We start from the raw sequence: 144,179 nt of genomic DNA, 5'->3' as shown, positions 1-144,179 counted from the left end.
ACAATAAGTAGTAAGCCTTAAAAAAATAAATAATGTAGAAGAGGGAAAAAAGGAAAAATTGTAAAAATAAGCAAAAGCAAGTTAAAGGGTAACTAGTGAGATAAATAATACTGATTTCCAAAGAATATTTCAGCTGACAGCAATGGGATACAAATATGTTTTTAGTGGAAGCTGACCAAAGATAACTAAAAATTGGTCTTGGGCGCATAATTGGCTTGACTGTCACAGCTATTTAAATAAGAGTTTTGAAATTATGAAAGCAGTTGTGTGATACTGCTGAAAGTACTAATTAAAATAAAGCAGGCATTTCTGCAGGCTGCTAGTGAGAGTTTCCAAGGAAAAGGTTTGATTAGAGTTTGTTCTTGAAATCCTCTCTTCACAGCTTTTGGAGACCAGTGTACACATGGAATCAGAGAAAAGTAGAATTAACTATGCACTTTTCTCCCACAGTTTCATCAAGACCTTAGTGAATCACAGTCTCCTTATAAAATAAATTCTCATTTTAATCCCCTGCAAGTTGCAGAAGTGTGATTCCTGTTACACAAACAAAGATGACTCCAGACACAACAGTTATGTCTTGAGCAATATCAAGCTAGAACATCTTTCACCAGGGCAAATAAAGACCAAAAATTATAAAATACTATGAAATCATGTTATCCATTTTAGCAGATGTCAAGGAATATTCTGTGTTATAGTAGTAATACTGAATGAAGTCAGGGCTAGTATTAAAGTGATTATTGTTGTGCAGAATGATAACAATAGCAGACATATGTGCTATGAATTGTAACATACCAGGTACTTGTTCAGATGAATCTTTGCAAAAATTAAGTCTAGTGCAATAAATTGTAGAGCTTCTGCTTTTCAAAAGAACATGCTTTGAACTATATCCTGTAACTATTTGGTGGTTACTCTTGCCACTCTTTTTATTTTCTGACTGTAGTCTCATTCACATAAGATGATGTTCCCTGAGTCTTTTGAAGTCCAGTATGAGAGGGGACTTCGACCTATTTAATGCTTGCCTCATGGCTTTGGGTGAGGCCAGCACCAAGGGTATCTGTATGTCATCTGGAAGGACCAGGTGGAAACCCTGGGTGAAGGAAGGCTTGGAACGGTGCAGCAGAAGCGCAGAGTCTGAGTAGAAGGCAAGCAAAAACCTCGGGATGGACAGAAAACCAATGCTACCAGATGCTTTAAGATCACCTAAGTAACATCCAGTAATTTTCACTTAACTGTTCTTTCAATTTGTTTCAACTTCTCAGTGAGGTATTTCAGGACTTCAATAAAATTTACGTCTTTTCAACTTTTCAACTGTGTTTCAACTCTGTTACAACTGCAACACAAAGAAGCTTTGCCAATGCCTCCCTTTCTTAAGAGCTCTTCTGCAGTGGAGAATTTAAACCTCACAGAAGCCGATATGGTACTACTGTCAGCAAAATGGATTTTGTACCTGATTTTTTTAACTGCAAATGGAACTAAACTTTTGTTAGTGTATATTGAGATTTCCAGAAATGACTAGTTATTGCCTATCTTTTATGCCAACTTCAATTAAGAATAACTCAGGTGGTAAAAATGTGTAGCCACTTAACCATCTCATAGCTTGCAAAGTTCTCTTCTCAACAATTTATAGTTCATGCTCCCTACAAACATGACAAGAGTCAATCCCCAGAAGTTAAATAAACCACATCCTCTGTGAATATACCAGCCCCCAACCATTTGCAGAAGGCCTGAGAAAATAGAGCTAGTAGTATAACCAAGAAGGTCAATAAACTGATTCTTTCAGTTCTGCACTATTTTGGATTTGGAGATAAAAGCCAGGATGTGAGCTTTCTGAGGCTGTTGCTTCTCTATCTAGAGCTGCATGTTCATAAACTAAAGACAATTCAGGGCTATGTGAAGTCCTCAGCTTTTTGCACATATTTGATACTTCCTAATTACCATTCCCCTCAGTGATAGGATGATTGAAATTTCTATGATTCCTGTTGTAGCTATTTTGCAGGCTTCCTTTATCTACATAAACATTTCCTGTTCTGCCTTCTCATCCCCCCCCCAGTGTCCCATAATGGCTTCCTATTGTCATTTTTTTACCATTTCTTTCACTTCAGTCCAACTTGTTTTTTACTGATGACAACTCGGTCTGTAATATTTCTTGGGTTAGAAATATGTCACAGCTTCTCCCCAAGTGAACAGGTTTTCTGTGTGCTACTAAATGCTTTAGAAAACCTGTGTGGCATAATGTTTCAAATTCTTCACGGCATCTTAATTTGACCAGAGCTGCGGCACCTCTGGTTCAAGTCCTACGTCTTACCCTTTCATTATCTATTTCTGCTATTCATTTGTATAACTGGGTAGATTATTATTCATAAAACACCATAGGTGTAATTCAGGTACAGTTTAGGTGCTGCATTTCTCTGTTATTTATACTTTACCTCTATAATGATTTACTATGGCACTTGCGGTCTGCCTGAGATAGTTACAGACCACACAGCAAAAAACAAAGGAAAGACCAATGCTGAACAGCATTGAAGTCAAGTCAAAGTCAAGCCAAAAAAGAGGAATCTTGAGGAGGTTCTTAAGTCTTTGTTATGTGGAATAAGAGGCAGTGCATACTGAGGAAGGTCTGGGAAATGAGCCTGAGTGATGTTTGTCTATCCTCACCCCCACTGTTGTGCTCTGACCCAAAAAACTTGCCTCCAGTGACTGCTTAATCCATTTACCTCTGCTCCCTCTCCTGCTGGCCTTAAATCATATTAGTCACTTTTACAGCCTTTGCTTCTTATTGTCTTCCTTTCTAGCCATAAAATTTATGAATATCCCCCAGCTACCACCACTGGCCCTGTCCTCCTACTAGCCCTACCAGTCTCTTGTTTTTTCTATGCCTTCCACTCTGTGTGTCATTATCACGTGCAGTTAATCTGCAGCACATTTTGCTGACAGTCACCTAAACCTCACCTACACTGTAGCCTAGGGGATTATCCCAGTAACACTTAAGGGTGCTTTAGGCTCTCTTTGGTGCTTTCCATTGCAAAAATGTACAAGCCTGATCCTTTTCCCTCCCCTGAAGCTCTTTCATGAAATAGGACTTTGCAACATGTAACTGCATCCTTCTCTGAGATGGTGACTTGACTCCATCCTGTACACCTGAAGGTCCTGTTCTGTTAGTGCATTTCAGTTCTCAAGTAAGAGTACTCCTCATTAACTCATATGTATTCCCATCATAATCATCATTATTGTGTATGGCCACCAAATAAATTTTTTTGCATCACTTTACTAAAAAAAGTGGCCATTTTTTAGGGTGCTGCATGTTGTTTAAGAGGAAAATGTTGTTAACATGGCTTCACCTAAATCTGAGGATTGTGTTGGTTATTCCTCAGCTGGAATGTCTCTCCAATAGTTCTTGTCTTTTGAGAAATTAGTAGATATAATATAATTAAAGTAAGAGACAAAGGAGATAATTTAGCAGGCAATATATCAGTGCTTCTGTTGAAGGAAGGATTAGAAAAGAATATAGAATATAGAATATAGAATATAGAATATAGAATATAGAATATAGAATATAGAATATAGAATACAGAATATAGAATATGGAATGTAAAATAAAATAGTTCAGCTGGATAAGACCTAAAATGATCATCTAGTCCAACTGCCTGACCACTTCAGGGCTGACCAAATTGAACAAGGCGTTAAGGCCTTTGTCCAAATAAATGCCTCTTCAACACTGACAGGTGTGGGGCATCAACCACCTCTATAGGAAGCCTGTTCCACTGTTTGACCATCCTCTTGGTAAAGAAATGCTTCCTAATGTCCAGTCTAAACCTTCCCTGCTGTAGTTCTCAACCATTCCCGCAAATCCTATCACTGGATCCCAGGGAGAAGAGATCAGCAACTCAAAGGATATGCCTTCCTGCCCTTTCACCACCTTTGGTGCCCTCCTCTGGAAGCACATTTGGGGCCCAGAACTGCACACAATGCTCAAAATGAGGTTACACCAGCTCTAAACACAGTAGGACAATCATCCATTTTGGCCATGTGGTTGTGCTGTGTGTGATGCACCTCAGAATGAGTTTTGCCCTCTTGGCTGTCAGGGCACACACTGCTGATTCCTATTGAGCCTCCTGTCAAACAGCACCCCCAGGCCCCTTTCTAGGGGGCTGCTCTCCAGCCACTCCTCTTCTAGTTTATACTTGTACCTGGCATTAGTCTGTACTAGGTGCAGAACCTGGCTTTTCAGGTGGTTAAATTTCATCTCGTGACTCATTACCCAATGCTCCAATCTATCCATATCCCTCTTCAAGGCCTCTTGTCCTTCAAGACAGTCAATGACACCTCCCAGTTCAGTATCATCAGCAAACTTGCTAATGGTGCATTCAATTCCTGCATCCAGATCACTGATAAATATATTGAATAGAACTATCTCCAGGACTAAGGCCTCAGGAACACTGCTGGTGGCTGGTCTCCATCTAGATGTAGCCTGATTCCCAACAACCCTTTCAATTCTCCCCGTCAGTCAGTTAAAGTCTGAGTAAACAATATGCATCTTGCAATCTTTTTTTAAAAAAGGAAGGTGTTTTTTTTCTTTGCCAGATGAATTTCTATTGCAAATGTGTGTTCTTCACACTGTGTCTCCTCAACTGATCCGAATTTCATTTCAGTCATGACAATTACATCATCCCCTCTCAGCCAAGTATCACTGGAGTGTTAGGGAGGAAAATACAGTCATTGATGGGGTTGAACCCTATCCTGTGGAAAGCCGAAAAGAGAAAGATCATTGGTCTGGCTTAAAGCAGCTACTGAATGTGGAATCACTAAAGCTGCAAGGAAGTATGTTCTGAGATGTTCCCATTTGCCTTTGCAGAAATCAAGAGATACATAGCTGCATGGTGAACTGGTTAATGGTCCTGAACAGTTTTCTGGAGAGTTTAAAAGATAGAATCTTCCCATATTCCGTCTCAGAAATAGTCATGGGGATGGATGCTGCAGTCCCAAGAAGCAGGTTGGATTAAGATGGAAGATGTTCCTTCCATCTTACGTCCATACATGGCTTCATGGGTTCAAACACTGACCAAAATTAAGCATTACCTGAATGCTGATATTCTTGATACTCTCTTATATATAGTCTCTCCTTAGCAACTGATGGAAGGAGGGGAAAGTCGTGATTTCCTTGAAGTGCTGTACCATCTGTCAGCTCTACTAATCTTTTCTTCAAACTTATTTTGAGTTAGCTTCTTTTCTCCTTCTGACATTCACTATTCAGACTCGGCTATTATTGTTATGTTCAGTTACAGATTATGAGGTATGTATAACTGTTCACTTTAGAAATCTGAGGTATCTCATCAAGTGACATCCCATTGACGCAAATATCGACAACTAGTTTTCCACAAGGGATGTGAAGCAAGGAAGATAACCAGCATGACCCTCTCAGATATTTCTGCAGGCAGTGCAGATCGTTTTCATCTTTAGCATGACCCCACTGATCCCAGATAGCTTCTGTAAAAAAGCAGCCAGATCTTGAGTTCATTTATGCTGGGAGCTGATGATAAACCTTGCAGACTTCTACCAGAGATTAAGAGGACCATATTGCACAATGGCCATAAACCATGCTAAGAAAAGTTTGTATTCCTGTGGAAACTGTGAATTACTGAATCTGGCATTTTCATATTTTTCTTGCACTTAAAAAAATACAGTTATTATACAATGCAATAAATATTATTCTTTTATATTTAAATGTGATTCTTTTATTGAGTAACATCTGGATTATGCTTGGGAAGAAATTATGCAGCTTTTAAAATCTCGTGCCTGTTTTATTAATTATAGCTTTGTGCAGACTCTTTTTTTGGCTTTTAAATTTTCTTCTTGCTGTCAGTAGGACTTTATTTTAGGGGTTTAATTTTTTGGACTTCCCTTCTGCAGTCTCTCCAACAGAGCACTAATGCTGAAGAGGTTAAAAAGAAAAAGAAGGCACATCCTCATACAATCAGGATGCTAAACGCAGCTGAGCAAAGCAAAGCAAAGTGCAGATGCAAGACAGAAATAAAATATGCATCAAACCGAGAAGGAAAAGAATAAAGAAGCCAGTATGGTAGACAGTGAGAAACTAAACAAACACATTCAAAACACAGCCCACGAGGGAAGCAAACATGCACCAAGTATAATATGGAAGGAAAAGTCAGGCTTGGGCCATCCCCACACATTGGCAGCACATGAAGAGAGTCAGCAAATGCAAGCTGTATGGGTTTCTCTGCAAACAAAGGCTTGATTTTCAGAAATGGAATTTTCTTCTTCCCATGAAGCAGCAGATCGCTTTGTAAAAGTCCATCTCTCTAAAAAGTCAAGATGAATACCAGAATGTGGTTTAGTGTTTTGTCTTCTGGGGAAATGTTTATCCACACTAACTGGGGGTAATTGGAAAGGAATCATTATAAATTATCTGTGGAACTTTGAAATTTATCTTTTTTATTGTGTCATATTCTGGCAGTCAAGCAAAAGTAAGTTAATGTTGGCAGTTCAGGAGGAAAGCTGGAACAGGAAACATCAGGAACAGCTAATGCAGTGAATAGCTACTCACAGCAAAATTTCTAATACGTGGATGCTACACATGCACCTGGAGCAAGATGTGCACATGTATGCCCATGTGCATGTGCATGCACACCTCTGCCATGCAGGCACTGAGGAAAGAGGCAGAAAGACTGAAGGAGCAAACAGCCAAAGTGCACTGAACCCATGTTCACACATGTTAGACCTCTGTCCCAAGCCCACCCACAGTGAGCCCTTTTTGTTCACTTTGCTAGTCTTGAAAAATGTGACAAAGAGCCCTGGCATGTGGGAAAAAGCTAGTGGTTTGCTAAAGCTCTTAGGAGTTGGTCTGCTTTTTTAATCCTTTGTTAAATGTGCTCGCAGCCCAGACTACATACTTTTTTATGTTTTGCAAATTGAAATAAAAATAAATAGCTAAAAGGAGCTTGCTGGCAAATTTCTTTTATCTATGTGTTGTTATAATTCTGCTAGCAAACACAGAGTTTCTCAGAGGAGGATAGTCAGGGCTCAGGCCTTAAAAGAAGGAAAAGCAGAAATAAGGGAGCAGGGAGCTGTATCCTTTGCCACCAGCCCAACATCTATTACTAATATTGTCATCCAGAGGCAGTGGTGACATATTATGAGCTCAGGAAGACCTCATACATCACACAGATGGAACTAACAAAATTTAAAAATATGTGTCATTTTAAAGGGTAACGAAAAAAGATAAATGTGCCTTGTTCCATGGTCCAGAAATGAGCAGATTTTCAGAATGGGGAACTGAATAAACCTATCATTTCACATCACTTTCAATTCTTATATCAGAATTTTCACAGCCAGAATAACTTAATGGGAAAGTGACACAGGTCACCAATGTAGTATAAAGCTGAATGTCAGATGATGAGGTGAAATCCTCAGTGGCTGTAACATTACAAAGTGTATCAGAGGCTTGCGCTTCCCTGAAGCCAGTGCTATCTACAAACAGCTCTCACAGCATTTGCACTAGGGGAAGTGCTGATGCAAACAAGGCAAAGCTAAATGAAGTTCAAGTAAAGACCTGTTGCCATGGGGTGGAAAGGTTTAAGGACAACAGACGCCTCAGCTTGACAACATAAATTCTGCAAGGCCTCAAACAGAAATGGGCGATTACTGCCTTATGTTCCAGCTCTAATCTTAAATTATAGGATAGTTTCCTAATGAGGGGGAACATTGCTGGAGACAGCTGTGGTGGATGGAAGGGAACACTGCTATAATTACAGATCCTTGCACATCGGTGACAGAAGTTCCCAAACTCCAAGGGGAAACACCTTCATAATGTTTGCTTTTGCAGAATCAAATAACATTTTCAATTTGCAGTGGAATGGAAACATTTGAGTATGTAAGCCTTTAAACCGGATTGCAGCCCTACACGGTGCATGTTAGGAGCTGGACTACATTGGCAGAGGTGAGTTAGTGTGCTGGGATCTTAACTCAGACTGGAGTATGATAATGGTGGTCAACTAGAGAAATGCAAGATATGGCAGTGGCAATGGACAGAGAGAAAACAAAGAAAACAAGGAAACAAGTCAGGCAGAACATCTGATATGGTAAAACCAAAACAAACTTGTTCCCCTCTTTCAAGATGACTGCTTGCAAGGGTGTTGAATGTTTCATACACTTTCTTGTAACACAGAGCATGTTAATGGAAAGACTGAGAAAATTATTCTTGATTTAATACATTTTATTTTGCCTTTGTGAGCTATATAGAGACAGTGGTTTACAACATGTGGTCTGCAAACTCCCAGGGTTCCACAAATGACTTCCAAGGGCTGCAGCAGAGGTAACTAAAGAACAATCTGCTGTCTAGACCCTATCCAAGGATCTGCTTCCCTCTGGCAAAGTTTATAGGAATCTACAGGTGAAGAAAACTCAAAACCACTGCATTTACGCTATTACTATTACATGAAAAGAAATGGATACTTTTCCAATTAGTACTTCCATGGATGACTCAGCTCCCACTGGCATGATACATAATTATATTTTCGGAGTATCTTTGCTTCAGCCAGTACACAGAACAAGACCTGGTTATGTAATGAGCAACTGTTCAATGATTCGTGTTCTCCTGGTTGTTTAATGGGGCTTCAGACTTTACTGTGCTGTATTCTTTTGCTCTGAAGGAAGAATTGTTTGTTCCAAAGGTATTTATTTATTGGCATTTAACATTATAAAATCTGAGGATTTCACAATTTTTTTTAAAAAACAACCTCTAAGGTGAGTGGACAAAAAAATGGGAGAAAATATAAACTAATTTAATATGTGAGATATTAAAACCTGAACCTTTTAAGCACTTGATGTTTGGGGGTTTTTTTGTATATACAGAAAACATAGCCCCCACTGACTTTAGTTATAGCTCCAAACACACTACTTGCTCACATCAGGAATCACACTGATCACCAGGGAAATTAGGAGCTTCCAGGTAAACATATACAAATTTTACCCGGTATGCAAAGAGTTCTGGAGCAGTGGGACAGAGTCCAAGGCAGCATTTAAACCCTGGGGCCATTTATCCGTACCACATCTTCTCCTTGCCCTCAGCTTTAAGTCCTGTACCTCTGATTTATCCAGTCCTCACCTCCACTCAAGTAAACTTCCCACTCAATCATTATCTTTTTGTACAGCAAATCCTAGGCCCTAGCAAATCCAAGATAAATGGACCACAGACATCATCCCCATGTACAGCTTGTTGCTTGGACCAGCACTGTTACCTCTCTCCCTCTCTCAGCATCACTGTCCCCACTGCCTTTCTCCCATGCCATCTCAGCCAGGTACAGCCCCAAATTCTCCTTGCGGGTACTGCCCACAAGGTCCCCCAGCTCTGATGCTCCATTCCAGCTTCTGCCTTGCAGTTTACTTCATCACCAGTGTTCTCCTACTATCTCTGATGCTGGTTTAAACTTTTTGTCCCTCCTCTTGCCACCTCCAGGACCACTTTCCACTGTTCTGAGGCTCCTGCTTTGCAGCAGCTTCCCCTTCCCTCCATAGTGCCAGTCAGGGGATGCTGGTTGGAAACCAAGCTCTGCCTCCCTCTCAGTTCAGATCTCAATATTGAACGTGACCTGCCACAGAGCCTTGTAAAATCTGTATGGGAGAAAAAGTTATTTTAAATTTGGACTGGAGTGTGCTCAAGAAACACAAATCATCAGGGAGGTTAGCTGCTAAAATTGTGAATGCTTCAGTTGAACATTTGTGAATGACAAACATTCAAGGGCCTCCCTCTGCCTGAGCGATCTGTGGCTGGTTTGCTGAAGGAATGTAAAAGAGAGAGCCCTTTCAGCAAGACCACTTCTCCCTCCTCCACCCACCCCTCCTGACTGCAAAAGCCAAATCCTCATTCCAAACTCCTTTGACCTGAACAAGATAGACATTTGTGCATACACTTTCATCCTGTATCTGAAAAGTACAGCCATGCATATGTAGGTGTACCTAATAAAGCCAGACAGCTTTGAGCAGCTCAATTCTAGGAGCTGAATTTTGAAGTTATAACTGGCTGTAAATAAGGCTTTGTGAGGTGTGCAGACAACTTTAATAATACCTGGAGTCACCAGCCTCACCTACAATAACTGATTTCATTTGGAAAAATCTATACAAAAACTGTTTTGGTACAGCCTACAGTAAACAGGCTTTTGTTTTATCCTAGTCCTCCCCATGTTAATTGTGACAGGTACAGCCTGACATCATTGTAATCTGGGAAACAGATAGTTAGAAGAGGAATTGCAGCCACACCAGCACCTAGCTTTCATCTGACTTCTTTTTGCTCTTTGATCTCTTAGCTCGCTAATTAAGAAGCTTGAATCAGCACCCTGCCAAAATATGTTGTGCCTTATTCCATACCTGTGGTACTCACGTTCAGTAAAAAAGGTATTGCTTATGAGTCTTTTCAGCTCTGTTCATTTAGGTGACCATATAAATGTGTGCTGTGTTCTCATATGGACCCTCCTCTTTTTTCATTTCCTATTTTAAGATGAATTGAGAGGGGAAAAAATATAAGCCTTGACATCACATTTTGCAAAGGAAGCAAATGTGCTCCTCCCTAAATCTAAATGAATGGCCTTTTAAGGTGACTGCTGAATTAAATTCCTGTATGATGAAATCAACAGGCATGAGAAAGTTCTTATTTCCGAAAAAGAAAAAAGCTGCAGGGAGAAAAAAAAAAGAAAACCAACAAAAACCACCCAGTATGTGATTGCAGGACTGCGAGCTGAATAGGAACTGTTTACACTGACTCCATAAGGATACTTTACTTAGCTTTGGTAGCTTCACAGGCTGAAGGGAAATGGGGATATACATATTCTGAGCCTGTTAAGCTTCCCTAATGTAAGACATGTGCATTTCATTGAAGTCCTGAAATACCTCACTAAGAAGAAAGATGATTTATCATACATTACATATTTCTGACATACTTGGAGCAGTACTGTATGCAGCCAATATCAGTCTTTATATATATATGCCTGCTTTATATATATATATGCAGCTAAAACCTAGTTTCTGTAAAGACCTAAAATACCCTTAAGACAGAGTAAAAATAATCTCATTATGGGAATGGGACACGTCTGGACACTCTCAGGATAGATCTACCCAAGCACAGCCTGTCACTTTAGCCTTGCAGGGGAAAATCACAGTGAACCAAACCACCATGAAATACAAAAATTAACCAGTATCCCTGCAACCTCGTAAAAAAAGAGCCAGAGACCTCTATGAAAGCCATAAATTCCCTTAGAGCTCAGGAGGTAACTAATGGTTGATTAACACTACTGAAGCACTTTTCTATAATTTTTCACAGGGATATTGCAGAAAGACAAGAACATTATGAACATGAAATCTAGCTCCAGTTTTTTTTCCTCTCCTTATAACTGCTGCCCCAGTGTAACTCCAAAACCTGGGTCTGCCCCAGACCCATGTCTTCCATTGTTGGGACTTCCATTGTTCCTCCATGTCTTCCATTGTTGGGACTTCTCTTGTGGCTGGATTGTTGATAGGAATATGAGCTTTAGGGCAGGACAGGTCTTGTTAGGTGTTGGTATTTTTATTATTATTCCATTAGCCAGACTTGCTTTAAGTAGGGTTAGACGAAACAGTGATAAAACACTGATGTCTTATCTTAATTGTTCTCTGTGTTGCTACAGGCGATGGTGCTACTCCAGAGATAACTGAATATCAGGGGAGGGTGGTTCTTTTAGAGAAGCCTAGATCTGCAGAAAGGAAGGGAATGTGACACCTCAGTACGGATTTAGTTTTAAGATAAATGAAGCAGAAAGCAGTGATTTTCCTTTTTTGAATGTAATTTGTCCTCCTATTAAAGATTTACAGGTGGTAAATTAGTTACTTGGACAGTTCAAATAGGGAATGGAGAAGGAGCTGAATGATGGCTCAAAGACCTTCCAGAGGCTCATCACTTCTATCACAACAGGCAGGGGAACACTACAGTCAAAGCTACTTTCTATGTCATAATCTGGAGCTAACTCTGAACTGGATGTCTCACCAGGGGATGTGACAGCATTACATTTCAACTTCTGTCTTCTTTGCTCTCTGTCTACTAAAACAGTGAATTCTGAGTTTTGAGCCCTACATATATCTTATCCATAGCAACCACAACACTTCCCTCAGATTTGCTAAAATGCAAGTCTTTAATTTAGATCAAGGAAGATAGATCTTCCCCCGATTCTCTAATTCTGAGCTTGACTGAAATTTAAAAGTAAGCATCTTTGTCAGCATCAGGGCTTCCTGATGGCCCTTCCTATCTGAAAGCCTCCAGACACTGGCTTAGTAACCCATGACCTTTGCTAGTAATCAGTGGGAAAGCACTGAAGAAAAATTGCTGAGTGATGACTCACTCTACCACAGTTTGGTTGCTTTATCATTTTCTAGTGCTGCTGATGGCAAGATATTTTCTATTGTGAGAGGCTTGTTTTCCTGCTCCATAGAAACAATGATCCATAAGGATTTCCTGAGGAGTGACTTCTCCTTAGAGTAAGATTTCTTGTCTCTTAGCCCCTGGAAGACCAATTAAATTACCCATCACCCAGTCACTTATTACCTTCCTGTTACCTCGTGCCTTTTCAATACCTACTTTATTGCAGAGGACTCCTCAAAGGACACAGGCACTGGGAAGCAGGGTATGAAAAATCAGAGGACTCGTGGAAGGCAGAGTGAGGGATTGCACATGGAAGGGAGCAATGCTGTGGGTTCAGTCCTGGCTCTGCTGGCCTTTGGTGTGAACTCCAGTTTGGAACAGCTGACCCTGACGAGGATCATGACAGAGGGCCTCTTTCTTCTCTGATCAGAAACAGTGCTTGGAGCTTCTTAAAAAAGCAAAGGCTTCACAGCAGTCAAGGTTTATCTCTTTGGGCAGGAGGCCCAAAGCCACTACATTCTTCTCCTTTTATTTACAGCCTTGGGTGAGGACTCCTCTCTGATGGTCACAGATTGTAATGTTTCATTGCAAGCACAGCTGGCTGTTTTGGGCAGTTTTCATGCAGAGCTGCACCTGCTAGACTGGATGCTAAGAAAGGAGATGTGTTCTGAGGGATACAAAGAGATTGTCTGATCCATGATGGATTGCGTGGCCCGAAGACCATCCTGTGTGACCTCCTGATGGTGAATATTGGTAAATATGTGTGTGTGTCTTTAGGTTGGTGGGGTAGAAGAGATGTCAGTCACACTGCATAGCTAGCTATTGTCCCTTTTTCTGCTCCCAGGAGGCCGGGAGAAGCAGCTGTACTGCAGAGATGCCAACCATCAGGAAAATACAGCAATTGTTTTATGAGTTTAATGCTATTTATCTTCTACTTTATTTACCAGAGACACATGTAATTCTTAGTGAAAGCCAGTTTGCTGAGCAGAAAAGTCTTGAACATTTGCTAATGTGTTTTTCTTATTAAATAGAATTGTTATGTTTTAGAAAATTTAAGCTTTATTAAAAAAAAAAACAAAACAAAACACAAACAAGTGAGGGTGGAGAGTGAAGTATCTCCTCAGCTCATGCTGAGAGAAGACAGCAGCAAGTAATGGAAAGTAGGTCAGCCAGGTCTCATCTTCTTTTTCTAATTACTTCTCCCAGCCAGAATGGGGCCCCCATTGCCCTGGGAGCGTCTGGTCCCTGCCCCAAGGGCTCACATGCTGAAGGGTGAATGGTCACTTGGTGTAACTGCATCTGAAGGAGTTCAATCACTGTTTCCACTCAAACGCAAGAAAGCTTCTGGCTTGGTATTTGCCAGCACAGGTACTGCAATCTCCCTCGTGTTTACGTACAGGTATCTTAATGGCTGTGACCTCACAGTGAGCACTGCCAACCTCTGTAGCAAGTAGAATTAATGGCAGCATAGAGGCCTGCTGTGGAGCAGATAAGAGGGATCTAGAAAAATGACGGAGGCCAGACAGCGTTAGATAAATGGTGGTGAGAAACCCTGCGTTAATAGCAGTAATGCAGCTGTGTTTCCTGAATAGAAAGCAAGAAATTCCCTAGTGTGGACATACTTTTCGTTGGCCAAAATGAGTTCCGAATTCCTCAATAGTAAGGCAGGAAGTGGTAAAATCCATCAGACAAAATGAACAATGTGTTATTTTTTCCAATATCAAAAATACATTTTAAGTCATAACTATTACAGAAAAAAACATTTTATGGCCAATCAGATTTATTTTTTTTCTGCCATACTAAATTTTTTAGTGATGTACAGCAAAGGGAATTTTTGTATACTAAAATGTGTTTTAGGAGGTTTCTTTCAGTCCAGATCAGTACTTTACCTTATAGGTGCATAATTCAAAAGTACTCACTGCTCTTTCGAATATTTGGACAAATAGAAATTGTGTTTTAGCAGTTTCCCAGTCAAGTTGCCAGAGAGAAAAGCAGAATTATGATAGGCATGAGTTTTGTTCCTTGTGTAAACAGCTGGATTTATGTAATTTCTGATTTAATTTTGTCATTTTGTGTGATTTTGTTTGTTTTACTCCATGACTGCAGTCAGTGTTGACCCTGTACCACAACAAGTCTACAGCTTTGTACCTAGCTTGCCTCAGTTGGCCATTCTGAAAACCTCCTAGCAAGATTTCCTGTTGCCTCCATTTTAAAGGAGCTCTGTCTTTTCTCCAATGAGTGGAAGTTACTAAGACCCACCAGCTGCTGCTGCCTGAGTTCAGTCAGCAGAGTAAACCTGCAATTCCTTCCAGCTTCTTTGCTTGTAGATAGAGAGGAAGGAGGATGCTAACTTAATAACTTCTCCCCATTGTGCCCCAGAGGTTAGGCACCTTGCCATATACAGATGTTATCAAAAATGGAATCATTTTATAAATAAACTCTGAATTAACAACAGTCTGGATAAATGTATGCTTTGGTTCAAGACTGATGTATTCCATTCTTTGAGAACATTCTTTAAATAAACTGAATATTTTCATTTTGTACTTTGTTATGATTTATCACATTGTGGTTTATTTAAGTCTTTCAATGCTCTCTCTTCCATTCGCTGAACTTTAGATATGGAATTAAAACACGCTTGACTGCACAGTCTTCCTTCATATTTGAAGAAGAAGCCATGTAGCTATCACAATGGATTAAGACAACCTACATTAAAACCCTGTCACTTTTGCAACTGCATTTATGCAACAAGACAACAGTAGCTAATGGGTCCATCTAAGACATTGAGTTGAATGGACAATTTCTTCTTAGCTGTGGTAATTATGAATACTCTGAAAAGGGCTGCTTTGCTGGTTGTAGCCCAAGAAAATTGAATACTATTCTCTTGTAGAAAATGCTCTGCAAGTATTCAGCCATCTTATTCAATTACAAGACATTACAAAAAACAGTGAATTGTTCATTCATTGGAAGTTTATGCACATACACTACCTCTTTTGAAAGTTTATAAATACTGCTTTAGCCTGCTTTCTGTTGAAGGCACAGGCTCAAGCTAAGAACCTTTCTAAAGGATGACTTCTCCACTTACCCACTATGGACAGCCCATAGCACTAATAGATACATAATCATAAAAACTCAACGATCTCCAACTCTTTCATATAGGATTCCAACAGCTGCCTTTGCTCTCTGGACTTAGGCACAACACAGTTATGGGGAGATCCACCCATCTGCAGGAAAGGGTTTCTTTTAGGGGACATCCCCCAAAACATCAGGACCAAACTATCAAGTCTGTCCAAACCAACTTTTTCAAGAAGTAGGGTTTTCCAGGAAAGGATGTTAATGATGTTAAGGTATCTTCACAATAAAACTCCTTCTGGTGTTACCAAACATATCAACTTCCATTTGGTATTTAGTTATGCCTTAAACCATTTATTTAATGTCTAGTAATGATTCATATAACTATATATGGCTGCCAAATGAATTCCATTACCATGGGGATATTTGCAGACATTTTAAATAGTTGAGATAAATACAATAAACTAGAAAAACGCTAAGAAATAAATTGATATAAAATAGGAGATCACTGGCTTGCAAATCGGAATTCAATACACTGAATTTTTGGACCAGTTGGCCAATACAACAGTAACTCCAAAAGCTGCTTAACAATGTGCTACAGGTATTCTTTTTGCAATAAAATAGTCAAAAACACTTTTTAAAGAAGGGGAATGTTGGCAAGTATTTGCTTCCTACAAAACTGAACCCTCTTTTAATAGCATTCAGTTCTCCAGCTAGGTATTCAAGGAAATAAAGAACACCCAGCAACTAGCATGTAAGTATCATGTCCAATAGACTATTTCTATCACAGTGTCTTTGGTGAAGATGAGTAATGTCTGAAAACAGGCATGGGCATTAGAAATAGTAGCATATTCATAAAATGCAATTAGGCATTCTAGCTATATCTATACATATATATATATACACACATATATATGAAATGGTTTTATTTAGTCTATTATAAAACAGAGGTGTTCCCATGCACTCCATAGAGCACAAGATTAACTATCAAAAACTGCTATCAGGGTATAACCAAACAGTATATGCTTCCCATATATTTGACCACAGTTTTTAACCATGTTTTCATACAGAACATTAGGCATTCCATTGGACTGTTAGGGGAAAAAAAAATTGTGTTGACAAGGAGTATAGAAACACCCTGTGTAGGAAGACTCCATGCTGCCAGTTAATCCAAGGACTCTTCATGACCTCATGACCCAGAAATTGTTTCAAAAAACATATCTATGATACTATAAAAATAACCCCAACCTTAATTTTTCCACACTAATGCAGATTATGTATTTGCATTAAAATTTATACACTGTAAGGAGTGTGTCTGAAACTTGGCTCTGTAACAAGCACATAATTTCTTCAAAAACTCTCTAATACTTTACCTTTCTGTTATTCCAACAATACAAGAACTTTCCTTGTCTAGAAGACCAAGGATATGTCTTGGGTTATGCTAATGGATCTACTTTGAAACAAGCTCTTGAAATATTCTTGGCTTATACAGTGGATTCATCATCAAAAAGACCATTATCTTCCATTATGAATCCCAAATGTCTACATAACTGATTCTGTCAGAACTGGGCTCCCTTTCTAGTATTGCTTGGTCATCATAGCGAAATCACTAAGTACTTTACTCCTTATGTAAAATAGAAGTTCAAAATGATGCAATTCAGAATACAAATACAAAGAAGTAATCTGAATTAATTTTCATCATTTTCCTTGATCTACGTTTTCAGGGGTTTTTTTACAGCATTATGCACCAATAATTTAACTGGATTGAACTATAATGTATTTTGAGTATTTCTATACTGTTACACTCATATTTTAGCTTTTTGTGGTTTTCTTTCAAAACATAGTTTTGAGATTTTTTCTGTTAACAGAGAGATGTCTGTTCGAGATTGTATAATGCTTTAAACCAATTGCAAAATTTCCACTGTCATCAGTGGCAGTAGCCTTCAGCTAGTCCCATGTGTAAACAGATGCCAACCTCACACATGGTTTAAAAAAAATAAAAAAGAGTTCGCATTTTACTTATTGATAAGTATTTTATATCACCTTTTGTTGCAAAGGACAAGCGAGTAGCTCTACTGGATTAACTGGAGCTATATGCACAGGTGTGTTCAGCTTCAAGGCTGACACTAGATAAATGATCACCACAGCCCAAATGACGGGTACAAATAAGTCATCCTCCAACAAATGCAGGAGATAAAATCAACCAGCGAATTATAAAAGATTGTATTCATTGGTTCTAGCAAAGGCTAGGGTTCAGCAACTGGTTTTAGGCTTGAACCTAAAGGTCAAATGCACAAGGAATATCTGAAATTGAAAAGTGTGATTGAGTATCCAAAGTTACTTTCAGGAGGCATAGGATTGGCACCAATAATTTTGTTTATACAGAGCAGCTGCTCAGAAAAAAACCTAGAAGGATGATCTAATTACTTTGGACAAATTATATGTGTTTGTGTGGTAGATTAGAAAGGAGTGGTGGTACAAGTCCTTCTCTCTGTGAAATCCTTTGCTCCTAATGGTTGTGACAAGCAATTCATTTAAGTGCCAGGTGCAGTCTCAAAGTGTGGATCTGGAAGCCAAGTCACATGCCGGTCAGAAGGGTAAGTGCAGTGCTGGTCTCGGGACCTGCCTACCCAGAGGGAGCAGGGTCCAGGCTGGTCCGACTTGCAACACAAAGGGAGAGACTTGTTGCTTTGGAATGAATTTGGAGAGGACTCCAGACTGTTGGTATCCCAGTAACCATATCAGAAGCTAGAGTCACATTTTCATAGGTAAAGGAAAGAGAACAAAGTGACGAAGTGATTAAAATGCCAGTAAGTGGCACAATCTACAACACTTGGCTTCAGTTGTTCAGCATTTGTACCCAAGGCCTTGATGGGTCATACTGCTACCTCAAGCCTAATGTCAAGTACTAGATGTACTGTTGCTTTAGTATTTGCAAGGACAAAGCCCAGTTCAATGTTCCTAGGGTGAGGTAGATGTCCTTTAATTGAAAGAGGACAACTGGAATATGCAAAGCCAGAGTGCTGGGACCACAGTGGCACAGGGTACACAGTACTTCTTTGCCATCAGAACCTGTCATTGACTTTACTTTTTATAGAAACAATGTGCTGATATGAGTGAAGAGAATAAAGAGCTGACTACTGTACATACAGAATTGATGTTTTCATTCATTCTGTAGTATTTTACTATTATTTATTCTGTAATGTTTGATTTATTCTGTAATATTTTACAGCTGGAATTAAAAAAAACCCCTTTGTCTATCATTTATGCAGGAAATTAATTTTAAGCTCATTAATTCATTTTAAGAAAAACTATTTTTCTTTTGGAAAGCATAGCTCCTTTCCTGGAAAAAAAAAAACAAAACTAATAAAATGTCACATTGCATTACATGTCTAAGTATTTTTTTTTTCCAATCTAATATGCAAAGTATGACAGCAGTACCTTATTCTACACTAGGAAGCACTTGCTAATATAAATAGGCAGTAAGCCCAGCTCCCCAAAGGCCTCGCTCTCGCAGCGGTGGCAGTGTGAGCAGACCCTTTATGCCCATCAAGCTCTGCTCAGACACAACCGCTCATCAATGTCTGCTCGTCTGCAGCACTGGTTATTAATGATTACGCATCTGGGAATATAGAAAGCCTCTTAAGGATTTACTGAGACCTGCCCAACCCCAGTGGGGTTTACTTATTAACAAATAAACAAACGGAGAACTGGAATTACAGGACGCGTGCCGCACACTATCGCTTTGCTCCTGGCCATCCCATCAGTCGCTGCTACTGCCTGCAAGCAGAGGGCCGGAAGGGCGAGAGGGGCCTTTGCTTAAGGCTCTGACTCCCCGGTGTAGGAAATACATTTTTCGATCTGTCATCTCACCGTCTTGCATCTGTGACTGTTGTACAAACAACGTTATTAGATAGCGCGTTTTTCAAATAGTTTAACACTATTGGAAGCCTACTGTGTTTCCCGACCCATGAGTCTCACATGGGATGAAGGAAACTGCCGTAAAGGTTGTATCTCACCTCACTTAAGGAGGTAACTGTTATTGGTGTGAGTGCATGGCTAAGGGTTAGGCTGCCTTCCTGCTTCTACTGATCCATATTCCCTGCTACACAACTATAACTGCACAAAGCAACCATTTTCTACCTTAAACAATAAGTGCATGTGTGTGCCTCTCACAAGGATCACATCATTGGGTTGTAATCTATCAAAGCCTCTTTCTTTAGATAATTGAAGTAATGGATGTATACCAGGACGATACAGTAAACACACTACAAAACAAGAGATGCTGTATTTTTCCCGTAGCAATTGTTCAATAGAAGCCTGTGTTCATAAGTTTTACAGCGTTTTATAAGCATTTGCTGATGAATGCGTCTCTTTCTTATTGTTCCAGAGCACTTTTTTTAAAGAGCAAGTGGCAAAACTTAAAAGGGGGCCAAGAGGTGTACGTTTTATATTGCTTCATTTGCATATCTGTAGAATAATCTTGTAGGTGGCAGCCAAAGAAGACAGCCACGATAGCAGCAACAACAATAGTTAGGATAGAATCATAGAATGACCTGGGTTGGAAAGGACCTTTAAAGATCATCTAGTTCCAACACCCATGCTGTAGGCAGGGACACCTTCCACTGGACAGGGTGGCTCAGAACTCCATTGAACCTGGCTTTGAAGACTTTCAGGGATGAGGCATTCACAACTTCTCTGGGAAACCTGTTTCTGTGCCTCAGCACCCTCACGGTAAATTTTTTTCCTGATATCTAATCTACACCTACCATCTTTCAGTTGAAGCCTTGTCCTGTAACATGCTCTTGTAAAAAGCCCTTCTCCATCTTCCTTGTAGGTTCCCTTCAGGTCCCAGAAAGCTGCAGTCAGGTCACCCCTAAGCTTTCTCTTTTCCAGGGTGAATAAACCCAGTTCTCTTAGCCTTTCCTCCTAGGAGAGGTGCTCCATCCCTCTAGTTGGTTGGTGTGCTGCTTGTGAGTTTGCAAGGGTTTTCTGTTTCATGACAGCCCTCTGAATACAGAAAAGCCCCACAAATACAGGCCTGACTCTAGAAACCTTCATGCAAACAAGTGGCCCTACTGACTTGGTATGTCTCCAAATAGGAAAGGGTTGATAGACAAGATATTGGGGCCCAATTAGATGTGACACTAGATGCCTCATACTACTGTTATCATGTGTATTACCATTTTGTTAGGCAGTTTCTTGTGCTAGTGAACAAAGTGAAAAGGCAGCATTTACAAAAAAATCATCCAATGTAAGGAGCAACAGATGTCCAAGAGGCAACACAGTACAAGGACTAAAGACATTTCTGGTCAGCATGACAAGCAGTGGTCAAAGAGGGGTCAAGATGGTGGTAGCCATTATTGCAAATCTGAGATTTAAGGGTGGGTTTGAAGGAGGAAGCTGTGCTCATTATTCACTGTTGAGCATCCTCAGCCCCCTATCTTGCAAGAACTACACTGTTTACGGGAGCGAGAATTTAGGACTTCACCCAGTTGGTGTAATGAAACCGGTTGTTTCAGCAAGACATTGCTTGATACGCAGAGATCTGCTACACTTGCACAGCAGCTCAAAAGGACGCTGCATGCATTGGACTCACTGAGCCAGCATGATTCAGTCTGCAGATGTATCATGTGCCCGACAAACCCAGGAGGTATTGGAGTTGCCATGAAGGAGCAAGTCAGCGGGCTACAAGCGCAATAATTCCATCACATCCCATGCTGAAGCTAATGATATGTGCAAATTCACCTAGTGAGTCATGTCTGCTTGCAGTAAAAGAAAATACAAAAACAAAATAGTATTCCTATGTCTCACTGGCAAGAAGAGGCTGAAACTGGCTAGGCTGGTTGGGAACCAATCTGGCCACAACCCTAGTTAGGAGATTTTCTAAATAAGGTGAGTGGGTTTTGGTTTTGTATCTGAAGACAAAAGGGACACAGATGGGGTCGAGTTATGGCAGGTAGCATCCTACATTTGAGTTTGCAAAGCTTTTTATTAATTTCACAAAAAAGCAGGCCCAAAATTGTATCTTCCATTTTTGAATCAATTAAATAGAATCTAAAGAGTCCTGCAATTTACTTTTTGAGTTTGTTTTTTTTTGAAGTTCAGTGACATACTTTGTGAAGTCTTTTGCTTTTGAAGGAAGAACAGCACATGGCTACAGCAATGGAAAAAGTTTGGATTTATTGTATTGTATATACAGAACACAGTATTCTTCAAACCTCAGGGACTCATTTGCATTTGCTTTATTTCTCAAAATGAACACAATTTTGCAGAATCTTCCAAACCCTGTGAATTACTGTATGAAAAGAGATACCCCCCCCATACACTGCTATTCACAACACAGAAAAATGGGACATTAACCTCACATAAAACCCATTGGCTTGCATCTTGCTTCCTTATTAAGCCTGTGCCAGTTTTGCAGAAGATTTCAAAGGTGCAAGCTCACTTTTGTTTTTCCAGTGATCAATCCACACAGTAATGTTTTACTTAAAAGGGAATTCCCCAAAAAGCATCACCACTCCTTTTTTGAAGGTATCTCCATCAGTTACATACTTTTCTCAACATTACATATCTGAAAACCAAGATAAATGTTTTTGAGCAATTTGAAGCCCTTACTACAATAGAGAAAACAAGTATTATTCATATTGTTTGTTTTCCCACAATGTATTTTTATGGGAGAGCTGTGGGGATCATATTTTGTATTCAGTGAACAACTTCGGTGGTGTAAAATGTCTCTTTTTGGTATTCAAATAACCACGAAAGCTATGTAGCTACATCTCATTGCCATGGACATTACCACCTAAACCAATCAGAATGAAAAAAAAAAGGTTATTTCTTACCTCATCCATTGTGAAAGACTCAGATTTATGAGATAACATTTGGCAGTCCTGTGACCAACCATAACAAAAATCTCTTTCCCTTGGGCACCCAAGAACCACAGTGTATTGTAACAGTTCCAGTTCTGAAACAGTGCTGAACCACATTGTGCAGGACTGCATACCTTTCCGAAAAGTTTATGCATTTTCCTTGTTGTCATAAAAAGTATTTATCAAATGCCCTCCCCCCAGAAAAGTTGGACATTAGATAGGAAAGAATCAGATGGATGGAAATCTATGAGAAATGAAGGCAAACTTAGTGTCTTCACTGTTGCTCCTCTCAGCCTGGCTATGACTCTACCTACAGAAATATTGCGTTATTGAAAATTGTCCTTTTGCTGCTGAAATGAAAATTGCTTTTTTCGTCCTCCTAGAACCAGGGCAAGCTGTTAAGATGTACATTTAATAATGTCAGCAACAAATTATATAATAAACAATAAATTAATGTATTTTTATCTTTTTGCCAAATATCTTTGCTTATTACAGAAATGCACTGTGCCTCTTGTGAAAGAAAAGGCAAGGAAAGGACCATACTCGAAAATCCCTAGCACAAAAGAAAGTATGTTAAGTTTCAAATCACACATCATAAATACAGGTCTCCAGTATTTCAGTTTGGACATAAAATATCCCAGAGTTTAAAGGCTCCAAAGATACCTGTCCCAAATATAAAAAGGAAATACAGCACTGAGAGCTGTATTGGAAAAGCCAAAAGGCATTTTTCTGCCTCTTTTGGAGTCCATGTTTTCCAGTGTCATTTCTTTACTGCAGCGGGCGTTTATCCTGGCTTGCAGAAGCATTTCAGAGGAGCCAATTCACGGTCTCAGGGACGTGCTAGACCAGCCCAGGCGGTAGGGCTTGTCAGTGTGACTCCCAGGGCGCCGTGAACATCCCTTTGGCCTCCTAGAGGGATTTTACCTAGTGCCTGCCAACAGCTGCGTTCAAATGGTATTTTATTTTTATATTTTTTCAGTGAGTTCTCATTCATTGCGAGGAACTTGGGCACCCAATGGTGACTTTATGAGGGGGAGCAGAGGGACGAGCGCCTGCCTGTGCCCCGCAGTGCCGCAGCCCGAGCGCTCCCCGAGGAACAGGGCGGCTGTGGGGGCCTCAGGGGCCTCGGCTCCTCTCCCCATCGCCGCGACCCCCTCTCCCGCCGGCCTCTCCCTACGCCAACTGCGTGAGCGGGCGGGCGCGGGCAGCGCAAGGCGCCGCAGCGCTCAATGGGCCCCGCAAGGCGCGCACGGAGCAGCGACGCTCCGAGAATCGCCCCGGCGCAAGGCGGGGGCGGTGGAACCGCCTCGCCCAGCGCGTCAAACCCGGCCGACATCTTTGTTGCGGGCAAAGCCCGGCCCGGCCGCCGCGGGGCTTTCGCGCTGCCTCAGCGTGCGCCCGTTTTCAAAATGGCCTCCGAGCGATGCCTTTTTTCTCCGACACGGAGTGCGAGGAAATAAGAGCGAGGCCGACCCCGGGCTGGGAGGGGCGGGGGAGAGACGCGGGCACCGCGCTGGGCGGAGGGGCCGAGCCGGAAGCCGCTGCGTGCTCGGGGAGGCGGGCGGGGAGCGTGCGAGGAGCGGGGCGGAGGCGGCGAGGGAGAAGGAGGAGGAGCAGGCGGAGGCGGCGGCGGGAGTGGAGCCGCTAAGTCCGTCCGGCCGCCGGAGCGGGCGCGCGTAGGCGCCGTGTGCGGAAGGGCCGCGGCCCCTCGGCGGAATCGGCGTAGGGGGCGTTGGAGAATCGCCGGCGGGTTGGCCGGCGGGAGGCGCTCGGGGAGGAGGGGGCGGCCCGCTCGGTGCCGCCGCGGCTGAGGGAGGCAGGGCGGGAGGACGAGCAGCCAGCCGGAGCCCAGCGTCAGCAGCGGCAGCCGCACCGCCGCCGGCCAGCGCCATGGGTGAGTCTCCAGCCCGGGGCCGAGGCGCGGCGGGGGGGCCGTGACAGCCCGAGCCCGCGGCTGTGGGGTCTCCGCGATGGGTGGGCTGAGAGGCGGCGTGGGGGGGATACAGCGGGCACCGCCGAGCCTCCCATCCCGCCGGCCCCGCCGCGGGGCCCCCCGTCCCTCTGGCCGCCCCCCGCCTTCCTCATCTCCTCCGCCTCAGATGCGGCTCCTGCCCCCCTCCCCGCCGCCTCTCCCGACCATCCCAGCAGTCACTTCCTGCCTCGCCGAAATTGTATAATGCCTGCGCGGGGCTTGGGGAGCCGGGTGGCGAGAATGCCGGAGATATTTCTTCTTCCCTTCTTTTCTCCCCTTCCCCCCTTCTCCCCCCCCCCAATCCCCGTCCCTCCTCCCCTTTTTCTCCTTTTGCGCCCAAATTTGGGAGGGAGGAATTTGCTGCTGCAGGAATTAAAGCAGCCTTCAAATATGCGAGAGAGGAGCGGGTGGGACTGGAATCGCGGGAGGAGGGGGAGGAAGGAAGGGGGCGCCCGTGCGCGGGTGGGAGCGTGTGTGGCAGCGGGAGCCCGCCGGCCGCCTGCCCGCATCGCTGCTGGGCTCTCCTGCTGCCTTCTCCCGTGCCCCCCCCCCTTTTTTTTTCTTTTTCTTTGCCTTTTATTTTTTTTTTTCCCTCCCCCTAGGGCGTTTTTGGAGGGCTTTATATACCGCTCGGGTCTGGCTTTTATTGGCTAGTGGCCGCCTGCGCGGGGCGGTCGCCCACGCTGCCCCGCCGGCCCAGCCCCTGCCCTTGGAGCCCGGGGGGGCCTCGAACGGTCGTTTTTAAAGCAAAACAAAAAGTAAAAATTACAATTTATGAATAGCTGCCCTGGGAGTCTGTATGAAGTGCCTTTTTAAGCGATCCCCTCGCTTAGCGAACCGGTCTTGCAGAATAAATTGGAGGGGTGCTTAGTGTTCTTAGTGTTTCAGGAGGATGACTGGGAAAAAGGGCCTTTATGCAGGAAGATTTTTTTTTTTTTAACGGGCGCCTTAAGGAAAAGCGGCTAAACTTATTTTAGCATGAAGTTGTTGGCTTCACGCTGAACCAGTTATGTGTAAATGTAATTTCGTGAAAGACAGCGTTCAGGAATCTTCTGCATGCAGTTTGTGTCGCCTCCTGCAGATGGAATATCGGTGAACAGAAGACTGTCAGAACTACCCATTCACTGAATGTTTTTTTTTGGCCACTGGACTCTCCCTCTGACTGACAGTGGCTTTAGGTTATGTTCAGTGAAAGGAAGGCTTCCATACACAGATATACCTATGGTCTGTATTTATATCGGGACCAAAAAAATGGGTTTGGTCTGTGTGAATATGCAGGCTCAGCTCCCATCAAAGCGAGAAGGGTCACTGCTATATCCCCATTAAAAAGTGGGGTTTTTGTTGTAATAGTAGCTTTTCAGTGCTAAATGATAATTTCTGACTAGAACTTTACTGAGATACCAAGCTGATATGATTGTGGAGTATTTCTCCTTTATAATTCTGTCTCCTTATATTTTAAAGTTTTTGCATGCTGAAATGTTAGGAAATAGGAGAAGATGTATTTTTGTGTAATGCTGAACATCTTTCACTTGATACCTGCTTAGTTTGTGGGATTACTCGCATCTTTGGCTGTTGAGTTGTGAACACAGGAGCAGTAATTGATCCTGGCTTTGGATTACTGCATTCATTTTTTTGAGCTGACTCGTGAATAACAAAAACCAATAAATGGAAATTTTACTTAGGAGAGAAGGTTTCAAGCAGCCATTGCATTAAAGGTCAATTACTGCCTTGTCTGTGTTGAAACCTGAATTGGAATGCAAGAGCATCACCTCTTCCGTGTTTGCTGCTGTGTACTTAGTCATTTTGAAATTAACGCAGATGTACCAAGAGCTGTGCTATCAGTCCATGCACTGACAGTAACTCACGGCTTTTCCTTCTGCTTACCCATAAGGACAAGCAACTCGTTTCAGTTAAAACTGTGCCTCAGATGTCTACTCAGTGCAACACACAAATGTGTGTTTCTGTATATATGGACAAAAACTTAATTGCTTATCTTATGCAGAAATAAAAGATCAGTTTTGTCTGCTTTATAAGCTAAAATACAATAGACTTGCTTTTTTTTTACTTCAGATGTCCAAACATGGTCACTAGAACTCTTCATTTTTTCTTTATCTGGCTTTTAGCTTAGTGGTACTTAGTCTCTTTCATGGGGCAGGCTCATGCTTCTTGTACTTTATTTTCTTAACTTCTAGTAGCTCAATGATGCTGCGGTGCTGTTTTTAATACTACCTTAAAATACCCATTAAGACAACAAATAGTTATACAATGGCTGCAGATTCAAAACCTCATTTTAAACACAAAGTCGGTGAAGAAAAATTTGCCTCGGAGAAGGTGTAGGAAAGAGATTTCTCCTCAGAACTGTACTGTGACATACATTTTTAGCTTTAATTTATTGCCAGACTATTCACTTAACCTGTCTAGACCAGAGATGCGTATGTATGAGCGACATTCTATTTTCTGTAAGTTGGTGCTCCAGCTCCTGAAATAAGCTAGTTAATTGCAAATGTGTTCTCTGTAATTAGAATGGCATTTAGTCACCATTTAAGTAGTTTAGTTAAGCCTCGTTTAAATTAGTGATTCAAATTTGGGGTAGTGTTAAACTGTAGGCGGTCACAAACTATTCCCTAAGAGGGTTTCAACGTCTTGAACTGATGTTTATGGAATAGATGTCTTGCAGAGGTGGGGATGATGGCATAAGTGAGTTAAAGACGTTTCTCAACTGCTAGGGCCAGGAACTCGGTTCACAGAAACCAATGATTTCCTGTTCACCTTGCCAGAGTGAGTTTCACGTATGTCAGGGATGAGTCAAATTGGGCTTTCTTTGCAGCCCAGGTTTAGTGGTTGCATACTGATAGCTCTGTAGTGTCATCAGGTACCTGTTTTCCATTTCGTGGGGATTTTTAACAGGAAAGAATTGAAACAGCATTTACTTACATAACTTGTAGTTTTGCCTTCTGCTGTAGTTTAATGCAGCTGCCCTGTAAAACCAGGTATTTGCTGCATTGCGTGAACATCGCTGTGAAACTGCTATAAGTTATGGCATCCTTACTTCACGTTAAAAATCAAAAAGCAGGCAGTAGGCTCATAAGAACTTCTGAAGACAATATGTATCCACTTTCCTTTTGCTAGAGTTTGAGCTAGAGCAATGTAAAACACACGCCTGACTAAACCTCGTTCTGATGTACATCCTGGGCTTCCTTCCTGCAGAAGCCACTTAATCTTGTGCTTTTTGTGCATCGGTGCCTTTCCACGCTTCTAAATGTGCCTTGCAGGAACCTGCCAGTTGCATGCCGACTTCAGTGTTGGGCTGGTAGGGCTGCTGCTCCGAGCAGTGCACTGCCTGGCAGCCCTTCTTAAAGCCACTTAGGGGGAAGAGAATAGTTCCGTATCATGTTTTCAAACAGCTCTTTGTGTGGCGTTTTCATGCCAGATATCTGTCATTTAACGCAGTGGTAGTTCAGTATGCGTTTGCAAATAATTTTGGAAGCAGTGTTGCAGAACAATATCACTATGGGTGTTACATTCAAAAGCATTTAAGCAACTAAAATAGAATTGAATTATTTCTTAGAAGCGCAGAAGATTTAGAATTTTTTTTTTTTTTGTCAAGATTGGAAATAACATCTCAAGATAGTACTCTTTTTTTTATAGCTCTTTTTTTCCTCTCTTTACACTTAATAGTAGTGTGCTTTTTATTTGTTTGTTTTTAAAATCTGAATAATAAAGGTGTTGACATAAAACCACGAGGAGAACTGATTAAAATGTTAGAGAGATTTCTTCCTCCTGTGACCCACTGTAGCTTTAGAGGGATCAATATTAAGATACAGCATCAGGCTTTGGTGTGACATTTTTAAAATAGAGCTTTTTAAATGGAAAGATTGCATCATACTCACAAAATATGTGAGACCTGAGGAAAGAAAAAAATTTGCTTTAGACTGGTCTTTTATTTGACCACAGAAAAGATCTAAGGGTGACAGTGGTCTTAGAAGTGTGGTCTTAGAGAATAACCCATGTGAAGCTTTTTTTCAGTGCTGTGGGGTAAAGCATGACAGGAACAATGACCTGAAAGAAAGAAATACAAACTAGGTATATAAGGTGTGCTCTTTAACAGTGTTGGTGAGTGTTGAGCTACGAAGTAGTACTTTATCAAATTCCAATCAAAACAATCTTATTATATGTAGAAATCACTCTATCATACAGTGATGTTATTACAAAGAGACCTTTCAGAAAGGCAGCTGAAGTAATTGATGGTAGGATTTCTGGAGTGACATTTGTCTGAGAAAGCATTGTAGGTCATTGCAGTTGATGCTGACAAAAATGTAAGATGGCATGAATGCAAGATTGTCACTGTGTTATGAGCAGGTAGATTATTAGAAGAATAATGCATGAAATGTTACCTATTCTTATATTTTATACATTAAAAGACCATTCATGTAATGATTCATGTTGAACTTGTAATAAAATGAAACTTGACCTAGTAAGGTGGTCAAAGTTGCCAAGAATGCATAAGTTAACATTAACCTAAAGTTTAAATCAAACCTTTTTTAATCTCATCTATGTATAATTTTTTCACAGCGTGCAGGAAATTTTAGTGTGCCCGGCAGTATCCTCTGCTTTCCTTTTTGTTCTTTCTTAAGAACCTTATCATGCAATTTCATAGCTTGCAGTGGTATAACTGGATTGCAGTTGAAAAATCCTGTCTTGATTGTGTGTTTTTTCTACATGCAGTATAGAAAAACCTCCGGTGTTCCTATACTGATGTGATTAGATGAGCTTGCTGATGTAATGGAAAGTTAACCTTATGGTAGTTTTCAGCTGGACATGTGAGCTAATCTCACTTGTTCGATGTACAGTTTTCAGAAATGGTATGAGGGAAGCCTGACCTCACCCTGATGGTCCAGTTGCTATGTGAGTCTGTTGGCCAGCTGCTTGAGAGGAGGCAACTCTGCTGCTCTCCCCACCCTCATGGCGATGCCTCTTCAACCCAATAGTGAGTCAGTTCATGGAGCTCAACTCATGGGAACTGCTGGCTTTTTCTTCCTCAAGATTATTTTTCTTTCTGGTAGTTGAGCTCCCTGAACCTTTCGTATCATGTGATCCCAGAAGTGTTGGCATGGAAAAAGAAATACAAGTGGGCTCTAGGCAAGAGATGGAACTTCAGCTGACCATTTGGGCATTAGGCACATCCACACAGTCTGGGTTTAGTGTCTGCTTTAGACTGGTGTAACATGGCACTGCTGTTCCCACCCAGACACTGAATCTTAACGTAGGCTGGAAGCTTTTGTTTGTGTGCCCAAGGCAGCAGAGATACGGGGTAGTTGATCTGGTTGTACAACTTGTTTATTTCCACTCTACCAATGGTTAAGATAGGGAAGGAGGAAAACTGTGTCCTGTTGCAGGAATTAGTGCTAGTGGTTAAGAATGCAGTACTCTCATCTTGGTGCTGAGCTGGTGACTTATCTAAGGATAAACACAAATGGGCAAAGTTTAATAGCTCTTGTTTCAGCAGCTGTGACTCTTTGAGCACTGAATGGCTGAGGTGACTTGGTTTTTATCTGCTGTTGCATCGTTGCCTGTGTCGTTTTTGGTAATGCTGATATTAACATTGGGACTTTCCAGAGTGATTTGCAAAACTAAAGCACTTACTAGTGATGGCTGCAGAAATCTAGCAGTGCAGAGGGTCTTTTAGTCCTGACCAGATCCTAACTGTTAAGAAATCTTAAGTTGAGATACCAGTTTTAGCTAACTTTCTGTCATTAAAAAAAAAGGCAGTTGTGAGGCCTTAAAAGCTGTTGCTGGAGAAAGGTAATTTTCTGGAAGCTTTCTGATGACAGAGATTTTTCTGGCTGTGTGATCTTACCAATACTCACTGTAGTTTTTTAAAACAAGAATGTGGAACTCAGAATATATGACTCAAAATCAGTTCTGGATGCCAGCTTAAAAGTAATGTAATGTCTTCAAGTTTGGGATAGTGAAAATTTCCAGAGTAGAAATGATGCCAAGAAACCCATCTCTTATTTCTTACCTTCCCCAGTTTATGCAAACAAACACTTCCTAATTGTAGTTAGTAAAGGTGTACTAACAAACTAAGAGATTCAAGATTATATTAGTTTCTTCTTGGGAGGCTTCGCCAGCTGGTTCAAAATCAAGATCTGAGTAATCCCTTGATGATAGGTAAAGGGGAGCCATCCTGTTACCTTCTTCTGTGTTATTTTTTTAGCACTTAGTTGAGGGAGAACTTGGAGGAGAATAGTCTGAAAACTGCTGCAGTATGGTACTGAAGTTCACAGTCACCTCCTACTGTTCAGCTGTGCCAAATACTGACCTTCAGTGCTCTTATTTGCAATTCTGGGAGCATCTGCAAACCTGTAAGTTTTCAGAGTGATGGAAAGAACTTGCAGTTTCTAAGTGAGTGACCGAAGCAATGAGGAAAAAGACCTTAGAGAGACAGGGGCAAAAACTAGAGTCTGTGGTTGTTCATTGTACAGTTGTGGATTGTGAATAAAAGGAATCTCCTTTCAATCAGTTAAGGGAAAAATGTTCAAATGTTGCAAGTTCAAAACAGTGCTGAAGACTAGATGCTTGAAAGTAGGAGAAGGTGGGGTAATGAGTCCCCATCCTATAAAAGTTTGGCCAGGAAAGCTGGGAATTTCAGCAGGGAGTTTTTCTTTACCAGCAGTTTCAAATTTAGCAAGGTTATCTTTGAGCTGGGTGGTGATGTTCCTTTTCATGTTTTTAACTGGGACTCTGTAGAAGGTCTTTGAAATTTGTTATGTTCTGAATCCTGGAACAGTTGAAATTTTCAGCTGGCGAGTTCAAAATTGTATCAGTGTTAGGTATTTTATGCAGACCAAGTTAAGGTATTTGAGTGTTAATACCTTACGAAGGGACGCTGACATCTTGTTTGTCCAAACATCTGCAAGAGTTATTTGGAGAAGACTTTGAAAGTGATGAAGACACAGCTTCTGCAAAGAAATGTTCAAGGATGGCCTCTAACATAATTGCTGAATGATTTTCACTTGGCTCTGGCTTTGTCTTTGGCTTCTTGCCTGGCAGTATTCCTGCAAGGCATCCAGTGTCCCCTTAGGTAAAGGTGACTCCTTTTTTGGCGCATTCAGTTCTTTGTTGCTGTGGGCAGCAGCAACAATCTGGTTTTCTTCTTGCTTTGAATTGTGTTTCTGGTTGTGAATCTTGGCCATTGAGTACTCTGGTGTGGCAGCTAGGTATGCAGATGATTTAATTCCCACTGTAAAATACAGCGGGGCTAATCGTGCAGTGTAGCTGCTCTGCTGGTATACATATTTGACCATGTAATGCATGCTCTTCACAGCCAGCTTCCTCACCAGTGCCAAAAACAAACGTACTTGGGAAGTTGGGAAGCCAACAGCTTTGGTGCTGTTAATCACTGGGATGGTTTGCTATCCAGCTGTGGTTTCACTCCTCGCACTCCTTAGTTTTGTCATCCAAGGCAATTAGACTGCTGGTGTTCTGGATGCTTTTGGGTTGCTTTCCTCTTGGAGAAATGTATGCAGTAACACCAGGTTAAAAATGAAATCTTTGACATCGAATAAATTAAATAAAACCTTAGGGTATCTAACTGCCAACATGTACTACAGATGAATGGTAGTTATACCAATTCTGTATTGTAATAGTCTTAATATTAAACCTGGTTGATAGATTTTATTTTCAATATGGACTGTTCTCTGTATCAGTTGCCATTGCGACCTGCAGGGAAACAGTCTTAAGTTTTACTTACTATCTTCCTTACATAGTAATTAGAATGGAAGCTATCTTTCTGTGGAATCTCTCTAGCTTAAAAATAAAGGTAATTAAAAACAATGCAGCCAGCCAGCTGTGGTTCAAAACATATAAGTTTAACATATGGAGAGGTTTCTAATACTTGGCATAATTCTTTTATAATAGCACCTGTGTCTTTTTTTAATCTTCTTGGTCTCATTAGAATTCTTTATATTCTAAATACAGAACTCGTTGTGGAAATAGTTAAAAAGAATTAGCAATTTAGTAATATCCCTAGGGAGGTCTCTCAAGGTTTGATGAACCTTGTAGTAGAAGTATCGAAACATAAAAATAAACATAATTTCAGCATATCGTGAAAATTCAGTTTATAATTAAAAAGCCTAAATCATGTCTCCTGGTGTCATTAAAATATGCTCTCATGGGGGAAAATGGATGCTGTGGAAAAACACCTACTTTGCTTCGACTTATAATAAATACGGTAACTTTGAGCTACTACTATGCTTCTTTTAATGAAAAAAGGTGTTTTAACTGATTCATTGGTGACACCTTGTTAACATGAGATAGTCTCAAGAGTTATTTTAATTTTGTCCAAAGAAATTGCTGGTTTGATACAAAAGACTTGGTGTTTTCAGAAGTACTTGTGTTTCACTGTTCTGGGGTACTAGTTTGCTGCAGCACAGAAGTACAATAAACTTCAAAAGACAAGACAGGGACACGTGTCTTAAAATTTTAGCTTAAAATATCTGTCTTGGTGAAACCTGCAGGACATCTGAAGGTTTCTGTAAGTTGGAGGGTGAGGTGTTGAGCATAGAAACTAGTATAGGAAACTGAGAATATACGGTAAAACAGATGACTTCTGCATTGGAAGGAGTTGCATCCACCATACAGAAATGTATAGTAGAAGCCTAGTTATGTCAATTGAAAATTGCCCATGTTAACAGAAGCACCAGTGATGAAATACTATAATTTTTCTCTTTAAGGGGAACACGCTTCACTTTGACAACGTCAAACGTTCTCTAGTAATTTTGCATGAGTGATTCACCTTTCATTAGCATTTCTGCACCTACATGTTAAAGAAATTTTACTAGATCTGATAGTAGCCCTTTAGGCTAGAAATGTAATAATGCTATTTCTTGTATTGCCATCCTTACAGCTGCTTGATGAGGAAGGAGAATGGGATATGCTACTAGGGAGTTCACTTCTGTTGGTATTCAAGGCATCAAACAGAAGGAAATGCAGCATGCACACCTGCAGATGCCTTTTTTGGAGTCCCTTGGTTGAAATACTGCCAGTTGGATTGCAGGACCAATTACTCTTCCTGAAAAATTCACTCCTGTGCTTCGGCATATATAAGATGCCCTGTTACTGCTGCTTCACCTAGAGACTGGGGGGGGAGTCAGTTGGTTTGCTTTTGTGGTGTTTTTTTTTTTTTTTTAATCACCACCAGCTGACTCTTTGAGTTAACTGATCAATCTGCAAATTCTGAAAAAAATGCAATGTTAAGGTGAGCCTGCAGGAACCGAAAATGTTCAACAGAATATGGCGAAGGAACTAAATGATACACTGTTTCTTAATACTTACTGTGCCTTGTTGCTTTTTTTCTACTATGTTTCCAGTGCTAAGTGAGACTCTTGAAAATGGTCTCCATGTGGAGGCACTGACCTGCTTGGGGAAGAATTTCCATTTCCTTAAAAATTTTTTTTCAAACCCATGGTTTAGTTGGTTTCATAGGAGGTGAAAATAGTGTGAGATAAAACTGTCTGAAAGATCCCACCATTTTGGTTTTGATTGGTATTTTTTTTTTTTATTATTTTAGAATCTTTTATTTACATGTCTTTTGGGAAACATCCACAAACTAAATAGACAAGAGATATGTTAAATATGAAGTGGAATACAGATACTTCATTTTAATTTCTGTTGGAGTTTTTTGTTTGTTTGTTTTTATTTTGTAGTGGGTTTTTGTTTTTTTTTTTTCCTTAGAGGCTTTGTACCCAGGAATCTTTCAGTGTCTTTTAATTTTTTTTTCTTTTCTGTCTGTCATCTTCAACCCTTGGTTCAGTGTTTGTATTGGAATAAACATTCAGGGATGGCAAAACTGAGGAGGAGGAGTTAGGAAGGAAGATTAACAGTCTTGACAGACACACCAAGTGATGTGTGGCTGATGCGTGATCTGGTTCTGTTCCTGACACGAGGTCCCAGCTGCCATTTCATTTCGACCCCTACTTTATAGAGTGGAAGATAATCGGTCACTTTACTGTCAAATGTGATTTTGAGTTATACTCAAGTTGCTTTGTGATGATGGGTTTGTGTGCTGCTTTCTGCAGGCAGACTGAGGCTTTTTTTGCAAGCCAGAATAAAGGGGGAAATGCACAAAAAAGCCAAGCTTTAAAATTGTATTCCTGTACTTATAGATTTTATTTAAAATGCACAAAAAAGGTTTACTTCATTTTCAAGGAATCACCTAACTAATTCTAGTGGAGGTTGAACTATGACAAAAAAAATTGTTGATATATGTGGCTGGCCTGAATATTTTGTGGAGTCATCATGGGTAGAACTTTTGATATTGTATGTTTTAGTTATGCAGGCCTGCTTTTATAGTTCAACAACCTTCCCCCCTCCCTGCCCCCTTCCTCCTCCCATCTGTCTATAATTAGTTTTGTTTTTCTAAATAGTTAACTGACTTCTTTTTCCTGTAGTTGTCTGCTTTCTTGCACTTTGGCTGCTCTTAAGAGCTGCAGCACTGGCTGCGTTGGCTGTAGCTGCAGTGGTCTGTGCACAGTTACTGTACACTGGCTCTGAAGGCTGTCAGATCTCTTTTTAACAGACAAGGTTTACTAGTTTGCCTGCTGTATCCTCTTTGTTTTTCTTCAGAGTTTTCTGCTTTCCTCCTGGACACGCTGCCTGTAGCTCAACATGTGGCTTATGCTTCTACTCTTTCTGGTCCTTGCAGTGCAGAATCCTTCTTGCAGAATCTTGTTGCTCTTAGATGTCACTCGTGTTTCAGCACTATCTTTAATAAACTAGATGATAGTGTCTGGCATGGGAAAAGAGAGCCTAAAGCTCACTCTTCACCTATACTCACTATGCCTAGTGAGATTTTGAGGAATGGTTAAATTTAAAGTCCATTCACTGGATCACTGCTTGAAATTATTGGTTATTGACTTGGCACTTGACTTGACCTTGGCACTAGAGACTGAAAGAGATCCCCATTTCTTAATTGTGGTTATGCACTGAAAGGATTTTCTTTTTTTTTCTATCTTTTATGAAAAATATTTTTAATTTTTTCTAATGTAGGCCAGGCCCTAGGTTCACGCTTGGAAGCCAGATTATCTTATAAAAGCAGGCTGCAGCTGATGCCTGTTTGAGGGAATAGAAGTGCTCATTTCCTTTCCATCAGTGCTAGACTTCTACCATGCAGATTATAGCAGATGTTATTGACCCAGCAGATATTCTTATTGTACTTTGAATAGTGAAAGGACAAACATGTTCACAGATGTTCAGCGTAAGTTTAACGAGTAGGTCTGGTGAGTTTCACCTTTATGTTGGTATTTCCATACATTTTAAATGGAAAGTTGAGTGGAGTTTTGTTTGTTTGTTTTCAGGTTTGTTTGTTTTTGTTTTAAAATATAGATTGTGTATATCCTAAATTTTTTTTTTTGTTTTGATGGAGGAAAGAAACAAAGTTAAGATACTGTGTATTATATTAACAAGCACTTATGGCTTGTAGTAGAAGCTTGACTACACTAAATACTGCTACCCAAAGCCACTATTTGAAGAATGCAGTAACAAAAGCTGTCAGTTGTAAGACATGCAGTTGCTGTCTGCCTCTGGGATATGGGAGGACAAGATGGGGATATGCATAAGCTGTTTGTTTTAGGTGTTGCCTCGATATTGACAACTGAAAAAATGCAGAGTTTGTTAAACTGTAGCAAGCTTTAAGGGGTTTTGAAGATGTTGGGAAGGCCTTCTTGGCAAGTTCTGGAGGTTTCTATGTACTGATGTGGAGACTTTAAACACCTAGCACTGTTAGAAGAAATTAAAAAGGTACCGTGTTAGGTATAGTGCAGGAAATACAAGTACAGTGTTTATAGACTAGTCTTTCTATGTAAAGCTACAAACTGTATCCAACTTATGTCTTACTCAGGCATAATGGTAAGACATTGCATAGAAGTACTGTGGCTGGAGTGTTTGCAGAAATTTAGCTAAAAGTTCCACAAAGATAGTTTTAATGACTGAAATCATTGTTAGAGCAGGTGCAAATTCTTATATTTTGGCAGCACTGACATCTTTTCAAGGTAAACTATGTATAAAGAAGACTTGCCCTATGTCTGTGTATCTTACCAGATCAAATTGACTCCATAGCATATGTAAATTCTAGCATATATAAATAAAATCCCAGTTCCAGCTGTGTGAAATAAGGTAAAAATGATCACCTTTTATTTTCATTGTTGATGACAAGAAACATTGCTATACTATGCCTAATGCAATGAGTATCTGTGCCCTTTCTAATATTGCTTTATGTTGGGGTCAGATTTCAACAATTTTTGCATTCTATGATGCTTCTGGATATTTTTAAAAATAGTGTTTCCTTGAAGGTAACTAGGGAAAAAAAAGGTATTGTGTTTCTTAGAGTAAACTTGATTGAGAAGCACTAAAGCCAGCTTTGATTGGAAAGGACAGTGACTCCCTGATGTCACACTGCTTTTCTGTTTGGTCTTCTTTTTTTCTCTCCAGCTGTCTTCATTAATATTTGCTGCTGGTTTGGCTATGTCAGAAATCCTTGAAGAATTTTCGTAACGTCATGTTACAGGCTGCTGGTTGCTACCAGTGCACAGCAGCTGCACTTACCCGTGTTGAGTGTGAGCTGAGCTCTCAGGTTGCACTTTGTAGAGGTAAAAAATGTCTTTAGCTCACCTTAGACTTCCATCTCCTCTTGATCAGAGGGATCTGATGTCAGGCAGTGGATATTATGCCAGAGACTGTCATCTTTTGGCCCAGATGGTAATACTTGAAGAATGACTTTAGATTTATCATTCCTGGACACAGTCATGCCAGAATAAAGGAGAAATGTAAATTATGGTCTCGGGGCAAGAGCAAAGATGATAGACAGGCTTGAGAGAAAGAAAAAAAAAAAAAAGAAAAGAAGATTTTTTTTTTTTAAATTTTTTTTTTAATTGATATTCTCCCTTAGAACTCCTTGGAAAGCCACTGATGTTGGCTCCTTTCTCTCATTTGCATAGTTAGAGCAGCTTGCTGCTGGCTATTTTTCCATTGATTCAAATGATGGGTCTAAAAACACCAGCTCTGCAACTGGTTTGTGTGGGCTGTGACATTTTGCTTGAGGGAGATCTACATTAAAATAACTTTGAGTGCACAGAATGAATGCATCGAAGGTCAGCTAAGGCCAAATTTGTGATTATTTGTACGGCTTGCTTTCATTTGTGCTAAGTTAAAGCAGAGATGATGGACAACTACGAGAACCAATAGATGTTACAAGACTTGATACAAAATGATACTTGAAATACAGTGTAGTGAATACACCTGATATTATTAAATAAAGTGATACACGTGGACTGCTGTGGTGCTGTATGCTCCGTGATAAGCTGTGAGCATTTTTTAAAGCTCAGGAGCAAGGTCTTAGACCTGTGTACCATTCCCAGTATGATCAGCTCAGTACTTGGCAGGAGTCAAATAAGTTACATGTTGGGGATCAGTAAGAAAGAATCAGAGTAAGAGATACCACATGATCATTCTGTGGATCTGTGAGTGTTTTGCCTCTTGGATACTGCGTGCAGCTCTCACCCTGGCCTCTCCAGAAGAGTACAGCGCTAGAGCAGTGTTATGTAAGAGCAGCAGAAGCAGTCAGAGACACGAAATGGCTTCTTTTGAATGAAGTATGCTACATTATTAAGGCTGTTTTCACTGCAGATACTACTGTACAGCAATAAAGCTAGCAGGAGGTAATTTTGAAATCATTAAGTCCTCCCTTTGACAATGTACAGAGGGAGTGCTTGCTACAGGGACTTTTGTGGATGCTCAGTTTTTATGATGCTAAGAAGAGTGTGCATGGAAGACGAATTGGTCAAATGATATTGAAGTGCAAAAATTCCCCAATCTTAAATGCTAGAGAGGTAGATTTTTGGTTACTGTGGAGGTGTTTCGAGAAATATAACTCTCAGTTTATTCTGCTGTATGTACTACCTTAGATATATGTTTTTGGCCACTGATGAAGACAGGAACTTTGGTGTAGCCCATGTGGCTGTTCTTTGCTGAGATGATGGATTTGATCTTTGTACCTTTTCCACTCTAAAATAAAAATATTATGCTAGTGTGGTGAAATGAGATTCCATGTTCTGGTGAGCACCTGTGAAGGAAATAAATAGCCTTGAACCCATTACAGATTCAGGTAGCATATAGCAAAGAAAAAGCATGCTGAATAATTGGAGTAAAAAGAACTACTGAATAATTACCTGTCTTAATCATTAAATGGTATGGAGGTCATGTAGTATATTACCATGAAATTAAGCTGTCATATGTATAGAACAAACTAAATGAATGTTACTAACAAAGTAAATTCGGGGCCCTACAAGAGAGCTGTAGGACTTTTTACAAGGACATGGATTGAGAGGACAAGGGGAAATGGCCTTAAACTGACAGAGGGTAAGTTTTCATTGGATATTAGGAAGAAGTTATTTACTGTGAGAGTAGTAAGGCACTGGAACAGGTTGCCCAGAGAAATTGTGGATGTCCTGTCCCTGGAAGTGTTAAAGGCCAGGTTGGTTGGGGCTTCGAGCAACCTGGTCTAGTGAAAGGTGTCCCTGCCTGTGGCCGGGGGTTGGAAGTAGATGACCTTCAAGGTCGCTTCCAACCCAAACCATTCTATGATTCTGCTTAAAACACTGTGTCCTGAGCACAGTAGGTGGGAAGTATTGTGGGTTACTCTGGTCAAATGTAAGTAACTTTTCTTTTCTTTCTCACCCCACTCCTGTTTCTCTTTCTGGATCGCGGCTGCACCTGAATGGACTTGTTGCTGCGATGGTTCAAATTCATCGTTTTACTGGACTACTTCTGGATGTGTTCTGTTGATACCTTCCATACTGGAAATGATGGAAACGTGTTGTTTACAAAGTAGCTGTAAGTATTACTTTGATACAGATGTTTTCTAGCTATTGTGGAAATAGAAGCAGCATTAGGTTTTTAGTAGGTGAACTAAAATTAAGTGGCAGCTACTTGCAAATCAGAAAGGGATAAAAGTTAAGGGGAAGCTGCTGTAATATTTGAAACATGAGATCTCACTTGACAATACAGCGGAAGTCAATTCTTTAACAAAAAAAAAGTACTAAGTTCTTTTAAAAGCTGTTGCAGGAATTGAAGAAACTCAATTCCTAGTTTGTTCTGGTCTGTTTAGAAGTAGCAAGTTATGAAAATATGCAACCATTTAAAAAACAGTATGTTGAAAGCTTCAGTTTTAATTGGTGTACCAGAAATATGAATCTGACGTCCAACTTCAGTGTTTTGAAAGGCTCTTTCCTGTGGAGTATAAATGCTCCCATTAAATACAGCATTAATGCCCAGTGTAACGCTTCATACATCTTCATCTTTCTGATTAGTAACATTTATATTTCATTATCTAAAATTGTGGCTGTAATTGCTGTAGACCCACTTAACAGAGCAAACAACCCAAAAGTTGCCATCTATTCTCTTTTAGCGTTTTATACTCGATCTAAAAGTTCTTAGGAGTAAAACTATCCTAAATGTGGAGCTGTACATGAAGGAGAAGGGAAGAGAAATAACAATAATTCAGAACAAGAATTACATGTAAATTGATTCTTTTAAGTGAAAGAAGCATTAGCTAGAGTTAATGAGGGGGTGAGCTGTTTCTGGTAAGCATGACACACATTAGAAGGTATGTAGATGTTAAAAAATGCAGATGGTTGACAAGTAGAACCATAAGGAGTGTCTGACTGTGATTAGATATTTTACATCTGGTAGGATGAATAGCAGTTCCATATCCTTAATAGTTATTAAGGACCTGCATTGTTAAGGAGCTCTTTAATCTTAAAAGGCACCGACCTGCATGTCATGTAATATCTGAAGCATTGGCTGCTCAGAGTTTTAGATTGTGATAGATTCCATTCCTCACATGTAGTTGTAGTAATAGATTGGAAAATTAAAACAAATATTTGGATTTTAAATTCCTGGCTGATTTTTTTTTTTTTAATGGTTTGAAACCTTTCAGATGAGACTGTTGCTTCACCAAAGGCTATATTGAAACAAAAAACATCTTTGAAAAAGAGTTTCTTGATGACACTAGGCAAAGGTTCCTACATTTAGAGAAATAATGTTTGTTGCATTATGTGTATTTGAACTTGAAACTATAACTTAGTCTTTGTAGTGGTGTAGCTTTGCTTGGGAATAATAGTTTGTTTGACAAATGGAGAAATCAGTTATGTGACTTTAAGCAGAGAGTCCATTGACTGACTGTTGGATTGCAAAGAAACTAGTTGTTTTTGCATTCAATGCTTTAAAGGGGATAGTGGATTTATATGCATGCAAGGAAGGTTTGCTTTAATTAAAAAAAATTTATATTTTTTAATTTAAAAACTATGAGTTATTACTGCATTAAGTTTGTTCTGTCAGTTTTAGGAAAAACCCATTGAAATAAGCATGAGTCAACCACATACCAGACTTGAATTAGCCATGCTCTATTGCATACAGTAGAAGAATTTGTTAAAAGTTATTTTTTAGAATTCCTCCATCCTCTTGAAGATAATCTTAGGGAGTGGAATTTAAACTTGAAGACAGCACTTTAGCTGTGTGGATGTATATAACTCTCTTAAACTCTGAAACTGAGGCAGTAGCACCATCACATCACATCCTCTCAACTTTGTGTGGGCATAAAGCCTGAAGGCTGAAATCATTGCTCCATGAGAGGCAGTGCCTGGTGTTGCTTTAAGTAGACAGTTGTCTCAGAAAGTCTCTCTGTAAAATAACTAACTGTCTTGTCTCATAAGCCAATCCTGAGACCTGCTGTGATAACAAACACATTTCTAGGATTCTGCTGGAAGAGTGATTTAAAGGTAGCACAGTTGATCTTTGGAAGATCGCTGGCTCTAGTACAGTGAGGAAGAGGCATTTTAAGCACTTTCAGCATTTTCATTAATGTGGTGAGAAGAAGTAGCAGCTAACATCCAGAATTCTCCTCCTGTTTCATAGTAGAGGCAGTGTTTTGGGTAACCTCTTCACAGTACAAGGCAGCTGAAGTTTGTTGCAGGGCCTGCTGCGTTGGTGGAGTTCTGGGTTAAGCCTGAAGGCATCTGCTTGTGTGACCCAGAAGCAGGGGGTGTCAGATTAGTCCCCATATACTGGGGCAGTACCACCATGACTAGGAAAGCTTTATTCATAGTACTTGCCTGTGTTTCAAATGGGCATTGGTACAAAGTTGATTATACTTTAATTTGTTTGCACGTTCACACTCTTGTGCTTGCACAATTGTAATGTCACAACTGTACTTGCTCAAAATACTGTTGGAACTTCTGTGCCAGTTTTTTGGCTATCCAGTCAAAAAAAATCAATTTTCCTCATTTATTGCTGCAGTTCATTGCACTGTCTTGCATGTAGGCAGCTTAGCTTGTTGAGAGGTTGGGTAGAGGGCACTTTTCTACAAATGTGAAAATGGAAGTTAATGTTTAAATAACTAAAAAAACCCCAAAACAAGCCAACTAAGAATTCACATGCTTTTCTTTTGACTTTTTTTTTTTTTCCTAAATATTTCTTGCTTTAGCAACAGAAGAACCTTGAAGGATATGTGGGGTTTGCAAACCTTCCAAATCAAGTTTACCGGAAGTCTGTGAAGAGAGGATTTGAATTCACACTCATGGTAGTAGGTAAGTTTCTTTCTTTGAGTATTGATCATTGGAAGTATTTTGTTGTAGTTCTTAAAATCTGTGATGATAATGTAATTGTGTTTTGCATGATCTCATGAGAAAATATGGATCTTCCCCTGCTAGACTAGAGTGGTTAAAAAGAACATGTTATCTGATATGCAAGTTGATGAGGAAAAGAATAAATAATGAGAACTGTATAGTTCATACTGTCTTAAGAAAAACGTTTGGTGTGGATCTAGTCTAAAATGTGGCTTGCAAGTATGACAGAAGTAATTTGAACTTGGATTTTCATTTGAATAAAAAAAAGTGACCTTTTTTATGATTGAGTGCAACATGGCAAACCTTGTACATAACCAGGCAATAGGATCCTGTATATCCTGCACTTCTGTGGCCACAAAACTGTGCTACAAAATCAAAGCTTTAATTTAAACAAACCTTTGTAGTTTGTATGGTTGCAAAGAAAACCAAATGTAAATAGTTTGTTCCCTATGGACTACAGAAAATGGGAAACTACAGTTAGAATGAATGAATAATACCAACCAGAACAGTTCATTTAGGCTTCAGTGATGACCCAAATTGTCAGATTTCCTGCTAGGACATCTGATTTATTTTTTTCCTCATTCTTTTGAGTGCTTTTATGATAGTAGACTGTTAGTAAGGTTAGGTACACTTGCATGTAACTGATACTACTGGATATGTGACCCAGTTTTGACATGGTAATGATAAAAACAATAATAATAATTTTAGAAGTGTTTTGTAATAGCCAACTGTTGCTTTGTTGGTATCTAGCTTTCTCTTTTGTTAATCGGCCAGCTTGATAATGCTTCGATGTTTTGTCATCGAGACAATGGATATCTTGTGCAGACATTGTGTACATGTAGCACATAACATAATAGTACTGTTGACAGAGTTAGAAATAAGGGTCAAATTGGTGAAAACTCGTAGATCAATCAGTGAAAACTCGATGTAGATAATTTATAAGTTTCTTTTGATTCCGGAGGTGAGTTAGAATTTTAAAATTTGAGCGTTTCTTTTTCCTTTGGAACTTGATTACAGATTCCTTTGTAGTCTGGCATCCAAGTACATAATTCATTATTTGGTACAAAACTCTTTAGTCTTAGATAAAATTTGTGTTTCTGCTATCTGCATGAAAAAAAAAAGAGAAAGGGCTGAAACTATCTTCATAAGTGGTAGATGTAGTGATGTGTTAGAACGGGAGAAAGTCTGTAAAATTACCTTGGTGTTCTTACGTTTGCCTGTAGCTAAGTTAAAAGCAGTTGCACTTAGGAGAACTGTAGAAGATTATGACTGTCAAGAAGAAAAATGGGTCCAAAGTTAGATTGAAAATGAGATGTTGGTCAGAAAATTTTGTTCCTAGTTTTACTATTTTTGTACTTACTACTAAGATTTCATTCATTTGCATGGAAATTTTAGCCATTGTCTGGAAGTTTCCTGAATTAAAAATGCATCTAACTCTCTTCTTTTAACCCTTAAGTATAGAAATCAGATGCTTAAAAGTGAGTGTTCAAACAAAATGATGGCTAATCTTTTAATACCCTAACATCTGGAGAGGGGTGGGGTAGAGAAATGATTCTGTTTCAGAGTTACATGCCCTGAAAAAACGTCTGTTTTAAATATGAGGATGCAACAGCTTGTGTATTACTGGTCACTTGTGTTGGTAAACGTTGCAGTGTAATCTGCAGTTAGATTCTTAGAGTTGTAATTATTTATTGCTGCATTCATCCTTTGAGATAGTGTTCTCTGACTTGGTTTGAGGTCTTTAGCTGACATAATGGTACAGTTCTGTACAGTAAATGGAATTACCTGTAGTTTATTTGTTAAAACTTAAATGTAGTGCTTATCTGTGTATGGTCAGCGCTGGAATAATAACAATACCGAACGTATTATCTCTTGAAGATAATCTAAAATATTCTCCTGCCCTTTCTGCTACCAAGAGACATGTGTGCATGGCTACCTTTTGCTGTAGATTGCACAATTACTAATCTGCTGGCTATCTGCTTTATTTGTTGGTACTTGGGTGTCAGTATGTTACCTGTTTGTTCTGAAACGAAAAATGAGAAAAACAATGCTTGTGGTTGCTAAATGGGTACAAGGAAGAAAACAAATCATAATCGAGATCTGTGATCTCTGTATCCAGCTATTTTCGGGTGTCTGTGAGGCTTGATATTGCAGCTAATGCATTTGTACACAAACTATTTCCTAGTTGTCAGTTTAGTCTGGAATTATCAGTTAAACTTCATAGATGTGCATAGCACGATGTCTGGCTTCTTTGTCTTGGAATGTGTAGGATGAAAAGTCATCGGAGCAGTGTTCTGGGGGGACTTGTTGGTATGGTTGTACTATTGTGTGTGTTTCTGCTATTGCAGAAACAATTCAGTGGTCAGTTTAACAGATATTTGGGACCAAGCAAGTATTAAATACAGCATCAAACAGATCTGATGTTACTCCCAGTTGGAATTTTTGCAGGGATATTGTTCAGTTTTGCAGAACCTTTCTGGTGCTTAAAGTGTGAATGTATTCTATAAAATGTGTATTTTCCCAGTTATTGCCCTGGAGATGATGGGGCTGCCCATAGCAGCATGTGGTGGCTTTTTGCACTTCTGTTCTGCCAGTGAAGTTGGAGAGTGGGCTTTGAAATTTGGGGGTGCATAAGGCTGAGCAGTTGTTGAATAACTTATAGCATGGTTTCTAGAGCAGGTTATCTGCTCCATATCTGGGCTGATCTAAGCTGGTTGGGGGCATTGCTTTCAAAGTGGCCGCACTTCAGCCATGTGGCCAGTGTTCTGTCCTGTAACTTACTCTTTGAGCCAGGACTCATTAAGATTAATTTATTTGAGGCTTGTGATGCTAGTGAGGTCTTTTCGGTAAGTATGGTTGCTAATTTTGAGGTGTTCTGGTGTTTACATTAAGTATAACCAAAGGATGAAGTGGTTATGAACTGCACTCATGTATAAAAAGTGGATGTTTAAATACCCTTTTTATATTTAATGTTTTAAGAATCTTGAAAAGTTAATCGTAATAGAAGTGGTGTTACTTTATAATATTTACCCATAATAAGCATTTCAGCATTTGTCTCATTAAACTCTGTTTTCTCTAAGTCATATTGTTTCTTCTGTTAGTGTTTATGAACTTCTCTTAAGAAACTGAAGACTGAAATATCTCTTTGTTTTCCTTATTAATCAGTTGTCACTCTGTTATATTCTCAAAGGCTAAGCAGTAGTTTTTGTTGCACTGCTTCTGAAATGACTTGGTTTATTGAATAAAAACTAACAGGCACCTCCTCTGAGAATAGGACATAAAGTAGGCAGAATTATGCATTAAACTGAGCTTCATTCTTGATGGTTTCAAAGTAAGACATTTAAGTAGTGGTTCCACATCTGAAATATTAAAGCTCAACAGTAGAAAAAATATCAAGCTTGCCTTAGTAGGCTGCTTCCTTCATAATCTTGTATAACCTCTTCAAGTATAAGATAGTTGTTGAAACACTTGAGAACCCGACATAAATATTTAGTCTGTTTGAAATCCAAAGTGTATTCCCTGCATTTCTCTGCTGTATGGGTTTTTTTGGAGGACAGTACATGCCTAAGTCGGATGCTTAAGGAAAGAAGACTTCACAGTTAAAGAAAATCTTAATTGTCGAATTATAGTTCTGTCTGTTTATTAATATAATTACATTTGCTTAAATAGGGGGCGTATGTTTTTGTTTTAGTGTAATGAGGTGTGGAAGAAATAGTTACTTTTCAGTGTTTCTTCCTTCTAAACACGGAGTCAGGAAATCCCTCTTTTGTTGTTCTTGTATTGAAATGTCGCTGGTAACGTGATTTGAACCAACACCCAAGTAGATGCAAAGTCATAACTTTAAAAAATTCTTTTCTCCTGTGCTTTATGTACTCAATAATAATTATTTGTGGTGACTTTTCCTAGAGCTATATACTTTAAGCTGTTCAGGCTTCATGAGTCTTATTAGAGGTTGGACTTTCAAAGTCCAAGTGACTTTTCAGAGGACCTTTCTACGAAGTTCATAATTCTTGAGCAACTGTTTGGTAGCTTTGACTTTGAAAGCTGTTCTGAAACCTTTCCTATAGTAAATTGTCTGTTTTGTTTCCAAATTGTTGCTTTAGCCTTGTAGATCACCTGTGGATTACAACTTAAAGGAAGATGTCACGCAATATTGTCATAGTGCTTAGTTTGTAATTATATGCACACTCAACTGTTTTGGTTTAAACATGTTTTTTTGGCATGGATGCAAAGAAAAGGACTGTATTTTGCAAGACTTGAAGTTATGTTAAAGTAGCAGCACTCTGATTCTAAAATGCTTTTATTGTTCACTGAAGAAAACTTGGACTGGTTTAATACTGGTGTCTTCTGGTGATGGATCATGTTCCGATTAGAATTACCACTTTCATAAAGCATGGGGTAGGTTAGGAAGAATAAATAAATGAAAAATAACTTGTGGATGGGCAGTACAGTTTAGTAGAAATAGCTGTGGGATGTTCGCAGTTCATGTAGATCTGCTGTGATTTGAAATCTTGTTAATTAAGGTTTTAGTGTTGTCCCTGGTACCACCATATCTGAGTAGGTGCTTGGCCTTTGGTGTGACCTTCATTACCTGGTTTCTTAGGATCAGGGAACTATCATTGCTGGGTGTTCAATGCCTAACCTTGACATTATTCTAGAGGCCTCTAAGTTCTACTACCACACAATTGTAGCTTAACTTTCTTTTAAACGTACTGAAGGGGAAAAAAAAGTGAGTTTTGACCTTTCGAGTAAGTTCTTAGCTTCCCCATGTTACATTGTTGCACTGGAGCTTTTCCTTGTGTTTACAGTCAGGAGAGTACACTGGTGTACAGCTCTTGCAGAGAAAAAGCATATTATGGAAAAGAACTGGCAAAATTTCTTGCATGTATTCTGCCTTCTTTTCCCCTGTGACTTCTCACAATACCTCAATTGCTTCTGTCTCCTACCCCTGCTACATCTTTGGCTGCAGCTTATCTTGAGCTGCTTGCTTGGTGACTGCCTGCCTGTCTGGCCAGTACTACTGTGCCAGTGGGCTAGGGCCAGGTTAGACAGCACTCTTTCACTTCTCAGGGTACCTTTTCCATAAAGAAAAGTCGAAGTCTGGGTTCAGCTGTTGTCATGTGGTGGATATAGCTCCCTTAGGAAACTAAGTTAAAAAAAAAAATTAAGCTGCAGGTATTCTGTTGACAGAATTACGATGTTTCCATGAAGTACAGAGTTGTTTTTAAGGTTACAAAATTTTTCAAAGAAGGAATTTGTGTTCCGGTGATGGTGTCTACAAAGTATTAAAATTGATGGCTTAATACTTACATGTACCTGATGGAGATGACAAAGCAAAATAGGTTGAATGGAGTAGATAAAACTACTCCAGATAAAAACTAAGGAAATTGAAAACTGATGGAACTCAAAATGGAGGCAGTGCATGCTTAGAGATGACGTGATTCCTCTGGAGTAATCTCTGTTGGAGTAATGCTTCGCCAATAGCCTATCGCTCCTTTTTGTGGAAAGAAGTTGATAAAAATTTTTTGAAAAGACAGAACAGATGAACTCTGAAGATCATTCTGTGAAGAAGTGAGTGTCTGTTCAAGATGGGAAAGACTGGTAACCTAACAGTGAGTTTACTGGCCTGCAGTGCATGATTTTCCCCTGAGTTACTTTCAGATGAGAGCATATTCATGTGAGTACTTGGCTTCAATTAGAAAATCTTCTCTCATACTTTTTTGTTGGTTTATGGGTGGATTTTCTCTTTTTTTTTTTCCTCTCTCTTCCTTTTGTAATGCAGTGAACTGCAGTTTACAACATGCTTGCTCTTCTTGCCTCTTTTTTAGTGTTGGAAAGAAACCTGCACAAAGTCTAAAACCTGATGGAGGAAGAGAAACTTTTTACAGTATGTTATTGTTGGAAGTTTATTGTCAGGCAAATTCAGTTAATCTACCTATTTGAGCTTATCTAGAAACTATAGCTCTTGAAAGACTCTCACAAGTTTCTCCTAATGTAGTGGCTTTTAATCACTCAATATGGGGAAAAAAATCATCTTCATTTTTTATTAGGCTCATTTTAAACATTTTCCTCTCTGTGCAGTAGCCTAAAGATTCTAATGACCAGAACTAAAGTTGGTATTTAAAAGGATTGATCTTCAATTCTCATTTTTTAATTGTTTGCAATTACGACATTAGCTGGAATTGTGGTGCTTAGTGGATAACTTCTAAAGAGCCTTTGGATTTTTTTTTCTTATTAAGTGTTTGGATGCAAAGCTTCTTGAGGAGATTATATGAAAGCCAACTCCAGTAAGGTGCCTCTTACTGGATACTTGCAGTTACATGACTCAAATTCTGACAACTAACGTTAAATAGCAAGTATTAGTACTATTAAAATATTACTTTGTAAAATTAAGGTAAGATTTTGTAAGGCTTAGGTTTTTGAATATAGACAAAACTGATCTCTCGTGCAGCGGCATTTTGGTCAGAGCCTAATTTCTCTGTTAAAATTCTTTGTTCCCTGGTAAAGGTTTTCATGGGAAGAGACTTTTACTTCTAAATGTGTGGATGTGAACCCATAATTTCTCAAAAATCTGCCTGTAACCTAATTGGCTTTTATTTCTTTTAAAAAGTGATGATTCTGTTGGAAACATTTTCTTTTTTCTATGTCATTACCTTGTCAGTCTCATAAAAAATGATATTAGTTCTTTTACTGGGTCTCTAATAGATGAATTCAGGAAATTTCACTAGAAATTTCACAGTATTTTCTAATGTGATACTGTGTTCTGCATTGTGTAGGTGTCATCTTCACTTTTTTAAGCTTTGTGGAGTTTTTTGGTAGTTACCGATATAATTAATCCTGTCACAGTTTAACTGCTTTCAGCCCAGTTGTAACTTTTGCTGTGTTTCTAACTACATAAATACTTTTGCTCCAGGTGTTTTTTCTTATCCTAACTTACCAGTTTTTCATTTTATTTCCAAATAAAAATGTCCATGCTGATTTTATCCATCTGAACGTGCACACACGAGCACACGGTTACTTTGTCGATATTTAATTTATTGCAGTACCATTGTTCATTATGACGAGATCAGCATTTGAACCTGATTCTTGTTCCCGTTGATGAGAGATTTGTAGGTCACAATTTAACTGAAATGAATGGATCTGGCTTTTTGATATTAGAATAAGGATAGTTAGTCATGCATGATGTTCTAGCTATGCTTTTGTAGATGCTCAGCTGTAGTGGCATTTAATGTGTGAACTCGAATGTGTCTTAGAGAAGGTACCAAACTAATGGATATATTTTATTTCTTAAATTGGTTATCAGGTGTCCAACACTTGTTTTGATGCTACTCGGCAGATTGTCCTGAGCTATCATGGTGCACTGGTAGTGTGTGAGCTAAATGTTGCACATCTAGTAAGCAGTGACCTGTTAGAAGTTACACTACTGCTGTTTTCAGTTCCTTAGCCCTGGATAATAAGGTGCCAGGACTGGTTTTGGGTCCATCTTTGCCATACAAGCCTAGAGCATGATTCAAAGTAGAAACCAGTTTTTTGTACAGATAAATATGCTGTATTAGTTTAAAACTGACTCTTTCTTGTTGGCTGAGTATGTTAGGCTTGCCTGCTGTATCAAGAACAGTTGACAATTTCATGAAGGAATAGGTTCATACTCTAACCAAAGTGATATTTGTGGATAGAGTATTTCTGATTTAAATATCCAATTGTTGTAAAGCCACTGTGACCCATTAAATGTGATTCGCTATGATTGTTTTCCCTCTGATTTTGCAAGTCAGAATCCATTTGAAACTGTTGAATTTTGTTTTTCCGTTGTTTTTCTGTATGTAGTACGATTATTGCATGCAACTTTTTTATTTTGGGTTTTGGGTGTTTTTCTTTTGAGCTTCTGAGCACATTTACTGATAAATTAGAGTTTATGCCATACTCTTGTCTAGAATTACTTTCATTGAAGAGAATGAACATCTAATAATAATTTTAGTTCTCACTTCTATTTGGGTATTGTAGTCTGATGGTTTTTCTAGTCATTTACCGTAATACAATACTTAAGGCAGAATATCTAGACTTTACCAGTGGTTGGAGGTTTCATCAAAATACTTTTTTCTGTTTGAGTTCTTGTCAGCCTTTACTTTCATCCTGGTTTTTCATTGTAGGTAGTTTACCAGGAGCACAAATGTAAGAACTCTTGCAGTCTGTATTGGAATGGTGCTAAGTTTCCATCAGTGTTGATTTAAACTATGCTGAGTGTGTAATGATGGCATTCAATGCAGTTCCTTCCTTCTGTTAAACTTGAAGTAAAAGCTTTCTTTGAGGGTCCTGGCTTCCTAATTTCACTTTATATAGCTTTATATCACTGAAGTTTTGACTTCAGTCATTGATGGAACCTTAAGCCAGAAATTATGCTGACATCTTATAACTGGAGCCACACATGTGTCAAAGTTAATGGAAAGTGCATCATTCTGGTCCTTCTGTTCATGAAACTTCTGCTTTGAAGGCTAAACGACTGTTTCACGAGGCAGATGCTTCCTCAAAAGGGCAGAAATGGTCTGTGATTGCAGAAGGCCGAGGGCTTAATTCCCTTAAGAGTGAAAAGCAATGCAGTGGAAGGACACGGATAAATGTGGGCCAGCTAATAAGGCATCAAGTGTTAGTTCTAACAGCATCTGACCATGGTATTTTACTGCTTGGGAGTGGTGCTGCTTTCTATGTAAGGTGACAGCTTGCATTTTGGAGAAGAATCTGAAGCATTCCCAGGTGACATCTGAAACTGCAAACAGCACTGCCATTTGAAATAGCAGTTTTGCAGTCTAAAGTCATTATATGTTAAGTTTTGAATTTATGGGCTAATGCAGAATCTTGGGTTCACTTTCTGTTTCTAAGGCAGTGAAAGCAGTGGTCTGAAAGCAGCTGTTCAATGTCTGTGGAGCACTTTGCAGTACAGGATAATGAGCATTGTGTTAAACTGAAGAAATATGAAACAAACCACTACTGAAGTATGTAATTATCAGATAAGCAGAAGGTGACACTTGATAAACTCGAACGGCAAAGAGCAGCAAAGGGGATTCGTTGCACATATGCATCAGTTGTTATTGCCTGGATCCACATTGTCTATGTTGTCTGTCTTCCGAGACAGAAATACTGTGCGTTGTGTTCAAAAGCATAGTAGGGAACCACATGTTTTAGAAGTGAGTGACATAAATTTTCAGTTTGTTCCAGTGTTTTAGAACTTGCTGTCTTTGATCTATTGTCATTTAAGACCTGTATTTTTTGACCTTAAATGTTACTTGCCAGAGATATAACAAAATGTTATGTTGTTCTACTGGGATGGAAATGCTCATTTTCAAGGCTCTTGTTGTCACCAGTCAGACCAATGGTTCACTGAAATAAAGGGGTTTGAACTGTTGCACCAAATGTAGTTGGATTTGTGTTCTTTTGGAATAATCTGTTTTTTGTTACTAGTGAGGGAATCTCAGGAGTATTCTGAGTTTGTCTCATGAAATATCTGAATGATTTACCCATGATATAACATTCTGGTGAGGAGCTAGTTTAGCTTTCATTTATAAATATCCTCTGTAACCCTGTAATGTAAATCTGTAAAACATTTACTTTGTATCTGTATTAAACTGTGATTCATTAATTTGCCTTCACATCTGCACGATTTTTCTGATGAGGAGATTTTGTTAAAGTTTCTGTCTCATGCTGCAGGGGGTTTTCTGTGAGTTAACTTCTTTGTCTTGAAAGTCAGCAGTTCTCTTTTACCATCTGTTCTTCCTTGGTTTAATGTATGAGACAGTTTTAATGTCAGTTTCCGGTTATTTTTTTGTTCCGCTGTCTTCCTTAATAGCTATTTTTTATCTGCCATTGATGAAGATGGTTTGGTTTGTTTTCTTTTTGTCACTCCAGAAAATGCTTTACATGACAAGTGGCACTGCCTGTCAAAGAGGCCTTTGAGCAACTCATATAATACCCTGCATTAAAAATATCCTGTCTTTACATAGGACTGCAAGAATAAGTAACAGAAGGGGCTTTTTAAAGGACCTGAAGACAAGCTTGACCGTGTACAAGAGTTTTCTTGGGTCTTGGATGAAGCGTGATGTGTTGAGAGGTTAGCGACATAAAGTAGTGTTCAAGTTTATGTTTAAGGGTATTTCCCTTCTGAACTTAGTACATTTCGGTCACCAGATTGTAACCTTGTATCTCCAGACTTCTGGCAAAAGACCTGGGGAAGGTAGAAACCTTTGAGACGGTTGCACGTGTTTGCGGCTGCCTATTCATCTGTGCTCTCAGCAATGGAACTTAAGTTATGAGAAGAAATCATGTAATCTGTTTATATGTGTAAAGTGTATGACACTCCCTGCTCTGAGGAAGCCAAAGGTAACCTTGTTACTATGAGTCTTCCAATGCAGGAAGAAGTAGCCTTGAACAAAATCACAACCACCTTGTTTCCGTGTATTCTGAAGCCTCTGGGAGGGAACTAACGCAGAAGTTATTTTGAGCAGGAAAAGTGAAGCTTCTTGTCCCACACCCCAGCTGTTTTCCATGGGACCACCATGTGTGGCCTGTTGATTACCTGAAACTCTAGCGAAGTCAGACCTTGAAGAAGATGAGCTTGCTTGTTACGCCAAATCCCCTCCCCTATGTAGGTTACTGTATCAATAAAATAGCACTTTATGTTCATTTGTTCTGTAAAGTTGCGCTGGAATTTTTCCATTTTTATTTGGTTATGGTCTGGGATGCTTACAGTACATGCAATTTTTATTTGAATTATTGTTTCAGGGTTATATATTGTCTCCTATTTCCTGAGTAACTGAAGCTAAAAAACGAAACCAATTAACACTGCAAGGCAATGTCTTCTAACAGTGATTTTGCAAAATCAATACCTACTTCTACTACCATACAGGTAGAGCTTAATCCAATAATGCACGTCTACTTATTAATTCACTTAATAGACTAACACAGTTTGGTGGTTGAATAACTAAATCCATGTACTTTCTGAAGAAGAAAAACACTGTGTTTCTGAGATATAGTCCTTGCTCTACATTTTGATCCTTTTACCTGCTGTTGCTGAACTGTTCAGTAATGCAGTCACTCTATGATCAAACATTTTTTAGTGACTGAATGCAGAGAAATGAGTTGAGACCTGGATGATCAGGCCAGATTTTATCTTTAAGTATTCCTTGAGTTGAAACAATTTGGCTGGAATAATCACAGCTATTTCAGTCTATGTAATAAGTAAAAGGATATGATTTTTATACACTGTTAGACTGTTGTTTGAACTGAGGACAGTGTCCAAGTTTTTATTTGACTGTAAATTTATCTGCTTTGGTTGATTTATGTCAAATGGCAAGCATTCAGATAGCTGAATTAAATAAAGCTGACTCAGAGGAAGTATTTTATGAACTTTGCGGATACTTGGACTGTTCGAGGTTCTACTCAACAGTTTCTGCTTTTACAATAAACACATTTATTCTATAACTAATTGAAAAACATTTTCATATACCTGTCTAATTAGACAGAAGCTAAGACCTGCAAGTTCAAGACAACAACTGTACTGTGTAATCAACAGACAAACTTCTAGGCAGTGTATGCATATCTTCTTATCCCCCAGTTTTGGCACTCTTCTAAAGTGTACTGTCTGGTCCTTTTTTTTTTCCTCCTAAAAATAAACTTAATTTCTTAAAGTAATTTGCTTTTGGGGCACAGTGAAGAGTGCTCTAATTGTATTTTCTAATGCCTATTAAGTGGTGTTGAGTGGCTGACTGAGACCAGGAAAGGATACAGACAGCAGGATAAGTAGAAAATGCAGGAAATCAGGAGGAGGATCATCATTATGGCAGTAGCTGAAATCATGACATGGTACTAATTTGGAGAAAACAGGTATCTGTAAAGATGGATGAAGAGGTCTCCAGTTGCGTGCCTCCTGCAGTTTCTTGACTCTGCTTGTATAGAGCTCTTTTAAAAGCTTCAGAACAGCTCTCCTGCTAATAAATGTTAAGCAGCAATTTCTTGCTTGAAGTTTGTGACTAGCTGAAGTCTGTGGCTTTGGTTTTTGAGAAGTAAATTTTGAGTTTAATAGCATCTGGTCCTAACTGTTGATGGTGACTGTTTTATTATTTACTATTTGTAACTTTTCAAAGACACATGTTGTCAAGAGATCAAAGTAAAAATCTGTCAATTGACACCATGAGCTTTGGGAGATAAGTGATATTTCAAGGAAGTATCACTGCTTGCTTGGATGCCTTTCTACAGAATTGTAGAGTAGTTCTGGTTGCATGGAATCTCAAAAGTCATCTGGTCCAGCCCTTATTCAAAACACTTTCATGTACTTTTTCTTAAGCATCTGCTTTTGTCTTCTCTCAGGAGGAGGATATTGGGTTAGATAAAATAAGCAAGATCCTATTTTGGAGTCACAGTTGATGACAGCGGTCTGGTATTGGTTGCATTCTTGAACTTCTGATGAAACACAGGCTCTCCAGTCTGGTTATTAAAATTACTTGGCAAATGTTTCTGTCAAATAAGTTTTGTCAAACCAGATAACTTGATAGTCCAAGCCTTCACAGAGATAGTATTATCATCTAGAGATTCATCGTATGATGAGATGCTGCACAGTAGTCATTGCCATTCAGCTTTCTCATTTTTCCATTGAGGTGGTTTTATTTTGCCTCAAAAAAGGCTGAATTACAAAAATACTTTTATACCATTTCTACCAGAAGTAGAACTCGGGAAGATGGTTGTGGATAGTTTGATAGGACTCTGGAATCCTTGTGAAGCTAATACCCTTTTGAATTTGTCTATCGTTAAATTTGTGTCCTGATGTGCTTTGCTGTTGCTGATTAGGTGAAGTTAGGGCACTCACAGTATCAGTGAGAAAACGAAAATATTTTTCTGAAAAGTAGATTTTTTTATTTTTTTTTTAGCCAAAGATTAAATAGGGTTGCCTCGAAATAGATAGAAATGGACAGAGACAAGAATTTGATTAAACTGCGTATAACGACAGTTTTAATTCGAATATGCAGAGTGTGAGGACCTTTGTCGATGTTTGTCTTTTTAATAAACTGTTACAGAAAAGACAATGCAATTAATGAGTAAACCCCGTAGTCAATTATTGTATTCCTCTAGCATTTTTAAAATTGCATCTTTTTTTTTCGGTGCTACTGAAAAGCAGGGCAAGAAAGGCTTCCCTGTTACTGGTAATATGAACTGCTGGCAGATCGGGAACTTCTACTGCTTATTCAAATAAGATTGTTTGTCAATATTATGTATTTACCAGTTTTCTTAAATGACTGCTGCTATCATCTTAAAAAATAAAAGTAAAATCAATTAAATGCATGTGGAACATGATTAATATTTAAATAAGTAGTTTATTACAATGAAATAATAATAATATAAAAAAAGCAAACATGCTTCCCTATAGCTGATGTGTTTTCTACTTGTTTTCATGCTTCTAAGTGGCTTAATGTAGGTATAGAACACTCAGGTGTTATATATAACTTAGATTATCTTTGACTTGCGAATGCAAAAATAAACACTAAGGTTAGGATAGTTTTCTGACTGCATTTAGTGGGTTTGGGGAGTCTTTTCATAACTTTCTCTATGTGCTGTTCATATTTGTGCTTTATGGAATGCTCCCTTTTGACAAGATGCCCTCTCTCCCCAGTAAAGTGGTTAAAGGTTTAATTTGCATTTTCATCCCTGTCCTTGGCTGCATAACTTTTAATTCTCCAGAACCACCTTCCCTATCCAATCAGTAAGAGTGGTGGGATTATTTTTACTTTGCTTTTTTTCTTGTTATTACTTGTAATTTTTTAATAAGGAGAAGAAAACTGCTTGCTAATTGTCCTGCTACTGAGAACTACACCTTTGCAGGTATACTAAAAGAGTCGGTACTTTCTAGAAAAGCATCACATCTTAAGCTGTTTTTGTTTGTGTAGACACATTCTTAGTACTTCTGATGAAGCTGGGAGCTGGCTCTTCTTAGTTAAGAATATGAGAGTGTCTCAGCACTTTTAACTCTACAGAAAAAAGATCAACTTTGATACAGTTAGAAATATTGCGGATTTTTGTGTCTTAGAGAGGTAGGTGTATGTGCCCAATTTAGTTTGGCAGTAATTGCTGTATATTTCCTCTCCTGAGAATTCTCCCCGTAATCTATCATGTTAAAATACCTGATTTTTCATGTAAGATATTGCTGGCACATATACTAGTACTGATAGTATTATCTGAGTGGCATGGACAACTCAATAAATATTACCTATATATTATGAAGAGGCAAAAATGTGCAGCTTCTCTTATTTGTAATGAACTGCAGTGTCAATTTGCTGTTCCCCCGTTTTTTGGGTTTTTATATAAAGCCTCTCCATAGATGAAGTTTTATGGTAGATTTTGTTACAAACTCATCTTGGGTTTCTTGATACAGTGAGAAGCTATTAAATGAGGTGTCCGTAAAATAAATAAAAATAAAATTTAAAAGAAAAAGTGAGCAACTGAGAATTTTTGTTTCCCAGCTAAGAAAGCTAACTAAAAGGAGTGACTATCTTTGTTTCTGTGGATGTTCACATGTGATTTTTTTTATTGTACCTTGATTACATTTATGCTTCTGAGAATGGAAGATCAAGGGCCATATATTGCATGCCTTTCTACTTGTTTTTTTCAAGCTGCTGTGTCATAGCAGTATCATTGAGTATATTTGGCATCCTTTCATGTCCACTAAATTGTACAGATCTTGTTTCTGATGTTTCTGGCTGCAGCTTTTTTGTTGATGTACTTTGGACTCTTTCCGGAAGGCTTTTTATTACTTACTGTTCAAAAAACAGTTTTAGCTCTTTCCACGTATTCTGACAAAGTGACTGCATATGTCAAAACATATGTATAGCTTCAGAGTTATCTGCTTCTAGCAGCAAGCAAAAGCTGTGGTTCTTGGAGCTATTCTGGGAAAAAGTGAGGACTTGATATACTGGGTGTGAAGGTGGGAAAGTACCGAAGGGGATGGTGAAAACAAGAGACAAAGGAAACATCTTGTGTTGCTTCTCAGTCTCGAGATGTAAATTTTGATTTGCAAAAATAATTAGTAATTGAATTTCCATGGATAAAAAGGTGAAAAAATGTGACTGGGACAGATATTCCTGCTGTGTGCTACCATCTTGGTTTGAATTCCACAATTCAGATTTAGTGCTGGATGCTGCTACAGAAGTGGAAACCATGTGGCTGGCTGGTGATAAGGTAGGCAGGGATAGCAGAGAGCTGTGGCTCATGGAGAACCTTCCTTGCTTGGATCTGCTAACTAAGGTGAATTTCTGTTGAGCCTCTTGCAGTATGCCACAAGAGGCTGTCAGACCCATGACCCACAAGGACATCTGTTATCTCGAATCTGCTGAATACCACAGCTTTTTCTGATCTTTCCTTGAGGTGAGGTTACACTGGAATAGTGCAGTTGAGTGAAACAGAGGTGATATACTGTGTTCCCTAAAAGATTAGGATAAATGAGTTGCCACTTAACACAGTTTGTTATGAAGGGGATTTCTTTTTGTCAAGGGAGGCTCATTGCTTGTCTGCTTGAGTCATGTGTGCCCTGGACACTATGCATAGACACTGCTTAGAATTAATGCATTTGCCTATCTTCTTTAGAAGATAGCTTTTGTAATTGGTCTAAAAATTGTATCGTGGGGAATTTTTGAAAGCATAAATTCTCTACCTCTTTCATCAGAAGCTTTTTTTGCTTTTTTTTGTTAATGGGAGTGAGCTCATTGGGTGTTTCCTCTTAAATGTATTTTAGTCTTGCCCTTTCTGTTGTCAAAATATCACTAAACTAATCCAGTAGTCCTCTTGGTATCACTTACTCTGGTTTATACGATTCATGTCTAACAAAGACTGGCACTGTAAAAGTTAAGTGCAGAATTGGTTCTTGCACAGATGTGGCGATCCATTTGCCCTTTGTCTGAATCATGCTGTGGATCTATTGACTGCCAAGGTTTTCTTGCTTTTTGCCTTGTAGCTTGTTGGGAAGTTGGGTCAGTTTACTGGTTTCAAAAGGTGCTTGACATAACACTTTAATCTGAGGTCTCCATCTAAAAATGTAGATCATGATAAATCAGCTGCATCCAGAACAGCCGAGGATACTGTTGGTCCAGAGTGCAGTATGGCTTAAAAAAATGCAAAGGAATATATGGAAGTTATTCCAAAGCTCTTTGCCTTCTTCAGCTCTTTTGAGACATGTAATCTCTCTCTCTAATCTGGTTATAGAGACCTTGAATATAGGATATGAATTTTGTATTCTTTCTAATAAACAAAGCATGGATATGGAAATTATGGTTCTGTGTTTTGGCTGTTTTTTTAAGAGTCTTACAAAGTAGCAAAGAAAACGTTGAATACATTGTTGGGAACGTTTTTTTAATATAAATTTTGCTAAAATGCAGTAAAATATTAAATTTATTAAAATATTACCTTTTTAATTTTCTTATATAAGTTGTTGTGTAATGCTGTTTTTGAATGGTGTTATGGGGGTTTTGTTGGTTTTTTTGTTTGGGTTTTTTTTTTTTTTGGTTGGTTTTTTTGATCATGTCTGTATTTGCTCTTGGCCATATTTGAGTTTATGCATGATGACTTTGACTTGTACTATGTTGATAATTTATCTACTCAAGCTTGTCGAAACTACCCTAGCTTGCCTTTCAGAACAGGCTTCTTAATGTCTTAGTTCTAAGCCTGCTAATTAGTAGTCAGCATTGGTCATAAATCATTGTGTATGCTCTGAACAGGATTAATTGAAAAAGCTTTCTGCCTTGTTACAGGCATGTTTTTCTGGTGCTTTTTGTTGAGGATATATGAAATGTAGTAGTTGTCTAGTGTTGATCTTTCTCACTTAAATGCCCCCAAGTTCTAAAATAGTGGTTTATCTATGCTTTGGGTCCAGTAGTGATTTTGGAAAGAAGCCAGTAAAAAAAGATAAGGATGACTTTAAAGCTGCAGTGTTGTGAGATTTTTCTGTTTTGTCTTTTTAGTAGTACTAATCTGTTTACTTTTATATAAAACGTGTATGCGAAGAGGTGCTCAAATATATTGTTTTTTGTGACGTCTCATGAGATCTGATACATAATGACACATTCCTGGTAGGAGTATCTTTAGTGTATACTGTGCTATCTTTCATTTTCAGAACTGTGGGAATAGAGATTGCTTTAAGTTTCTTCTTTTAGGAACCAAAGGTACTTAATTCAATTTCTTTTAAGACATTCATTCTTATATACTTGCCAAAATACTATTCAAAATAGCCTAACCATGTACTGCAGTTTATTGCTGCCTGGGTCAATGGACTAATGTTAGAATTGTAAATAAAATATGTTCAGTGGGCTGTGAAATCTCTCGAGAGTAGAAGTGTGGTTGCAAAAATCACATGGTTTTATGTAGGCTCTTTTAGGTTTGATTTTTTTGAGCGGGATTCATGAATAGAAACGAATAGAACTAATTTCTAGTCCCTCTCTAATAGTGGAGTCAAGGGGTTGCTCCCAGTAATTATATTCCAAGGCACCAAAATTATTACAATTCTCATCTTTGCTCTGGGAGGGGGAGAATCTCTGCTATTAGGAATCCTGCTGTCTTGGTTGGCAAACCACCACCATCTTTTTGGTGGGGTCAGTGAAGTGTCTCTTGACTTTGCTGGTGGTCCTTTAGTATGAGGAGATGAGGACTAGAAAGTACTGTTCTGCTGTAGATGAAACAATGCTTCTTTCTGCTCCTGAAGGGAAAAGGAGTAAACAGAGCAACAGCAAGGTTCTGTGTAAGGAAGCTGGAGTCCAAAAGCATTAGTACAGATGTATATTAAATATAATATAAGGAAAAAACTGTTTTGGGTGTGTTCCTATTTGGTTGAATAAAGCTTACTTCCTCACTCCCATCATTGGGTGTGGGAAGACAAACCCTAAAGTTTTGAGGAAAAGGGGAGAAGGGAGGTTTGTTTCCTTTTGGGATTGAATATAAATTATACCCCTATAATTAGATAGTTTATCTAGGAAAAGGCTTTTAGATAACTGAGGCAAACAGCAGTGATCATGGAAAAGAGCCCCTTGAGACTAGGGAAGTATTCTGCATTCAGGTTTTAAAATTAGTGCTTTTATAGCCTAACTCAGGATTGTAGATGTCTGTGTTAACTATCAGTGCTGCTTTTTTCCCCATACCTTTTGTTGGGCACTGAACACTTGTCCTTCCTTGTGGATAAAAGACAGTAATCAAGCTGCCTGTTGTCAGATCCCTCTCAGTCCACTGCCTCGCTAGATGACACTGGGACTTCTTGAAGAATTTCAAAAGGTGCTGAAGACTAAAAATGTCATGTAATTGTATAGACACTTCGCAAAATTCTCAGAGGATTGTTGGACTTTTTCCTCCCTGAGGGACAAGATAAATAAGCTTTTTCTGTTCTACAGTTGATTAGTTGGCTGATCAGTTAGCACAACTGTTACTGGCTAGCAAGTCTCACTTGTGTTTCTGGTCTGGCAAAACAGTGAGCTGTTCAGTTTTAGCTCTGATCGAAATTTCATTTTTGAAGTGGATCTCCCAGTTGTTCCTGCTTACTGGGTTTTCCTTCACATCATGGGGCAATCCAGCAGCATGTGAACTTGTTTTCTTTCAGGAAAAATACTAAATCAGAAGATTCTGTCAAGGAATACAGCTAATAGGGTTCATTTGTTGATTAGCATTCAGTCCATCTGCGATGAGGCTTTTGTTGAGGACATTTCTCAGGAAGAGAGAGAGTCAAGAGGGCTGAAAGAGGAACCTGTGCTAACAGTTTGGTAGGAAGGGAGAGCTACTGGTGTCCAGAAAACCAAACTTGATTCTTCTAGTTGAGGAACAACGTGTACAATAATAGAATTTATAAACTTTTTTGTAAGTCTGTACTTGCAATAAAGCCCACATTAGCTGTTTACAAATGAAGGCAATTTTTCTGAGCATAGCTGTTTCCAGTAAAAGTGTAAGTGTGGCCTTAGGTGTAGTCAGATCTTAGTTCTTGTAGTACAACTTTTTAATGCAAATTTTGCAGTGTTTAGTGTTTCTTGGATGTAGGAAGTAGTTTCTGTTTTCTGTGAAGCGACTGTGATTTTTTTTTTTTTTTAAAGGATATAAAGAACCAAGGTGTCTAGTAGCAAGCTTTAGAAGTCTGGGGTTTTTTTGTGTGTAGAAACTGAGAATCCATAAAAGCACATGACATATTCAACATGCAGGCTGTACAGTGTAACTTAAACATTTCAAGTTAAATTGAACTAGAACAGTTTTGATTGCTCTTTACTGATAGTTTACTTTGTCAAGTGTTGCAAACTTCTTGGTGGTAAAAGCTTCAGGCTTGTTCATCTTAACTCCATAAATGTCAAGGCACTTAGCAGAAATAGGTAGCACTTGAGGATTGCAGTGGGTTTGCTGCATTTGCTTTTCCTAATGAGGAAATTAGCAGATAGTTCTTTTTCCTCTTTGATGGATGGTGGGATTGTAATGATTCCCCCACTACAGTCTGTTCCCATTTCTGACATTTCAAGATGATCAAATAAGCATGAGGAAGCTTGCAGGAACATAGGTATGGTACATCTGTAGTAGACTTGAGGAGCTTTCAAATATTTGCTGAGTAAAGGCCTATAGTCATCATGATCTTTAAGTTTAGGAAATTGATTCTAACAGCAAAAAGAAACCAGTGAAAAATAATTTTAAAATTCTAGTTGGTATTAAAGATGTGAGCAGGTTTTTTGTGCTACTTTACAGATGTTGTGAAATCAGTGTAGCTTGGAGCAAATCTGACCTGATTTGAAATGACAAATTTAATTCTTAAGAGTATCTTGTATCTGTTATCAGAGGCACTATAGCTGAAAATGGCTTTTCTGTTTCTTCCTGTGCTGCTGACGTTACTGTTGTCCGATCACTTTCAAGTAGCTCTTTGTAGGCTATTTATACTTAAATAAGAATTTTAAAAACTATATTCTTTGGGACTGAGAGAAGCCATCCAGGTCACTTTGTGGCCTCCCCCAATCATGGAAATTTTCCCTTTTAATAATTGCAATAGAGAGTTTCAAATTAAAACACGCTGGGGGCCTCTCCCCCCAAAAACCAAACAAACAAAACCAAAAACACCAACCAGGGTATTTGCTTTTTGTTGGAGTACCCTCAGGACGCCTGGTACAAGGACTTCAGGAGTGGCTAGTTGTAGTACTTTATTTTTCAAGAAATGTTTCGGTTTAAATCCTTATTGCACATGTTTTTAGATGGCTCCTTTCAGAATCATAGCTAGGGATGTCTTAGGAGAAATTTTGACCCAGAAAATATGAAAACTTTATGTCTAGTCCTTCAGGATTGTTTTAAGCAGCAGAAAAGGCACAGCTTATGCTTATGATGGGGAAGTCCTTAAATCTAGGAAGAAACAGGAGTACACATCTCATTGTTTTTACAGGGGCTAAAGGCCCCCTGGATGCTCCTTTTTCAATAATTGAGCAGTTAGCTAAAGAGAAGGATAATTTTTTTTTCTTTTTGAATTTACTCATATGGATGAAAGAAACAGTGCAGCATCCTGATAGGGATTGCAGCCCTGCATCTCCGATTGAGGGTTTATGAAATGTAGTAACCCTGGTGCACAAGTAGCAAGTTAGGACCAATTACAAGTAAGTCTGATGGTCATGAAGCAATTTAGGCATATAATTGAAATGAAGCATTTTTAGAGATGAGTGGGGAGGGAAAAATGCATCTTAATGGAAATTTGGAAGAAAAGATTGTATTTTTCAAGGGTGACAGTGCCAACCTTGATCTTTATTTTACAGTATAGAAGAATTTAGATCAAACTGTAAAAAGTAGTTAACCTGAAACACATGATGTAAAGAGGAAATTTGTTGTAGTTGTTTATGGTGAGTTTATTTTTGGAAGGAATGTTCTTGGGAGAGCAGAGGGCTTATTGATGTTACACTGTAACACAGCTCAGTGCAGCAGATTTTTGCTGAAGTTTGAATCTTGCCTAAAACCATTTTCCACAGCTTTCCAATTGATTTTCCTGCAGGACTATTCACTGCAGCATAATTGGATGCTGGGGTGACTAGTGCAGCTCTCTCAGTATCATACTTAATTTAGGACTCTGTCCTTGCTTTCTCTCTGATTAGTCTGCGTAACTTAAGTGCCTCACTGTTAAGAAGCCTTGTTCAGAAGCAGCGTAGATTTGGGCTACCTATGTACAGGTGCTATTTTCAGATCTAGTTAGGAGTATATTTTTCAGTTTTATTCAAACTTACTTGTACTTTTTGAAGACTTTCCGACTTTCTCATCTCCCAGTTCCCTTCCACCCAACTCCAGGTTTTCTGTTGATCCTGGTGTGTGCTTGCATGCTGGTTTACCTTCTGATGGGCATTGATGTTGGAGATGCCTCACAATGCCACACAACTACTGAATCTGTTGTCTTCATACTTTTAATACCCTGCCTTTTAGGCTGCTTAATTACGTCTTCATTTTTGTGATCTTGACTTGACTGTTGTCTTGTCTGTACGTTTGAGAATAGAGTTCCTGATAACACTGTAGGTATTCAACTACAAAAACCAGCCTGTTGTTTTAATCACAGTAAGTTTGAACAATAGCTGATGTTACTGAAATGGGAAAAATCCCCTACTGCCTCTCTTTTTACAAGGCTATTGTACTACCAGCTGTACCGTTTGGAAATGGCTAGGAAAAATCCAGACTTGCATCTTCCTTTTCAAAAGTATTAGAATCAATGGAAATTCCAGTCACAGCCTTAGATATGACTCTGTTTTGGAGCTCTTTACGTCATCTGGCTGCTTTTTTTTTTTTTCCATATCAATACCGGTGGATTTCTTTGACGTGGCTCTTTTTTCCACCAACCAATCTGATGTGGCAAACTGTCTTTTTCTAGGTCTCCTTAGATCATTTTAGTGTTGGTAGATCTGTAATGTGACCAGCATAAAGTTACCACTGGAAAACAGCCAGAGCTGCAGTCTCCAAGATGACTGGTTCCTTTGAGAGGCTTCTCATCAGAACATGGCAAGGATGATTAGCATCACAGATGTTAATGGATAAAACACTGTGCAGAAAATAATTTTCTTATTGTGGCATTGGGTTAGCTGTTAGACTTGTTTATTTCAAGGTTGGAGTTTCTCTCATTTTCTTCTAGATTTTCAATAATTGCACATCTTCAAAAACTGTAAAACTTGAGTGTGTATTTTCTTTTCAGTATCATGTGCCTCTCGGCTGCTTTTCTCAGAGCAGGTTATGGTGACTTTTAGGAAAATGAGTACTTTTTGTTGCAAAAAACCCCAAAACCAAAACCAAACCCCAAGCAAACAAAAAAACCCCAAAAGACCCCCAAACAAACAAAAAAACCTGAAACAACAACAACAAAAACCCAACCAAAAACTTTAAAGGTTTTCTTGTTTAATGAAAAGCAGAACAAAGTGAAAGTGGAAAAAATTAAACTCTGCATTCCATGTGTGGTCAGCCTTTTTGACTAGTTTTTCTGTAGAGCTTTTTCTTTTTTTTTTCCCCCCTGAATCTTTTGTGTTTTTTACAGATGCTAGAATTCTCTTTTCACGCTGTTTATTAATATAGTGGACAACCATTTTTAAAGATGCTTGGATGGGAAAATTTGGTTGATGTAGGGGGTGTACATGACATAAGAGGACGGAAATGACTCTTCACGGTTTTTAAGTACTTGAAAAAGCAAAATGTCCTCAGTGGCATTCATAAAGTGTCCTTCTGATTTAATTAGGAAAAACTGTGATCCAACAGTAGCAGCTGTTCCTCCAGGCTGAAGTTCAGATTTTAACCTGGTATAAGTCTGTGCTGCTGCTGCTGAAAGAATAATAGCTCTTGGTCCAAATTGGATTAGTGTGCAAATCCAGCTGGAGTGTTTTCTGGGAGCTGCAAGGAAGGTTAGTCTTATGTCCATTTGCAGCATAGCAAAAGGAAAATCTTGTGTCATTGCAAAGGAAGGGGTGGTTTGTAGGCTGGGATTTAATTTTGTTTTCAGTAGCAGTACTGGTGGATATAGCAGTTGTGAGGCATTTGTTTCAGAAAGTTGTCGAAATGAGCCTTGGTTGCATTGGACTAATGTTTGGTCTTGACTAACTATATAATGTTGTGGTTGTAATAAAGGATCTCTGTTTATGTCTGAGATACTTCTCCTTGAAGAATTTTGACTACTGTAGTTGGATGCCTTCCTACTAAAAATACTTAATGAGGCTATGCACAAGTCAGTCTTATAGGAAACAATTAAAACATATTCCTAAATATATGTTTAAATATTGTATTTTGTGAATTCTGTATGTATCTGAAATTTTTGAGAGCTCAGGGGAAGAGCACAACACACAGCACTAATCAGCTGAAGTCATGCATGAGATCAGGTGATGTTAATGCATATACATAACTCTTTGGCAATGTGCTTTTGAGTTGACACTCTTTTTTAAGCACTGGTTGTTGCAGCTGCTGCCCAGTGTGGTGTAGGATGAAGGCAAGTATTTGTTCCTTGTTTTAAAAGTGCAACTTAAATGTTTGTAAATGATACATCCTTTAGCACAGTCTTGGCTTTAAATTAGTTGTGTGTTTCCAAAGCAGGATGTGTGTTTCCAAATGAAACATTCCTGAGGTATGGAAATCTTATTTGTATGCATTTTCAAATGACTCCCAAAGTTTTTGTCAAATGGGGAGTTTTCACATATGCTAAACTGTGAATAACTAAGTACACGTTAATCAGATGTGTCTTACTTGGCCTTCCATGCATTACCGAACCTTAATTTTTCTTTATAGTCCAATTAGTAGAATTACTATTTCAGGAGGAACATGTATATAATATATCACTTTGAACAACAAACTTGAATAGGAGTATGGTAGTTGCTCCAGTGAATTTTTAAAGATGACACATAAGGAGTGGGAAGATTTTTGCTGTGGGAGAGCAACATTAGAGTTCTTCAATTCAGATTTTGAAGTTCAGATAAAATGAAAAACCATGGTACTGCAAAAGTAGTATCCTCGTATTCTAACTTGGGGAATGTAGAAATTAGACTGTTTCATGTGCTTCTAGAACTATAAAAGCAAGAAACTTTGAAGTCCGCAGTGAAACTCAGCCTTAGAGTAGCATAAATATTGAAATAGAAGATGAGGTGAGATTTTGTGATATTTTGTATGAGAAAGGCTAATTTAAAGAGACACCATTACACTGCAGTGGAGGAGAATTGCAAGATTTCTCTGTTTTACGTCTTGGAGACATACTGCTGAAAAAGCGTGGAATTTATTTGAAGTTGCTTATTTAGAGGAAGCTGACTGTTGACAAGTATTTATTCACCACTTTTCTCTGCTACCTCAGTGCCAGGAAGAGCAGAAACCAAAAGCTGCAACTCAGCAGGCATTGAGACAAAAAAGAGCATGTCAGATTTTCACTTGTTTATCAAGTCAGGGTTTTTGGTGGTGTGGGGTTTTTTTGTCATTCGTTTGTTTGGGGGTTTGTTTGTTGTCTTTTTTTTTTTTTAATTGCATTTGACTGAATGATTTAAGAATTTATGTGCAAAAATATTCTAAGAATTATGTTTTATATTTCTTTTAACTGAACTCACAATGCATATCATCCTCACCTTTGGTAAAGGACAAGCCTATGACTTACCAGATTCTGCATTCTTAGCTCTGTGCTCTGTCCTCTCTAGCTGGCAGGAATTCCAGAAGGAGTCCTGGTCCACCTCCCGTGTCTGTCCTTCAGGCTCATCTGCTGCAAAACATAGCAAGCACGCTAAACAGGTCTTAGGATATCACCTTATCTTCAGACCTGTCCACTTCCTTTCAGCTTTGTGAATGTCTGCTTCTGTTGTTGGCTACAAAAGCAGCTCAGTTTTCTTCTAAGTAATTACTAGAAAACTGAATAGTGGTGGCTGTGTTTTGGAAGCAGTGGCTTGGCATTTAAATAAAACAGTTCTTACCATATTATAAAGGGTGTAGACTTGACATGAGCTTATTCCAACCTACCTGGGCCTTTTTTAGAGAGAAAATACCCATTTTTATGACTCCAGTGGAAGCTGTCTTATGGAAACAAAACCATGTAACCACCCCCAAGTAACTGAGGAATCAGATTTGTGTATCTTGCCAAGGTTGCTTAAAATTGGCAGCGGTGTATCCGGGAGAGCACATCCCTGCAATGCTCTTCCTCCTTTTTGGCTAACACTAGACCAAATATTAAGAAGCGGAATTATCCTAACTTGCAAATAACATTGCCCTAACTTTTCATTCCTTATTACCCCAAAAATCATATCACTGAGGTAGGGTTGCAGAATTCTGTCTAGTTTATCTGTATCTTTCTCTTGCCACTTGTGCCGGTTAAGAGTTCTGTCATAACATAGTTTGCTTTGTGCTCCCTGCAAGAGAAAGTGTTTCCAAGGACATTAAGGAGAGAAGGCATCAAGAGGCAAGGTATAAGGTATTGAAAGAAATTTTGACTAGCACTAGAAATCCTTTAAGTTCAGTCCTCTGACAAATTTTTGTGGATTTGCTTAATAGCAGGATGTCTCACCTGGGATATTGTAAGAGCACTCAGCAGTTATTTCCAGTAGTTTTTATTCTGTTTCTGTGTTAGTTTTCAAGGAAAGAGCTGATGCAGTGTTGATTAAATCATATCTAAGTGCTCTTTGTATTCTTCTGTAGAGAGTCATTAGGTTCCATGTAAATAAAAATTTTATTTTTTGTGCTTTTGGAATTTGTTGTAATATTCATGCCTCAGATGTATCGGTTGAGTGGGGTTTTGAGTAACATGCTGCCTAAAGTACTTCACCTTTCTCTCCTTTTGCTCAAGTTGATGTGTAGTACTTCTTGTTCTTAAGTAAAATGCAAGCTATACAGTCTCAGAGATGTTGACCCTGTATCTGTACCAAGTATTTTAGTCTTTAAGTAAACCCAGTCACTCTTTCTTATTTTCTCATTTGCATCTCAGAACCCTGTGTGGGTTTTGTTTCTGTCTAAGTAGTGAAAGCTCCTACTGTGACTAATCTGTGATCTGCTCATTAATACACCTTTCATTCTTTAGTCAGCAAATGTTAGAAATTATGTACTGGAAATGCTGTACTATTGGTTGTCAACAGTAATGTAGAGATAAAAAAATTTGTTTTCCTGTCATCTTTCTCTTATTTTTTTCTTAAGAATTCATATAATCAGGGAATTTAATCAATTATATTTATCCCTGTATTTGCCTCCAGAGAGTAAGTCCAGCTCTGCAGCTTTCCCTAGATGCATAATTCTTCCAAGTGTTGGTCTCAGATGTTTGCTTTCTTGGCCTTAAGCAGCGTGTCCTTCTTTAGCATTTTTCACAACAGTTTTTTGTTCCTCTTGCTTTGATTTTTGAAGCAATGTGGGTTTTTTTCTTCTCTTGTGAAGGCTCTCTGTTTTGGCTTTGTCAAAGCCTGTGAAAATTCGAGGTATATCCTGGTTACGAGGTTTAACCATAGAAGATCTGTTGTCCTGGAGCTCTGTAGCTTCTGTCACTTCCAGTTGAATTCTTTAACCCAGTTATTTCACAGAGAGCTTGTGCATTCAGATTTTCCATGTAGGTCAGTTTTGACAACTTCTTGTTATTTGTAATGTCTCTGAAACTGCATTGCAGTATGGCTACAGCTTAATCAGACACAGGAGTTTTATTTCACCTAACATAGAAAACAAAGCAAGGTAAGCTTTGGCAAGCCTGGACCGCAGCTGCTAATTGTGGGCTTGTAATTCCATGCAAGCTTGGATGCTGAAGCCCAGCTTGTTGCATTTCAGCTGGTTTTGGTACTAGATGTGAGTGGACCAATGCCATGGGATGTTTTTTTCATCTGTAGCAATGTTTAACAACTAAAAACAAAGTGGGCTTGGTTCCTTGGTTTTACTGGAAGAAAACTTTATTTCTAAAATGCTGAAAAATTGCTTTATTTGCCTCATTTAAGTTAGGTAACATGTCCTATTTTAAGTGGCTACTTTGCAGACATGCTGTTTATCAAGAGCAAAGCCTGTATATGCAATTAGGGAAATTGTGACTTTTGTCGTAAGTGCCACAAATTCTTTGACTTATGAATTATTGGTGATTCTTTTGTGACAGACAGGAGGTCTAGCTTTAAATGCAGGTTTTTACACTTGCACTGCTTTGCAAAAAGAAGGGAGAGTATTTGACTTTCCTCATCTCTGGTGGTGTCTTTCCCTCATTTTCCCATTCTGAAGCCCCTAGAGCTCTAAATTGCTGGATCACTTTGTGTCTCACAGTGCTGCATTATGAATTCTAGTGCAAGAGTTGGATTGGGTGTAGGGAACCATTTCTCTTGTCAGTAGCCAAAATTTCACCTGTGAAGTTAAGTCATTGTTTCATGGCTATTTTGATCTGTCAGTTGTAGAAAGCTAGACCTGCTTCTGCTTTGAGGAGAAACAAAAGTACTTGGAAAATGTTATGCAGGATCTGTTGCAGTATTCTTCTGAATACTTCCCCTCCTTGCTAATGGCTTTTCTGAACTATTTAAATGTCATCGATGACAAGAATGATATGCCAAGAGTCTGTCCTCAGTTATTGCACTTTAAATTTCACTGTAAGAAAATTGATTGCCTTACTGTATCCTGAATGCTGAAATTTTGTTGATGCAGTTGCTGATAGGCAGAAGTGAATTTATTGCTGCTAGACTTCCCTGTTACTCTGTTCTGCTAGGAGCAGCTTTGTGGCTCTAACATATGTTGCTTCCATAATTTATGCTTTAGATTCAAGTTGTGAAATGGTGGAGCTTTGGCTTTCTTCCCTTTATAGATGTCTAGAAAATAGAAAGTTGATCTTTTTGCAAGATTTCATATGACACCATCCTACATGGAAGATTAGATATGTGGGAGCAGCATGGTCCTGCTCCTACCTCCTCCTGATGGGTTTCATTTGGATGTTCTTGCATGTTTATTGAAATGTTGGCTTGTTTTTAGTAAAGCACTGAAGACAGGAACTAGCCTTTACGAAAGCTTCTAAAATCAGACATAAAATTAAAAACATCTTATAGTCTCTGTTTTTGTGGTTGTCTATAATGACATGGCAGAGAATCATTCCCCCTCGGCAAGAGGATGGTTCCTTCATACCATTCAGTGTAGTTCAGGCTCTTTGATTATTTATGTAGCTTCCCTTCTGTATAAAAGCAAAAAATGTGTGTTGCAGTACCATCAAAGCCATTGTACATTTGCATAAAGCTGCAGGTGCTGTCATGCACATAAGCTGTGAGTTGTACAAGGATGAAAGAAGCTGAAATGCATTATTTTTTATGTCTTCTGACAAGCTTTTCACCCCTCTTTGCGTCATCAGCATCAAACTCATGGAATTATATTTTAAGCAGCAACTGTCACAATAATTAGAATTTATAAAATAGAAAAATTCAATAAAAACCCTGACTCTCTAGCTAAAAATAAAATATGCTTTGATGTAAACATTCTCTATATGTAGGTTGTGGGGAAGTACAGCATTTTTCAGTTGAATTTGATCCCTTTGTAATAACTCTTTAGGGCTATCAAATGCACCATCAAATGCACTTCATCACAGAAGAAACATATTGTTGGATGTCGTCATTCTGAACAAGAAGCGAAGCAACTGCAGCTTATGTTTGACTGTACCAAGGAACTCTAAATACAGATTACTACTTAGAATGCAGTGGAAGCTTTCAAAAAAATTGTGCAATTTGTAGAAAACCTGTGTCTCTAATAAGCTGCAAGTCCCACTAGGATGAGTTACCTTCTCTCATCAGAGTTAGCATCTTCTGAATCTGCAGTTCCTACAGTTTCCAGTTAATAGATACAAAGTCTGGTTCATTTTCTTGGTGACAATACACGGAGCATACCACTTTGAGCCATTTAACTGAAGTCTTGGTTTCTATGATCACCAGAAGTCTTTTCTGTGCAGATGAGTGGTTCTTTGGCAGTCTTGTACTCCTACGTGGAGCTCGGGAAAGCATCTTGAAATTCCTACGTACAGATAACACAAGTGGTCGTGTTCCCAGTGGTGCAGTTGTCTCACAGGGCATAAGCGTGAAATACTCTTTCCCTGGTAGAGAGACAAGTAATTGTTGGTGAAGAATAGAAAAACTTCTGGTGATTTCTTCAAGAGTAACTTATAGTGAAGAAGTAGGAAGTGAAACATGCAGAGAGCACACTGACGAATGTTCAATACTGGTTAGTCACCTTGATCATTTGATATGTTTGATGAACTCTCACATGGAGTCATAAATCTAAGAATGTAAGTCATGCTTCAGGGCTTGGATTTTAGAAAACAAGATCCTAAAAATATAGAAGACAACTGATTCTGGATTTCCAGAATGATGTGGTAGCTAGAAGACGTAGTGTCATGCATTATCAAGAAAGGTAATATATGAATCAGGAAATAGCAGCAACAGAAGTTATATATAAAGCTGTAAGCTGGGTTGGACTGGACTTCCTGTCCACTTATATTGGAAACATTTGAGTATGAATGGCAGAAAATGAACAGTTGGAGGAGGTTGAAATATGCTACATTCTCTATGTGCCACAGCAATGAACAGTGAAAAAAGCATCATTAAGATTAAGGATCACAGTTCAGTTCTCTTATCATGCAGAGGAGATGCTGGCAGTCCGAATTTCTTCTAAAGTCATTAGAAGTTGAACTGGAAAAAACTAAACCAAGTTAGCTGTGAGTAGGTTTTCTAACTGGTTATCACAGATAAGGATTTCTGGTTCATTTACAGGGAGTGATTTAAAAATGAAGGTGAAAGATTTATGTAGCTCAGTTGAGAAGAACCTGAGCTAGTTATTTATTTTTTTTGCCTGAGCACTGCTGTCCTCCATTCACATGGATTGTATGTCATTGTTCCAATTTTTTAATTGTTAATTCCCCATATGTACTTGCCTTAGTATTATTCTGGAGACTATTACCATGGTTTGCAAACCATTTTAGTGGTTGCCAGTGGTTTCTTTTGATCCCCAGAAATATGTTTGAGATAGGTATGCTTGAGACATAAAAGAGAAAACTGAATGTGTTGGTGTTACTTTTTTTTCTTCCTTGATCTCCCTTTTCCTGTTGCAAGCTTGTCTCATTTGTGTAGGAAAAAAGAGTTTTGTTCACAGAAGAAGAAATCTTGCTATCCAGGGTTAATTTTAAATGATGTGCTGTGGGCCATCTGTATAAAGATGCTAATGCTCAACAGGTAATTGTTAACCTAAGTGTATAAGCAAAGTTCCAGAATTTGTACAGCCATGGATTTGAGAAGGGTTGGAACTTTTGCTAGTCCTGTAAGGGCTGACCAAAAATTTTCCTTCACAAGACTGACAGAAGTATGTTCGTAAATGTGCGTGCTCATTTCTACCAATAAGAGTGGCCAGCTCCATGTATTTGAATGTGACTATAAAAACAACTTGATAAAATGTTAACATTCTGAAACACTAAGTTGCTGATAAACATGAGACACAAAATAATGAAGCAAAAGAACACTATTTATTCAGATGAACTTGAAGCCTATGTGAAGCATTAAGTGGGAGATCAAGGGCAAGGTAAAAGCAGTACCTGGATACTAAAAAAAATTAACCTTTTGGATTCAGGATTACCCTGCAAAATAAAAGTTTGTCTTTTTTTTTCTTTTTAAAACACAGCATAGGACATTTCTAAAAATCATTCACTCTAAATTAGGCAGCTAGATCTAAGTGCAACATGATGCATTGAGTGATTAGAAGTTATTACTGCTGAAGAGGTTCTATTATATTGCATCTTTTTGCCAGTTCATGCAATGGTCAAAGGGCAAAATCTCATCAGAAATGTTTACTGAAAGTGGGGAGATGCATTTCATTTGGGATGTATTTTTTTGTTTGTGTTAAGGCAAATTAAATTTCACTTGTTTTCCCTTCTCCCTTCTGGTTTTGTTAATCATATTCACAGCCTGTTGCATCTCTGGAAGGTGATTTCTCAGCCTTTCCAGAAGGGAATCCTTTCAGGGGAATTTGGGTTGAGCAAGGTTGTATGTGGGGAGGACAGAGGGTTGTGTTTTTGGTTTGTTTGGGGATTTTTTTTTCATGTTTGTGTTTGGTTGGTTGGGAATTGGGGGGTGGGTTTTTTTTGTTTGGGGATTTTTTTTTCATGTTTGTGTTTGTTTGGTTGGGAATTGGGGGGGGGGGTTGGTGATCATTTGTTTTGATTTGTTTTGGGTGTGATTTTTTTTTTCTCCTTCTTACCATATTTCTAGCAAAGTTCAGAATATTTTAATATGCCCAAAAAGGCAACTAGAATTGTTCACTGCTAGAATTGATACACTTGGTTTCTTTAATTTTGCTTTCACTGTAGTCAGCAGAGAAATTCCTGTTTTATTACAGTGGAAGCAGCATTACTCACCATAGTAATAATACTGAATGTTCCAGTTCTGCTTTTTACCTACAATTTCAGTGCAGTTGTTTAATTTAATTTTATAACCTTTTATTACCATCTTAGGTGTTGACCCTTACATGTTCTAAGGCACAACTGCATGTAGGGTTGGTGTATTGATGAAAACTCTTACATCTAATGCCTCAATTACTCGTAGCAGTTAAGCAGTTTAAAGTGTTATAATCTGCATCGGCTGATTAAAGTTAGCATAGGCAGAAGTGTCTAGGAGACTGGGCACCCTTGGGAACAAAGTGGTGCAGACATATTCATAGCGTACTTGTCTTTTCACTAATTTCAGCTCAAAAGTGTCTTCACATCCTTGCAACCCTCAGGGTAGTGGAGGGTGAGTAGGGGAACAAACCCCGAATCTCTTGGGGTGTAATGTTCAGCAGTTCAGGGACTGCTTAGTATGGAGTACCACAGCTGCAGGAGCCAACTAGGGCAAGCTGCTGATTTTCCATCACATTCTTTCAAAGCTGAAAATCTTATTTCCGTATGTTGAATTTCAATAGCAACTTGACAAGCACTGATTTTCAGGAGAAGTAGTTCTCAACGTTTTCCCACTTTAAATTCTTTAGCATGTTAAGATCAGCAATAACCCTAATAGAAGGGAGAAGGGACAATTATTTTTGTATATTGAAGTAGAATCTGATGAACAAATCTTTCTTCAATATTGTAGTAGACAGCCTTTTGCAAGATTATGGTCAATTTAAAAAGCAAAGTTCACTGAAAGGATATGAATTGTACCTTGTGAAGTCAGAACCACCTTCTTGAGGCCTTAAGTGGGGTGAATAAAACGCTTCAGTTTAACTGGAATGATATGTACGTCATAGGTTGTGATATGGAGAAAGTTAAGCTTCAAAATGGCTGCACCTCTAAGATTATAAAGTTGTGCTTTTCAGAAGCTTCTTTCTGTTGCAAACTTAGGGAAGCCTCTTGGATGCAGCTGACCGTGACCTTAAAGGTCTTGCAGAGTAGAAAAGGTGTGTCCTTTACAACCAGACCCTTTGAGACACTGGGTTTACTGCATAATTCATGAGTGTGCATCTGACCACAGAAAAGGGCAAAATATATAGGGTAGTGGTGAAATGCTTGTCGGCAGGCATGTCCCTTCTGGCTTACATGAAGCTGTCCTATTGGGGTTAGTGTTCCCTGCATTGCTAATTTGAGACCATAACAGGAGTATCTCCTTTTTCCTTGGCTGCTACAGCCCATCTTCCTGGCTGTGGCCAGCCCCTGCTCTCAGCATGGGTTAGTTCATCTGTCCAAGAGGGTGGGGTTTGAAGAACAAGCACTGCTAATAGCGTAGACAGCCGGCAGGAGCTCTGGTTGCAGTGTTTCATCAGCTGCTAATCCGTTTACAGTATAGTTAATCAGATTGCTCTGTTCGGTGCTGCACAGACTTTGTGCCACACTGCTGTAATCGAGATGGCTTGATGTGTATAAGCTAGTTGCTGTATGAACTGGAGACAGCTATTACAGTGGAGACAGGGGCTTCTCTGCTGAGGTTCGTAAATGGTTTCTGTTTTGTAACTCTCTAGCCATAACCCAGGGCATTTACCTCAAGACAAGTTTTGAAGCTTTCTTAGTCTCTGAATCAGCACAATATTTGTTGGGGATGGAGCGATTAGTGTGTTAGATTTCTTTTTTTCAAGTGTGGAGGCAGTGCAGCCCATTCTCCTCCCTCAGTGAAAGTATGGACTTAGCCTCCAAATTCGTTAGTTTAAAAGCAAAGTTCTGTTTGACAGTTTCTCTTTAGGTCAATGTACTGACAGACTGCATATGAAACTTAAAAAGAAAGAAAGCATAATGTTTTTATACCTTTTTTTTCCTTAGTTCTTGTACCAGTGTGAATTGTTGTGTTGAAGTAGTTTCTTTACAGTAAAAAACTAAGCAAAAGACTTGTCTTTTAAAATACTGTAGTAAGTAGTTGATCTGACCTTGTCTCTGTGGAGCTGTAAATGGAGGATAATCTTTGCTGTGGGAATTGTAACTGTATTTGCTTGGATTTTCATGACAGTAGTGTCTCTAGATTCTTTAGCAAGCCTGTGACTTATTGTTGCTCATGAACAAATTGTGAAAAAAACCAAAATTCGCTCTCCCTTCCGTGCCCAACAAAACTCAAAATCCCAGGCAAACCACATAGTTTGAAATTTCATTTTATCTCTTGTGGGTTTAGTAGTTAGACCAAACTAATCTCAGTCTTTCTCCCTCCCCCCACCTCCTAACCGTTCCCCTTTCTTTTTTCCCCTCCCTGACAATAACACTGTCAAATAATATTTGAAATAAAGGAGATAACTTAATCTGCTTTGGCATTATGGTAAGAAGCCATATCATCTTGTTTACAAAATTTAATGTAATATCATCTCTCTGTGTTGTAGTGGGAGCATAGTGCTAAGTGCATTCAGTACTTAATGTGATCAGAAAAATTAATGTCTATAGAATGTGACAGTTGGATTTGAAGGGTTTTCCTTGAAATTGGAAAAGATGAAATTGGAAAAGATTCTCAAAGCCTTAGAGTGCAGTGCATGTTTTCAGGTACTATGTTTTGAGAGTGTTGGGAATGTAGATCTAAATGTTTATACTTAATGTGATGATACTCCTGGTTTTACTGAAACTGTTCTGTTTTCTTCTAGGTGAATCTGGACTGGGAAAATCAACATTAATCAACTCATTATTCTTAACAGAACTGTATTCCCCAGAGTATCCAGGTCCTTCCCACAGAATTAAAAAGACTGTACAGGTATGTCTTGGGCGGGGGGGAAAGATACAGCTTGAACAATGTGATTTTCAATCTAGTAGTGTAAGGAGATACAGTTGTTACATAAGCACCTATATTTCAAAATACATCCACATATGATGTGAACCACTAAGAAATATTCAATGTGTCTCTCAGTGCATCTTAGCAAGGAAACTTCCAGGTTCTCAAACTTGTGGGCTGTTGAAATGCAGGAGTCCTGCAGGGCTTTGTGTGCTGCCTGTACATTAGAAAACACATGTGTGCAGTCCTGTTTGAAAATGTAGTGTTTATTATCAATTAACATATTGAGTAAATCTGTAGAAATAGATAGATGTGCATTAAAACCCCTGACTGTTTAAGGCAGGCTTTTAGAGACTGTGTGTATTAAAGGATTTGACTGAAGTGCAAGGACCTCATGGACCAAGTATCCATGAGCCTTCTTCAGACCGTATCCTTTGTGGTACCTCATATGCCTGTTAAAAGTTGTTATTCTAAAACATATCAGAACATATCAGAACTGGGGGAAGGGGAACCCGTCTGACCTTAAGGACAAGACTTAGATAGGCAAAGATGTTCCTGGGAGTGAGTGATGCAACTGAAATATTTAGTCAAAGACTGGAAAACTGAAGTTGATCCGTTCATTTTGTGTGATAACTTGTTACTGATCAATTATATTTTCTCTCAAGAAAAGGAGCATGCTCTTTGTATTATAAAAAGGTTATTAAAAATAGCAATTATCTCATACTAAGAAATAATAATCTTATGGGTAGTTTAGGAAATCATTGCATTTCAGTGGTGTATTTTTTGCCTCCACAGCTGAGCAGCTGAATAAGGATGTGTGAGCTTTGCTTATATCTCTTGATGTGCCCTTGTTTAAGATTTTGGTGAAGATAGCTTGTGACAATCTAACTTTGTAGAGATGAGGACTGGGGGTGCTCACCATTGCTGCTGTTGTTCAACAGAGTTCTTCCAGCTGCAAAATTATGGTCTTAGACCACGTCAGCTGTAGCTGAAGTTACTGGGCAATGACAGAGTTGTCATAAAGTGATTAAGCCCTGTGTTGGGTTAGGAGGGTAGGCAAGGCACTAAACAGATGTTGTAAAATAGAGTGCTTTTTAATTGAGTAGAATCAAATAACTGTGCTGCAATGCTGTGATCCACTGAACTTACTGTTTTGTGGGACCTCTGGGATTTTTTTTGCCTGGAGTCTTGGGTAAGACTTTTTTTAATCCAATCTCAGAACACAGAATAATTACCACACTACCAGGAAAAAGTTAGTTATACTCATATTAGGAAGTTTAAATGGTATTGCTTGTCAGTTAGCTCAACATCAAAGCTTGAATACTGTTGCAAAATGCATTCATTGCAGAATATAATTTTTTTCATTTGGAGGAAAGCTTTTGAACATTCTGAGTTCTATTAACAATGTATTAATACTTTCTAAGCTTTAGTAATGTCTGTTAGGCTATTTTATCAGTTTAATGTATAACCATAGTACTGCGACAAAATGGACTTAAAAGCTTATTAGCAGGGACATCAGACCATTATTTGAACTAGCAAGGTTGAATTTATGTACTTGGTTCAAAGCGATATTAAGTGGGATGGAAGAGGTTTGCAAATAGTTAAGCTCTGGTATAATATGCTAAGTACTGAAACAATCAGTGACTGTTGGAAAACTAAGTAGAAGGGTGACTTTTTGTTGAAAGAGAAATGTAGTCAGATTTCATTACTGGTGATTGCACACTGATTTAGTAGAAGCTAAAAAAAAAGCAACCAGGACATCTTTCAAAGGTAACTCACCTAGTTAAAGGTGCATCAATGTAAAAAAAAAAAAAATTCTGTCTGGAGTTTCTGGAATTTGAGTTAAGTACTTTCTTATATTAGGTGGCATTTTATGTTAGATGATCTGTTCATTCTGACCTTCAGAGGGGGGTTTATTAATTTACTGGTTGAATAAAAACCCCATCCTTTTCAGGAAGCTTCACTTAATGATTTTTTTTTTTTTTTTTTTGGCACTGGAGAGGGATAAAGAAAAGGACTTGAACAGAGACCAGGTTGAAAAGCCATTGCATTTTTTCCATACTTCCACTGTGTGGGCTAAAGCTTGAGGGTGGCCGAGAGCTAGCCAAAACTATTTTCAGTAGTGAATTGGGGTCTAATATAACTTAGAAAATAATATGATTGGGATGAAGTACACTTAAAGACCATCTTCCCCTTTAGAAACTACTGGTTACTTTATCTATTAGGTATTTTTTAAATATACTTGCAGTACAACATTATGGTGCTTTCAGTTCTTTAGGATGAATGAAAAATCATTAAGTGTAGCATTTTAAGAAGGAAACTGAAGCTGTCTTATTTCAGGGTCAATGTTTAAGTGGGGATAAAATTGTTTTCCCCTACAGCCTTGAAAATTGTGTGTGCTACTAACGATGTGTATGATATGGAGGTGTTTCCAGTCAAATCAAAGAATAAACAGTTGGAGCTGCTGTTTGGATCCATTGGATTTGAACTCTTTGCCAGTGAAAACCTTTTTAAGTTGAGGATTGAAAGGATTTTGTAGAGTATAGATGAGACAGGCCAACAGAGCATCCTCAAACCTTCATTGCAATAATCACCTACTCTTATATGGTGGGAATAACTTATTGAGCAGGAATTGTATGAGGCTCTCTCCTTAATAAATATGAGCTGTGGTTTGGGCTGGAAAGCCAATTGCAGTTTGAAGTTGTTTTCTGAGGCAGGTCCTTCGTATTGATTTCATGGAAAACACAGAAAAACAATTAAAAGTAAGTAATTTGAAGTCAAATGAATTCAAAGAAAAACTTACTCAGAAATGAAGGGGTATGAAATATGTTTTCTCCGATCATTGTTTGACTGTATTAAGTGGAGTATGCTAAAAAGCAGTTGAGCTGTAACAAACATCAGGTCGTGAATGCTGTGTAGTAACTGCCAAGGAGACCCGTGTGACCCACTTGACTAGAGTGCATGGGAAAATGGCTGTTTGGAGGAGACTTTTCTTAAAAAGTTTTAAATTCCAAGACTTGAACTAATGTTTTCCATGAATCTCTTGGGAATACTTGTAAATCAGATGATAGGATGCAGTTGGATACTTTAACTGTGAATTACACTAGTTTACAGTGATTTTTTGGATCTTTTCCAGATGTTGCTGCTTTCTGTGCCTTTGACCATATATGGGCACATTCATTTGGGTTAAAAAAATGCAACTTTGCAGAGGCTTTATGGCAGGTTCTTCATCTACTGTCTCCTACCAGCAGAACTTAGCATTTAAAGTGTATGTCTAATTGTCCACAGCACAAGCACAGGACATTTCATTTGATCAGCTCATGCTTCTTGTTCTATAGTTTTTTTAAAACCCTACTCTGATAGCAAGAAACCTATGTGAACTTATGAAAAGTAAGAAAAAATGTAAATCCTCACCACCCAGTGAGGTATTAGCACTGCCTGCAGAGATTCAGTTACTGCAGACCATATTTCAGAAGGTGGTTTCACGAATTCAGCCACACTTATATTTTACAAGCATACAGAATCAGGGAAAATGTTTGGTGTGGCATTTCTGAGGATCTCTTGACCTTTGTTTTACTTTTTTATAAACATAGGTTCAAGATAATATTTTATTAATTGCTTCTTCTGTAAAAGCATTCCTTCACGAGTACATAATAATTTAATGGTTCTTGCTGGGAATTTTTGGGCTGGAGAATAAAGTTGATGCTTTGTAGTGCTTGGCAAGAATACATCTCTTAACATTATCATCTCTAGTATTTTACAAGTGTTTTGGATTTCTTATACTTTCAGAGAGCTTGGTGATAGGAGGGCTATGTGGTTACTATATACAAGATAGCAAAAAGAATGCAAGGAATCAGAAGTTAATCTCCTGTGTGCTAAAGCTTGTGAGTAGTAAACTCTTGGCTGAGTTGACTGTGGCTGGGGATTACTGTCTTGGGTTCTGGCATTGATTGTGTACAATAAAATTTCTCTATAGAACTCTTGAGGAGGGGGGAAATACACTCACCACGATTGAAACATAAGTTTCTAAAGCACTGCATGTATTCCTAGGTTCTCATGGCTTTGAACTGTATGCTTTTAGAAGGATAAGAGTTGTGAAAGAGTAACTTGGTGGTGTCTTAGGCTGCTGTGTGCATGGGGGTTTTTTATGTTTGTTTGGTTGGGGTTTTTTTTCACCTTCCTAACCTGCAATAAGGCCTGCTCAGGTAGGAGCTTGAATTGGGTGGCCTTGAAGTCCAGCCCAACCTGGATTCTTCTGTGACTAGCATTCTGGAAGCCCAGTCTTGGGGACTTGTTTCATGAATCTGCCTTACTGATGGTTTTTTTCCTGTCTTTTTGTTATGTGAGGAGCCAACTCATGATGATTGGTTGCTATAGGCAGCCATAGTGTAGCTGAGCCAGTTTTTTGAGAACTAACAGTGAAAGGGATTGATCTGACTTGGGTAGGATCCCTACTGATGAATAGTTAAAAATAGCATCCTGCATACTTAGAGGTTAAATATGAAGCCTTCTTTGCAGTTAGGTTCTGTTTTCTGTGTTCGTGTATAGTCTGGTCTGAATTAGACTCAGTGTTTTTTACTTGGGCAAGAGGGATTTAGTTTGTCTTTCTGCAGGGTGTCACTTTATCTTGTGGATTTACATTGCATCACATAAGCAGCGATTGCAGAGTGTTTGCAATAATATGCAGGTGTGGCTGTGAGTCTGTTTCACTTATATGACAATGAGGGATGTGCAAGAGCTAAAGCAGCATTGATAGGATCTCTCTCAAGTCTTGAACTGGTCAAGAGACCATCCAGATAGGATTTATTATCCAAGTTGCCACTCTCTCTGAAAGTTCCTTAGTGAACGTTCTTGCAGGTGTTCATCCAGTTAAATAGAACTTTTTTTTCTCTTCCCCATTAAGGTTTGGGAGACTTAAAAAAAGTTAAGCAATGAGCACCAAGGCGGCGTCACTGTGTGCCAACTCATGTGTGGCTCTAGACAGATGGCTCACAGTTGATTTCTTGAATCCACATCTAGAAAACAGTGTCACTAGTGATTTAGTAGAAATTACTTTAGTATCAAGGAAAAAACAATGATTAAATGTGTGAGCAATTGGAAAGAAGCCAACATGCTAACATGAGTTTGCAATTTCTTACTACTGTGCATCACTGGCTGTTACAACAGTGATACAGCACTTTCTCAGGCAGATACACCTGACATTGGCATTATCAATAATTACTGAGATATTAGTAGGTAGGAGGTAGCAGTCCATGTGTTGTTTAGCCTAGATTTTTTCTGTCATGACATGCTTAATCTGTTTGACGTGCTTACTGCAAGGTGACTGAGCTGTGCTGCAGATGGGTGGTCACAACTGGAGGCATGAATTCCCACACCCAGATCTTGCATCAGCCTTGTGCTGATGCAGTTGACTTCTGAGCCAGGTTTCCATCAGTGACTTGGGCTCACAGGAACCAATCCATTATGGTCATGTGAGGTCTAGTTCAGCAGATTGCAGCTAGATTGTATTACTTTCCAATATCAATCTGTTTGTAACAGGAAACCATCGCTTTAAATTGTTCCATTCCCAAGCATTATGCTAGCTGAAGAATAAATGTATTCTTAAAAATACATTAACAGGACTAGAAATGTGTCTAAGGTGCTTGGTGGGAGGATCAGTTTTGAAAATGTCATTTTCTTAGAAGTGACTAAACTTCGCAATTTCTTCATGTTTAATGCCCAGTTAAGGTTTTTCCTGTTTAATCAGAAATTAAGATACTAAGATATCCTACATACTTAAAAGGGTTCACTGACTTCATTTAAATAATGATCTTTTTCTTTTAAAGAATAATTAGTATAAAAATATTGGGATTTTATAAGCAAAACGCAGAGCCAGTATGCCTTTGAAGTAGAAGAGTCAGCAATTCTTTACCAGACTTCTTATTCATTGAATGCTTTTCCCAGTGTTTCAGATAGGTGACTAAATTGCTAAAAATTTAATCTTACCTTATTCATTTTACAGGTTGAACAGTCAAAAGTTTTAATCAAAGAGGGTGGTGTTCAGTTACTACTCACAATAGTTGACACACCAGGATTTGGAGATGCTGTGGATAATAGTAATTGGTAAGAAATTCTTTGTATGTTCTCTCACGATAATTCTGAATTGCATTTTGTGTATGTGTGAGATATAATACGTTGTGACATATTTTTAAATGCAGGCTTCAACATTCATTTAAAAGATTAACACTTTTAAACTTTCAGTTAGCTGAAAAGTTTTAACTACTGTAATTCCAAGGACCTTTATAACTTGACTGAAATACTGTCAGCTTTTCCCTTTAAACTGGGTGATGCATTTGGCTCTTTATCCACACATGCAGTGTGCAGAACTGACTTCTGTGTCATCACAAGATGTGATCAGTGAAGCATATTCCTTTGGCTGCTGTTCTTAAGTATTCTGTTTAATGCTATTACAATGAAAGGGATTGTGTTTGAAGGGATTTTTCAGTGAACTCACACTTTACATCTTCAGAGCTTTGTAACTCAGTTTTGTGTTGAGGAACTAGTCTCTTAAAGTGCAGTGTTGAAGTATCCTAATTTAAAAAAAAAATAAATCAAAACAGTAACAACAAAAAGCCAACCCATGGGGAAATGTGAACATCTACTTCTTAGCCAAGAGAGATTTTTTTTTTTTACATAAATAATGTAACTTACAGGTTTTTATTCATGTAACCTCTGCAGCTGGCAGCCAGTTATCGACTACATTGACAGTAAGTTTGAGGACTACCTGAATGCAGAATCTCGAGTGAACAGGCGTCAGATGCCAGACAATAGAGTGCAGTGTTGTTTATACTTCATTGCTCCTTCAGGACATGGGTTTGTATTACTGTATTTTATGTTTTCTTTCTGTCTCTTACCTCAGATAAATATACAAATTTGTCAGTCTTAGTTACGTAAAGTTCCAAACAGGATTTTCTTAATAGCCTGCAAATCATGCTTATTTTCAAATATAAGCTTACTTTGGCTTGTCAAACATTAGCAAGCCAAACACCAGAAAACACAATTGCACATTAATTACACAGCAAGAAAAATAGAATTCTAACAGCTAAAAATACATAGACGTTCACAAGTGCCAGGTCTGTTTGTTATCTGTATGTCTTTTGATCACATTAGAAGGAGAAACTGATTCACAGTTCAAGCAACCGGATTTTTCCTTTCTGTTCTTCCTGCCTCCCTTTGAATTTGAATGATAAATTGAAGATGGGAAATTTCATGGATCCTTGTAAGCATACTTTAATTCACCTGGCACGTAATATTTTGTCTAGTGACAATTCCAGTATAGGCATTCTGATTTCTTTCAATTATTGTGTGATCTTGCACCCCTGCTTAGTTTTTAACTTGATCAGACTTCTATCTAGTGGTAGAGGGGGAGAACTGCATTTCTAGGGTGTATTAGATACAGATTGACTATATCTGAAATTAGTTGCCTAGCATTTTATCGTGGCGTTATAACTGATTAAATTGATCAGAGACTCTTAAGTTATACCTTCAAAACTAGAAGGAGAGGATAAGTAGCCTATTCTATTGTATAGGTCAAAAGTAGTAAAACTTGTTGAAGGGAATGATGAAGGAATTTTGAAGCATATTCCTCAAGCAGTAAAAATTGCTAACTTTTACACTTAGCTTCTGTAGCTAGCATTGATATGGGTCTAATAATTTTGAACTGGACAGAGACTTCCGAATTTGGAAAGAAATATTGGAGGAGTTTTTCTTATTTAGACTTGCCTTTATTAAATGTTTTGTTGTTGTTCAACGTGCACGTTTGTAATGTCAGTTTTGCTCAACATGCACATCAATTTTAAATGTAATTTAAATAAAGGGATGATGATCCTTTTCTTGTGCTAGACAGTCATTTTTGAGCTAACTTTCAGATTCTGCAGACAATTCTCTTAACCCCGCACCTGCCTTTGTCCATTAGAGTTTTCTAAATCAGTGGGAGGTACAAATTATTCTTAAGGAAAAAGAAAGGTAATGTTTCCAGTAAGCTAAGGTTTGTAACTAAATTTGTGAGGCTAAAAGCTAAAAGCATGTTCCTTGCACAGGTATTTCATGTTATTCTTAGGGGGGAAAAGTGTGAAGTTGTGCTAGGTTTGCATAGTGTTTTTCAATTACTGGAATAAATTCTTAGAATTGTCATGTAAGTAAGAAAAGTAATAGAGAAAATTGGTGCTGCTGTTAGCATTCATTTCCTCTTGTAAGATATTCCCCTCTCTGAAAGGACATAGCTCACTTCCTACCTGGTTTTTGTGGTCATGCAGTCTTTGTTCCAGTTTCCTGTGTGGACAGCAGCGCATGTAACCTGTGAAGTAGTGTCCTCTTCACTCTTAAAGCATGACTATATTTACACCAAATTAAAACATTTGTAGGTGAACTTACTTCTGCTCACCCTTATGACTTAATACACTTGTAAAAGCCCTCTTGTTATAATTCAGAAATTTAAAAAATTACCAGATTAAGTCCTTCCATTTAATGCATCCCACTGCTTTTAGCTGGTATCCCCATAAACATCTGAACTGATGAGTTAGTTTGTGTGGGAGCAGGAGAAGAGAGAGGAGGGGCAGGGGGAACGTTCCAAGTAAGTGACTGGGGTGATAATGGATTGCACCATCTTCCTGCAATTCTGGAGTCTATGTAAAGCCTTACTGCTCAGTCTCCACTGTAAACTCAAGTCCTTGAGGTGAGCATTTTTGTTTTGAAAGATTCTGCTTTGGCAGCTGCCCTTCAACCTGGTGTTGCTGCCCTAGGTAACTTTTTCCAGCTCAGAATATTCTGTGATTGTTTTTTTTTTCTGAACAAAGTAGTGGGAAAGCATATGAAGGGGAATGGATAACCAAAAAAGGACTCATAATCTAGACATGCCGTTAGCATTGGCTGTTTAATGGAAACGTGTTGGGAACTTGGGAAATTAAGTGGCAGGTAGAAACTGTTAAAATGAAGTTAGGTATGTGTTCTTCAACATTTTCTTTATTCATTTTTATATGGTTTGGAGAAGCAGCTAAATTTGAGTACCAAATGAATATGGTTTTAGTGTTCCTAATACTAATTTATTTTATATGAGAAATAATCTTGTTAAATCCTTTAAGTGAATCCTTTAAGCCTGACTAAACTTGCTATAATTTTGAAGTATTAATGTGTCAAAAACTCTCTGGTTTTACTTCAGCAAGCAGGAAATATTGACCACTTTGATTCACGTGGATGGTGAACATACTGTCACGCACCTGCTCAACACCCATATGATGGTTGTTTTAGTTTTTATGTTATTGTCATCCACCTTAATAATTGTCTTTTTGTTTTACATAACAACTTAGAGATGAGATATTTCTACTTTATTTGTGCACAGGCCACAGAAGTTATTTTCTTCAGCAATCTAAGGTCTAAAAAAAAAATAAATCTCCCAGCCCACTCTCAAGAGGAAACACCATAATAAACATGACTTTCAGAGCATAATTGCAGCTGTAAACTCTTATCAGTCAGGCTTTAAATGGGATTATCTTCTGGCTAATGACACGAACTTTACTACTTTCATAGGAGAGGTCTTATCACTTGCTTAAATGAGTGTAATTTCAGCTAGCAGAAGTCTCGTGACTGCTAGTAGTATTAACATATGACTTATTCCTCTGGTATGATACAATTTAGGGGATTTCCTGTAGTAGTTGCAGGTAGCCTTTTGACTTCCACTTAGTCATCAGTCACTCATAAATCAGTGTTTCAAGAATAGTTGTCAGGACAAATCTCATCATTTGTACATTCTTGTTTAATTAATAAAAAATTGCAAAGCTCTAATGCTGTTTTTCAGACTTAAGCCTTTGGATATAGAGTTTATGAAGCGCCTGCATGAAAAAGTGAATATCATTCCACTTATTGCCAAAGCAGACACACTTACACCTGAGGAATGCCAACAGTTTAAAAAACAGGTGAGTTGAAAAATTAATATTTACAACATAGGATAATTTATTAAGTTGATCCCTATGGAAATGGTGAGATGTAACCTACATGAAAAGTTTAAACCCTGAAGCAATGACTTGAGACAGCAAAGCCAAGTAATTTATATCTCTAGATTTAATTATAATTCTTGGTGAAATAATCTTGGTTTTGTCCTCAGGGCAAGAGGTTTCAAGTACAGTATGTTTCTTGGCAAGTGAAATAATTCACTGCTGAGATAAAAATCAGTAAGGAAGGAAAGGAGCTTTCAAGAGTTAGGTACCTAACAGAAGTTGTGTGTTAAAAAAAAATGTATTTTAGAGTATAAGAGTATTATTGATTGTGTTGTGGTATTCACTTTCATGTTGATGCACTGTATTTATTAAAGAGACCTCAGGTATTAGATGAGAATCAGTATACATACTCAGACTTGGGCTGTGGTAATGCATTTTAAAGATGGTGAGATAATTGTAACATTGATACAACTGATGTAGTGTCTTTGTATTTGTAGAATGTATTTGGCATCAGTGTCTGCAAGTGGCTTATGTTTTATTTTCAGCTACATGATCAGAGTAGAAGTAGATTTAAGCTTTTTAGTATTGTATGAAGAGGATGAGGAGGACCCAGAGCAGGACAAGACAAGACAGGAAGTTTGTTTTATTGAACTGTGTCCAGTCCTAGTTTAGAACACAGGTTCTGAAAAGATGTCATTAAGCGGTGTTGTGTGCAAAACTCTTGATTTAAGATTAAAAATCAGAGGACAAAATGAAAGGAAAAAATGATAGAACACAGAATATTTCTTAATATGTAAGCAGCTTTATCATAAGTTGAGGTTAAATAGGGGAGACTTTCCCAAATCAAACTTTGAAAATAAGTCCTTGCATGAATTGGATACTTATGTTCTTATAAGACTGCAAACTCATGAACCAGAAATATTCCCCAGGGCTTTGCAGTGCAGCTGTCAACTAAATGGTCTAATGTTTTTCCGTTCTAAAATTCTGGAAAACTAATCATCTTGTTTTTAAAAATACCCTTCAGACAAATGAAGCAGCAAAACAGTATGGTCACTTTTTTGATGATGCTGTCAGTTTTTATTAAATTTTTTTTAATGCTTGCAAACGTTTTTCAACACAACTAACTGCTAGAGTCAGTCCATCAGTCATAAGCTCTATTAAAATAGGTGGGTGATCGTGCTTCAGGCAACTGATGCTCAGGTGTGTTAGAAACAGGAAAGGAGTGACAGGAGTAGCTATTGTGGGAACTTAAAGGGGTGAAATATGCCTGCAGTTATCTATTCAAATATTTTATATTTTGAAGGGACTCAACTGCGAGACTAGTCTGAGAACTTAAGTAGGGTTGTATTAGTTTTTGCACATTCAGGTAGGATTTCCATTAGGGTAAATCTGTTGTTTGTCCCATCATAGAAAACTGGTATTAATTTTTGCTGTCTTTTTATTGGTGGATAATATTCTGTTAGCTGTGAGGCACTGACTCTGATCCTGTCTTCCCCCTGGCTTAAGAAGAGATGGTCATACTAATAACCCATTGGGGTCACCTGGTGGTGTTAAACATGTGCAAGTTTTGTAATGTAACTTAGTCATCTTAATATGCAAGGATCTTACATATCAGACATAAGGAGGGAGAATCGGATTGCAGCAAGAAATGTTGAGTAACTATAAAGTATGAATTTCTCAAACAGATAATACTTTTCTTTTTAGATAATGAAAGAAATCCAAGAACACAAAATTAAAATATATGAATTTCCAGAAACAGATGATGAAGAAGAAAATAAAATTGTTAAAAAGATAAAGGTAAATTAATTTTCTTTTGAAAAACTGCTTATGGAGTGGCAAGGGGGGTTGAGTGTGAAAAGCATTCTGTCATTAATGAAGAGCCCACCAGTATGTGTAGGAGATAGAAATCAAATGCAAAACTGTCCTAAGTGTCACTGTTCCTTGGCAGGGGCAATGAATTACACTATTAAGTCCTCTGTCTAAGTCCTTTGACTAAAATTCAGAATGAGAGCTCGTTTAATGAACTCTAAAAGATCACTTTTTTAATTTCATGACTATTTGACTTTTATCCACCTACCACTTTTTTTTGGTTCTGAGCTTTGAAGGAGGCCAGGGTTGTCTTTGAGACAGAGGTGTGCAGTGGCCTAGAGTATGTGCATTGCAGCTAATAGTTGTCTGGCTGATTGATATACTGAAACCTTAATGGAGATTAATGACTAAAGAAAATCAAAAGGACTGTCAGGCTGTTGAAAGGCTTCTTCTTAGTTTACTCATGTTTTTGGTTTGTTCTTTTATGTCGGAGTCCATGTTGTACATGTTTCTTGAGCCTTGCTTCTGTTTGTTCAGTAGCTTTAACAGCCTGCAAGAGCTTTTAAGTTTTTAGGTTACTGTGGGAATCACCTAGGATAGATAAACACAAATATCACGAATGGAAGATGTCCTGGGACTAAACCTAGAGGAGAAGAGCAGAATAAAAGCAAAGACAAAAGTCTGAAATACTTAGCTTTGTACTCTGTTCCTTTCAGCCACTTGAAGCTGCTCTTGGCTCCTTTGTTGCTTGATACACTGGAGGCATTCTCGGTTCAACTGAAAACAAGAACTTGAAGTAGTTCTTTGCCAAACCTTTGAAAACTGGATATAAGATCCAGCCAAAGTAACAGTCCTTGTAGCCAGTGGGAATGTGAATTGGTAAATAATTAACTGTGTGATTAAGTAAATAGGAAATGGTTTGCCTGTTGCTTAGCTTACTAAGTAACGTTAATGTCTGTTTCTTAACTGGATTTACAGAACACAACAGTATAAGGAATTTAGAAGGGTGTGTGTGTATATATAAGTCATTAAACTAGGCAGAGGTCAGTAAACATCACTATTCTTGCACATGGGGTTAGCTGCACAGCAGTGTTGTAGCCCCAAGCTAGCTTATGTCAAGTTTACACATGGACATGCTTTCAGTATCTTTTGGCAGTAAAAGTCATACTTTATCTTGTAGGACCGTTTACCTCTTGCTGTGGTAGGTAGTAATACGATCATTGAAGTCAATGGCAAGAGAGTTAGAGGAAGGCAGTACCCGTGGGGTGTTGCAGAAGGTAAGGCTTTCTTGTGATTTTTTTTTTTAATCCATTTAAAATTTATTAGCCATTAGTCTATATTTGAAATGTTTGAAATGCTTAATTTGAATGTTTTTTGATCTGGAAATTTACTGAATATACCATTTTGTTATTCTGATAATACTGGAACAAAGTAAAGGTTTCAGCAATACGTAACTTTGCAAGCAGATACCTGTTGAAGCCTCTGTGAGTAGTTATAAAACCTGTAGTGACTTACGGCAGGTAATGATATGACTTAAATTACAACTGTTTTCTAGCTTTCTCATGTTCATTTTTTTCATATAAAATATATGTATTCCTTAGATTTTTCTTTCTAGAGGATACACATTATAAATATTAATTTGACCAGCTCCTTTATCATAAGTTCAGTTTAAAGTTTCTGGAAGAATTTGTTTTTTTCCTAAAACATCTGAGTCTTAATTGCTGGGGAAGGTCCCTGGTAATGAATAGAATACCTTTTTTTTTTTAATTTATTTAGAACTTACTTTCTATTGCTATAGAGACTTGAAGATAATTGCATGTTCTTCTGGTAACCATTTCTTGTGCTTTAATGCCATTCACATATTTCAAATGGCAAGACTTGCACCATGCCCTGCAGTGAGACAATCATTATTAAACTGCTTCTCCATGATCACTGAATTTTTTCCTTGTGATGTGCATGTGTTGGATAAAGAGAATATTTTTCTTTTCCTCATTATTTTTGCCTTCCAAGGGCAATGGACTATAAATTGGATGCAGTGTAAAACAGACAAAAAAACCCCCAACCAACAAGCAGTGTATGGACCAATGCTTTAAAGAGAAATGCTGTAACACTTTGAAGTGCATGTCTGGCAGGAAATGAGGTTTGGCAGAAAGTAAAAACCAGCTGCCCCAGAGAGGATCAAGCTTTATTTAAGGCTCTTGCGTTGGCATTTGGAGATGTACAAAATGGTGCTGCTTTTCTTTATTTTTAAACAAATCTGTTAAAGGCTTCATGTTCATGATTGTACAACTTTGGGAGGGGAAGATCTAGCCTAACTAAAAGCAACCTCTTTAAGTGGCTTTCAGTCTGTCAGCCAAGGACAGAATACTCAGAAATGATGCTTTTTTGGAAGTATGACTTCATTTACTATCTGAGCGGAATTTACCAGTCTGTAAAACCATGGAATGAAATAATGCAGGAGTGCAGATACAAGACAAACACACACAGAGTCTATGTTCTGCACTTTTCTGTGGGATTCACTGAACTTACTTGGGCTATTTGAATTCCTTCTTCCTGTTTTTTCCCTTCCTTCCCACAAAAATGTATGTCTTTACTTCAGGGACACGTTGGAAACCTGCCTTGTGCCTTTCTTTTGTGTGCGCTTTTCTATGTTGCCTTCCCTGTCTGCACACCAGAGAGTTCTGGGGATGCACATTTTTCCCCAGTGTCATTTCATTATCTATCAAGGAAATGCCACTCAGAATCAGCCTCTTCTACATTACTAGGGTGATAGGCACAGTGGAATAGGTGGCATCTAATGACAGCTGCCCATTCTCTCTTGATGTGTAGGTAGGTGCATCAAATTAAATACACAACCTTCCTTTCCTTAGTTAATAAAGAACTAAATCCACATAAAAATTAAAATGAAGACTTCTACAACTCATTTAGTGGGGAAGGGGGAAATAGATTGCATTAAGTCTGTCTTTTAAAGGGTTTTGGATATAGCTGCATCTAGACTGGGGTCTACAGTTAGTGTCTGATCCTTAGACAACTGTGCTGGCAGGGCCTCCAAAGGATCAAAAAGTTAAACTGACAAAACTGTGTTTCTGTTTGGTAGCTTATTCTGCTGTACTGACTCAGAGAACAGTTTGTCAGTGTGGCTCAGGGGAGCATAGGAACTCTGCTAGTAAGATACTGTTAACACGTTTTTTCAGTAAGGAAAGGCTGGAAGTAATCTATTGTTGGAATGAATGTAGATGAATGACATCTTACCTCTATAAGGCACATATTTTGGTTGGCATCTCAACAAAAGTTTACTTTTTTTTGCAGTTGAAAATGGTGAACACTGTGACTTCACAATTCTGAGGAACATGTTGATAAGGTAAGTAACTTACAGGTAACATTAACACTGTCTGGTGTGTCTGAGAGCTTGGGAAGTCATATATTGGAGAAAAAAGGATTTGAGATACTGAGTTCATCTTAATCCCCATATTTTTAATTGTAAACAGTATCTTACACTTTATGATACCTTGTTTATTGTCATATTTGCAAGCAGTAGTGTTGGTAAGGATTTTTTTTTGGTAATAGTTCTCTTTATTCGTGATTGCTTGTTCTTGAAAACTGTGATAAACTATAGGAAACTGAGTTGTCTGTTAGTGTTGATGTGTGCTTAGTTGTAGTGATGTGTACTTACTTGTAGGCATTTTTCAAAATATTTGCAGTGCTGCAGTTGTCTACAGCAAGACTGCCTGTGCTTCACTGTGTTAGGTGCCAAGTCCTATGCTCACACCAGTTCACTAGGTGACATCTGCTGCAACAACTCTGAGTTTGATTATTAAGTTTTTATTTTCTCCAGGCTGACAATGGAAAATCATGAAAGGAAGCTCATGCTTGTGAATTAGTCTTTAACTTTACATTTAGCTTTTGTAAACTTTAAAGATAGCAACTAGGAAGTTTTGGCTTGTTGTTTGCCTGACATGCTTTTTCTCACCTACTACAGTAGTAGTACACAGTTTTCACATCTGTCCTGACAGCTCTAATTTGATTGTTGGAATGACAACATTGTGTGGAATGGGACATTAATGGAGGGATGTAATTTAATTAAGTCAATCTCCAAAATGAACATGGGCTGATTTTTCAGATAGTATTTTGTATTAGTGCACTAATCTGATAAATTACCCTTATTGACAGAACTCATATGCAGGACCTGAAGGATGTCACTAACAATGTACATTATGAGAACTACAGAAGCAGAAAACTGGCAGCTGTTACATACAACGGTGTTGACAACAACAAAAATAAAGGGCAGCTAACAAAGTAAGTTCCTGTTAAGGTTGTATTGCGCTTTAATATTTTTACTCTGCTTTTTTGGTTGTTTGCTTCTGTGAACATGTGGTGTGATTTTTGGTTTTGGGGTTTTTGGGGAGAGGTGGTGGTGGTTTTGTTTGTAAATAGCCTCCAGTCAGTTGCCTCTTCGCTGTGTGTGAACACTGTAGGCCTCTTGTTTATTTACAATCGGGGTTTTTTTTCTATTTCACTAAGGTTTATGCTAGTTTAACTGAACATGTTAAATAGTGGCTTTTAGTTAGATTCAGTTCTGAAGAGAATCCTTACATTTCCTCTTGCAGCTTTATTTCACTGGTACTTACTGCAAAGTTTTTGTGCATTAGTGTTTCTATTTTGGTTTATATGCTACTTTTGGGATTATTGGGTTTTTTGAATGAATTATCCATACTCTTTGTTAGGGATGTCTTTGAGAAGAATGGGTTAATATTTGTCAGGAAACTTTGAAAATCCAGACCTGCTACTGTCATCTTTGAAATGCTGCTCTGGCTACTTATATGGCTGCTTATCATGTCAGGGAAATTATTGCAGCATCATTATCTTTTGGGAGAAGAGTTACAGTGCAGCATTTTGGAGCTTTTGTTGCTGTTTTTTTTTTTAACTCTTGTCATTTTAATTACCTCTGACAGCAAGTTATTTGCCAACCTAATGAAGTTATTGGAAGATTTAGAAGTGGGCTCTACTGTATTCTGCGTTGCATACTGCTGTTTAGGAACAGCTATATTCTTAAGTATTTTACCTGCTCTGCATGCACTAATTGCATCAAAGTAATTAGTTGTTAAATAATTAATAATTAGTGATATTCTTACCTTTTGTACTATATTTAAGTACAAATTTCTCAATCAAAATATAGGGTACTATTCTTTTCGGCTAATGGTATGCAAAATTACAGCTGTTCTTCCTGAAAAAGATTCCTGAAATTAAATGGCAATATCTGCTATTTTCATTGGCAGCTAAAAAGCCATTTTTCAGTAAAGTGTCTATTTTACACCATCTTACTGCTTTGAATGTGGCTGTGAGGGAATGGTTTAAGTGAACATGATTTAGTTTCATCTAGTGTGAGCCTACACGAGACTTCCCTGCTCAGCACTGACAAAAAATGTAAGAGTTTATGTCAGTTATATCAACTCTTCAGAAGTGTACTTGAATTTAGGTAAAGTTTATCAAGTCTTAAAAAGACTACTTTGCAAATATGTGTATCCATGTGGTTACTACTTCTTACTGTCATGTTTTTTGGCATCCTATTATCCCTCACTTATATCTCAAGGCACAGAGCAAGTATGTCAGGTGATAATGTAGTAACAGTAGTGCAGAATAGAAAATTCTGTATTTCCTTCAGGACTTCTAAGTTGCTATTACTATGCTTTTTACTGTACTGTGATTTGCTATTACTGTACTGAAAAGTGAAACCTTTTTTTTTCCCATTGTCATTTGGGTTATCAAAGGAAGTTGTTTAGATTTTTTTGTGTGTGTGTGTGTTAATACTGGGGGGTTTTTATATACCTTTCAAAATCTTAATGTTTTCCTTAGACTTTTAAAAATGTGAATTTTGGTGACAACACTTTCACCATTTTTTGTTGTGTACCTGCTTAGATTAGTGTTAGTCTGCATCTACATACTCAGTCTGGCATTGAAGAAAGGACTGGTTATTCTGCATTCTTAAAAATTTTAAAATTATTTTTTATTCCTGTATTGCAGACATAGCGAGATGTTATTTTATACAAAAATGCATCTGCTAGTAGGTTTCAAAACTCTTTTTGCAATCTTCAGTCCCCCTGCCCCAGTCAGTTGCTGCTTAGCATTGCTGATACTTCCTTTTGAGGCAGAATATGCAGGAAGAGGATCTAGAATTACTGTGCTTTCTGAAGCATGCTTACCTTGCATCTCCTGCCACCTCAGATCACTGTGCTGTCCCACCTGAGTATTTCCAGGTGACCATGCTTTCTGGAACAATTTTCTCCTTTAGAAATCTGTTGCTCAGAGCATTGCAGTAGTGCAGCTCAGAGATGAATAAATACAACTGGTGCTCTTTGCTATCAATTTTTGGGTTTGGGTTTTTTTTCAAGCGAGTTTTTGCAGTTTGTTTGATTCAGCAATCTGAAAGATGATAAAACCTCTTTTAAATCTGTAAGGAATATTTTGAACCTTTTTCTAGAGTTTGTTTCCTGAAACATAGGATGACTTAATAAGTAAATACATAAAATTCTTGAATGCATGTACTGGGTATGAGTCAGCTGATGCTATTCTTGTCTTGTTACATTATCCATATGTTGAGTTGCAGCAATTTTTTTTAAGCTTTAACATGCTTTTTTTGGCTTCAATGTTTTTTGTGGATTTCAATCTAGAATAGTTGAAGCTGAATAGAAGGAATTTTCCTACTAACCATGCACCCCCTGAAAATTCAGGGGGATGAACAGATATTAACAGTTTATCTGTGCCTCCCCTCAGGAATTTTACGCTTGCCTGCTTGCCTTTTGAAAGTGTCTGTGTCTCAAAATGGGGCAATATTTGACTTGTCTTCTGGGAATCTGGTTGTTTCATGGGAGACAGATCCTGTATCTCTGTGTGAGAATGGAGACATGCTCTGATGCTGTCTGGTGGTATTACAAGCATATGGTTAAACACAGATATAACTAACCTCTAGCTCTGGAAATTCCTAAGCAGCTGTTTATTGGAAACTGGGAGGGTAGGCATAAGAGGAGATGTACATGCAGTGGTGCTTGTAGTTTTCCAAAGGTTTCTCCTGCTGGCAGCTGTTCTGAATTGACCTTTTGTACCTTTAAAACAGCTGTATTTTTATGATCTTAATAGATCTTAGTTTTTCATGCAGCTGTTAACATATTTCTTTGAACAAAAATGCACACGTGAAAACAAATAGAAGTATGTGCTACAAGTTTTAATAATACTGCGTAGATAAATTGAAACAGTTTTTTTTCTGTCCAGTTAATAATTTTATCTCTGATTTGTCTCCTTTGGTTTGGTGAAACTCTGCTGTTCTGTAAGTAACCTGTTAACCTAAGAGCAGTCCAGAGCATGTATTTTCCATGTTTATATAGGGTTTTTTGTATTTTAGGCTTAGTCTGATTTTTTTCAAATTTTCAACATAATCCCAACAATTAAAAAAATAAAATAAAATGTCAAGGGTAGTCTTCACATATGTGGATAACTTGTCTCTTTAAACTTTGTTGTAATTGTCATTTCACACATGTACTATGTGACGTGAGAAAATGGCATTTGGTCTGAAATTTAAAAGTTGCAATTTGAGAAGTCTTTTTCGTTTGCTGTATGAAGCTGCTATCTTCAGTGGGTTTAGAAGTCAAGTCTTATTTTGTAATCATAAAGATGTGCCTTATCCATCTACTCATCTGTTCAATGCAGGGTAACAAATACACAATGCTCAGGTCCTTCTGACTGCTAAGACCAGACTACTTCTAGCTCCTTTTGCCTGTATTTTTAGTGAATTTCGTGAAATGGTTCCAATGTTATAAGCCCGTCTCACAGGATGGTGAGACTTAATATCAGAGCTTGTTTTTTCAGCCGTTTTTTCCCCTCCCGTGGCATCAGTGCTGCGCTGAGCCGAGGCACGCTGGGTGAAGCATCCCGGTGCCCTGGGGAGGTGACTCTGCAGCCGAGCCGGCCCGAGCCGCCGCTGAGACCTCTGCTGGCCGTGCGATCCAAGTGCTCTTCCTGCTGCACCAGAACATTCCCGGGGGCTCAATACAGTGTCCTCTGCTAGCTGACAAATTCTAAATGAAGAGATAAGCCTCGAGATGGCATTGGTTTCCGAAAACTTGTGTAGAGCAAGTGGTTGTTCATGTCACTAAAATATTTAAAATCACTCTAAAAACATAGATATTCTAAGGAAACTAATTCTGAAAGCATCTGCACATCAAACCTGTGTTAATACTGACATGGTGTAGTGGTTAACTGACTGAACTTGAAATAAATGTAGCAAGCTTTAACTAACAGTCTTTCCTTTTAGTATGAAAAATTTGCTTTCTGGGGAGCACATAATTAGCTTTAGGAATCTATTATTAATGAATTTACTTTTTTAATTATTGCTTTTTGGTTTTGTGGTTTTATTTAAGCATGCTAAGCTAAGCCTCTGTATTTTTTGTTTTTTAGATTTGACACAGTTGAAGGCATGTAAGTGGTCATTTAAATTTTTCCAAACAACGTAAAGACAAAAATTCTATAAACACAAAAAGGATTTAACTGTTTAATGTTTCAAATTTAAAACAGTTTCCTGTTATCCTGCTCTTGGCATTGTTTTTTTTCCCCTAGCAGTTGGTTTGGTTTTTTTTTCTAAAGCTCTGCTATTGTAAACTTTAGGAATTTATAAATACTTTCAGTGGCAAATATCTCTGTAAAACCCATCCTCTTTAGAAACTTTCTGGCTAAGACTCAAGACAAATTTGGTCAAATTTCAAAAATCAGTAGAAGTGCATAAATTGTGTAATTCCACCAGTTTCTATCCATAGCTCCATCATCTTTATATAGAATTAGTGGAATTTTCATCTTTATCTGTAAATTTACAACTTTTTATTGAATTGGGGATTTAGTAACTTAAATCTTTTCTAACTGTGATTTTATCTTATTACTGGCTTGCAGAGGTTCCACTTGGGGCATATCTAGAATAATTTTTAATTTTTGAAGAATAACTTAGAGGGCTGTTTTAGCACACATCGTCCTAAATCAGTTCAATGTTTTACATCTTTGTTTAGTGGTTTGCTTGGGGTTTTTTGCTTCAGCTCTTTTTTTTTGTGTGTGTGTGTTTTTTGTTTGTTTGTTTGTTGGTTTGTTTTGTTTAAGTCCCTTGTATAATTTTTTTCCTGAAATACAGGGTGATATGCTTCTACCCATGTCACATACATCAGACCTAATAAAAACAGTTGTGACTGTGTTGTAAAGCTCTCAACTGTAAATGCTTGCTTGTTAGTTCATCAAATTTTCTGTGCAGACTGATTTATTTTTTTTTACCGCCTTCTCAAATACAACTTGTGTGACATCCCCATTAGATTAAGTTGTAAATCAAAGGACAGTTCTGCTCCCCTTTCAAGTCAAGACTGCACCAATGATTCCTCAGTATTCAGTCTACTTCCTAGATTAATTTTTGAAAAGCAGATACATTTGAGAACTTTACACTTCTAAAAGATAACAAGAGGAAAATAGTCTTGTTTTGACAGCTGCTTAGCTTCCACAAGTACTGCTATTTATCTCTTCCTTCACTTCCTTATTATTTTTCTGTATTATTCTACTTCACGTGTGTATAACCATTAATTTTTTCCTGGAAAAGATTGCTAACACTGGCCTTTTGAAGGACTAAAGTAAAAATGAGTCTGAGGATCAGACTAATTCAGTGGTCCAGGCTTCGCAAATATTAGTTCAGATTCTGTTTAATTTTATTTTTTTAATGGAAGTGCCATTTTCTTCCTCCTCACCCCTACCAATTTTTAACTTTAAAATACTGATGTTTGAGAAAGAAATTGTATGGGCTCGACTTGATATGGCATTGCTTGCTTTCACTGTATGACTAGTTGGTGAAAATGGGTGAGCAGAAAGGATAAAATGAGCCAATAATAGTCAAACTAAATCTTGGCTATGCTTGATATGAAACTTCCATTCCTTTAAGAATGAGTCGCAAATTCTGAATCAAAAAAGATGTTGCTAATTATGTTTCAGTCCTCATTGGAAATTAGTCAAAACTTTTTTCCCTTTAAAATGCCTTTTCTCCACGATTTGTATCAGAACAGGGTCTGATTTTTTTTGTTTGTTTTGTTGGTTTGTTGTTTTTTTTTAAGAAATGAAAACAAAAATCTTATTTTTAATAGGGCTTAGGCTTGCCACCTCCATTTACAATTTGCTGGTCTAACTGACTTTTGCATACATTGCAGTAGATATCGTCTGCTGGTTGATTGTAACAGTTCTAAATATATTCAGTTCTTCATTTTTACCAACACAGTAGTTAAAACTTTGCCATTTTAAGCTGTACATACTCAAAACTGAAACAAGAGGCCAGTGATTTGTTTTGATTGCTCTTTGTTGAACAGCATAGTCTTACAAGACTATGTAGCAATCATCACTAGATCATAATCATCCTGTTTTATTCAGTACTTAATGTGAAACTTGCTATTTAAAACCCATATCACCATAACATGGATAGCAAGCTTATACAGCTTTCAAAATTCAGTAGAATCCAGAAAGTAGTTACCATAAAGTGTATGGAAAAATTAAAAATAATGTACATTATTTTTATACATTAAGTTTATTAGTAGCTTTTTAAAGGAAAATCTTCCAACTAACACTTGGGTGAAATACTGATGTTCAGTTGCCCAAACCTTTTTCGTGAAGCTGATACCTCTTCAAAACCATGACCACAGTATTCAACATAATTGTAATGTTAACTTACTCTTGGGCTCACTTGGAACAGTGAAGATTTAGAGAGAAAATGGGACTTTAGTCTGCAGTGCTCTTAAATTTTTTATTATGTCCATTAATTTTTGTATATATTTGAATGGGAGAGAACAAGACGCCTGAAGATCACTTGGAAGATGCTGATTTTTGTTGTTCTTGTTGTAATATTGATTTCCTCTATTCCCATCACCAGGTGGTTCTACAGATAGAAAGTCAAGAGTTTCTGTTAACTTAGATGTAATGTGAATCAAATGTGGGGGAGGAGAGGATACTGTATGATATGTCTTTTTGAGTAAAGCTTAATTAAACAGTTAAAATAATAATGCAAATTGAATTTAAACTAGCAGTGCCTACACCGACGTATTTATGTTAATGCTTCAGCATTTTTATCTTGCTTTTTCCAGATACCCTAATGTAACAGACAGGGAAAAAAGTTCTTATTCACTAACTCCTTCTTCTGGATTTATGGCAGGAGCCCATTGGCACAGATGGAGGAGGAAAGGAGGGAGCATGTAGCCAAAATGAAAAAAATGGAAATGGAAATGGAACAGGTGTTTGAGATGAAAGTCAAAGAAAAAGTTCAGAAACTGAAGGACTCTGAAGCTGAGGTAATCAAAATGTCTTAAACCCCAATATGTGTGAGGCTGTACAAGTGTAGAGACAGCACGTTTTACCAAGACTTTCCAACATAATTCATTCCATAGTTGGATTTTATGGGTAAAGACAAACAACACAATTTTTCTTTCTCAGCTTGTTATCTTTGCTGAAATGGTGTAAACCTGAACTTAAAATATAATTTTAATGTTCGCATGCATTCTATTTTTATTTTCACAGTCATAGTGTGTCTCTTTAACTTTCTTACCTTCCTCTTCTCCCTTTTCTTTGAAATATTTTGGGACTATTTTATTCCATGTGATTTTAAAAAGTCTTGAGACTTTTAGGGCTTACATAAGCTAATGCAGTAATGATCACTTGCTGTGCATATTGCAAAAGCATTTCAGGAATTGGATATGATATTTATAAGGCATTATTTAAATGAGAATTACTAGGCTAAGGAAGAGTCAGGGCTATGTTTTTGTTACTGTTCTGGTTATCATTTGATCAAATTGAATGGATATTTAATTTGTCATCTTCAGGTGAAGTCCTCACAGCGAAGCTTTTTTTACAGATTTCAAGGGACCCTGAAAGATCTTTTCAAGGGACTATTATAAGTAGAAGTTTAAGTAAAACTAATTTCCTAATTTTTGAGAAAGCAGCTTCTCACAAGAATCCTAATAGAGAAGTTCAGAACTGCTGAAGTTCCTAAAGAAAGTTTGGCTCTAAATTTGAGGAAAAGTGAGGAAACTTGGAAGAGTAGTTGAAATGCTTGGCAGCCTAGGTACTGTAAGGAGCCAAGGCATACTGGATCAGAGGGGAAAAAAAATCAATCTAGTTTTTTTTTCTCCTTTTTTTTTGAGAACTAAATAGATAAGGATATAAATGCTAAGATACACCAGTCAGCAATTTAAGGATTTTAAAGCTAGATATTTTATCTGGGTCATGGTTTTTGTAGTAACTGGATTTATCCTTCCTCAATTTCTGTCTCAAATCTTTCTGAACCTATTTATACTTCTGGCCTCCACACTCTCCTTGTTATATGAAAAACAAACAAAAATATTTCTGGTTTTCATGTACTATCTCATGACTTTTTGACTGAATGTATCCTGTGATACCAGTTTTTAAATGTCCATGCAATTAATTCCTTTTTTTTTTCTTCACTATTCATGGCTTCATAGACTTCTGTTGTATTTATCTAAATGTAGAAAATTAGGCAATAGACACTGCTGAGTATAGAGCATGTAAAAAAAAAAATGTAGAAAAGGAAATATGTTTTTGGGGTATTTTCTGTTAACTGTAGAATGAAGCTACGGGATTAACACTCTTTTGGTTTCTGCTATTGGCAGTACCTATGACCTTAGAGTTTTTAGTCTGAGTCACTTTCTCTGAAGAAAAAATATACTGCATTTTCTTTCATTTATAAGTATAGTTGCTGATCTTTGTTATTGCAGCTCCAAAAGTCGCAGTGTCTTCTGCACCTAATGACTCTGTTCGTTGCTTCCTATAGCTGCAGCGACGCCATGAACAAATGAAAAAGAACTTGGAGGCACAACACAAAGAATTAGAGGAAAAGCGTCGCCAGTTTGAGGACGAGAAAGCAAACTGGGAAGCTCAACAACGTATTTTGGAACAACAGAATTCTTCCAGGTAAATTGCAGTCTTGTCCTGCAGTTGAAAGTAAAAGTTCTGTAGCTTTCTGCTAAAAGGCAGTTTCTGAGATAATAATGGTCCATGGCCATTGGCCACTGTGGAAGTGTCACTTAAAAGCCAAGAAAAATCATGAGCTGCTTTTAGCTACAAAGGAGCATATATCAGCAATATTGGGAAGATTATTAGCTTCTAAAGCAGATTTTAATCTGCAAAAATGTATCCACACACAACTATATCTATGTAAAAAAAAAAAAAGTCTGTATTTGAAAGCTACATTGCATCAGACTTCTTAGGGATGCAGAATTAAAGTTTTGAGAATTAAAATGTTTAATTCCTCTAGTCCTTGGTAGGGAAAATCTGGTGATCACTGCATTGCTTGACTCACACAGTGCAAGAACTGTGTACATAACAAGGTTCATACATTGTGTTGCAACCAATTAAGCTTTATAAAATGTGTGTTTTAAAAGTTGACTATTAGTAATTTTAAAAAAATCAGAACATGCATGCATTATTTAACAAACTTTTTTTTTTTTTAAATGTCATTTTAGAACCTTGGAAAAGAATAAGAAGAAAGGGAAGATATTTTAAATGCATCATTTTGACCACCAGTTATGTATTAGTTGCCAATATGCCAGCCTGGACATCAGTGTTTGTTGGATCCGTTTGACCAATTTTGCACCAGTTGTATCCATAGTAATGGATTTAACAGCATGACAAATTTTTGTTAATTTTGATGGAGAATGAGATGCCTTGAATTGTCTAGGGTGTTGTGTACTTGGAAAAATAACAGCTCTAAGTACCTTTTTTAACTTTTTTTTTTTCAACAGGTGTCATTTTAATGCAGAAGAAAACATTTTACTGTTGTACAATCATGTTCTGGTGGTTTAACGGTTTACAGGATATTAAAAAATGCAGGACTCTAGACGGTTTTTAGTGAGGATAAATTGCCATAATATGATGCAAACAATGCTTCTCTATTATTATTATACATGAATTCCATTCATTGCAGCATATACAATAATGTAATTTAGTCTAACACAGTTGACCCTATTTTTGACACTTCCATTGTTTAAAAGGACACATGGAAAAACAGAAGTTGTAAGCTTACAGTGCACCTAAGCTTTTTATAACAACCCTTTTATGTTTTGGATTCTTTAAATATATGCTATTCTCATTTAGTAACTTCTTTAGCCAGAAGGATCTCATTACTGCTTCATTTTTTGTAACAACATTTAATTTAGATATTTTTCCATATATTGGCCCTCCTAAATAGAATATAGCTTCTTTCATATGGTAGGAACCAGTGAGTAAAACTTTCCTTTAACTCCCTTTTTACATTTTATGGTAAGTAGCAGGAAAACGCATTTATAGGTCATTTCTAGGCAAAATTGTGGAGTTAACTACCAACCTGTTTCTACCTGTGTGCAGTCTTTCTTTATTTTACTAGAAATGGGAAAATGGCCTCGAGAAAAAATCACCATTTTGCATTTAGCTGTATTCATATACTGCATTTCTGTATTTTTGTTTGTATTGTAAAAAGTTACATAATAAACAATGTTGTGATGTAACACGCTGCTGCGTCAGAAATTTTAACGGACTTGAACAGCTGAATACTTCCCTGGGAAATGTTTGAACTTTCTCTCTTCTTCTTCTGGACTTGACTGACCCGTGTCTTTGATTCGTCTGAGGAATTACTTAAATGTGTAGAAAACCCCGTTTCCGTGGCCATGCTGTGACTTGGCAAAACACGTGTATCTGTCATGCCCAGGAGAGGGCACCAAGCGTCGGCAAACCCTGCGCTGTGTCCCACCGGCTCCCCTTCTGGCAGTCCTGCTTTTCACTCTGTCTTTTACGGCTTCTGCGAGCATTTATGAGGATCTAGTGAGGTGGGTGTGTAACAACACATTTGCAGCCTCTTGGGGTAATTCTTTTGAGTTAACTGTATCAATTCTGATAAATGCAATAGCTAGGAAGTTGATAGTTAAAATACACCCTGGAAGTTGTTAAAAAGTTGACGGGGATTTCTTATGTCTCTGCCTATGGAATAATGAAGAATGTCTAATTTTTTTCAGATGTCCCTTGTGTTATCCCTGCTGTCAGTCTGTTTCTGCTCATTTTTTTTTTTACCTGAGTTATGCTTACAGAAATGTGATTTATTCATCAAAGGCATTTTCAGTCGTCTGCTTAAAGGCCTCCTTATAACTCATTTCATATGTACTGCCTATCTCTTGCCAGAGGAGACACTGATTATCAGTAAGTGGAGATCACTTTCCCTTTCAAGTAAACAGAACTGCAAAATCTGATCTTTATTACATCACAGAGGATGGACACTGCCTGCATCTACCCCTTAGGTTTCAGTTTAATTCAGTAAATTGAATAATGTAATACGCAGACAAGAGTTACTGTCTAGGACAGAAGCTGGAGATTCTGAATTGCTGTTTGAACTCATCAAAACTCAGGGTGAACTCTGTGTGGGTATGCTAGTGCTTTAGCATTCCCATGTTCTCTGAAATAGAGATTTGATTTATCAGAAAACTTGTTTTCACTATACTTGTCTTCATTCTCCCCACTGCTATTCTCCAGCCTCGCATGCACACACACTCAGGATGATCAGAAACTTATGTAATCTCTTGTTAGATCTTTTGTATTAATCATAGAATCATGGAATGGTGTGGGTTGGAAGGGTTCTTAAAGATCATCTAGTTTCAGCCCCCTCATCATAGACGGGGACATCTTCCACTGGCGCAGGCTGCTCAAATGCCCATCCAACCTGGCCTTGAACACTTCCAGGGATGGGGCATCCCCAGGTTCTCTGGGCAACATAGGTAGTTTATTATATTGCATTTGTATTTGAATGAAAATTTAGAGCGTGTGTTCAGAGTTCTCTTCTGAAATGAAGCAGTGCCCTTTTGGGGAAGACTTCTGTCACCTCTTGTTTCTTAAGTGCTTTGGCTTCTTATGGTAAGTTTGGGCTGCACCAGGGTTTTTTTATTTAAAAAAATAAAATTAAGAATGATGTATGAACCTGTGCAGCTTGCAATACAGTAGCTGTGTAGCCAGTACAAAGTTTATAAGCTACAGAAGTACTGTGATACAGCCCAAGTTGTTCGGATTTTTTTCTTTCACTGAATAAACCATAAAACCTCACCTGCTCTGCTGAGGCACAGAACAAGAGGTCTTAGTCTTATGGAGCAGTTCTGTGCATCTGCTGCAGTAGTAGTTGCTACATAGTCCTGTAGTAACTGTAACAGTAGTTGCTACATAGTCCTGTCTCTAGGCAGTCCTGAGGCTGGAAATTTTGCTCCTCTTGTTTGCGAATGAAGATCTCCATTCAACTTAGAGTGCGTTCTGTGAAAGACATAGGGAGGGAGAGAAAATAATCCTGGTCCTGCCAAGCATGGCACTGCAAATATCCCTGTTGAGTGTGCAACCGTGCTACCCATACATTTATATGGGGTTGTAGATGTACTTTTATACAGAAATAGGTATGAAAAATATATTTTTATATATGAAAAAATGAGTAAGGACTGCAAACTTGGGACTTTCTTCTGACGTAAAATACATTCCTGTATCGAGTAGCTTATCTGGCTAACCACAACAGAGGTTCAGCATCCTTAGTCTCTGGATATTGCTGCTTCCAGCAAGAAATACAAAGTTTTGAAGGAGCGATGTAGTTCTTTTGGCTTTCACTGCAATTTTCCCACTTGGTAGGCAGCGACCTGCTGATGCCCTGACTCCTTGAAAAGCCACATGTTGGACCTCTTTGGTTCAAGTGACATTGTATCACCAGAGTACTCATGGCCAGCCTGCCGAAACCAAAGCCATTCCTCAATTTGCGCCCCAGGGAATGAGGCAAACGAATGTTTCCTTTTCGTTATTTCCAGAGTAAGGATAAAAGAAATTCTTAATTGTTTGAGCATTGGGTTTGTCTTCATTGATTCAGGAAACCCCTCAATCTGATTTAAATATAATTGGCTTAAAATAATGCTTTTAAAGGTTTCAATAGAAATAAATCAATATATGGAAGTCAAGAATTGGGCTGGATCACTGGTTCACGATTTGTAAATAAGCAGAAAGTGTAGTTGAACTTGTGGAGCAAACCAGTATATTAAGGTTTATCTTCCTATTTGTGCAGCATTTGTCAGGCTTATTTGGGTAGTGAAGGTAGGATGTGTTAGTGCCCAAGGTAAGGATATATACTTTTCCCTGTGGACTAGCTGCTGAGATTGCTTTTGCATACAGTTTCCAACCCATAATGTTTACAAGCCTCTCTTAATGCAGTTTACATTTCTCCACTGCTAACATCTCCATTTTCTGATCTTATGCAGATTAAGGCTCAGCAAAGGCAATTACTCCCTTTCCCACAACCCATGCCCACCTCATTCCACATTCTGTTGAGTATCCTCTTCTGCTAGGTGGCTGGGGGATTTGGTGGCCAGCCATCAGGATAGCCTGCCCCTGACTCCATGATCTGCTGTGCTGCTCTTCCTGGAAATGGGCTGCCTGTAGCAGCACCTTCAGGAATGGAGCGCACTTCTGGAGCTTTGCTCTATGCTGTGGGTTTGCCCACCCCACCTTCCTGTTGCCACATGGTTAATTCTCCCAGGAACTACTCAGCTGTTGCTCTTGGCAGCTTCTCTTGCTTCTAACTAGTCACAAATGTTCATTGTTAGAAATGTGCACAACATCCTGGTAAAAGTGGCAGAGATCTTCTTCAGGGGGTGCGAATGGGATTCCTCCTCCACATCTGGATCTAACCACCTGCTGATGCTGAAAAACATGTTCTCATCCTCTTGAGGTTGTTGGCTGTCTTTGGCTATGGGCAGCAGTGAGGAAGCACAGTGAACAGAAGGCCTTTCCTTCATATGGTCACCAGGATATACAGCAGTGAGACTGGAGAGTTGGATCTGTTCAGCAGGTATCCACAGCTGCCTGAGGTATCCTTGCATGAGCAGGAGGGGATGCAGAAAGGCATCTGAGACTATAAGTGGGGACCCAGCAGTAGCACTTGGGGACCTGCAAGTGGGCTGGGATGCTAGGTAATGCTGCTCCAGAGGCTGCAGCTGCAAATAATCCCTGCCTGCTGCAACCTGTTTTTTTTCTGCACTGTTAAAAGTGGGTGACCATGGGAACAGATCTTTGAGCAATAACATGAGAATAAACTGCTGACTGGCATAGAAAAACAAGTCAAAATCTTGATCCATTCCCCTCATGACTGGGAAGGCATCTCTGGCTCTCTTTCTGTAATATGTCACCTTTGCACTGTCATCTGGAGAGGTCTCTGAGGCAGCCAAGACGCTTTGTGCAGGCAGTGCAGTTTTTTAATGAAGGTGATCATATTTCAGCTTGCCCTGGGACAGCTAGACCACATAGGTCAAGATAAAACTTGTGCTTTCGCTTTACTAAGGGAATATAATTCCTCTGTCTTCTCTGATGCCCCCAGCCCTTGGTCTGCTAGCAATAATCTTCACAATGAAAGGAAATGGAAAAAGCAGTCTTGTCACAATGACCAGATTTTTGTAGTTTATCAAGATTACTGAGAGGCAAGAGGAATTCCTTTTCTGCTCTCAAGACCTTCTCATTTGGTAATCTTCCGAATAACTTGTTTCTCTCCTTCTGGAGCTGCTGAGTCACTTCTCCCCAGGCTTGACTCATCCAAGGTCCTGCATGTGGGTTGGGGCAATCCCAAGCACAAATACAGTCTGGGTGGAGGAGCAGCCCTAAGGAGAAGGACTTGGGTGTGTGGGTGGATGAGAAGCTTGACATGAGCCAGCAAAGTGCACTGACAGCCCAGAAAGGCAATCATGTCCTGGGCTGCATCAAAAACAGGGTGTCCAGCAGGGTAAGGGAGGGGATTCTGCCCCTCCACTCTGGTGAGACCCCACCTGGAGTGCTGCATCCAGCTCTGAGTCCCCCAACATAGGAAGGACACAGACCTGTTGGAGCAAGTCCAGAGGAGGCCATACAGGTGGTCAGAGGGCTGGAGCACCTCCTATGAAGACAGGCTGAGATCACTGGGGATGTTCAGCCTAGAGAAGACTCCATAGAGACCTTAAAGCAGTCTTCTGGTGTTTAAAGGGGCCTTACAAGAGAGCTGGAGAGGGAGTTTTTACAAGGGTATGGAGTGATAGGACAAGGGGGAATAATGGTTTTAAACTGACAGATAGCAGGTTTAGATTGGATATTAGGAAGAAATTCTTTACTGTGAGGGTGATGAGGCACTGGAACAGGTTGTCCAGGGAAGTGATGGGTGCCCTATCTCTGGAAATGTTCAAGGCTGGATAGAGCTCAGAGCATCCTAGTCTAGTAAAAGGTGTCCCTGCCCATGGCAGAGGAGTTGGAACTAGAGGATCTTTCAAGTTCCTTCCAACCCAAACCATTCTATGGTTCCTTGCTAAGAGGAAGGCTTTACTTTATATGTGCCAAGCCTGAGAATTGTGCTGACAGCATTCAGGCTTTTAAAGGCCTCTGAGTACTTCGGAAAGTCACCTAAATTGTAGTTTTCTTCAGTTTTCCCTCTGGAAACACTAATTCCTGTCTCCCTGCAGAAGCAAAATTTTATTTTCTTGCAGGAGATGCAGGCAGGAGGAAGGGTCTTGGCAAAATCAATGAAAATGATTTGGCCAGCTTCAGTGACTGAGTGTCCTGCCACCTGGCATGACGTGAGCTCCCTTCCCTCTCTGCTGCTATTTCAGCGGGTTTAGAGTCCACATGGAATGGATTGAACTCCCAGAAAACTAACCAAGAAAATAAGAAAGGAGCAGAGTAATTTCATTATGTCTGGAAACCTTACAGAAAGTAAGTTCAGACTAAGTCACCGTTATTCCCAAGGCTTTGCGTCTCCATTCCTGTGTGCCAGAGCCTGGTGGGATTTCTCCCCTGTCCCCACAGCTGGATGTGGCATAGTGCCCATGTGCTGTACCTTCCCAGCCACAGGCCCTGGTCTGGCTGCACAGCCCTGTCCCCAGTACCCTGACTGCATCACAGCTGATGCGTCTTCCAGATGGTTGTAATTAGTAGATCTTTCCCCAGAGGCATTTCACCAGGGGGAATAGCAATCCAATGCTGCTGTTTCATCAGGTCTGACTGCAGAGTAGCCCAGGCTCATTTTAAGTCATTTCTCCCTGTTTACCAAGCTCCTGTCTCACAGAAACGTGAGCCTTTTTGTTTAATCCTGCACAAAGAGTGTATATTCCAATCCTCAGTACTACAACCTAATTCTTTGAATTGCAAATAAGGGCAGCAGTTCCACACCTGTTCCTAGGGTGTTTAGGCTATGCATGCTTTACAGTTCTTTAGAAATAATTTTGAAAGTCCCTTCTGTCTTGGATTTGCTTTTGGGTACCCAAGATTTGTCTATTCCTGAAGGTTTGCACCTCATACTAAGAAGCACCAGGGAAGAAGTGGCAGCTGAGTACACACGCAGGCCACTCTGAAGGCTTTTTGGGTGACATTTGCTGTAGGTGCCCACCTGATTTGCAAACCTGATTACAGTGAAGAAACTGCAGAGAAGAGTGTTTAATGGTCTGTTGTGTTTGCCAGCAGTACAGTGGAAGAGGAGTTGCTGACACCTGAATTATAAGCACAAAAAAAGGTCAACTATTAGTCCCTGGAACATGCAGTACTCCCCCAAACCATACTTAATGGGCACAAAGGTTCAAATCCCAGGAATGACACAACCCACGAGGAACTGATGTCTGCCCCTATTTAAGCAGCAGGTGGCAACATCCTCTGCCTGATGAAATTCAACTTAGGGTTTCATGAAGAGTTTACTTTTCCTTCTCTTGGAGCAGGAGAAACCTCAGACTCTGTTTGCAGCCTCTGCCTTTCTCAAGAGCACCTTGGCAGTGCCTCGAAAGGAAAGTCTGCAGAAGCGTACTGGGGAAGCATCTTGACTTCAGTACTACAGTTCCTGTTTAGAGAAGGGGTTTTTTAACTCTATTAGTCAAATGACTTTCACTGAACATAACCTCAAGTCAATCAGTGGTGTGCAAGGGCACGCAGGAATGCCTCCACGTATACTTACAAACACTTTCCCTATACAGTAGCTTTAGTAGGTTTGGGAAAGATGCAGGAAAAAAAAGCTTTCCCTAAACATAAGGATGTGCACAGGTGTGTTTTAATGGCTTCTCAAATGGGCAGTTGAGAAAAATGTCTTCCCATTCCCAGAATTTCCCTGCAGAGCAGCTAGGTGACCCCCAGGACTTTGCTCCTTATCATCCTGCCCTTGTTTCTCCAGACTCCTGCTTGCCTTCCCCATGTGCATACCCAGATCCTCCAGTCCTGGCCTTTTCTTCTCCTGTTCCTACAATGGCTGATGTGTCTATGGAAGAAGACCCCACAGGGCAGCCTCCTCCCCGCCCATCCTACCCTTCTCCTCCACCCCCCCATTGTTCCTTCTTGCCATTCACCTCATCTCTCCTCACTGTGCCTGCAACAGCTCCTTGTACTGAGGGTTTTGTTGCTCCAGTGAGCAAGAGGATAATGAGGCAAAGCCACTCAGGAACTGCTGTGCTGGGCAAGCAGAGTTCAGCCCTCCTGAGCTCCTGTTCATGGCTGTTCCTTGTGTGCTCCAGCTCTCTACCTACTTTCTCTCGATGTTGGGCACAGGGACTACTCAGCTGTCTGTCTGAGACTGGCTCTGGCCTGCAGGGAGGGGTGTCCTGATGCTGAGATGGGGTGTAGCAGAGCTGTAGTCCCATGCATTCTGGATGCATCAGATCACAAGCTGGGTATCCATCCTGAATGACATTTTAAAGCATCTCTCCTGCTTATTTATGCTGTCTTTAATGATGTATCACTTTTCCTGTTTAAAGGGTGTTGCTGTTGCTGCTGTTCTTTCTGGCTCCTGCTGCTAAATCTCAGCATCCTCCTGAAGTCTTGTGAGGGCCTTAGTGAGCTGCAAGCAAAACACTTTTAAATATGAATCCAAGCTCTAACTTGAAATATCCTGGCACCCCGTTGATATCCCAGTGGTTAGGCCTGAGACACACTGGCTCCACCTGGCTCTCTCTGGCTTTATTGCAGTCCTTGGAACCACAAACTCGTAACTGGTCCACAGCTGATAACTCAGGCATCTTTGAACCTCGGCTTCTGAAAAACCTTCTGTAGACCCACTGACCCACCTCACTGTTTATTTCTGTGTGCTTCATCCACCACATTGCTCCATCTTGGACTGGTGGGATGGGGAAGGGCATTTGGGATTCAATTCTAAGGGGGGAAGACTATAGCTAATTTTTAAATGGGAGCTGCTTGAAGAGGCCTAAAATTATGATACTCCTGGCATAGGAGGATACAGGCAAAGGGCCCAGAGCCCATACAGAGTGGTTTAATGGTATGATTTCTAAGAGAATACCAGTAATTTCTTCTATGTGCCGCCTTCACCTTACATCTGTGTTTTTCTGAAGCATACTCAGTCTCTACTCTCCAGCTCTTCTTATTGAAGGATAGTCCTGAGGGCCAGAGGTAAGGTCACATATTGTTTTAAAGGCAGAAGAACTAGCAAATTAAGTGAGTTTATTATGGAGAAAGAAGCAGCCAGAAAATTAAGTCTGATCACAAGATCACAGTACAACAGAAGGCCTGTAACTGTAACTGTGCAGACAGTAAATGCAGCCCAGAAGTTCCTGGAAATTGTGGAAGAGAAACATGTGACACTGATTTAAGAGATACTAAAATATTTCTGTGCATAAAGACAGATGGTCAACAGTAGATGCCTGAAAGCCCAGGGAATTTCATTTGATATGTATGAGGAGGCCAGTTTATGAAGTCACAAAGCGATTGTAAGTAGTGAGGATCGCTGTGTGCATTGGAAATAGGCAAGCTTCCACTTTCTGTTTCATCTTCTGCTCTTGTGTTTGTATTTCTGGCATGTGATTCATATTGCTCTTTTCCATTTGCCTCAAATTTTTCCTTTTAAAATATGCTCTAATCATAGTTCTTCCCAAATTCCAGGTTTGCATGTCTTCCTGCCTTTCCATCTACAGTGACAATCCCCAGCCACATGAGAAATGTGGCTGCATGGAGAAAGCATGCAAGCAAATGTTTCCATTTACTTAGAAATTTAATTTTCATTAACATAAAACTCGAGAACTTAACACTGCTCCTTCCTACTTGATGATATCAATTCCTCTTCTATGTGCTCTCCCTGCACCAGAATTTGTAATCCATAGTCCTGTGTGGATGTGGTGGTCCCATTTGGCGAGAGTCTGGAAGAGATGGATTGAGTCTGGACTTACAGGAGACAGTGTAACCTGAGGGCATGCAGAGATCTGGCCACCATCTTTGCAAAACCTCTGTTTGTCCTGGAGGTTCCAGAAAATGCAAAAAGACAAATATCACACCTGGCTTCCAAAAAATACTCAGAACTGTATGCAATTCAGTGAGGACAAATGCCAAGTGCTGCAAGGGGGAAGGACCGACTCCTGAGAGCAAAACTGGGTATCTTGTGACTGAGAAATGAGGAATGTTGACACTGCTTAAGATGCTAAACAAGAGCAATGTTGTATATGTCTGTATTTATGTGAGTTTTTGTAGAGACACTGTGTCTTTATATACAGGACATAAAAAGCTGGCCCTGGTTTTGCATGGTAAATAGGAATGTCCCTCAGCAGCTGGTGTCCCCCTTGGCCTTGGCCTTGTCCCATGACTAAGCAGGGTTTCCTGAGCTCCTGGGTAGCTCTCACTCAGCCTTTTTGGATAATGCCTCCTTACTGGCGGTTTCTCTGTTTTCTGGGAATGTTTGCTCATGTTTGCTCCTGCAGTTCCTCCCATGGTGCTGCAATGGCTCACAGATGACCGACCCAGCAGCTGGCCCTGGGGAGGACAATGCCCTCTGGGGAGCCTAGGGCCATTGCTGAGATAGGATTATGGGATGAGCGTCCTCTGTGGGCCTCTGGAGCAGCCCCCAAGACCCTTGGCTGCGGGGAGAGCACAGATGTTCAGACCCCCCCAGCATCCACAAGCTGCATATTGGGATATTTACATCACAGTGACTGAGTGGCGCCTGTGCCTAATTCCCACAGAAAGGCAGCTACGTGGCCAGATGTTACAACTCCACTGACCTAATTCAGGATCAAGGGTCTGGCGCCTGCCATTCCTGCCGCGTCTCCCAGCATCCAGGAGACAGGGGCAATCACCCCAGCTTCAGGCACCTTGTCCCTGGACACTGCTGTTGTGGCTGTGTGGTGCAGCAGCACCTGAATGTGCAGCCAGCACCGTCCTGCCTGCAGTGTCAGCTGTGCTCCAGCCCGGGATGAGCGCTGGCTCTTGGGCACATGCCTTGGTTCTCAGCGTGCTGAGCCGATTTGCTGCACTCCGTGAAAGGATGGCATGCTGGGTTTTCATTGAGGGCTGACTTCCCAGAGGAGGGATTTCTGTCAGGGATATTAACTCCCTGCTGGTTCAAGCTCAGTGCTTTGAGCAGCTCTCACTGATGTCTTAAAAATAGAGATATTCTTATTAATATTTCAAAAAGACTGAAAAGGTCCTCATTCTCCAGCCAAATATGTCATCACCCGTGCACCAAGCACCATCCTTCCTGCCACAGCCTTGCTGGCATTTATCTTTGTCCAGAGGAGAGTCAGGAGGTTGCACCCTTTTCCTCAGGATCGTTACTTTGTCAAAGAAGCGTTTGGGCTCATTAAAACCCCGGGAGTTTTCACAGACCTTGGCTTTATTTTGATGCCTCTCAAGAAAGCCAGTGAGTTACGTCCCTCTGAACGTTTCCCTGCACATCAGTCAGAGTGGGCTGGTGGCCAAACTGGGTCCAGCAGTACTTATGAAGAAAAAGGTGTACAGGAGCACTTTTGAACTTGAGCTACTTACAGATGGCAAGAGGTTGACAAATAAGCTGTGCATAAAATGCTACCTACCTTGGGCATGTAGTGATAGGACAAGGGGTAAACTAACAGGTTAGGTTTAGATTAGATATTAGGAAGAAATTCTTTGCTGTGAGGGGGATGGGACACTGCACAGATTGCCCATAGAAGTTGTGGATGCCTCCATCCCTGGTAGCTATTGCCTTGGCCAAATCCCAGTCTCAATGATGTCTCTCCTGCCCATGTGGGGAGTCATCTGAAGGTGTTTTTTCCTTCTTTATTAAGTTGGGGTACTGCTCTCATGTGTCTCACTCTGTTTCAATGGCTGCCTTTTCTGTCACCAAAGCAAGTTATCTCCGACTAGATTTTCCAGGTTCATAAATGCTGGTGGATAAAAGCGTACCGAAGGCTTGGCCATGGATTTTCAGTAGAAGGTGTAGCAGCTTCCACATGTGTGCACATGCCTCTTCCAAGCATGAAAAACCCTGCTCATTCCTGAATAGTGATGCTGGCATGCCACAGATCCTGTGGAGATTTTTTTGCCTGAAACCTGACTCGGATGAGGGGAATGCACATGAGGGTCCCAGTGACTTGTCTAGGAGGTATTGGCCCTGCAGGAACCCACATAATTCATGGTTTTCTCTGTCACACGAAGGGCAGCAGCGTGGGGACAGGTAGGCTGGGTTTGGAGTGCAGAGTGTAGGCAGAGATCTAACCACCTGCCTCTCATTTGCTGTTTCATTGGCCAGCTCTACATCTGGCAGACCCAATTCCAGGTATGAGGGCTCAGACATGCATGGAAAAGGGCTCTGCACAGCTAGAGAGCTGTGGCCAGTCTTCATGTATTGTATATCTGAAAAAAACCCCATGATTTTGCATTATTTTTGTCCTTAACCCACATTTGCTGTCCCTCCTAATTTCTGCTGTTGTTTACAGAAGCAGTGGGGGAGGATTTCAAGCACACGGCTGTGGCTCTGACCCTGAAGACTAAACCCCATGGAGAAATGCTGTGGTTGGTTCAGCCGTGGTGTCCCAGGCTGGGCTGTTGGGAGCTGGAAGTCGGCAATCCTGGCAGTGGGCCCAGCTGCTGTTCCTGGCTCATGGCACCCACCAGTGACTGGCTCACACTGTGGAGGCACCAACTGTCCCTCCTGGAATGCTGAGGGTGGAAGGTAAAAATACCTCCTTAGTCACACACTTGTGAGATTCCTGGATGGAAGATGCTAAAAACAGCACAATGGTTTTGGACAAGCTGGATTTCTTGGCAGTGCTGTCTGCAATTAGTCTTCCTCCTGGCTTTGCACTGAAATAGAGGTGTAGGGTTAGGGCTGGAGGAAAGCAGTGCTGCCCTGGGGTTACATGCCGGAAGATGCACCAGTAGACCTGCCTTTTTCCAGCTTTCTTTTTGCCTTAATGAATCCAAACAGGAGATCTTCACGGGCAAAAAAAGGATGCCCTGAAATCATGAGGCTGACTGGGAGCAGAGCAGGGGCAGGGCTGGACCAGCCCCTGCTAGTTAAGAACATCAGTGCTTTATATGAGAAAGGGCATTTTAATAGTAAGAAATGGTCTGAACAGACCCCATGCATATAACAGACGGAAATTCCAAAGGAAATAATATAGTGGGGAAAAAGCTGGGTTTTTTTTATCCATGGGACAAGGTGAGGAGGGGACCCTCTGCCTTCCCAGACCTGCTGAACTTCCCTGAAGCAGCACATCCATTTGGGACCTACCCTTCCAGGAGATGCCAGGAGTGAGGAGGAGCTTGCCCTGCCTGGGAGGAAAGATGCTCGGCAAATGCAAAGGCTGCCCATTCCTGGAATGTTCCCTAAAACAAGGAAAAGTGAGGGATGCTATGGCCATTATAGGCAGACAAGAGTAGAAGTTTAGGAAACTCTTTTACATGGGAAATCCAGAGAGCTGTAGGATATCCTTGCTGTGGTATAAATTGTCTTTTGTAAACCACAAGTTTCATCAACGCTTATTTCAGTTGTACATACTTTCTAAAAATACAAAAAATTAAGATGGCATGAGAAGGAAAGCCAATCCCTGAAATAAGCAAAGAGGGAAGAGAAGACAAGAGACTTGTGTGCTCCTATTCCAATGAGTTGCAGGAGCTGTCTCAGGCAAACAGGTCGTCTGCAGCCTCAGCTCTCCCTCACGCATGCCTGTGCTGGGGAGCTTGTGGGAGCCTGGCTGCAGGCAGCACCTTCAGGCAGCTGCCTTTGGCCAGGGCCTGGATGTAACAGGGTGGCTGGGCACCTGCACTGAGGAGGATGAGTCCTGTAAATAGAGCACAAACCCCGCTGTGGCCTTGGCGTCACTTAACCCCAGCTTCCTGCAAACGCTTCCTCTGGCTGCTCAGAGCCCTGCAGCAGCTGGGCTGCTCACCTGTATAAATGCAGATGAATTTGGTGGGTGCTCAGGCTGAAGCAGCTGGGTTGTGCTGAGACCTCAGTGGTTTGTATGTTGACAAGAGGTACTGTCTCTTGCCAGTGCTGCCCCACACCAGTAATGGCTGTTGAAACCCTCAGTGGTGCCAGTGCATCTCCTGTGGTCACTTCCCCAGGCCCAACATGGAATGCAAAACAACAAGAAACATTGGAAGTCTGAGCTATTAGTAGCCAGCTTCTCATTAACTCCTGAAAGAAGATTGTGGCCCTTTCCCTAGCCAGGGAAGGCAGCAGGGCTACAGTGAAGAGAACAGCATGACGAATGCCATGTCCTTGGCAACTCTGGATTTTGAGTTTCTACCTCAGGGAGGCAACAGCCTGTGAAAAATGCCTTTGAAAACCAGTTGCCAAATAACCATCGGGTGAAGCAAGATGTAGCTTGGGTCATCAGCCTTTGGGCTGAGTACCATGGCTGCTCTCCACTGGTGATGATCACCCAGCAGGCACCCAGCAGGCATGCAGCTCCCCTTCAGTAAGCTGTGGGCATAGCTGGTGCTGCAGCAGGATGCCCAGCTCCCGATGGTGCTGCTGCTGCTCTCCATCACCTCCTCGGGAGCTGAGCTGCCTGTTCCTCATGCAGGGAAAAAGGTCTCTGCCCAGTGGAGCAGCTGAGATACAGGGTGAGGGCAAGAGAGCAGCACAGCCTTGCCCTGTGAGGTCTCCCAGCAGTGCTCGTCCATGTTATCTTAACTAGCATGCATGGACAGGGGAAGCCAAATAACTTTAAAAATATCCATCTACATGCTGTGCAATGTCAGGTGATTGCTCTCTGGGAACAGCTGCTGTGGAAAGCTGTCCATCCCAGGGAGCCGCTCTCACAGTGCAGGCATGAGCCCAGCGGATGGGAAGTCACAGGAAGGAATAGTAAATTAGGAACCAGAACCCTTCCCATTTATTTTTAGCAGCAGCAGCCAGTGGTGTTTACAGGAATTTCTTCTTCTTCCTCTGTGTTCCTGTTGACTTCCTTCTTGGTGATGTTACAGCTTCGGTCAGCATGACATGCAAGCAGATGCAAAGCAGTGAATAAGCCCTTGCCTGGCCATGGGGAGGTGTGGGATAAGGGGCTCTGGCATGGTTACTGATGTGGGATGCTTCAGTCTTTTGTGTGCCCATGCTTAGCCTGAATGGCTTAATCCTCAGTGCCGTCGATCACAGCTTTCCTCGTCAGACCTTGCTTAGAGTTCAAATCATCCTCCCGAAACTATAAACGCCCCCAAATCTCCATCCTCACCTGCCTGTAAGAGGCAGTGAGTCAAAACAGCACTGGTGGCAGGAGCCGCTTGTGCACTGCCCCTCAGTCACTGGTGGCAGGCAGCAGCAGGGGATGCTCCATGAGGATGCTCTCTTCGGGGAGAAGTGGGAAAGCAATTACAATTTTACGATGTGTTGGGCCCTGCTGGGAGCCCATCATGCTGCTCCAGATCATGCAATTTCATTACCGTTTAACAGCACATCCTGTTTAATTAGCCCGCCTCTCGGCAGTGGGAAAGGGATAGTATTCCAAAGTCTTCTACATCAGCTTTTCTGATCTGAGTGGGGCAGAGGTTCCACAAAACCTTTGGACATGAGAGCTGGTAGGGAGCACACCAGGCAGCATCTCACAGCAGGATAATGTTCCTGCTTTCCCTTCACTGGCAGGCAATAACAAGCCTTGCCTTCCCCCTCTGCCAGTACCCCCTGCTTCCCCTCTCCCTTTCTGGGGAGGCCTTGTCCCATTAGAAAACCCATGTACACCCATCCCTGGCATGACAGGGGATTCAAATACCTCCTCAGCCATGAGGGCAGCAGTAGAGAAGCCCTGCTCCCAGCCTAGCCCAGCTTCTGAGTGTTGTGATGTGTAATTCATGATTTGCCATTGCATCTACCTGATTTTACTGATCAGGTAATGCAGGCTAACCTTGCCTCCTGATGGGCTTTGTTCCAGAGGCTACATATGGGATGGGCAGAATTATGGCATGGAGAAACCCCATCCCATCCCATCTCATCCCAGCTGTGGTGCTCCCCTGCTGAATTCTAGCTCATGGCATCCAATCTCTCCTGACACAGAATCCTCAGCACCTTCCTGGAGCAGTAATAGTGAGTTACTGCTGACCTCCATCAGCTGGTGCTTAATCCCCAGAAGCTGCCAGCTGTGGGGGCAGGTTATACAGGGACCTGAAGGCCCTCTTCTAGGTAAGAGGGAAAGAGTTTGAGGTTGTTTTAGTGCTTTGGGCAAGTTTCCAGTCTGTTGAGCATGCTGTTGTGTGGGGGACTTCAGAAGAGATGTTTCAGCATCCAAGAGCAGGGATAGCATGTAATTCATGCTGCAGAGAGTGTGTGTGGGGGGAAAACAGAGGTTTTAAACAAAAAATGTTGCTTTCTGTTTTTATTTCTTATCGACTAAGCCCTAAAATTTTAGGTACCTCTGTTCTTGCTTTAAGTGCTTTTTTGTGAATGGTTTGGACTGTAAGATGTTGTGTAAAAGCTCCTCACATAGCATGTTTTACCTCCTAAATGTGCCTGGGTGTTGTTATCCCTGCAATGGAAACCAAAACGGAAGCAGATTAGAGGGTCTAGTGGTAAAATGAAGCATTGAGGGCTCCCTGCCATGGAGCAGCTGGCTTGCAGCTCTGCAGGAACAAAAGAGTTTGTCTGGACGGCTATCAGGAGGAGGGATGGTGTGGTGAGGTGCTTTGTGGTTTGTCTGGAAACCATTTCAGAAAGATGTACAGGGTGACAATTTTCTGCCTGCAAAAGAGGCTGGAAGCAATTATTCAGAAAACAGCCTGTGGAAATGAACAGGAGCCTAGGAATGCAGTTTGGCTTCAGGAGCATTTGAAGAGGGTTTGCTAGGAGCTGTGTACCTGGATGTATATTTATGTGCAGCTGAACTCAGGAAGCCACCAGTTCACCTGGACCTGGCCCAGCTGGTTCATGTGACTGTGCAAACTCCTGGTGGCTTTCTGTCTTCTGGAGGCTTTCTTATTTCTTTCTACTCATTAAACCAGAAAAAGAGCAGCTTCCAGCATAGTGGTTTGGATGGTGAAGCATGGGTGAGATTTTGGGGTGAAAGTCATCTGTGTTCCTTGCCTCTTATTTCTAGATAGGTTGTATGGGGAAGGCATGGTCATGTCTTCGTGCCATACATTACATGACCCTTGTGTAAATTGTAAGAGACGCCTGCCATGTTCAGCAGAAGACATTCTCTTACTGGATTGAGCTCTTGGACACAAGAAGTTGTGCTGTTATTAATGGCTGTGATCTTTCAACTACCAAGGTTTTCACTTGCTAGGCTTGTGCACAACTCCTAGACACTGTGTTTGGGTGATGGTTTTAAGCTGCTTTTGGAACAGCGACAACTACCAGCTGTTTGTGGTGTTGTGAAGAGAGAAAAAAAATTCCTCTTTTCCAGCCTTCATGGAGAAAAAAGGGAGCAGCAGTTTGTCTTTTATTTAGAATTGCAATGGCAAAGCTTGCTACTGCAGTAGGCAATGCTCCTGTACCCACTCGCTGGGGAATGAGGGCATGTACAGGTTGTTTTGATGGGAGATACTGGCTGGGTTACTGGCCCTTTCCTTGAAGTGGTTTGGGATCACTGTGTGGGAAGTTGCTACTGATTTGAGGTCAAGGCACTTTGAAAGCCCCCATGCCAAGGTGAGTCACTTCTTGACCAAGCAGGTGATGAAATGAGCTGCCCTCGAACCTGCTCAGTGAGGCTGTGATCAAACATTGCCTCACCTGTTGTGCCCAGGGGACCTCTGCTGTTCCTCTCCTACAAACATGTGCAGGGCTGCAGGTGAACCTGCATCTGTTCTTAGAAGCAATAACAGCAAAACAAGCCCCTGCCCCCAAAAGTCTTGTCTGGGCAAGAACAAGAGTCTTTCCACATCCACTGTGCTCACTGGCTCCTGCCATCTTGTCGTCTCTCTTGCGAATGAGCTGCACAGAGCTGCTCTTCAGAAAACACTGCCGTTTTGTAATTTTCTTTGGCGAGACAAGTTCTTTGCAGTTGTCTGAATTTTCCATTTGTTTAAGCAGTTTACAGCCATGTTGCTCAGAGAGGTCATTTGTACAAAGCTGAATAGCTGCAAGGTTGGAGAATAAATGTCAGACTCTCTACTCTTGCCTCCACCCGGTATTGGCCAGCTGTGGGTGACGCAAGATGAGCTTAGCTTCACCCTGTTTAATGAGTCAATGAACTCTGTATCTCTCCTGATATATGGGGTGACTTCTAAAATGAAAGCTGATCTCCCAGGCCTGCCTGTTCCCTGGGCAGCAAGAGCCATGCCTCCATGTGTGCCCTGCAGCAGTGGGGAAAACAGAGAGCTTGGTCTTCTAGTCCATTGGCTCTGTAACAGTTGTTTTTTTAATTCTAAATAAAGCTGCTTTGGAGATGGTAACAAACAGCATCATTGGGCACTTGCAGGCAGGGGAGGCTTGTGCCAAAGCCATGACCAGAGGATCTCTCTCCTTATTCCCCAACCAAGGCTGATTCCTTCTGGGTCTTGTGACCCTCCTTGTCTCACGCAGCAGTCTTTAAACTCTGGAGGAAATCTCTCTTATCCCATCGTCCAGGACAGAAATAAAACCTCTGCCAAGTGTGTAGGGATACTCTGGTCAGGGCTTTTTCTGAGACCTATGGTGAGAGACCAAGTGAAACATCTTTATCCATGAGACGGAAATATCAGCTAGCACAGAGTTGTGTTCACTCTTTATATATGCTTAATGTTGAGCACTTGTACTACTTCCTAGAGGAGGCAGCTTTAGGACCAGTGAGGTGTCCTGCTGTTTCTCCCCAAAAAGAGCTCAACAGCATCTCTCAGATAATGTAGGCAAGATTCCTGTTTGCTTCCAGTTTATAACGTGCAGAGCCCTCATGAAAAAAAAGGAACCACCTGAAGCTAGCAGACTCTACTAGGCAGAGATTCCCACAGCTTTGATGGTGCAATACAGCTTTCTGGCTAGAAAGAGACCTGTTTGCCAGGTTGGCAGCCCCTGTGCATCCCAGCCCTGCTGCAGAGTCCAATTTGGGGGTTATACTCTGTGCCTGAAAAGTGAAAGACTGAACGTTGCCAGGCTGCTCAACTGATTTGCATGACAAGGGGATGCTGGGTTTCCCAAAAATATCTTCAGTGCATCTCTTAGGTTTCACTTCCCTGTGGTGGCTGCTTTCTCAGACGCCTACACTTCCACATCCATATGCACACATCTCCTGCCTGCTGCAACAAGCGTCCCAGCAGCCCAGGCTGTGTGAAAGCTGGATCCAGACTTTTTGCTTTCTGTTGGAGTAAGCCAGAATTTCTGCTTTGCACTGTGTCAGGTGGTGCTGCTCCCCTGTATTGCTCAGGGACCCAAAACCTGTGGTGCATGGCAGGGGAGAAACAAACCCAAAGCCTGTAAAACCCTCCCAGCCAGACGACACTCTTTGCTCAGTTCAGCTTCTTTTTGGGTTCATGAAGCAGTGCAGTGCAGTGGCAGCATCTTTGTAGGCTCCTCTTTGTGCTGTCTGCAGTGCTATGCTCTGTATGTTTTTAGGTTTCCCACATGGAGCAACACAAAATCAGGGGCACAACTTCCTTATGGATGTGCCAAAACATGGTAGAAGCTGCACCCCTTTGCTCCTTTGAAGTGCCTGTGAGATGCCTGTGACGGGCAAAGAAGAATTTGGGAAGTGTTGCTGGCTTCTGTAGGATAGTCTTGACAGTGCTGGGAAGTGCATAGAGCTTCCATGCCACCAATGGCAGGATCAGAACCTCCACCACGACTCAGGGCTGTGGAAACAGCCCAAACCACTGTCTGCGTGGGAGCTCAGACTGCGCTGTTACTGGCTGGAGCAAGAAGGACATGAACTGAACACTCGCCTCATTAAAAACCCCAGAAAAAGCCCTGGATTTTTTTCTAGCAAGACTGAAACCCCAGTATGCAGAGTACAACCCTAGACTGGCACATTGCCCAGCAGTGTATTAGCAGGCCCTGAACCAGCAGGAGAGACCCATTTCCCCAGAGCATCCCTCTGCACAGGTGAGAAGGTCCAGCCAGGCAGCCTTCCTGCAGTCTCCCTACCACGTGCATGTACCTGCAGCACCTGACTCCAGACCTCCAGCCTCTCATGTGCCACAAACAGGAACCCTTGGCTTTGCCAAAGAAAGGATGCTCTTGGAAACTGGGGTTTCTGTTCCAGCCTTGATGGGGCTGATGACTCACAGTCCTACTTCGAAAACTGTGACTGGATTAGCAGCTAGTTGTTCTTCTCCCCTTTGAGGCTCCTTTGTGCCTCATTATCCAACACAGTCTATAATCTGAGGTTTTCTCTTTATTCCCTCCTCTTTCCATCCAGAGCCCTTTGTTTCTGTCTTCCTGCTTTGGCTTTGCCTTGACAAATCTCATTTACTTCTTCCATTTGTTGACTCACATTGTGCCCTTGGTCATTCCAGACAAAACCCAGTTTGGGGGCTTCCAGAAATACTTCTGGGAAAAGAGAGAGGGAGCTGGAGTGCACCTGTTCACCTCCAGCCCCACGTAGGGACACACATGCACCACCCCACAGGAAGTCCTGGCAGGGAGTGTGGGGTGCTGTATGTGGTGATGCACTGGCAGGACTCTCGGCAAGGCTGGTTTGATCGTGTGGGGTTTACTAACAAGCACCACCAGGCTTGCTGTGCTGAGGAAAAATTGCTATTTTTGCTCCCACCTGCCCCCCTTGCCGCCGCCTCTGTGGCAGTGGTGGTGAAAAGAACTGTCATCTAGTCTTTCAAATTTTCCTGTGTGTAAGGAATGGCAAAACCACACTGTGATGGGGAAGAGGAATCAGGTTTTTCTCAAGGGAGTATTACAACCCCCCTTCATGAGCATAGCTGCTGGTGTCCAGCCAGCACCATGATGTGTGGTTTACTAGTTGAGCAGAGGAGGAAAGGGAATGGGATCCCCAAGTGCTGCTTCAGAGAGGAAAAACTTGCATGATTTTAAGAGAATGAAAAAAAAAAGTTAAATGCAACGATGCATCTGGTGGTCTGGTACCCACAGAGACAGCAGCAAGACTCAGCCCATGCTATCCCTTCTCTCCAGGACCAAAGACTCCAGGTGTTGGGCCATGTTCCCCATCAAGGGCTGAGGCAGGGAGCATGGAGATGGTTGCTCAGGACATCCTTAGCACCCTGAGACTTGGCAGGAATGTGCTTCCTACCTCCTACAAACTCATGCTTGAGGTACCCTACAGTAAAGAGAGAATTGATACTCTTGCAATAACCTGAGAGGTTGTTGTCCTTGGTGTGAAGAAGAGTTGAATTAATGTTCAGCTGCAGCTGATGAATGAGCTGTTCATGAGATAAAAATGCCATTTGGTGACTAGCCAGAGCATTAGTTAGGATTTATGTAGGGAAAGTTCAACCTTGCAGAAGTTGGTGCATGACTGGCATAACCAAAAGTGCAGGCACAGCCAGACCCCAAAAGCATAGCTGTTGGCTTTGCCTGCAAGAGGTATTTTTCTGAGCACAGCTGGCAGAGTTTGGACAGCTTGTGCTTCCCTAGGGACTGGATCAGAAGCAGTGAGATCCTGGATTTGCAAACATGACGGGGAAGCAAAGGCCCTTCTAAGCTGACTAAAGCTCTGAGAGAAGCCAGATGCCTGTGGCAAGGTTTAGCAAGCTTGCGTTTCAGGAGCCCTTATTTCAAAAAACATACACTGTCTGAGAAATAAGTTAGGGACTCACCAGACCCACTTAAACTATCACCACCACTACTAGCTGTGTGTAACTCTGCAGCAGCAGAGCTCAGAGATGCTGCAGATGAGGACAGGAGCATTTCACAGATGGGGAAGCTGAAGCAGGCAGGAATGCTGGTGCTCAAGGGTCACTAAACCCATCTTTCCCATGTCTCTCTACTCTGCCGGATGGGCCCCTCTGCTGGCAGCTGCTCTAAAGCCAGAGCAGCTGTTGCCTGTCATGGGAGCAGGAGAGTCGGGCAGGGTATTAATGCTTCTTAATTAACAGGATTGTCCAAGTTTCTTTGCTGGCATTGAAATGTATTCCTCACATAGCTATGCTCTATGCATTGCAAAATGGCCACTGCTGCTATTTTTATATGTGTTTTCTGAACTGTTTTTCATTTTTCTGTACATCTGTTCCTTGCATGATCTTTCTGGGTAGCCAGCGAGGATGAAGTAAGAAAAGGGAAAATGCTGCAGTTTTCCATTTGGGCAGCTTTCTCCAAACATTAAGAACCCTCCTGAAACTTTGATCTTTTTGCTGTGTTTGTGCTGGGCACCCCCCAAAATGGCATCATCTTAAATCACTACTCTCTTTGAAACGTGAACACTAAGCTGTTGGTGGTTGGCAGAGACGCCAGGCACGGTAACCAGTGCCAACCTCCCTCCAGAGCCCCCACAGCCACTCTGCATCTCCCACTTTCTCCTTGCTCTTCTCCGCCAACTGCTGCATGGAGGGGTAGAGGTGGGGGGAATTGGATGTAATCCATTTAATACTACCTCCTTGCTCTGAGCAACTCTTCAATGTGACGATTTGCTCTTGGCAAAAGGAAGAGCTGTGCCATGAAGGGCCTTTCTGCCCACGCGCCATGTCCCTGCATGGTTGGAACCAGGCTTGTGCCAGGCAGGAGGTGCCACCTTGAGCTGCTGCTCATGGGGAAAAGTAACCCTAGGAGCAAGGCTGTGCTGCCTCTTTCTGTACAGAATGGCAAAACAGATGGGCCTTCTCCCTCCCTCTCTGGTTTTTCTCCTTGTGAGGGATTTAGATATCTCGGGAACAAACAGTATATATGACATTTCTTCAGTGTGATGGTGTTTTGTGGCTGGAATATCTTGACACCTTAGATGCAGTATGAGTGAATCTAGCTGTTGCTCATTCTGTGCAAACATTTACCAGACAAATATTTCTGTCTCAGACTGACTTCAGGTACGGGTCATACCCAGGTCCCCTCTACAGCCTGTGGAGAGATGTTCCTTCTGAACATGACTCCTGCTCAAAATCACACTCTGGTCTTTTTTTCTCTTCACAAATTATGACCTTTAATAATAATAATAATAATAATAATAATAATAATAATAATAATGACTAAAACCAATGTCTGACAAGAGTGATTAAATCATTGCCTTGGTCTCCTAGGCTAGATTCAACCTCCATATGTCCAGGAGGTGCCCTTCAATAATTCCATCCCAGTGACAGGCTGGTGGGAAGTCATCGCTGCAGAAGCTGTGGCACAGAGTGGGGCCTCTTAGCTCCTTTCGTATGGGGTGGCAGAGATATTGCTGTGCCGATAAAACTGTATGGCAAGACTGACGAAGCTGGAGATAGGTTGTATGGCAGTAAACTCCAAAAATGGTTTGTAGGGTACAGGGAAGATTTGTTTTAAGGCAGCAGTGATAATACGTGGAGAGAAAGCACTGGACTCTTCTGTGCAATTCTGTCACTGTCTGACACCTGATGGGGAAGCTATTTCTTCATCCTGTATTGCCATCCAGGCTTGGACTTCCAACTTAGAGCAAGTAGGAAACCTAAACAAAATGCTGAGAGGCACCTTAGCATAACCCCCATCTCAGGTAAGCCCAGAGATAGCCTTTTCCCCCTTGCTCTGCCTGTTAGGTTGGTTTTGGCCCTCCCTGTGGGCAGAACACCAGTGTGCTCAGGTTGCATTCTTCCCTTGTCTCTTCAGAGCTGTGCGCATAGTCTGGCTTGCTCCCTTAAGACAGAAGGGCAAAGGAGCTGAGGTCCCTCAGCCACAGATTTTATACAGTCTCTGTCAAACTCAGCTTTTCCCTTGCTGGTATTTTATATTATTTTAATGGGTTTGGGTTGGTTCACAAGCCAAAGCTTCAATCTAGGCTTTGGTCCCAGAGGAATTCAGCAATTTAACTTCTCCCTGCCTTGGAGGGAGGGAATAAATCCCTGTCCTCTGAGTGCCATGCTGTGCAGAGTTCCCCATATTTGATGGTGTTAAGACAGATGGGTAGCATATTTCTAAGCTGAAGGAAAGAGTTTGGAAAGCACAAAGCATTGGCTGCTCCCATCAGAGTCAGGTGTATAACTCCAGCTGACCTTCCAGGAGACAGTGTTAGGACAATGCCCAATACCCAACAGTTTTGAAAAATCCCACTGCCTTAAAATTGTCTTCATTGTGGGCATCTCTGATCATCACAGAAAGTAATTCAAGCCTTCCCAGTCTTAGAGCAGTATGTAATCTGTGGTCCCCACGGTCGTGGGAATGCTTGGGGCTGCTGGGCTTCTGTGCTCCTCTTCATGCAGTGTGGCAAGAGCTCAGTCCTGGGGGCTGCAAAGCTGGTGAAGCTGAACAGGCTCCGCACAGAACTGCTGCTGAGATTTTTTTGTGTCCAAAAGATCATGGAGAGTTCACTGGCCAAAAGCTTCCCAACAAGTATCAGGCTGTCACAGTAGTGGGTTACCCTATGCAGTTGTTGAACCTGCCCGCCTTCATGTGGGGTGGGGATGGTCTGAAGTTGTCTTTTAGCATGGCACTTGTATTGGTAGGAAACCAACCCAACTGTGCAACATCTAAAGCAGAAAGTTTGCTGCTTTGCAAGGAAGGCAGAGTTTTGCTGGGCTTTATTTAATTGGAAATGATTAATATTCCCCTGTTGCTATAGCTCCTCTGGGGCTATTCCTCTCTGCCATGATTTTCGTTCAACATGTTTATAACACACTCTGCATATCTTCTATTCACATCTGAAAGCAACCCCTGCAATATATAAAAGGCAAGTGGAGGAGGAGGATGGAAAGTTAGGAGACAGATAACTTTTCAGGATGCATTGAGAGGCTGTGTCTGGAGAAGACCTGCTGGCAAGTAGTGCTGGGAAGCTGGTTAAAGGCTGTGCCATAAGCCAGCAGGCAGGGAGTTGGGAGGTTGGCAGGCATTTTGGCATGTCCCAGTTGACATCTGGTGCAAAGAACGAGTGGGAGGGGAGGAGGGGAAAAGGCAGCCTGATTTCTCAGAGTTAGCTGCCAGCTTCTTCACCTTCACTGCCTTGCCAGCTCCTAGAGTTCAAAGTCGTGAGGCAGCCCATCCTTTGCTTGAAACCGTGAGTTGTTATTACACCATGGAAACATCTTAATCTCCTCAGCAAAAAAGCAATATTAAATGCCTGGCTCTTTCTAGGGTGGTGGTAAAGGCATTTTTTCAAACTCTGTTCTGCAAGCAGGAGGGCCAGAAACACAGCGGTGATGAGTAAGAGCTGATGCTCTCTCACAGTGGTCATGGGGACCAAGCTCCCACTGCTGGGATGCTGCCCAGCAGAGATTTCAGGCAATATGTGTTGCCTTGGTATACGGATCTTCCACACTTCCTATGGATTTCTTGTGTTTGGATGGCCCCAACCCAAAAGTCTGACATAGTAAAACTCCTGTCATGTCACTCCTAGCTGAGCTGAGTGGAGAAATGTGGCCTCACTTCTGTGCTAGTAACACCAACACAAAATCTGACTGGGTTGTGGGTTTTCTTTGTTAAAATTTATCTTTGGTCTCAATGAAAGTTAAAGAGGATTGGGGTTTTCACATGTTTAGATCTACCTACCCTGTTATATTTTCTTTCTTAGCAGTAAACACTGCAGTTGGTCAATTATTCCTGCCTTCTGCCACCTCCTCATCTTACGTTTCTAGCACCTGTCAACTCAGACAAAATCTGTCAGCAGAAGTCCGAGTGCACTTCCTGACCTGCCAGCTCACCCAAAAAAATCCTAGCCATCCCAGCTGGCTTTTCTCGACCTTCACACAGTGCTTACCAGATCAGATAAATCTTTTTCTACTGATGAAGGGGCATCTATGTCTATATGGGGCATTTGTGCACACATTAAAATTCTTAGGAAAAAAACCCTAAACATGTTGGTCACTGGGAGAACAGGTAATTCCAGGAACAGTCTAACATTGCAACACTTGCCATTTGGAAAAGGCATGAATGGTCAAATTTATGACCCCAGCAGAGGGTTGTTGACAGTGTCTGTTGGCACCTTTCCCCCTCTCTGCCTGCAGAGACAAGTCAGGAGGGCTCTCAAACCTCATGTGGAATCTGTGTCCCACCTGCACCTAAAATTTTTTTGATGTTACAGCTATTTCTCTATGGGATTTTTACTCTTCACCTCCTTACATATGTGCTGTGTTTTAGCAGATGCTTGTGTATTTTACAGACACCTTTGTATATGGAACCAAGCTACAGACAATATAACAGATCTGTTAGGCAGACACTCATACCACTGGAGTATAAGGGACCTTTAAGAGGAGAAACACCAAGAATATCTCAGTGATAAACCTCTTTTGTAAAGGATTTGCAGACACCTGTAAGAAAATCAGCAGTAGCCTTACCTTTGTCATCAATTTCTGGACTGAAATACAGAGAGCAAAGACTTGATTCAAGATGACTGTAGTTTTTGGTTGCATGCTGAAAAACAAGCTTATTTGGTCATTCATTAACCAGAAAGAAGCAAACAAAATAGAAGATCGTTCATTCAAGAGGCAGTTTATGCTTACTGAGTTGAAACAAATGTCCTTATTTCATTTTGTGAAGTAATTTTCTAAGCAATTAGTTTCATCTTTAGCCCTTGTAGTTACGATATGCTGACAAATGTTTTTCCACAGCTCAGATAATGGCAAATGACTTTTCCATAAAAACTCACCTGGTCTTCTGGGAATTTTGTTTTGTGAAGAGATGGCAGTTGAGTGGAATGGGCTTGCCCAAACCCCTTTTCCAGTTTTACCCTGGTTGGACACCATCACTGGAGACAAGAAATTTGATCATTGCAGTTTTAAGAATACCTGCAGATACATAAGTCTGTGGGGTAATGAGTCAGCAGAGTTACCTACTGCTACTCTTGTCAGCCCTTTGAGATATGAGAAAAAATTTGGGGGTTGTTAACCTGTGTATAACTCCTGCACGAATAAGAATAAGGTTGTGGAATGCTGAAGCACTAGAGCACATTCATAGACCCAAGTCTTATTAGTCAAAATAGGTAAGGTTGTGTTTAATGTCAAGAATGGGCTCCAAGAAACATTTATTTTTAAGAAACCTGATTAGGGACCTTTGGAAACCCAGAGACTCTCTCTGCAGGGAGGCCACTTCAGTCCTCTTGCTTTCAATCTCTTTATCACAGGCATCCTTGAACACATCCACTTGTGTTCAACTGTTGTGTTGGTTCAAGAAAATGCAAAGGAAAGAACATTTTTATTACTGAAGATCCATTGCAGGAGCTGTTATTGGGAAGACGCTTACAGTGAGCAATGTATGTTGTGTGAAGCTCATGGTTATGGCAAGGAAAATGCTAGTTCTTGCAGGCCAGACACTGGTGCCACCTAAGGGATGGTGGCCTTGTCACAGACTGTTGAATATTGACTGTATAATACCAGAGGCTTCCTGTAGATCACATGTCTCTGTCTTTTAAAGAAGATTATATGTGGGCAACTTTTGACAGAGGAAAGCAGAAAAGAAAGGTTGGATCCAGTGCTAGCAGCATTTCTCTGTGAAAATTTTAATTTACTTGATTCTGGGAAGCTGCTAGTGCTTTAGCTGTTGCCTAGAAGCTGGCAAAGACAGTACTTATTTCTGAGAGGTTTGCAGGATCCCTGTCTCACTTTTTTTTTTTTTTTTTTTTAAGGAGAAAAAATTACAAATATTACAGCTAGCTATTTCTTAAGTTTGAACCGATATGAGTAGCAGTCAGACAAATCTTGGTCTCTTGCTGACATTTTGTGGTGAAGAGTTACCTAAGGAATGGACCAGCCCCATGTCCACTAATCCTGCAAGGGCAGGTAACTGCTGAGAGCCAGCCAGGATGGATTTAATCCAATGGCATGATGAGAGGAGGTAACATGGACAGTGAGGTTTGGGGTGAGGACCCCTTCCTGCACATCTTGGCTCCGAATGTGTATCTCCCAGGCTCATTCCCTGGCCTTTGCCTCTGGACCCACTGACTACAACCATCAAGTTGCCTGTCCCCATGTTTCCCCATGCCTGGGAAACTATAATCAGACAATGATGGCTCTGTATGGGTAATGAAGATCTATTTTGGGGAAGCAGGTCGGATTTGAGTGCGAGCATGTTGGTTCCCTGCATGCGTCTGCCACGGCAGAGCTGTGGATGGGCTGACATTTCAGTGCATCCTGTTTACACTGCAGGCCAGACAGCAGGAGAAGTATTTTTAAACAAAAATGCAGATTGCATTGTAATCACTCTATGTTAAGGAAACAAACATTTTTGCTACAATGCAAAACCAAACATTTGCTCAAGATTTAGGATTCCTTTCCCTTAAGCTATCTACAAAACATAAACTCTGACTTTTTCCCTTCTCTTCCACTGATTTCCTCACCACAATCCTGTGGTACATTAAATGGAGAAATGTTTGCCATAGGTAACAGTTTCACATTTTTACATTTTATAGTCTGCCAGGAATTTGATTGCTGAGCACTTTTTGTTTTGAAATGTCAGGCGCATCTGTCTGAATCGACTGGCTGCAGCTTGCACTGAGAGCAATGCCTGTATTTTGACAACATCTTTACACTGAAAGAGAGGGGGAAAAAAATCCAACAAAAAAAGCACAGGCTAAAAATTACCCTGGTTGCTAAAAATACTGCAGACAGGAATAGAGAATTCACCATGCTGTTTTTCAGACTCACGTGTGCTTTGAGTTTATTATAGGATTAGAGCTGCCAAACTATGCTGAAGGCTGTGGTTGAGTTTCTGTTATAATTCTGCTTTTTGGCTTCCCCCCCAAACTGTAAAAGACTTCATAATGTTGCAAAATCCATAGGTAGACAGCGTTTAGGATGAAAGTGTAGATATAAGGCAATTGCTTTGCTTTCTCCAGCAAATTTTGAAGTGGGGTGCTTGGAGCAGCCTGGCTATCAGGAGCACTGCACCCTGATCTGTGCCTTCCTGGTGGCTGCTGGACTGAGGATCAACTGCTGTTGGCCACCTTGGCTTGGAAAGACCTTGTTGTCACTGTAATGAGGGATGGATTTTACCTGTCCCACATTACACCCCTCACTATGCAGAACCATGATGGCAGAAAAACTTGGCTGAAAACTGGGCTTTGTCCTACCAAAGTGTTTTGTCCTACCTTCGTCCTCCTAATATTGGAGAAGAGGACTAAGAGGCGTGTGGGACAAAAGAGCTTTTTGTAGAAGGTACTTAATTGGGAATAGAAGTCAGTGACAGCTTTTGACCAAAGGCATATAGCAAAATAACCCCCTCAACCCATTACTGCCTTTCCACGTGATAGGAATTTGAAAGAGGAAAAGTTTCAAGATAGCTTTCAAGCAGGGATTGACCCCCTTGAGGTACTACATTGGGCTGATGCAAGTCATCATCCTTCCTGCTTTCCCTTCTTTTTCTTTTATTTCTTTTTTTTTTAAATGCAGTTTTATTATTCAACATGCAGAACACATTATTTTACAAGAACTCAATCTATAAAAAGCAACAAGTATGTTAGAACCTTGCCTCTGCTGGGAGCAGCTCTGCCACTCTGAGTTACCAAACTCCGTTTGCAGAGTGTGTGCTGAGAAGGGCAGGAAAAATACCCGAGGGGACTAACCCAGATAATTTGAACAGCACTGTCTCTTTTGCTGCTAGCAACAAAGAATGGCTGCTGTGGGTCATTACTGTAAAGAGCCAAGTGGGCAGACCACCAGCCATCAGCTTTCCAAGTGCTAAAACTGCACAAAGAGTCCAGCTCGTCACCCGTGCCCGCACCATTGTGTCTCTTGGTCAGGCCACATCTGCAACATACAGGGGATTTGAAATACCTTGCAGCTGGTGGTAATGATAATAAGGCTAATAAATAGACTGGTTGGTTGTGAAATGATCATTTGTTCCAAAATAGTCTTTATTAATAGCCCATGGATGGCAGTGGCCATCTGGGGCCTCAGCTATGCAAATTGTTACAAGAATTTGCTCAGGCTCTGCTTTGCTCTGCGGCTGATGGGGAGCTACGACTGCTGCTGATTTAGACCTAGGTCAAATGGGTGCTAAAATTGGGAAATGTTTCCTTGGTGAAATCTATTTCCAGTCAAAACATCTATTTGTTGCTCTGCATATTTCATAACATGGTCACGAAAAGCAGGAAGGAGAATATTGACCCCTTGAGTACAGTATGTCTGACTCTATGATACTTACCCCCTTGACGAACTTGGCCTGCTTCATTTCTTAATGACATTTTGGAGCTAATTAAAACCCTCCCATGCAGATAAGCAAGAAGGAAAAGAAGAAAAAAGAAAGAAAGAAAGAAAGAAAATTCCCTCAACTCTCCCCCAAAGGTCAAGTAATGCCACAAGCTGTGATGAATGTGCCCATTTGTCTCCTCCGGTGTGAGGCTATCCAGAGCCATGATATTTCCCTGGTAAAAGTCAATAGCAAGTCCTAGGCTTGTAATATGGTGTGCAATTTGCCTGCTTTTCGTTTTTCCTTCTCCCATTTCCAGTTTAACGATGAGATGGCCTGTAGCAATCCCCATCTCAGTACCAGTGATGTCAGTTGGTCTCATGCAGGCAAGGAACTGCAGAGCCATCCCAATAAGATCTGCTCTATCTGGGAGATAATGGGACCAAGGGACCAGCTCCTGGGAGAGGGCAGGTCCAAATCCACACTTTAATTGTGGATGCAGGCACCATTAGCTGCCCAAGCTGCATATTAGCAACAGAACAGAGCCAGGACTGCTGTCTTCATACTTTTGATTCTCATTTTCAGATTGAGATTCAGAAATGCAAGTCTGAGAGTCTGAGACTGCACCTCCCACTCACCCGGTGGTTCAGAACAGTTGTGTGTTGGGATGTGAGGGCTGGATGCTCCTGCAGGGTGCTTTGGCATATGTGACCCAGGCACCTGAGGAGGAAACCAAACCTGAAGCTGCCTCCACACACATGTCAAAGCCAGTCTGCCCCATCTGGGGTGGCCCAGACCAATTCTTGGCCCTTGTGACAGGGACACTCAGTCTTGGGGACCAGACCAGACCTCACCTGAAATAAAACCTTTGAACTACTTATAGTGTAGAGGCACCAGCTGCTTTGGTCCACTGACCCATTCCTATCATGCTGAATTACTTGCTAATTATAGCCATGAGGCAGACCTTTTCCTCCTGCCCTGCTGAGCTATGCCAGCCCTCCGTGGAAGGTTTACTGGTGTCTGTTAACATCAACTGCCAGGACTTCATCCTAGCACACAGCTGGCTCTGGCTGCACTCTGCCAGCAAGGGCCTGTTACATTTAAAGCTTGCCAAGTTTTAGTTTTAGAAGCAAAGGCTGAAGCTCTGTTGTCCTCCTACACACCCTGCTTCTCCCTGGCATGTGGCTTTTGTGGTGTCTGAAGAGAATCACAGGGAAGTGATGGCAGAAGGGAAGACCACATATCCCCACCACTGGTACAGACTGGGGAACAGCAGAAATCCCATGGCAAGTAGGTCATGTGCAAGGAAATCCAGAGCTGTTTCACTGCACCCTCAGTGACTGTTTTGGAAGATATTAAGAGGCGCAAGCTCTTCTATAGTTGAAGTCAAAGCTGTCTGCCAATAATAGACATGTTCTTTCTCTTTAGTTCACCCACGCAGGTTGATCTGTGTTTTTTATTAAAAATTATGGAAGGCACTTTAAAGTTATAATGATTGAAAAAATAAAAATATAACTGTTCCTTCCTTATGTTGTTGTTGGATTTGGGGATTTATTTGGCTCCACTCTATTTTTGGCTTGGCTTAGAAACTCCATGCTTGCCTGATCTGCTTTTGTTGGCCTTTCTGTGAATATATGCTTTGTACACAGAGGGAAAAATTAAGAGCAAAATGTAGTTTTCCCTGGGGTTTCTGAGCCAGGTGGAAGAGCCTTTGTTTTGTCCCTCCTGGTGAGAAGCAGGTTAGCTGCTGCAGTGAGCTGGCAGGAGACAATATCTTTATTTTCCCTTTCTCTTTTGGCTGCCACCCCTGCCACAGGTGTAGAGAGCGCCTTTTGGGCACACAGCACCCCAGAGAGTTTTATGCAAAGGGGTACAAGAGGTGAATAGACAGGAACCTAGGCAGGGTGGAAGGGAATGAGAGACTGGGGAACAAGGACAAATAGGTGAAGCGAAAGGGAAGGAGATGTGGGTAGGAGGATAAACAAAAGGGGAATCTGGAGTTGCATGCCATGCTTTTAATGTGAGGCTAATGGAGGTGCTAAGTAGGCAAATACATGCAGAGAACTATACATAGACACACCTACAGATGCACACAGACAAAAATATCTCATAAGAATTTATAAACTATTTGAGCAAAACGTATCTGTGTATGGGCACGTCATCTAACAACAATTGACTTCTGAATTTGGTACTCCTCAGTGCATATATCAGTACTGATCTATAAATTCAGCACAGACCCAACAGATCCATTGTTCCATAAATAGCCTCTTATTTTGACCCTGTATAGTGTTTGCAAAAATCAGGAGACAAAATACAATGTAGGTAAGTGAAGTAAATTGCGTAGAAAGAGAGATGAATGATGTCATACAGGGCACGTGTTGGAGTAAACTTGGTGCTTGCAATTCTTTGTCTCTGGACACTCTGAAGATAAGGTCTCTAATTGCAATAAACACTTTGTGAGGGAAGGGCCCATTTGGACATTAGCTGGGCACTTTAGTCTTCCTCACTGATGTCTGTTCTCTGGCAGCACACCTTGTTCACCTGAGCATCCCTAGTACCTAGCGCCCTTTAATTAGAGAAATTAGAATCACTGGGGGAGGTGGGGGATGGAGAATATCAAAAAAGGAAAAAAAAATGTTCAGCTACCTATGCTGAACACACTTTTCAGATATTCTCCAGTGTTTGCTGATAAGGAGTTATGTTAGAAAAAGGTGAAAGAAGGAGCTCCAATACTGGTGTGGGGCATAAGACTCTGAGGAGATCCTCGCAGCAAAGACATCTCTCATGGGACAAGCATGCTTCACTGAAGCAGGCATTCATTTGTAATCAAAGAACAGCAAATTCAGTCGGATTTGAGTCCTTTTCACAGGATCCAAGGAAACTCCCAAGCCAGTACTAAATTACTCCTTAAAAATTCAAAGGTTTAGTATTTATTGCGCGTGTCAGAGCAGGATGTCAGAACTGTGCCAGGGCCCTCAGCAAGCAGGCAAAAAACAGCTTATATCTTATACCAGGTTCTGATCTGGGGGTAAAAACTTATTGGCTTATGCAATGTCACTTGCAAAGAGACATGAACCCCCTGAGAAGTTTAATCCCAGTAAGTGCAGAGTGAGATGCTATAGGAAATGGAAAATTTTTCTGTAAGTTTTCCATAAATTCCACTTTCTGGATTATAGAATTTATGTGCCCCGGGGACTTGGATTCTTGGTTTTGACCAAACTGTCTCACAGCAGTGCCTGAGGCAGGGGCTGGGGCTTCAGGGATGCCCCTGATCAAGCCCCCCTGCAGACAGAGAAGCCAACACAGCGGCAGAGGTGTCATCTGCAGTGGGGTATGCACCACAAATTCCACTGGTTTTGCTTTGTCAGCTTTGTTTCTTTGCAAAGAAACACTCTGATTGAGGACCTTTTGTCTTGTTTTGTTACAAACCTGAGTTCTGGTCCAATATCCACTTCCGTAGAGAACAGTCCCAGTGCTCGGCTGACGCCTTTATCTCTTTACCAGCTGAAGGCAGCAGTAAAACACTGAAATTAGACTGGAAATCATAGGGTAGTCCTGACCCAACGTCTGCCTGTTTATCGCTGAGAAAATATAGAAGCACTTCAATTAAATATGAAAGCCCCCGGTCTCTGTAATCCAGTACTTTAAGACACTTTTAATTTTTTTTTTTTTTTCTTTCTGACCATGGGTCAGCATTTCCCTTCTGGCTCAAAAGACATATAAGATATCAAAAGCTGGGCTGCAGCCAGGTAATCAGGTCACCAAGGCAAAATTCAATCAAATGTTTTTTTGTCCAGTGTCACTGTGGTCTGAACAGACCCCGGAGCCACAGCTGCCTGGCAGCTCTTGTTCCTTGATAAGCTCAGGGCTGATCTGTACACAGTTTTGGCACACATTTAACCATTTACAATTTGCTGTGTTCATTTCAGTGATGGGCTTGCCTTGTTCTCCCTGTGCCCGTGCCAGTGGCTGGCTGCCAGCATGGTCCCCATTTGTGTGCTGCCCCACCTCTGGTGTGAATGCCTATCAACAAGTCTAAGGATAGGGTACGCACAGGTGTTTTCTGGGTAGTTCATGCTTCTCATCTGCTCTGTCTTATGGACTACTAAGCCATCCTTGGAGTCCTTGTGAACTGATGGGGTCTGTACCATTTGGTACTATGAGGTAACACAGCTTTTTCTTCATTTTAAACCTGCCACCTTCAGTTAAAATCCAGGAAAAAAAGATAGGGAAGGGGCTGCAAGGATCATGTGGCTCAAGAGGTTTCAAAGTGATGCTTTCTTCTGCTGTCAGCGACCAAGTTATGCTCTCCAGACTGGTCCTGTCAGGATAACGAGCTTCTCCTGCTAGCATCTAATCCAGACCCAAAGCTGAAAGATGAGACAAGTTGATTTTCCGCTGGGTGCATCTTAATATTTCATCGCCAGCATTGCACAAGCAGCACTTCCCCTGCATTATAAAATTCCATAAGAAGGATTCAGAATCCCAGAAACAAGCATCGTTAATTTACATCTTACAAGTGTTGTTTGTCAAATACAATTGCCGCAATTGCTTGCTTTCCATTTCTGAAATGTGCTAGCAATAAACTGAAAAAAATAATAGCATACACATATTTGGTAAGCTCTTTCCAAGGTTTTGTATCAGTCCACTTCTGGATTCAATTATACATGATTTGAATTTTTCATGCAACATCTTGCTTCTTAAAAATATCTCCTTTCAGAATCAAAACCATCAAAATAATTTGTGAAAACATTCAAGTTGTTTTAAATTTTATTCCAAAATTTTTCATGTAGTGTGAAATAGGATTTTTTTGGTAAATGGAAAACGTTGTGCTAGTTGAATTAAAACTTCTCCAGCATATCTGGTTAAATGAATACATATTGAACTAGAGCAAAATGGAATTATTTTTTCTTAGCATCCTTCTCCTCAGATGCATTGGGATAAAATAGCCAGTTGGTATCCAACTGCCCTGCTCATCACAGCTTGATCACTGTCCAGGCAGATACTTTCCCAAATTAATTCTCATGGCACCCAATGGCAAATATAGAAAACCAGGAGCCCATGATTATAGGACAGCTTTTCTAAGACTTAAGGATCTTTCACTTACACAAAACCCGGTGGCTGCTGGGATTCTCAAAAGCATTAAAACTTCTACTGAAATAAATGATACCATTGGGAATTGCACATTGGGCTGTGTGGCTGTTTATCACAATTCCCTGAGTGTGTCTTGGAGGACATCAGAAGCATTATGGTCTGCTTATCCTTCTGTTTTCCCTCCTTAGGCACTCTTCGAATTAAGTTTCTTTCCTAAAAACTGTTGTTTTAAGTGAATGAAGAAGTTGTTGCTCATCCTAATTGATTTTAGCTGAAGTTAACAGTGCTAATTAGCTCTCTTACACCTCTTCCTGTTTTTTATCTGCTGCCGTTGAACACAGAGGAGAAGCTGTCAGATGAAAACCCCTCAACATGGTGGATTTCTCTGCTAAAACCTCTCCTGTGCAGCTAGGGGATTAATAGTAGGTGATGTTATTAGCTGTAAATCCAGGTCCCCAGGCTGGCTCTGCTTCAGTATGTGATTGAATGTTCCCTCTTCCTGCTCAGTAATTTCTGTCTAATGCCACCCTGCCCATTGCTGATCCTCTTTTATAACGGGGCTGTCAATCACAGCAGATCTGGCCAGCGACCTGCATGATGCGGAAGGCAATGAAGGTGTTTGTGCTCTGCACCCTCAGGACCTGCTTCAGGTGTCACTCTAGCTGTGGACACGCAGCACTGCTGTCCTTGTCACTTGCCTCTGTAGCCCTTCCATTATCAGTCACCACTAAGTGTACCCCACAAAGGCTGTGCTGTATGAAAAACCTGTGCTTCAAGTTGAACACAGCCCTCCTTTACCTTTTTCCCATCACTGGCAAGTTACATTTTGAAAGGTCACAGAGTGAAATACAAGCATCCTGCCTCTCGCAGCTCTAGGCTGCTGCTGGAGATGTGTAATTTCTCTCTGGGAAAGGGAGGAAGAGGGGAGGGCTGCAAACTTCCCCTCTAGAAGTGCAGCCGCCTGGGAGAGAAAGTGCAGGGAAAAGAAAATAAAAATAACATAGCAGCATTGCAAAATACAGCAGTCCTGCAGAGACAGTCAGTTCTTGTTCAGCCTTCATTTGCTGATTGATACCACTAGTGCTTCCCTGATGGGATATTTTAGTTTCCTACAGCTCTCTGTGTTCATATGCCTTGTGTTTCTTTACCATTTATCTTTGCAGATGTGAACACAGAGGTAATAAAAGGTGAAATGCCTTTGCTAAAGTCATGGAGCAGATGTAGGAATTGGGAACAGGTGTTTTCTCTGTTATCTTCTCCTTTTTAAGCAGGACAAGGCAATGAATTTTGACCAAGGCTTTCCAGATGGTTTTAGTGGGGCCCACAGCTGTGTTAGGTTCTTACTTCCATTGTGCAGATTTCTGAGACACTGAAAGAAAGGTAAGAGTAAGGACAGTCCCACAGACACAAAAAGGACTATCACATGCACCTAGAAAATATAACCTTGGCCCAAATGTTGCAGGGCTTACTGGTCCCACCTCACCCCCATGCTGGGCAGGATACAGGATCCCATGTGGCATATGGAGGCTCTGGGCATGGGCTGCATCCAGCGTACACTAAAATACTCCAATGGACAGTTTTGGAGAGGAAAAGCTTTGAGATTTCAGGCTGATAAAAGCAGCAGTTCACCACATCAGCCTCTGACCCTTGGTCCATGAACTTAGGTACCTAAATAGGCTTACTTTGGTATGTAATTGAGATGGCTTTTTTTCAGTCCATGCTGTTCCCCTGCTGCTCTAAAACACATAGGATAAGTATTCTTCCATGGTAACAAGAGTCAAAGGTTTATTATTAAAATTAAAACTATTTAATATAAACCTATTCAATAATAACTACTCAGAGAGCAGAGCCTTTGGTGTATTCTGCCTCTCAGTTCAGGGTTTGGTTTTTTTCAGTGTGATTTTTTTTGTGGTGGTTTGTTTGTTTGTTTGAATTCAAGGCTGACACCTGAATGTTTTTGGCCACCAGCAAAACTATGATGAAAAGAAGAAGAACATGGAGAAACTCTGTTATCAGACTGACCTTTGCTGGCAGAGATTTGGATTGACAGAAGCTGGAAGAACAAACCCCATGACTTTGACTGGCTAAGCTCAATGGCTTGAAACTAGACTTTTTGCACCAATTAGGGGAGTAAACTTGAGTGCAGTGAAGCCAGCAAATACTTTTCAGCTCTGATGGGAAAGCAGCATTAAGGCATCTTATTAAGCACTGGGATATTTTTTGTGTAGTTTCTGTAAGGGAGTTTGTAAAATCTAGTTCATGGATGCATGGGGCAGTACTCAGAAGATTAAAGACAAAAAAAATGTAGTTTTTTTGTCCTGTATCTCTTGTGACTACAAAAATGTGCACAGGAGAGCAGAGAGAGAGTTGAAAAATTCACCCAGGGCTGGGGGGTTGATGCTGGAGCATCTGCCCCTCAGTGTTGACATGAATGACCAAATTATTTTTCCCCCTTCTTGTCTGGCTGCTGCAGTAGTACAAGGGGACCGATATCTGCCTTCGTGTGGTTTCATAGAAAAAAAGGGCTGTAAAGATGTCAGCAGTTCAGAGCTTTCCAGCTTTTGGCACATTTCTGAGTCCGGGCCTTGGAGTTGCAGAAGTGAGAAATCCATGGCTGGCAATCTTCATCTGCACATATCTTCACCTGGGCTATCTTTGGTCCCTTCATGCTGTGCCTTGAGGTTAAGGTCTACAGGCTGAACATGAGCAGTTGCACAGCTTGTAGAACAACTTCCCTTTAAAACATTATAAGCCATAAAGAGTTTAAAAAAGGAGAAAATCTGCCAGATTGGGCAAAGGCAGCAAAGATTTATAACCCAGTGACTTTTTTTCCTTTAATTTCCCTTTGTCCCTATGTTAAATATTTTCCCTTTCAGCCACTTTCACTGGTCTACCAGTTCCAAGAAAAAGGAATAGGAGCACTCCAGGGAAATAACTGGCAGTAGCTGGAGTCTTCCTTCACCTGACACATGCTGAGCTTAAGAAGTAGTGACTTTCCATCATGGACCTCTTGGGTCTTTCAGCCGGGTTCAGAAACCCATGTAATGCTCCAAGAAGAACGCATGTCTGGAAGATATAAAGCAAGCTGTGGAAAAACGGGAGTGAGGTGGAAGATACCCAGCTTCTATATTTGGAAGTCAGAGTATGTGTGCTCCCAGCAGCTGTGAGTAATTATATTTTAAGGGAAAAAAAGCAACCTAATGGGTTCCAGCCTGCCTGTGGTGGCACCATGCTTTTGAACAGCCAGAGTACTAATCGCAGCAGCTCCAAAATTTCATTTACAACCCAGGGACCAGGAAATTAGCAGGATGTACTGAAGATGTACAGCCACATGTTGCCAAAAGTGTCTGCCCCTGCCCAGTGTATAACTGTTGGAAAGGCTCCATTCATCTCTGGAGCAGGGACATCGGCAGCGCTTGCTCCTGCCACCGCTGCAGCTCTGTATTTAACCCATTCTCATATCTGGCATTAATGATTTCTAGGATAACTTTAGTGGTGTTGGGGTTTTTTCCCCTTTTTGAAAGCAGGTTTTCTGTTCCCACGGGGACCTTCCATATCTTATAAGTTCAGGAGGCAATACTAAGAACGGGAGCAATGTCTATTTTTGGGGAATGTCAATCAGGCAGGTTGAGGTGCCACTCATGGAGCCAGGTCTGCCGTGATCTCATGACATCTACCATGCTTGATATGACTGTGAATTCTGGGATGCTGAACAGCATTAGGAGCACAAGAACTCTGAGGAACCAAACCCTAGTTACAGAGGAATGGCTCTGGAGTTGGGGGGGAAGAAATTAAGAAATCCCACTGAGCAGATCACCAACTGCAAAAAAGTCCTGAATTTTATAACTCTCCATAAAATATAATCTTTTATTACATGATAAATTTTATTTGAGTAGGATTCCTGGGGCTGAAGCAGCGTCAGGAGCCCTTGGGCACACATAAGGGCGGCTGCAGGTTTTAGCCATCAGAACACCTTGGGTCATTAGAAAAGCAAGTAGGACTTTAAATATAGTAGAGCACAAATATTGTATGGCTTAAAATTAAAAGGTATGCTTTTATCTAGGAAAGGGGTAAGCCCTGGGGAAATTAACTGTGTGAAAAGGAAGGTATTTAGGACAATCAGTGCTGGGAGGGGATCTGGAGAGGAGAATTTCCTACCTGCCTAAATGAAACTTTATATATTGACATCTGCCCAGGTAGACCTCTATTTCAGGCAACTGTTAGAGGCCAGACAGATCTCCCTTCTAACTTCACTCCAATTCTTTCATCAGAAACACAAGGTTCAAACAAAATATATTTTGGAGAAAAAGATCTTTTGCATGGCAGAATTGAAGCAAAATGACTTCAATTTTTTATGGCCTATGTTTCTAAAAATATAGACGACTAATAGAAATCATAAAATATTCACAAAGTCAGTAATCCGTGTTTACAGATAATGCTGAATTACATCCAAAGACATTTTTAAATGGGAATTTAATGGATGTCTTTGAATGAGAAGTTTCCTCTCAGTTCAATCCTCAGAGAAGGAGCTTTAGAGAACCACTAAAGCCCATCATTGTAGCCTTGCCAAAATCCACCATGCAATCCTGAGCAGAACGTTCCTCTGTGTCCACAGAGCACCTTCCCTGTTAGGAGCTGGTTGCTTACCTTGGTGCTGTACCATACTGGTGATTTTGGCAGCATGCTAATTTCCTGCTATACAGGAATGTAAAATAGCATTTTTTCCTTTTTTTTTGGTGGATGAGAGGGTTTTTGTGCCAGGGAGTCACTGAAAGCTAGATAGTGGGTTTGGGAGAAAGAAGCGGGTCTAAGGTCCTCTCCCTCCCTGTGTGAGCTCTGTGGCCCTGGGATTGGTGTGAGATGGAAAGGGTTGTGCTGCTGAAGGATCCCAAGCAGAGGGATGAGTATGGCTGGCTCTCCTGAAACAAGTTCCATTTCAGAGCAGAAAACATTGACATGGTCTTGAAAAGCCTGGGATTTGACATCTGATTCTGTTCCTGACCAGCTGAATATCTTTAGGCAAGATGTTTCACTTCCCCACAGCTCAGTTTTCCATCTGAAAAACCTACCTGCCCGAGTTTTGCATCCCATAGTGGGGGTGAAGAACTGCCCAGAAGTTACGTGTGACTTGGGAGCAGGTAAGCAGCCAGCATTCCTCTCGGCCGGGAACACCTTGAGGAAGCAATCTGGCCCAGAACTGCAGATGTTCCTGGGGAATAATCTCAGGAAGACTTTAAAAAATGACATTAAAAAGAAAGAGTCTTCTATGGTGAGAACATGGTTTCATTTCCTGCAGTCTCCCAAAATTCTGGTAGTGAAAGTAGATATGGAGGAACATAGGACTTTAGAAACTCAGTATGCTTTTTGAAGAGGTTTGCAAATCTACCTACCGTTTGAAATGTTACATTAGGGTTTCTAGGGTGGTCCATTAATCTAGATTAAAGCATGCTCTAGCTAGAGAACAGATGATGATCCAGGGATGAAGTAATCTTCCCTTTTCCTCTGAGAGTCAATATATTTTCCACAAGATACAGGCTGTTAGGGGTTTATTAGGCTGTTTCTCTTTCCCCTCTCAACTTCTAATTTCAAAATAATTTTATATTGTTTGCTTCATAGACTGTCTATCATTTTCCCCCTGCATTATTTTCTTCCTGTTTACCTTTTTTTATTCCACACATAGAATTGCATGAATCTAAGCCAAACTTCCCAATCCATAATACCTGAGGGGATCTGAATGAGGTCAGAGCAATTCACCCATCCCTATGGGATAATCCTGCTTCTCTACAATATTGCTGGATGTACTGCAAATGCTATTGGCTCCTATTGGAGAGGTGGCATGCTTGCAGTAGTGATGAGAGAACTGTGGATATGCTAAACGGAGACAGTTCATGCACAGGAAAATCAGCAGCAGTCCTGCTTTGGCCATTCCCCTCTCTGGGAAAAATGCCTTGTTGGACTTCTCTGATTTCCTTGCAGTAAATCTGGAAACAACATTGCTGTAGCAAACCAGTCACCCAGGTCTTAGTAGCTGTCACCCTGCTGAATGCCAAGGTCATCCAGAAAGTCACCAGTGACAGATGGGCAAAAGCAGACCTCAACACTTCAAAGGCACAGGCTGCCACTACTGGAGCTAGTTTCTTCTCTTCACGCTGGGCCTCAGTGCTTTCTGCCAAGTATGAAGGAAAATCTGCAAAGTGAGTTGATATTTGCAGTTTCAGAACATGAAGAATAATTTCCTTCACAGTTGCCAGGGCAGGACTGAAGGCAAGGAGCTGGGCAGCGCTGACTCCCCCACACCAAGGGCAGCAGGTGCTTGCCCCTCTTGTTCCTTTGCGAGATAAGCCATTCCAACTCCTGATGCTGGGTGTTAAAACCTTCTGGAAACACAGTGCCAAAAGACAACTGCAATAGGCTAACAAGGTCCAATCCTTCCCTTAAGGAAAAATGTGGCACTGAAGAGAACTTCACGTTGCACCCATAGACACGTGCACTGGCTCAAACAGACCTTGATGTTGCATTCAGACACACAGAATTAGGGCTGAGGCTGTCTCAAGGGATCCTTGCAGTTTCTAAAAACTTTCTGAAAGAGGCCTTTCCATCCTCTTTTGCTCATCCCTCCTGATGACTCAGCCTGCTTAAGCCAAGCTCAACAGAAATCACTATCCTGTCTTCATCTTCTGGGTTACACTTACCCTGTGCCCCTTAGTGGGGCTGGTAGAGCTGCTTGCAAGGACGTGGGTTATCCATTTGTAACAGTGAAGGGTGTTAAAAATAATGCCCCAGAAAAACCTCTGGGGAGAGGGATGCCGATGGAAGATTTGGCTTTGAGACTGATTATTATAAACCAGTTCTTATTCCCTCTTGGGAGCTGGAGGGGTCTCCCAGGCTTTTTTTTTGTCCACCCTCCAATTTTTCTTCATCTTTTTCTCCTTCGTCCACTTTTTTGGATCTGGAGTGTTCACAAGAGATAAGGCAGTTGCCATTTGATAGATCAAAAAGTCACGATGGGCCCCCAAAATTCACGTTGTTCCCATCTGGGAGACATCAGTGAGATCAGATAGGAAGTTCCCCCTTCTTGCACAGTTCTGAAACATCCCGGCTTCTCTGATAAGGGCCATGCTTATAAACAAGATAAACACATGGACAACTTGAGAAACTCGAGCAAAGTTTGCAGCTCCATACATGCATCTAGTCTGGGTGAAACTAGAGATATTTTCCCTATTTTGGAGCTGATCTGTGGACCCTGATGCTCAATCTCCTCTGGTGCATGGCCCTTTACATGGCCCTTTGCAGGCCCTTTCAGTCTCAGCACCTGGGCTCAGGCGTGCACAGAGGTCACTGGAGCTTGCCAAAGTGTAACTTAAATGACATAGACTTGAATGTCAAGCAGAGGAAGGATGGTGGCTTCCAGTTGATTGAAAAAACAAGATTCTGGAACAGCCATTCCCCACTGTTGCTCTGATGAGTTAAATGGGAGTGCATGAGGCAGGAGGAAGAATATACAACTCTTCCACAAGTAAGGAAAGCTCTTAAGCTCTGAAGTGCAGTTCTGGGTCAAGCAGAAGAAGGATTTTAGCTTTACAGCTGAGCTGAAGATATAATTCTAAACCAGTTCAGTCCAACATACTGCAGCTGAGGAAATTGCATCCACCAAGTTTATATGGAGACGTTTTTTTAAAAAGGAGCAGCTGTATTTACATACCAGCCAGCACCCCCCTTCATAACAGGAGGATAAAGTCATCTTTCTTTGACTCAAAATCTTCATGGATCCATCAGCCAAAGAAAATGATGGATCCCCTGAGCAAATGAACTGAGTGACACTTAGTCTTTCAAGATGATCCAACTTGCCTGTGA

The 144,179-nt window shown here is 40.3% G+C and overlaps 1 protein-coding gene across 3 annotated transcripts; it reads left to right on the top strand.

Annotated features, from left to right (window-relative positions):
• The first annotated feature begins 23,944 nt into the window (after positions 1–23,944).
• On the top strand, positions 23,945–102,438 carry SEPT7 (septin 7). Of its 3 annotated transcripts, none has more exons than XM_017822206.1 (15): positions 23,945–24,232; positions 39,195–39,199; positions 41,850–41,952; positions 75,982–76,088; positions 82,108–82,208; positions 82,824–82,958; positions 85,939–86,056; positions 87,782–87,874; positions 89,067–89,163; positions 91,196–91,247; positions 92,057–92,182; positions 96,335–96,355; positions 99,096–99,231; positions 100,728–100,867; positions 101,419–102,438. In XM_017822206.1, exons 1-15 carry the CDS (start codon positions 24,229–24,231, stop codon positions 101,456–101,458), a joined length of 1,278 nt encoding a protein of 425 aa, XP_017677695.1. In that variant the 5' UTR covers positions 23,945–24,228; the 3' UTR covers positions 101,459–102,438. The 3 variants fall into 3 exon arrangements, with proteins under 3 accessions (XP_017677695.1, XP_017677701.1, XP_017677709.1); XM_017822212.1 differs by lacking the exon at positions 39,195–39,199 and adding an exon at positions 26,141–26,142 and having other exon boundaries at positions 101,419–102,434; XM_017822220.1 differs by lacking the exon at positions 96,335–96,355 and having other exon boundaries at positions 23,966–24,232.
• The last annotated feature ends 41,741 nt before the right edge of the window (positions 102,439–144,179 follow it).

The sequence above is a fragment of the Lepidothrix coronata genome, unplaced genomic scaffold, assembly GCF_001604755.1.
Source record: "Lepidothrix coronata isolate B3197 unplaced genomic scaffold, Lepidothrix_coronata-1.0 Scaffold3, whole genome shotgun sequence".
Lineage (NCBI taxonomy): Eukaryota > Metazoa > Chordata > Aves > Passeriformes > Pipridae > Lepidothrix > Lepidothrix coronata.
This window is presented reverse-complemented; position numbering and strand designations above follow the sequence as displayed.

Coding starts and splice junctions, on each gene's coding strand:
- SEPT7 (XM_017822206.1), top strand. Junction 87,875..89,066: donor AAATTGTTAAAAAGATAAAG/GTAAATTAATTT, acceptor TTTATCTTGTAG/GACCGTTTACCTCTTGCTGT. Junction 91,248..92,056: donor CTGAGGAACATGTTGATAAG/GTAAGTAACTTA, acceptor CCTTATTGACAG/AACTCATATGCAGGACCTGA.